At 40.1% G+C, this 144,179-nt stretch overlaps 6 protein-coding genes across 9 annotated transcripts; 2 read left to right on the top strand and 4 right to left on the bottom strand.

Annotated features, from left to right (window-relative positions):
* Positions 1–7,861: 7,861 nt before the first annotated feature.
* Positions 7,862–18,004, top strand: marchf7 (membrane-associated ring finger (C3HC4) 7). 4 transcript variants are annotated; one of them, XM_073464070.1, is made up of 11 exons: positions 7,862–8,103; positions 9,897–10,089; positions 11,424–11,570; positions 11,722–11,893; positions 13,391–13,579; positions 13,688–14,867; positions 16,108–16,277; positions 16,366–16,469; positions 16,723–16,827; positions 17,093–17,141; positions 17,302–18,004. In XM_073464070.1, the coding sequence occupies exons 2-11, from the start codon at positions 9,904–9,906 to the stop codon at positions 17,391–17,393; spliced, it is 2,394 nt and encodes a 797-aa protein (XP_073320171.1). In that variant the 5' UTR covers positions 7,862–8,103; positions 9,897–9,903; the 3' UTR covers positions 17,394–18,004. The 4 variants fall into 4 exon arrangements, with proteins under 4 accessions (XP_073320171.1, XP_073320168.1, XP_073320172.1 ...); XM_073464071.1 differs by lacking the exon at positions 7,862–8,103 and adding an exon at positions 8,471–8,763; XM_073464067.1 differs by lacking the exon at positions 17,093–17,141 and having other exon boundaries at positions 8,014–8,103; positions 17,302–17,825.
* Positions 18,005–18,920: 916 nt separating this feature from the next.
* On the bottom strand, positions 18,921–44,030 carry ly75 (lymphocyte antigen 75). The gene is made up of 35 exons (XM_073464001.1): positions 43,800–44,030; positions 42,149–42,517; positions 40,258–40,431; positions 39,821–39,982; positions 38,123–38,242; positions 37,215–37,355; positions 36,166–36,369; positions 35,766–35,926; positions 35,490–35,597; positions 34,950–35,038; positions 34,587–34,756; positions 33,937–34,136; positions 33,601–33,743; positions 33,050–33,128; positions 32,730–32,801; positions 31,990–32,113; positions 31,711–31,746; positions 31,385–31,554; positions 30,209–30,276; positions 29,999–30,075; positions 28,613–28,749; positions 28,231–28,339; positions 27,942–28,102; positions 27,408–27,537; positions 26,798–27,018; positions 26,537–26,699; positions 25,507–25,674; positions 25,221–25,358; positions 23,894–24,079; positions 23,582–23,805; positions 23,216–23,423; positions 22,878–23,039; positions 22,669–22,785; positions 21,496–21,678; positions 18,921–21,038 (listed from the first exon to the last, which is right to left on the bottom strand). The coding sequence occupies exons 1-35, from the start codon at positions 43,894–43,896 to the stop codon at positions 20,863–20,865; spliced, it is 5,247 nt and encodes a 1,748-aa protein (XP_073320102.1). The 5' UTR covers positions 43,897–44,030; the 3' UTR covers positions 18,921–20,862.
* A 1,535-nt stretch (positions 44,031–45,565) lies between these two features.
* pla2r1 (phospholipase A2 receptor 1) lies at positions 45,566–73,272 on the bottom strand. The gene is made up of 30 exons (XM_073464002.1): positions 73,128–73,272; positions 70,929–71,309; positions 70,642–70,815; positions 70,237–70,401; positions 69,889–70,002; positions 68,856–69,005; positions 68,365–68,559; positions 68,106–68,269; positions 67,066–67,176; positions 65,347–65,459; positions 65,078–65,247; positions 64,779–64,987; positions 63,411–63,556; positions 62,523–62,607; positions 62,294–62,429; positions 62,180–62,215; positions 60,899–61,059; positions 59,377–59,441; positions 57,267–57,370; positions 57,047–57,183; positions 54,246–54,363; positions 53,942–54,081; positions 53,155–53,296; positions 51,381–51,616; positions 49,487–49,667; positions 49,250–49,384; positions 48,120–48,242; positions 47,857–48,033; positions 46,724–46,759; positions 45,566–46,576 (listed from the first exon to the last, which is right to left on the bottom strand). The coding sequence occupies exons 1-30, from the start codon at positions 73,270–73,272 to the stop codon at positions 46,359–46,361; spliced, it is 4,467 nt and encodes a 1,488-aa protein (XP_073320103.1). The 3' UTR covers positions 45,566–46,358.
* A 2,311-nt stretch (positions 73,273–75,583) lies between these two features.
* Positions 75,584–85,863, bottom strand: itgb6 (integrin, beta 6). Its single transcript, XM_073464539.1, has 13 exons — positions 85,791–85,863; positions 85,451–85,697; positions 85,160–85,325; positions 84,882–85,043; positions 84,632–84,727; positions 84,334–84,423; positions 82,938–83,072; positions 81,144–81,561; positions 80,844–81,066; positions 80,270–80,364; positions 77,498–77,614; positions 77,246–77,412; positions 75,584–76,125 (listed from the first exon to the last, which is right to left on the bottom strand). The coding sequence occupies exons 1-13, from the start codon at positions 85,810–85,812 to the stop codon at positions 76,024–76,026; spliced, it is 2,040 nt and encodes a 679-aa protein (XP_073320640.1). The 5' UTR covers positions 85,813–85,863; the 3' UTR covers positions 75,584–76,023.
* An 8,637-nt stretch (positions 85,864–94,500) lies between these two features.
* Positions 94,501–115,484, bottom strand: rbms1a (RNA binding motif, single stranded interacting protein 1a). Its single transcript, XM_073463734.1, has 14 exons — positions 115,051–115,484; positions 111,352–111,494; positions 109,354–109,412; positions 107,679–107,770; positions 106,349–106,506; positions 105,763–105,842; positions 105,545–105,645; positions 103,730–103,779; positions 103,547–103,637; positions 100,816–100,866; positions 99,809–99,910; positions 98,265–98,333; positions 97,974–98,048; positions 94,501–96,663 (listed from the first exon to the last, which is right to left on the bottom strand). The coding sequence occupies exons 1-13, from the start codon at positions 115,099–115,101 to the stop codon at positions 97,980–97,982; spliced, it is 1,116 nt and encodes a 371-aa protein (XP_073319835.1). The 5' UTR covers positions 115,102–115,484; the 3' UTR covers positions 94,501–96,663; positions 97,974–97,979.
* Positions 115,485–119,971: 4,487 nt separating this feature from the next.
* psmd14 (proteasome 26S subunit, non-ATPase 14) lies at positions 119,972–124,454 on the top strand. Its single transcript, XM_073464321.1, has 11 exons — positions 119,972–120,068; positions 120,958–121,013; positions 121,361–121,432; positions 121,544–121,663; positions 121,849–121,919; positions 122,137–122,287; positions 122,431–122,538; positions 122,923–122,997; positions 123,081–123,206; positions 123,909–123,971; positions 124,280–124,454. The coding sequence occupies exons 2-11, from the start codon at positions 120,966–120,968 to the stop codon at positions 124,376–124,378; spliced, it is 933 nt and encodes a 310-aa protein (XP_073320422.1). The 5' UTR covers positions 119,972–120,068; positions 120,958–120,965; the 3' UTR covers positions 124,379–124,454.
* Positions 124,455–144,179: the final 19,725 nt, after the last annotated feature.

The raw sequence follows: 144,179 nt of genomic DNA, 5'->3' as shown, positions 1-144,179 counted from the left end.
ATGCAACAACTCCAGGCAACTAAGTGAATCATCTAATATGAAAAAGAACAGTTAGCCAGAGTCATGTTGAAACTGCTCACTTTTTTTAAAATTGTGAAACGTATCAGTTCCTTTTCCATTGAAGCAATCAACGAGTATTTATGAAGAAAGGAACCTCTCTTATTTTGAGAACATTTTATTTTGAAATTTAATTACATAAAATTAAAAAAAAAATCAAGAGTAAAGTGTTTGTGTGTAGGAATGACTTTTTTTGACGACATTAAAAGGATAGTTAAATTAAATTGTGCATCTGAAAGGCTGAGTGAGAACTACATGAGATTGTTTCATTCGATTTGAATGACAGTCAAGATAATGTTCCGCTCTTATATAAGAAAAAATATCATTGTTGCCACATACATAAATAATGGTAAGAGCTGCCTGAAATACGAGTGGTTTCAACGGCCACACGTGACCACATGTGAAGCATAGCTTACTTAACATAAAGTACCTGTGTGCATCTCGATGTGGACGCCATAAATAAAAAACCTTTGAGAGCATATGTGTATTTCAATTAGGCTCTGGTTTGTCCGCCATGTTGATTCTCATAGATATTTGTTTCCCAGCAACATAAAAACAAATCCAAGGTAAATTTGATGCTAAGATATCAAAATGCTACTTATGGACTAATTATAGACCTTAAAGTCTCATTTGAATGTGGAGAAAAAATGTCCACGTTTACCACATGAGCTATTTTCAGAGAGAGTGCGTCAAGGCCATCAGAAATCCATCTATTGAACAAGCTTTCATATTCATTCTAGAGGTGTGTTTGAACTGTGCATAAACCCCTAAGAGCTATTATAAAATGTATGAAAAAAGACCCCCGCTGCAGATATAACGTTGCATAATGCTGGCCAGCATCGCTACTCTTTTTAATCAGCAAATGCATGAAATGAGAGAAAATGTTTTGGACAGTAAGGTTGTTACTGGTGTTGGATTAAGAAATCCAAGTTCCTGTTCCTGTTTTGCACCAAAATGGATTGCTTGATAAGAAATCCTGACAAAAACTGTTCCACATGGTAATGTTAGACAGTCAGAAAAAGCAAATTGAGAAATATTAATGACTTATTTCCAGATCAAACAGATAATTTTGAGTTCATTTTGAATACATTTTTCTCTGTAAGACAATCCTTAATCCCTCAGAGTGATAACAGCTTGGTTTATCTGCATTGTGAGCTGACATTTACCTCCGAGCCTGATCGCTGAACGTTTTCCACTGCTTCAATCCGAAAAACAACTTTGTGTTTAAAGATATACACCTCCTTATGGCGCCCAACAGCACATTCAAATCCCCGGCTTTCCTTCAGCTCACTGTTGATGTTTTGAAACTCAGAACATCAACAGCGAGCTGGGAGGAATTCTGAGAATTTACGGGTGTTGTTGGTCACAATAACAAAATCAGGGAGTGCATTTTTACCGACCTTTTAACTGCTTAAGTCCTTCTGGGAGTGGATTCTTTCTGTAAGACAGGTGCACAGGGAACTTCAACTATATGAAAACTTAGAGACAAATATAGAAGATGTTGTCTTCGTGCTGCGAGTGACAAAGATGTCAGATACTGAAGATAACATCTGTCAGTCAGACTGCCACACCTGCATGTTTTAAAGTTTCATTATGAATAATGGCTGTTAAATGAACCCTTAAAGTACAGTGGTGTCAAAGAGAACATCACCTCCTGGAAATGAAAATGAAACGCAGGTTTGGTGTGTAATAATGATCTAATTTACAATGATATTACTCTCTATATACAAATTCACCCTTTGGCCTTTTAATTAGCAGGTTTTAAACTAAATACACGTATATTCCCTGAAGCAAACTATTATTAATTTAAAAAACATATAAACATGTCTATTTATATAAGTGTGACTGTGTGTATTTGTTTTAATGAAATAATTAACAGTCTCTATTAATTACTTGATGGGCAAATAAATTATTCAGCAGACATGTTCACACTGAACTGGAGTGTTAAAACAGCTACTGAGTAACAATAAATAACGTGTGGCTGAATGTATGTAGAGTAGATTTAGGTCCGTGTTTAACTAAGATGTACTAAAAAAGACCGAACACATCAGTTATTACAGTGCTTAATCAATGAAACTAAAACAAAAGAGTCCGGACCACGAGGCTGAAACCACATTGTCAGATTGCTCAAATGATCTATTTGTTGAGGAGCATCTGAGCACAGACTTAGGTGGGCCTGCGGGGGTGGTCTTAAGACGATTTTAGGACTGATGAAAACAGGCCCCGTGTTAATTAATACTGGCAGGCCACTGTTCCTCCTGGCAGTGTGCAGGCAGACATGCTGGCCTGCCCTCAGTGACGCCTGGTCAAAAATAGGGCACCACACAGCACAGTAATGATCACAATGGTGACATCATCTCTGCCTTCAATGTGCTCTCCCCTCAGTGCTCTTCTGAACAAAGAGCAGCAGGCATGCAGGGAGCGAGGCAGATGTCACTTTGTGTCTGGGGAACATTAAGACCAACAAATGTCCTCTGAATCCTCGGAAAAGCCTTTTAGTGGTCGTGTGGGGTAAAACACTGCTCTGCTAAATGACACTAATTGAAAAATGGGCGCCTTCTCTGTCAAGAATCAGTCGTGTGATTTCTTTTATTTCATCTGTGAATTCAAATCAAACGTGTTTGTACTCGCTGATTGCAACAGAGCGAACCTATGGCGAGAGAAGAATGTCCGCAAATAACTCACAAGCATTTTTAGATGGTGCCCCTCAAACATGTGACCTAAAGTGTTAACACATGTGGCCTTGCTTTTTAGCCATTGTTACGGTTCATGTGTCTCTAAAAGTGTGTTTGAAGCAGGCCCATACACACTTCAAATACACCCTAATATCTTCATCAAGTGGACAAAGACTTCCCCATCATAAAAATATTTAAGCATTGTCTGTCACCTACAGAAATATTGCACTGTAAGCAAACAAGTGAACTCCGTAAAGCGTAAATCTTTGGCCACATTTAGCCCACGGTTTGTTGTTCTGCCCAATTTATGAATGTTAAAGTAAATTCATCTGCTGGTGAGAAGGTTTCTGAGAGCAACACAACACAGGAAAGTCCCACGGGACGACAATATGTGCTTAGTAAGTTCACTCAACTCAGCTGTGTTGCCTGTTTGTTTCCATGAATCTTCTGTTTGACTTTCGCCGGAAATAACTCCCAACTGAGCCTGGATGCTCCTTCCTAGAGGTTTCTCAGAAGACTCTTGCTCTCTGTGCCCTTGAAGACACTGAGCTTGTATTGTCGTTCTCCTATAAACCAGCCTTTTGTGGTATTCATGCGTCTCCACAAACAGAGCGCGCGCGAGAGAGAGAGAGAGGGAGGAAGGGAAAGACAGAGGGAGGGAGAGACAGAGAGAGGAAACAGATTCTCAAGACCTGGACGAGCCGTGGGAAAAGAGGGGTCTTGTAGAGGAAAAGCAGAAATGTCTCAGGACATTCCTTTGTGATTACACAGTGCTGGACAAATCCAGACATTCTTGTAGTTATTCTGTGTCTTAGGGCTTGAGTTAAAGTGAATTTCATGAGCAAAGTGTAAACATCAACATCTCCACATCCTTACAGCTATATTTTCTGATTTTTAAGCCATTCGATTGGGATAAAAAGTCCAAAACTTGCACTAATTATTCATATTTATTTTACAAACTATTCTAGAAACTTTGCACCGTGCCATCCTGAACAGCTGAAAAACAAAAAACAACAGCTCAGAGAGACAGGCAGGTATGTGTCTCATATCCTCAACACATAAATAAGAGGATTCAAGTAAGAGGAGGGCATTGTGCGCAAATCTCAGGTTACATGCCCGTGATCTTAGCTGCAAGAGTAAGCTGCCCCCAGTGAGGAAAAAAAACATGCTCTTCCCTTGTCACAGCTAGCATGAATGAGAAACAGCTCCAAGGAATGCTCCATTATCGTCCTATCAGCAGCACTGGGGGAGGAGAGCTTGTAGTCTTTCTTTACGTCGCAGCAGTGTGCAAAATCATGTGTCTGAAGGAGGACGGAGGACGGGGGGTTTGTGAGTGGCATTGGCCTACAGACCCGCAATTGGGCTGAGCATCCTCCTCCCCAACTCACCAGACCTTGCACTTCCTCATTTGTCTAGGTCAGGCGTCCTTTTTGTCAGCAATTAATCTGCAGCCCCGCCCTCCTATATTTATCCCCTTTCACTCTCTGTTTCTCCTTCACCTCTTGTTCTGTTAGCCTTGAGGAGATTTACACTTGGTTTGATCACTGTTCACCGTTGTATACATGCGACTTATAATGGATCACCGGGCCTTTTAAGTGCTACATTTTTTCCCCAAGCATGATGAGTGTCTTGTTGACCTTCCCATTATTATGCATCTGCTGTGCAACAGTGCTCCCTCTCCGCTCCGAACTGACCTTTCACGGACCCCCCACACACTTAACATGATATCAGTGTGTTACAGATTTAGATGGTAAATGATTTTTTTTTTCTCAGTGATAACAGAAAGAAAAAAAAACATCTATAATATATGCAACGTTGAAAAGAAAATGAATAGAAAGTATGTGTTTAGACTTATCTTTGATCAGTGCTTCCTAGGGTCTACTAAATTAGATGTGAGTTAAAGTATGCAAATCAAATGAATGCTGCTAATCCTGGATTTACTGTGATGACGGGATCTACAATGCCTTTTCAAAGCAATTATTCAAATCAATTTAATTAAACCTGTTGAAATTGGCTTTAATTGCCTCCCTGACTAAACAAACACTAAGTTCTGGCATGCAAATAATGGTGCAGCTCAATAGCTTCCTCCGAGGATGTGGAGGGGGAAAAAGTGTGAACTACAGCGCCCCCGAGTGGCTAATAGCTTCCTCTGGCTTTCATAAATAATGACGTCAGCCCTGGACATTACTGTGTACACACTGTCTGTGTGTGTGTGTGTGTGTGTGTGTGTGTGTGTGTGTGTGTGTGTGTGTGTGCGAGTGTGTAGATTACCTTTGTTGCACATGACCCAGTTTCTGATTATTTTTCGAGCAAAGAGCGATCATCATCATCAACAACACCTACTCCAAACCACAATTAAAGGTCAGTGGTTCTTCAGAGATCTGCCTACAATTTGTGAGTTTAATCAGTGGCCGTTAGATGTAATGTTTTGTGTATATTTTAGATAAAGACACTAAATGTCCCCTTTCTTTTTTTGGATCATCATTTTTATCTGGGATACCATTATCTTTCACTATAGTTTGAGGCAACCGACAAGGTCTGTCTGTAAGTGCAAGCTTTAAATGAGAGAAGACACTGACGACAACCTTACTGACCTCCTTCTCTGCCCCTCAGGATACGTGACACCACTTAAAGATCCAATATGTAGGATTTAGGGGCAGAAAGGAATATAATGTTCAAATTATATTTTTATTTGTCAACTTTCTCCCTTTCTACAGTGTGTCTATCACCACTTCACCAACACATATCACTATTTAAAGGGGCTCTGTGGAACGTCTGTGTTGTGCTGGACGCCGGTCATTAGTTCATGTTAGCAGATCACATTTCTAAACTACCGTTAGCTTCTGTTGCTCTCTGTAAGTGGAGCAGAGACGAGGCACTGAGACGAGGTACTGGACAATGCGCATTAAGTCACATCCTTTGGACTGTCGCAGAAAATCTGACCCGAGTCCTTCACAAAGAAATCCACAGTCCAGCAGCATTCAACAACTTAAATAAATCATCCACAGGCTTGTGTTGGCAGCTGAGAGACAGGAAGGTCTAATTGTTCACCTCACGTTACAATCCGCTCACATATAGCCAATAAAACATGAGTAATACATACGTTAAGTGACGTGTCTGCATCTTGCATGGTTGTGACATTATCATGTCAACAAAAATCTGCCTGCAGACAGACAAATAAACATCTGGCAAAGTGCTCAACACTGGACCACAGATGTGGGGCAGGGGCGTAAAGTGAGGCGCGCCAACCCCTAATTCCACCCCACTGCTCGGTCCACACCCATCTTTGTATTTAGCCGTCATTTTTAATCTCAACTACACACCTGTATAGTTATGTAACTGCCTCTTTAACGGCTGGGTGATATCATGCTGACAGACAGACAGATAGACAGACAGACAGACTTTACAGGTTTATCATTTGGCAAAGTACCAAGAACCGCTACTCTGTAGTTTTCAAGGTGTGTCCAGGGCCACATTTTGCCAAGATGACACACACACACACACACACACACACACACACACACACAGACTCACAAGGTGAAAACATTACCAGCAGACACTGTCTTGGACAGGAAAAATACAATTAATTAAATACTACAAAAACAAAAATCACACTGGCTAACTTAGACTGTCATCTAATATACATAATCAATTATTAATGTATTGATTTAATAAAGACTGATGCGCAGACTTATTTACAATAATCATGACTGTTCAGCTGTAATATGTGGGAATGCTGCTGTTAGGATAAGGATAAGTTTTTCTCTTATGTCCATGGTCGTACATAAGATTGCTCACAGTTTAGTTTTAATTTACGAAGGATCTGAGACGTCCATCTCTGAGATTTCTGCCTCCACCCTAGAAATGGATGAAAGTTATTTTGTGCGGCTCAAAACCTTTTTTCAGAAACAAATTTACTCTGGATAATCCACAGACTTTAAGGCAAACAATTTTCATTAAAAACAATCTATGGAAGAAAAAGTCCCAACAGTTCATCTCTCTGCCTCACATCCGCTGTCGCTAAATTATCAGAGGTGTTTTCTATTTTCATGACTCTCACAGAAAAACATTTGTTCAGTATTTGGCATTTGCCGAGCGCTGCTGAAAAGCGTGTAAGTAGCCGTAAGCGAGGTTTTTGCTTATTAATTTTGACTTGTATTTACAGTGTCTCCCTTAGGGCAGTCATTTTGAAAATGTCAGAATGCCACGATGCACACAAGATGCACCACATGCCCCAGTTTTGTCAAAATCCAATGAGCGGTGTGTATGAGATATTGTACTTGAAAGACAGATACTCATAACGCTGTCGTGTCTTTTTTACTTCATCCTACAGATTCTGTGAATCTTCATAAACTCTATAGTTGCTGTTTTCATTCATACTTGTTTCGCCTCGCATATTTTTAAAAAGTCAGTAAAATGTGTTTGCTCGTGTTTTTGCAGGGACTAAAAATAATTTAGTGGTGAGACTATTTCGCAGCTGTACACGGCGCTCTTCATTTAGTAGATACCCGTTTTTAAATACTGAAACTTAACATGGAAACAGAAGTAACAAAGGAAGTCTGAAGCACCATATATATCGCTCATGTTTTGAGAAAGTACATTTCTGCACATACGTCACACAGTTTGATGTGTAAAATAGGGGGAGTTAACCTTGAAATGCTTTTTTTCGAAGTTCAGCACAGACTTTAATAAAACACCATGAGGGGTTACTAATGACTCAGCTACCCACCAGTCTATAGAGTGACTAACATTAGCCCCAGTTGCACTATGTAGTTCTGGGGAAGACATTTTAATCAGAAGAGAAAGATCTTCATTGACTGATTAAAGGACAACACATACCGTTTTACTCTGTTTATATGTGGCGGACCCTGCCACCCAACAGTGTTCTGGGGACCTTAGTTTCCTCTGGGAACAGCTTGTTTATTCAGTTATGGAAAAATATATATTTCTGAGTTTTGTGTTATTACCTCATTAATATTGTAAATAAACTACACAGTGCCCCTTTAATGCATCACTAATTATAAATCTTACAGTGGTATTTTTAAGCAACAAATCTGACCTTCTTATCTGAACCACACGGGGGCGCTGTTCGACTCTCCTTATATATTCATCAGTCGTTGTGAGGTTTCAGGTTTAATTACCTCGGTACCGTTAAAGTGTCGGTTCTTCTCGAGGTGCACTGATGTCACATCTGAACATCTACTCACAGAAACGTGGACGGACCGTGTGCACGAGGAGAACGAACCACCTGAGAGCAATCTTGTAAACCACTCCCTCCGGGTCACTGTGAATCAGCTGACCTTGTGTGTCAACAGCAGTCAATACGGACGCCATCGTTCCTGTTGTGCTACTGAAGCAAGGCAGCTCAAAGGTGAGGGTGTGTGCTGACGGTGCGCCGCGTTGTGATTCATCGAGTGAACTGCCACTTGTCGCTGAAGCTTGTTGTCTCAAACGAGCCTCGGCTAATGTTTAAGCTAGCTCCGCTGGGTAGTTAACGCAACATTCCAGGACTTCTTAACGTCATGCTAACCAGCTAGCTTGTAGCTAACGAGGTTGTCAACCGCAGTAGCTAAAGGTCCCGTCAGAACACATCATGTGAACTGCAGCATGTCCAAACAACCACCGAGGAGACCGTTTATGTTTACGGACAGATACTTTCCAGATGCTAAACACGCTAAACGTTGTGTGCGTGCTAGTAGCCAACAGCTAAGTTAGCGTTGTTTTGTTGCTAACGCGATCAGATGCCTTGAGCAAAACAACAGTAAGGGGAAGTTTCGACAAGGAAACTTTAACGGAAATAACACTCGGGTGGTTTTAATGCTAACGCTGGCTAAATGTTGTCCAACGCTCGTCAGTTAGCTAACGCCAGCTACGTAGCTAGCTAGCTAACGTTTATAACCTTAATTGCGATTTAGCAGTGGAAAGGAGACGGCTCGTAAATTATCAATCAGCAAAAGGGATCAGATCGAGGACAAGGCAAGCAGGCAGGCAAGACAGTGTTGTTTCACCTTGAAAACACAAGTTTTTTGGTGTAAGTATTCAACCAAACTGTCTCTGCTTAGCTAAACGTGTTAATTAATGGTGATTGCTGCAGGGCTTGTGGTCAGCTGGTATTTCTTAAGGTAGTCAATGTAATAATCAAACAGCTCTCCAATAAATCATTATGTTCATTTTAATTGGAGGCCTTTTCATAGGTCATTAAGAAGACTGTGGTTTGTAGTGCTGTTGAATTGCATTGCCCTCATTATTAACCTAACTGGTGTGGACTAAACATTACAAACACCACAAACCACAACACATGAAGACATGACAAACTTTATGAAGGAAGGATGTTTGTTTGTTAGACTGCATTTCTTTCAGATTTCCCAAATATCTGTAGTAACTACATTTTGACACAGAGACTGCATTTTTACTGCAAATGGGTAAATATTGGTCTCCTCGATTTCTAATAATCTGTATCACTCCTGAAAAAGCCTCATCGGTCAGCCCTAGTTCTGTTGCAGGTGGTTTAACTGTTAAAAGTGCTGTGATGTGGATTAAAATGTCCCTCTGACAGGCTGCTGCTTCCTGAGTTATCTTTTACCACAGGTGCTGTAGCTAAAGTCCATGGATCCATATCACTGTCAGGGAGTAACTCATACTCTACTACCCTGTCTGAAACTCTCAAGTCCTCCTTTTAGGTTGGCTTTCAGCTCATACATCAATAGCACGTAAGAGAAGATAACAATTTACTTGATCTGTAGCGTGTGTTGGATTTAGTAATGCATCTTAATAATAAATGAACTCATGGTCTCATAACTGTCGGAGAGCAACTTGTTTGCTTGAACACGCAACTCGGAGTGCTGCTGCTCGTTTGAAGTGTCATATTCATGTGACAGAGTTCAAAGTCCCCAAGATAGGCATCGTGACTCTGATACCGAGTCCGAAGAGCAGCATGGTGGCAAGTTTTGATGTTTACAGACACACTGTCACGTGTGCTGTGTCAACATCTCAGATACGCCGGCCCTGCGAGCCTCATTACTTGCTGTGCTCAGCGGTTGCGACACTTTCAGAAGTCTGTGCTGCATTGATGCGTTCGTGAGCAACATCTTCCTGCTTCCTGTCGGCACATCTCAACCGTCGTGCTTTAATATTTTTGGATTTGTCATCCTCCTATCACCACAGGCAATCCATGATGGACTCCAGGTCTCGCAGACTTCCTTTTTGTCTGCCCAGCTCGAGGTCATCCTACACGTCCAGTCCAGCGGTCTCCTCCTCGTCTCTGGGCTCCAGCAGGTTGTACAGTAGGGAGACATCGCTGAATAATGACCGCTTCCCGAGGGCGTCGTCAGCTTACAAGGCAGACTTGGAACAACAGGTACGCTGACGGCACAGCCCTCTAAGGCCCACTAAAGGCCCGCTAAAGGCTAGGAACCATGCATTGTCATTTAATACACGGTGCACAATCCCCTCTGTACATTTGTCCACAGCGTATCTTATTCAACTGGACTACAACACTCCCTTGTTTTGTTGTATCAGTGTTGTTGTCCTGTTTATGTTGCTTCACCTAACATGCTTGATTTTTAAGCTGTCATGGATGAACACTAATTTAATCTAATGCAGCCTGGTATACAAAAGTCATGCTGTCAGGTGGAATAATGTTGCTTTAAGTCGGATAAAACAGAGCAACATAAGCAACAGCTGGTCTTGCTTGGTGAACATCATCCGACTGTATCCGTGTCGCTATTACTTATCTGCCTTTCTAGTGAATCCCAGAGAGGGAGCATGCAAGTGAGCTCTTTTCTTACAGCTTCCCTCAGGAGCACGGTACAGTAGCTAACTACATTTATCAGTAGTGCAACAGCAGACACTTTGGAGGTCTTTTTATAGGGCAGCCTAGATTCCTTGGCACACGTTGTGTGTATTTTAGTCCCGCTGCTCGTCAAAGCCCGTCTCGAAAGATAGTGTTACTGTTGGCCTGGCTGATCGTTTCTTTCCAGAAGAGTCGTGAGCTAGGTGCAACAACATGCCACTCAAATATGACGATTTCATTTGTTATGGGTATGAGGAGCAGTTTAAGCTGTCCTCTTGAAATAGTAGGAGTTTAAAGACAAATCTATGCTGGTTTATTTATTTAATTTATTTTAAACGTCACCAGTTGATGCACCGTACCAGATGATATCAGATCATCTGTGGTTCCTTGGCAGGTCTGAACACAGATGCAGCACAGTAACAAACAGCATGGTTTGATTTCAGCATTAGTCACATGAACACAAACTATGTGTTGTTTACAAGGTAAAGGAAATCTGTGTGCATAAATGTTTTTGTTAGTTAGTTTCCTACAGTTACAGTCCATTAAAGGAATCCTGGGTGGTTTTCTTGCAAACAAAGTTATGTTTACATTCACTTTTTCTCACCAGAACACATTAACTCGTTGAACGCATGTCCATCCTCATAAAACGCTTCCAGAGCCAGTCTTTTGAACCTGTTGCGTACGTTCCATGTTAATATTAGCTGGCAGTTTTCTTCTTCTCTGCTCTTTTCTGTGTGTTTCTAAGTTTCTTACAGCCATCGAAATAAGCGTGCGACCGTTGCTCCACAGTACCACTAGTGACGGGAACAGACAGGAAGAGTAACTTATCTTTGTATGCCATATTTGGCCAGACATGAGTACTAACTAACTCTATGTTTTACCTTCTTCCCCTCCTGCAGAATTCTCGTCTCCTGAGGTCATCCAGAGATTACACCAGCTCTGACAGTCACTCCACCAGCTGGAAGTTGCCTTCTTCTCTGACATCCTCCAGCAGATCTTATGACCGCCCGTGGGCTGAATCCTCTCTCAGCAGCAGGAGCAAACTGGTACTAGAGTTGTACTGTCATGTGTTTATAACAGGCAAAATACAGCCTGGTAAAATGTGTTTTGTAAAACATTTCAGGGTAGAGGTTAGAGGAATATTTCTGAATGATATCACTGAAATGTATTTTTGTATGTCTGCCTTCATTTCCCCAGACTGATTCTGAGGGGAGGTTGGGGATGCGCTCAGTTCTGTTGAACGCCACTGATGATGGCGATACTAAAAGGGCCAAACTGTCATACAGCAACAGAGGACTGTACTCAAGAACGCCCAGCACCTCAGTTACAGGATCCACCTATTCCAGTAATGGGCTTAGCAGTGGCAGAGGTACAAAATATCATATGACTTGCGGAGGTCATAAGAAGGAACACGTCCCCAGTTTTGCAACCTGTGTCTTGTCTTGTGCTGTTGTGGATGTAAAGATCTGACATGTTAATTCACACTGATACAGTTTGTCCAGAGCGCACCCCAACCGCCTGGCTTGAGCTGCACATTGCATTTCCTCATTTCAGTCAATGTGCCTGCAGTGGAGGGCGTCTCTGAAATCAGGCGGCTGCTCCTTTTTAACGTTTTATTGGCTCATTAGCAGTAGAAGATCAAATTACACTGAGTGGTTATAATCATTCATAGTAAATACACAGAAAATACTGAGCATTTTGAAGCGTGTCACTGAGTCTGATTTGACTTCATTACAGGGGGTAACAGTATCTTAATATGGGTTGGATTTTGTTGGGCCGGTTGTTGAATAGTTAAAAACTTTTATGTTATCTAGTTCCTCATTCAAGTAACTTGGTGTTTACTCCTCCTACTCTGTTAACTCTTAGTGTAGCCTACTCTGATTGTGCATCAAGCATTGATCAAGTCAGTGGTTAAAACAGTTTTCCAATGGAAACACATGCAGCTCTTTTTTTATGTTATTAATGATCGAATCGAATCGAAATTCCGAAGTGCTGAATCAAATATGTGCAAACAGGAAGTCACAGCGGCATTACACAATGTGTGATAGATCTCCCAAAAATGAATAGTTGTGAGAGGCCAAACGATACTTTAAACTTCACTGATCCCATGTAAACGTAGATATGAATGTTTGTTTCAGTTGTAGGATTCAGGGAGTTTAGATCGAAAGGGAAATCTGTGATTATGCCGCTGTTATTTGTTCGAATAAAGCTTTGTCATCTGAGGTATGTCATGTTGACATTGAAAAATATAATTATAAAAACTTGAGTGTACAAAAATAACATCCTAATCAAATGTCAGGACCATCCCATTACCTCTCTTTCAAACAGGTTATAGCTAAGCTAACGAAAGCTTTGTCATTTGATTCAGTTGGCTACGTAACCGTCACACCTGGCACTTAGTGTGTGTGCAAATACTGAGTAATAGGTAATCTCTTCTGCTTTGTGTGGTGCAACCGGTTTTGATTCAGTGATGCATGAATCTTTACTTGGAAACACTTCTGTTACAGTTCGGCTAAGTTCAAACTTGCAACCGGCTCTAGATGTTTATCGTGCTGTAACTTAGGAGCAGGTTGTCAGGAGAAGGCCTCTGTCAGCTGTAGATTTAGTTGCAATTCATCACGATTTCAACCTGCAGTCACCAGACATAGATCCTTACTGCTAAAATGTCTGGGCATAAAATAAATTATTAATGAGTAAACTGAAAAAAAAAACATTTTCTTGGCTTAGATTTAAAAATGTAAAATAGCTCTTAATGTGCCTGATTGAGATGTCAAGTCAATTTCTGATAATTTCCTTCAATATGAAGCTGATTTGGAAAGAGATCCCAGCAAACCTCAAAACAGTTTGTCTTCTCTTGTCTGAACAGGTACAGGTGAAAAACAAAATGACACGTATGATTCATCGTGGAGCTCGCGCCGTTTACTCTCACGGTCGTCGTCGTCCTCCTCCACAAAGCCGCTGTCATCCAGGAGAGAGCTGGAGACGAAAACTGAGCCAAGTCTCTCAGGTTTGGGGGAAGGAAGGATGAGGACTCCTGGATTGGCTTCCTCGTTGTGTAGGCATACTTTATGAAATAAACATACACAGAGTACACAGTCTGTTTTAAAGGTATCGCATATATGTATAATCCAATATAACACAAACTGCTCTTCTCTCATTTCAGATCAAACAGACAGGGTGACCTCCACATATGCACAGGGAGCTCGGCCTAAAGAGACTGCCTACACTCCCTCCTTCTCCTCCTCCTCTTACGCCTCCACTGCCAGAGAAAGCTCCCTAAATCGCCACCTCTCATCTTCCACCTCCCACCGGTCTCCTCCTCTGGCGCGTGACTTCAGCAACAGAACGGCATCACGTTTCTTGAATGGCTCATCCAGCCTCCGCTCATCTCAGGAACAATCCAGAAACCCTGAATCATCCACAAATATCAACAGCTCTTACTCCTCCCGCACTTCCTGGTCTACCACTCCTCTGGCCGTGTCAGAGGCCACGCTCCCTACGAGGCTGATCCCTGAAGGTGGAGAGCCAGAAGGCCGTCGCTCCACTCGTCACTTCCTGTCCCGTCTCTTTTCACGGCGCTCTAGCCAGGACTCCTCTAGTGGATCTTCCAGCGTTCGCTCCCTTGACGACGACAGTCCGTCAACTGGCGGAGAGTCTGTGGACAGTGACGAGGGAACCAGGATGCCGAGCGCGGAGCCTGGCACTGGAGGGTCGGAGGCGACCTTGAGTGGCCTGAGGAATCGTAGAGCAGACCTCGCCCCTATCAGGGAAAACAACAGCGATGGCTACTGTAGTGGCCCGGCTCAGTCCAGACCATCATTGTGGAGAGAGCCTGGCGTTGGCAGCACTAATAACACAAGCAGTGCAGGAGGAAGCAGCTCCTCCTGGCTCTCCTCCTCCCTCCGTGGCCGCTGCCCTCCCCTCCTCTCTCGCCTTCGAAGACACGTGAGAGACGAGAGCGCACAGTCAGCCGCAGGCTTAGAAGAAGGCTACAGTCGCCCGCAGCATTTGCTGAGAAGGTGGGATAACCTAGAGCATAAAGCGTCACAGGATGATGACGATGACGAGGAGGACGAAGAGGATGAGGACGAGGAGGAGAAAGAGGATGGAGCAGTTGGTTTAGAGGCCTTTGGTGCAGGTCATACCTGCAGACTCGAGGATGAAGCATTACCTGAACTGGAAGATGCCTCGGTTGGGTTTTCGCCACGCCGCAGAGTCGGAGTGTATGAAAACATCTCGGTTTCTAGGGGTCCATTGAGCGGTGTGGAGAGCCAGCTGGACGAACAGAGGGAGAAGCCCGTTTCCAGTAGGGATCAAGAGAAGCTGCGCAAGATCAAGGAGAGGTAATGGATTTTCATCTCCCACATTATATGCATTCATTACTTCTTGTCCACTTAGAAAACTGGTGCTTAATAAACAATGTTTGATTGCCGTCTAAGTATGAGTTGGATAACATGAATATCAATTTATTTTGTATTTTTAGTACAGTGATCCTGTTCGTCTTAGATGTCTTTAACCTCATTTAGCATGTTGTTATCTCGGCTCAGTTGTGCCATCTTTCCACTGCATCGTATGACTCGTATACCCCTTCAAAGTAGGCAGGATTCTTAGGTGATCGTCATAGCGACGTCAGGTGAAACTGCTGCCACATCACCAACAATAGAAGATGGTGTTGCAGTTGGTGTGCAGCATGTCCTCGTCATGCAAGTGACTTTTTTTAAATTATTAATTTAAGAACCTCGACCGAGGTGAAACCAAAGAAAGGACCAGGTACTTCCCACAACTTTCGCCAATGGAAAACCGAGTTAGAACGGCTCCAAACGAGTCGAGTTCAGCTGAGCCGAGCCGTACCATGCAGTGGAAATGAGTCATTAGAGGTGTCATGTGTGACATTTATTAGAAAGCCTGACGTTCTGGGGCTGTTGCTGTTTAGTTCAGCTCACTTCATCACAAACTGTTCTGGATCTGTGGCAATGTATAGATGGTGTTTGTTTTTTTTGTGTTATCCATTGTTGAAATTGAACTTCTTGCTATTTTTATTACTTTTACTTATTATGAATCATTATTACTTATTATTACAAGCATCAGTTTTTACCAGGGTATACTGTTTTTACAACAAACATACTGTAATTTAATTTTATCTGACAATGAAATGCTTTATAACCTTTTCTTAACAACCTACTGCTCTAAGATTTCTCAACTATCATCTTACATTAAGTTGCAGGTTGGTCTTAAAATATACATGACTATTTTGTCTCTGACATACAGCCTCAGTTGACTTAGCTCATGTTAAACTTGACTGACAAACGTGCTGCATGTCCACTTTGCAGCTACTGAACATCAAATCTGTTCAGATGATCTTCAGATGATAAGTCTAAATTCTATAGTTAGTCAAAACAGAATGGCACATGAGTACTGAACCTACAAAGACTAACTGTATAGTCATTGTATCTCCTTCTCTCTAAGGCTGAAAACTTTTACATAGAATATAATTTAACCACTGAACTTTTTATGTATGAAATGATGTAAAAACTAAGTGTTGCATCTCCAGTGGAACTGAATTATCCTCCTGTCCTGCTTTAGACTGTTGCTGGAGGATTCTGACGAGGAAGAAGGCGACCTGTGCAGAATCTGCCAGATGGGGGAGGAATCTGCATCCAACCCCCTGATTCAGCCGTGCCGCTGTACAGGCAGTCTGCAATACGTCCACCAGGATTGCATCAAGAGGTGGCTTCGCTCCAAAATCGGCTCAGGTAAATATAAACCTCTTGCTTGGCTTCAGCTTTCACCAAAACTACATCTTTTTCAAACAACTCATGGGTTTTTTCCCTGTTCTTTTAGGCACAAATCTCGAGGGCATCACAACATGTGAACTCTGCAAAGAGAAGCTGCGTTTGAACATAGATAACTTTGACATTCAGGAGTTGTACAGGACACACGTGCAGGTGAGTCACCATTATATCAACATTCAGATCTCCAGGCAGTTGAACATCTACGGTTCATCAGCCAAACACTAAATGAGCAAATATCGAGTTCTAGAGACTTTAATAATCTGTCAAGCAGCATTGAAACTATTCTGGAGGCTCTTCTTGGTTTCCTGACGTGCTTTATGTCGGCTTGTCTTTCATTTTGTCAACCATAGTGCGTGTGCTCTGGATAAAAACCGTTGGGTTAAAGATCTTTATTTTTGCCTCACAGTCAGAATATGATGAGTTCATCAGCAGCGGTCTCTATCTGGTGGTGCTGCTGCATTTCTGTGAGCAGAGGTTCTCTGATGTTCTGGGAGCGGTCGATGCAGCTGGGGTGAGAACACAAACATGCACACATTCACAGACACACACTAGATTTACCCACAGTGCTAATTCTGTATGACGATTGATTATACATTGGTCTTTCTTAACACTGGCCGACTGATATTTTTATTTCTAGTCGGTGCGTAACTCATTTCTGCACACATTGAACGACAAAGGCTCCGAGTCGATACTGATTTACACAACTGAAAATGTTTAAATGTTGAATTGTAGAATAGAAATCTTGAAAAGAGAAACTTCTTTCCTTTCTCACCCAGTTATTCAACCTGGTGAGAATTCTTCATGAACACATGGACAATCTTGAAAGTACGTTGCTCACACCTTCCCTCCTGTGCTTGTGTATTTATTGAAAGGCCAGCCTCATGTTTCTGTACATCACATTCATCTGCAGGTCGCTCACTTGTGTATATTCTTGTCATATTAATAACGTGGCCACGGAATTTGACTTGATGTCTCTGGATTGCAGTACCCCACGGCGAAAGTGACGAGGAGATTCGAGACAACAGACCGTCGATTGAGTTTTCCGACCTGGACGACGATCTTGAAGAGGAGTACTGATCACGTGAAAGTGGGGGAACGAGGGTTAAAAGAAGAAGTGGGTCAGAGTTGCAGGGCTACTCCATGCCATATGGTAGCTCACCCAGTTTTAGCACATGCTTCGACATTATATTCATCTAAAATGCAACGGCAGTGAGAAACGCCGAGTGCACAGAACGCGTCTCGCCTTTGTCACAGGTGGCTTTTGAAGTTATGCAAACTTGAGATGAACTAGTGCGTAAAATATTTTGGTTGACACCACCGTATTTCTGTTTCTGAGAGTGCACTTTATTCAATTATAATAAAAATGAAAATGCAAGTCTTTTTAACTGTTATACCACAAGTGCTTTAAAATGAAACGGCAGAAATTGAAAAAGCATAGAAGGGCAACAGTGACAAGTGTTGATTTGTACTTAAGTTGTGAAGGTAAGGACGACACTTTTCGGAGAGGATGTAAAAAGTGGTGGTTATTCCTTTTGTTGTCGGTTTTCCTCTGAGAATGTTTAAAAAAAAATAAGATCTTACCCCATTGTTGATTTTCTTCCTCTTAGTTTCAGTGTTTGCTTTATGTATGTACAAATCTAGTTTCATGCTTTTCGTTTTGGGAATAAAGATTGAATATGCTAACTGTCTTTTCTGTTCAGTCTTTATTTACTATCATACTTACTACTTCATCATGCAATTGTTGATGCAAGGCACAATATAGCTGACAAGCATCCTTACACGTCATCTATACGTCATCCAGTTATAATTTAGATGAAAAACTGAAAATCTAAGAGACTGATAGCAGCTGTGGTGATTTCATTGATTTACAGCTCGAAGCCAAACATTGAAACAAGTTGTTTATCTTAAAAGTAATTTTCAGTGGACTAAGTCCAAAAAACGTCAAATGACATCATCGTCAGTTCAAATTTAATGCTGATTTCTAGTCAGTTGTCTGTAATTAATCAGTGATGGAATGTAATTAAGTACATCTACTCAACTACTTCAGTCCAATTTTGAGGTATTTGTACTTTTGAGTATTTTCTGCTACTTGCCACTACACTTTCGAGGCAAATATTGTACTTTTACTCCACTACACTTATTTGATAACTTTGTATTTATTTTTATCAGTCATATAAAACAAAAAGCACTAATTCCAGTTAATATGCTGAGTATCTGAATCACCTCTACTTTTGATACTTTAGTACATTTAATATCAGATACTTTAAGACCTTTACTCAAGTAGTATTTGACTGGGTGACTTTCACTTTTACTAAAGTAATATTTTAACAACGTATTCTTAGTTAAGTATGATATACTTTATAAAAGTATGACTTTTTTGGTACTTTCTGCAACACTAAATCATTGTAAATATTTACTCTTACATCTTTACATTCTGTTTTAGGGTGGATTTTTCCTTTAAAATACATCTCCATTTCTACATGTAATGGTAGTGAAGTGAGTCTAACCTCATTGCTAACTCAAGCCTACATAATGAGATGTAAAAAATACATAATAGTTTATAACAACAGTAATCACAGTGAATGACATTGAGACGGGCAAGTATTGAAGACAGGAATTTTTATTTGGAGGACGCTGTACCTGATTTGAGCTGACAGATCTCTTAAGGAGTGGTGGGAAAGTTAAAAAAAAACAAACTAAAAATCATTTGGTTAACTTGATATGAACGGGTTAACAAGCCGTACTGAGGAAAGCTCAGGCTTTTGACATTCAAACGAGTCAGAGCATCTTTGGTTCATTCTCAGTTATAAAACAAACATCACATATTTACAAAGCATTCACAGCAAAACGGCAGTGCAACATGAACGTCTTTAAAAACTCTTCAAACCTCGTTGTGCTTAAACATAGCAGGAACTAAAGCTCCACGACATTTTAAAGTGCGATCTTACTCAGTAGTTAAGTGCATAGGAAAGTTTGATCGACATAAACAGACACTTCATACACACGGGTGTCTAATTCATTTTAAGACAGTGTCCTACACTTTTAAATCAATCAGCAGGACTGAAAAGTATGATTTTTTTTCCCCATCATTTCTATATTGACAACTGTTAGGTGTTATTAAGTCAACTGAATCAGTAAATACACTGAACATTACTCAATGCAGTGGCTTAAAAACCTCAATTTCTTCTGAAGTTATGATGCTGAAAGGCACAGTCAGTGTTTGTACTTGTTTAAAGGCACAGTCCAACTAAAAACATGTAACAAAAATGTATTTTCTTTACCTCTTGAGTGCAATCTCTCAATCCAGATATCTGAAGCAATCACAGCCAAAAAACCCAAAACAACATAAAGAACTCAACAGCAACGTTTCTTGTAAAGTATAATTAAATTAAAGGGGCTCTACGTAACAGTATAGCCATTTACATGTATTAATGACTTATGTGAGGGGATTGTAATGTGACGCAAAAAATGAGTCTCTTTCGGTTTCCTATACGAGCCTGTGGACGATTTGTTGACGTTGTTTAATGCTGCTGGACTGTGGATTTCTTTGTGAAGGACTCATGTCAGATTTTCAACGATAGTGACTTTATGCACGTTCTCAGTGCCTCTCTCACTCTGCTAACAGAGAGCAACAGTAGCTAATGTTAGCTTAGAAATTAAGTCTGCTAACATAAACATTAAACAACCGGCTTTCAGCACAACACAGTAGTTCCACAGAGCCCCTTTAAATATTGATATACCTGTATGGCGAACAGTCTTGAGTTTCTTCCCTTTGTCTGTGGGCAGTTACGAGGCGTACTTTGGTAGAAACTAGTTGTAAAACTGTTCAGTCACATCTGGGGAGTATTTGAAGGAGAAACTATCCAAATACATCACACTCAAGGTCAAAGAAAAACAAGTCTTCCTGTATTTTCAGGTGAACTGGCCTTTTAAAAGTCTATTGGTGTATTGATTTATTGAAGCTATGTGAAAATGAAACCTTCTGTATTTGAAAATTAAAGCTTGAATAGTTTGAGTTATGGAAATACAGTAGTAAATCAATAAATGCACATTTTGTTTCGGATAGTTTGGAGTCACTCATACATCAGTGCAATTTAACCCCAGCCAGAGGGGAGTGTTTTATCAGGCTGCATGTTTCTGTAAATAAACTGAAAATCATTTTACAATCTATCTATATTATTTTTAAACACAAAAAAAACAAAAAAAAAACAAAACCAACAGAGCTCTAAAACCCACTTATCTCAAAAATCATCATTTACCAGAAAACATCAGCCCAGGTATTTACATTAGGTATAACACAGGGCTCTTTATAAACATCTAAAATAACCCAAATTAAGAGACTGAGTTTTTGGCCAATATTCACAATTCTCCAACAATATTTACAGTTTTACAAACTCTAGAAAGTTTGAATCTGTTTGAGCAGTTTGAGCATGATAAATAAATAATTTAAAAAAGGGGGAAGGCTGCTTCTTCTCTTGCTCAAATTAACTAAAATGCACACAAGGCAGGCACATTAATACTCCCTGAGGCTGATTCCTCAACGAGCTCAATCAGCTTCTGTTATAATACTGGTGGTGTCTACGTCATCCAATGTCCTCTCGTAGCGGACGGTGGAAGTGAAGTAGCCTCTTTTCTTCTTATAGACGATGAAGCCGATGGCTAAAATGAGAGCGATGAGGACCACGATGAAGAGACCCAGTGCCACAGGGGAGCCTGAAGACTCTGAGGACGAGAAGTTAAGTCAGTCAGTTTTTGTGTTCCCACTGAATAAGATGTCATCATGTTGAGTTCAAATGCTCTGTGTTGGACAAACTGAGTCATTTAAAAATAATGTGTTTGCAGAAACGCCACTGTTGTCAATTAAGTTATGTAACTTTTGAAAAGGTGAAACTTTGCGGCTGAGATGAATTTAAATATACACTTGCTTTCTTGCTGAGAGTTAAATTTGATGATCAAAACCACTCTCATGTTTGTACAGTCGAGACAAAGCTGCAGTTAGCTTAGCTTAGCAAAAAGCCTATTTTTTGTCAGGAAAGGAAACAAACACCGTCCTCTAAAGCTCACTAAGCTCTCTGCTGTTTGCCCGGTAAAATTTTACAGACAGAGCTAGCTGTTTCCAGTTTTTGTGTTCAGCTAACTGGCTGTATGTATTTTTCTTTACTGCAGTTGTGATACTCACTCATTTCAGTTTTGCAGACAACACGACTGTGGCTCGCATTGCAGTTGACAAGACTCCAGCTTGCATCTTCTCCCACCATCATGACGGCACACTGAGGCTCCGACTTCTTCCCAGTAGACGAGGCCTTAGACCTCCAATTTGAGTAATCCAGAGCCGAGCCGTCCTGCCAGGATACAGGCTTACCTGACAGGAAGGAACGAGGATGTTGATGATGTTGTGGGTTAACATTTGACTCAAATGAATCACATAAATAATTAACAAAATAATAATAAAAAAGTTAAAGAGATTTGTAAAAACAACATAATTTTTTGGCTCCTCAGGGCAGCAGAAAAAGCTCAAATCGTAAATTTTTTGGTGAGATGTTGCTTGCAAACAGTTGCATATTTAAAATTCAGCAGACAAGCAGCAACACTAGCTTTTGTTTGGAGTTTCTGTCCACTTAAGAAATCAAGAACAATATTCTCTCTCCTTCTAGCTGTTTTAGTGCAGATGAAATGCGACAAATTTGAGGTGAATCGTTCACTTTTTCACAGAGGCATAAAACTTTATGCAGTTGTACAGTTTGAGGCCCTGAACATTTTCAGATATGGAGCCATTACAAAAATGTCATGTAGCAGCCATGGAGGCCATTTTACTTTCCGCCATCACCGAATTACGTATTTTGCATCATATCTCCTGAACCAGACATGACAACACAGAAAAGGTGACGTCTACCCCTACGTTTTAATGGTCAAGAATTATAATGATACCATATACTACATTATAAACTTTTCAGGTGAACAGTTGATGCTGAATTTAGTGACATTATGAAAAGCAAATGACAGTTCCTGAGAGCCTGGGTTAGACTTGATATCATGTCAGGTGCATGCATGTTGTGAAGATTTTTAAAGCTTGATCCTGTTATTAACCATGCTGACACAGTGACTGTAAAGAGTGGAACAATATTCAATATATGTATTTCTTAACCTTAATTAATCCAGGAAAATCAAATCAAATCAAATCAATTTCATTTATTTAGCCCAAAATCACAATCACATCGTTTTCTATTGCTGTAAAATGTATTTGCAATTACGCTCATTTGAGAAACAGAGCATGCGTTTCCTTTTTGTACTTTCTATCAAAATCCTCATCAATGTTTTACTGTCTTGCTTCTATTTAAATTATGGGGTTTACCTTTATCATCGAGGACCACGTCGAGCCATACGCGACTGGTGATGAGAGGGTTATCATTCATGTACTTTGTCACAAAGTCGTTCTCCTCTCTGGTTTTTACAGTCAGCAGTTCAGCCTCTGGCAGCAGAAAATAAATAAAAAAATGGTGAACTACAGCTGCTTTAGATGAATACTAATTATAACCCTTTGTACACCAAACAACAGCTCACCCAAGCCCTGACAGATGTTCTTGGCCTGCTCCATGCTGTACACGTTGTAGTTGTAGAAGCTCATGTTGAAGGCGTAACAGTGATCCTGGTGCTGCACCCACTGGGACATACCATTGCTCTGAGGGCAGTGACTGGCCTCTTGGGCAGCCTGCAGTTTGGATTCTGATTCATAACACAGAAACAAGTTAGATGACGGTCACTGCAACAATGGTACAACTTTGTACCAAGAGATTCAGTGGTGCTAGTATTCTCCTCTGAATCAGTAATTTCCCTTTTCCTGCAAGATGAAAGAGGAACAATATGCTTCTAGATATAAAAAAAACATAAGAGTGTCTTACTCTGGGAAGTGGTGGTGATGCTGGTGGTGTAGCAGATGGCTCCCTCTACAAACGCATTGCAGCTGGTCCTCACCCAGGCTCCAGCAGGGGTTACAGAAACACAGATGGGCTCTAGTTTGTCTGAGCTGGATCTCTCCTTTGAGTCAGAGAATGTGACTGTGAAGTCAAATCTTGTCCCATCGGACCACTCGTAGTCTGAGCCGCTTAGCTGCATAGAGAGAGAGAGAGAGAAACTGTTGTGTTAGCTCGTCTTGTTTTTACAGCTGAAGTGAAATTATGAGCAAAAAATTCTGAGGTACCACCATGTGACAGAAATCTGACGCTTGATTGAAACTAAAATGCACAGATTTTAAGTGAAATTCTTACATCCTGGTTTGACAGGCCGATCCAGAGCGGGAAGCCATCTGTCTTGGCAATGAGCTTCACATGTGCATAGTGCTGGATGTCGTGGACACTTGCTAGGTGGCCTCCACGCTGATCACACTCTTCCAGAGCCTGGTACCAACTCAGCTTTCGGGTGATGACCTCATACGTTAAGTTGCCATATTGTTGAAGATCCTTGACTGACTGGGTGTACTCCTCTTTTGAATCTTGGAAGGGAAAGGATATAAACAAGTAACATTAATTTTAAAGTGGCCAGAGAAATATGAATTATGATGTAAAGTGTGATACACCAACCGTTATCCAGTTTGCAGGTCACAATGCTTCTTTGTTTGAACTCTGGGAACAACTTTGGGTTTGAGATGAGAATCCAGTCGTTGTCAATGGTGAGACCGGCCATGAATGGTCCATCTACGTCTGGTCTGCCTCGAGCCCACTTGGAATATTGGACATTTGTGCCATCATACCACTTCATCTGCTTATCTACAGCAGAAAAAAACAGACATATATACAGTATATAATCATGTACACGACCAGTATCAGTATTAATATACTGGACATCTTATTGCACAGGCCTATAAAGACTGCACAGGTAACATGAGGACTATACTACACTACAAAAACAAAGAAAACTTAAATTACAAAATTCCACACAGCAACACTAAAATCCTGCACTCTGTCTTAAAGTCTGAGAAAGGAAATCTTGTAGAAAAATTAGTGGCTCACAATCAAGAAAACAGCATCTAGACCATATATATATGCTAATACAGCCCTAGAAAAACAAACACCAACCACAGGACTCTAGTAGCACCTCCCAGCATCCATGTATTTTGAAGGGAAACTTTACCCCCAAATCAAAAATACCTAATTTTCCTTGTACCTGTCGTGCTATTCATTCATCTAGCAATGTCTTTTTCCAGAAATCATGACCTGGTAACTCAAGATAAACCACAGACCTTGTTGTGCACAGTTTCATGTAGGAAGTATTGTCTTTCCACCAAGCTACACCATATCACCGCACAGAAGGAAGCAAGCACCTACTCATAGACGAGAGGCTAGCTAACTAAGCTAGCTAAAGTTATAGATCAGCCAAAGAGGAAGCCAATATTTTTACATCCCACAGAGACATTGCTGTCAAGTTTCTCTGATGTTATTTTTTTTGCCACTTTAAGCACCACAAGCTATCCAGTTCCATTATACTCAAGAGAAGTCAGACATTTTTATGGCTGATATCTCCAAAACTCTGCAACTTGCACAACCTAGATGGATAAATAGCACTACAGATAAGAGGAAAAATATGTATTTTTGATTTTGGGGTGAACTTTCCCTTTAAGGTCAATGAGCTCTTTGATGCAAACAATGATGTCAGTCTGAGTTTGTGATCCGACACACCTGCGTATAAGACTTTCTGGCCAGTATCTGATCAATGTCGGCCAATGCAATGAGTTTAGGTATCAAGATCTGTATTAGAAGAAACATGTCTTGCGGCCTTATTACAAAAACACACCTACTGTGGCTTGTAAACAAATGATTTTACACAGATGTCAATAAAAGTAGCTACATGTAGGGACCACAGATACATCTTGTAAATAGACATCTGCAGTAAAAGTAATAAAATACAAACCGTTTTCATCCTTCTCATTTTCATCCTTGAACACCCCCAGCCAGACAAACTGGACCAGGTTTTTAAAAGGTACGAGCTGCTCCTTGATAAACTCGTTCTCCTCTTCATTTCTGATGGTCAGGATGTCTGCATTTGCGTCTGAAACATAAATGCATCGTCATTAGCATCATCAGTCCATTATAGAAAGTTTCATAATATCTGTATTTTTGTCAGCATAATATATATATAATATATACTACTGATTTTTCAACACATGGCTGGTGTTTTAACAAAGTAAAATTCGTACGTAGTTTTTTGCAGGTCTCCTGAATCCGTCCTTGGTCAAACTGCTCCCATCTGGTGGCTATCAACTGGAAGGAGTAGCAGTTGTTCTTGAAGGGGATCCAGTTTGGGCCGTTAATCTTATGAGGGCACTTCACTGCAACGTCCTCTGGTGTGGTGATGATACCCTCGTCTGTAATACATAAGTTTATATTTTTAATCAGATAGTTTCAAAATATAAGTATTTGTAAGCACACTGATGCATGCCAACAGAGAGAGATTTTTGAGGGGATGAAACCTGTAAAGTTTTCAGAACACAAGACGAACGTAAAGTTAATGTTGATTAATCGATTACTCAATCTATAGAAAATGTAATGCCTTCTACTTTTGATAATCACTTAAGCTAATCACAATTTTCCTGGCAAAGTTAACAAACATTTTCTGGTTCCAGCTTCGTAAATTTAATGATCTGCTTCTTATCTTTGTCATTTGACAGTATATAAAGAGTCTTTGTGTTTTGAACTCTTGGTTGAACTAAAGAAGCAATTTGAAGATGTCACTTCTGGCTCCAGTCCCAGGTTTCCAAAGGAAAAAGTATCATACATTTAACATGGATTCAATTAATAAGGGATAAGGGTGACAAAAAGTGATTTAAAAAAAAAAAAAAAAAGTGTCCCAAGACTTATAATTTCAATCGAAAATAAAAATGAATGATCTGTGTCATTTCTTTCTTCTTTGATTATGTTTTCAAACCAGAAAACCCAGGAATATGTATTTGGTTTAATTTTATAGATTCCCAGAACTATCTTGAGCTGTGTTTTGACAGAAAATGTCATTAAAACACACTACAGCATTTCAACTGTCTAGTCATTTTGAGCTAGAATTGACATAGTTAGAAGAGGAAGAAGATCCTTTCTATAATTTATGATTATTCCAAAGAGATTCCCCTATTCTCTTTATTTAGAACACATGTTTCATACACTGGTGAATCCACCAGGAGCAGCAATTAGCTGTATGAGCGTTTCAGTATATGTGTATTCAACATCTCCCCTCACCATGTGGTTTATGACAGATAGCGCCTCCCAGCTCTTCCTCACACTGTGTGGCTTTCCAGAAGCCGTCAGTGTCCAGGTAGACACACGAGCCACTGGTGTCATCGGAAGACCAGCGGCTGAACACAGTGTGACTGTGGTCAGTCCAGCGGTAGTGGGTCCCATCCTGAACACAAAACCAAAGACAACAGAAACATTTTTTTAAAAAGAATCTTGTAAATACAGTGGAATAAAATAAAGGCAGCCATTCTTTGGCACACTTACGTCTTCGCTAAAGAGACCGATCCACATGGGAATGTGCGCACGGCTCACATGCACAGTGAGGGAAGACTGAATGAAGGTGTCGGCCACACTTGCCAAGTCCATTTTTTTACTCATGCACTGCTCTAAGGCTTCAAACCAGGTGAGATTTTTGACCAGCAGCAGGAAGGTGTGGTTATTGACAGTAAAGGGCTCTGTGGGGATGTGGGGCTCCTCTAGTTTATCTGAAATGAGAAACACGTGTTAAAAGAACATCAAGTCATGTTATATAATGCATTCTGTTTGTTTTAGTATTGTGTATGTATATTTGTGTATTGTTATTTGTAATATTACTGTTTTTGTTACCTGCCAAGGGACTACAAATGTAAATTAGCATTCTTGCTTAATCCAGCATGTGTATTTTTATACAGAGAGATGACAGGAAATAAAGGCAGAGAGAGATGGAGGTCCATGCGTTATTTACTGCTCTTTCACAAGTATTTTCCAGGCATCAAACCCGATACTTAATAAAACCTTAATCAGAATAAATCTGAAGAGGAACCTTGGCATCCCAGATGAAGAAAAAAATCTATGTAATAAAGTAGTATTTGAAGTGCTGGAAGTGGTGATTTACCTGCATAGTGCTGGCAAACGGACAAATGTTGATAATTAGTGCAGGAAGAATAGTCCCAGGTACCCAGCATGGCGGAGTTGTTGTTATTAATCATAAACACACACAAATCCATACTCTCTGGATCCCACGTCTATCAGAAAAGAACAAGTACAAGTACAAACAAAAATTAAATAGTGAATTCAAATCAGGCTAAGCCTTTTTTATCTGTTTGAAATGTTCCATTATAATGAACTACACTATCAGTAAATAACTGTATCAATCTACGGTCTGCGGCTGTAATGCGGACTGGGTAAAGATAACGCATGGTGAGCACAGTCGTTTTTATCCCACATATTCTTGTCAAAACCTGCCGTGACATCACTTGAGGCAATTTATTGGGCAGCTTTGGCGAGTCTTCCTCTGGAGCTACACAATTCATTACACAACTTTTTATGCCACATGCTGCAGTGCTCTTCAAAACCTGTAAACAGACTTTGATGTGTAAGATCAGTGGAGACACTATTTAATAAAGAATTGAAGATAAGAGGAACTTACATTGACTTTGATAGCCCTGTGCATGCCCAGAAGCAGTGGGTTAAAATGGAGGTAGTTCACAGGAGACTCGTCCATCCACTCAGGGTCGCCTCGTTTGATTTTCAGTCCGATCCAGATGGTGTCCATGTTTCTCATGTTCGGCAAAAGGGTGGTGATGAAGTCTTAAACAAACATATGGTACAACAATTTTTTAACGTTGAATAGCGCATCGGATTTGACTTTGAGAAATTTTATTAGACGTAGAAAGAAAGGTATTTAACATCATTTGAGACATGACAGATGTCCTCACCTTGCTCCACCTGATCTGATATAGTAACCAGGGTTCCCCTCAATGACTGGCATACCTCGTTAGCATACTTGAATGACACAGGCTTCATGCTCGTCATCAGCGTGTAGCACTGAAAACAGACATCAGTACAACAATCATTTGAGCAAAAACTGCTTATTCAGCCTCTCATACTCTGCACTGTCAGATAAAGTATCTCAACAGACTTCCAAGTTAAATTAAGGTTAAATTAAATTAAAAAAACTTCAGTGGGCAGATACAAAGCAAACCAATTCTGAATTTGTTAAGCACTAATCTTTCTTTTAACAGCAATTCTGTTGAATGTGATTGAAAAGTTCAGTGTCTAAAATGCAGCTGCAGTATTAAATGTGTTTAAAAATCAGACCTTATTTCTGAAGGACAGAGAGTTGTTTCCACAGGGCAGTCCTCCAGGCTGAGGATCCAGAGGGTTTATTTCCACCGACGTGACGTTGTGTTTCTCACACACAAAGGGCAGTCGCTGCTGGCAGCTGAGCTCATGATCTGGGAGGAAGCATACGACAGTAAATGTGTGTATTTGTAAAAAAAAAAGAGGAAAAGACCATAAGCATGGCTATTCTGTATCAAATCGAAACAAAAATGAAAGTAAGTTCATCAGAGCTTTTTTGCTCTCTGACAGGATTAAAGTCAGATTAGTTCCTGATAATTTTACCTTACTGTTTTAGACTGATCTGGTAAATTGTCCACTTAAATATTTGCTCATTTCTCTTGTTGTAGTTATTTTCCAACTAAGAACTTAAAATATTACAAAAGAGGTTTAAAAAGTTGTGTAAAATCCAGCTTCAAAGTAGATCCGGACCAATATTGGCCTGTCACAGATGTACTGTATCGGTATCGGCATATATGTTGTCTAATATGCACCAATATAAAACCTTTTTTCTTTCTTTTTTAAAAGATTATAATGCAGAAAACGTGCTTGGGGTAATTTATAATTATTAATTTTCTAGTAAAGTTAATTATGGAACTGTAAAATATCTTACCCCTGTTTCTCTCTGTATCTTTGTCAGAAGGTTTCGACACATTTGAGGGACCATTTTTAAAAAATGTGTGTGTGTGTGTGTATAGATCGATATCTGAATTTTTCGGTTAGGCTCTACTTTAAATCCACTGAAAACTGTCAGGCTGTACTTTAAAGCCCCTAAAAACTTAGTCTTTAGTACTTCTCTACAGTATTAAATATTGATCACTAAAATGGAGCAGTGAAGTTAAAGTTTGGAAAAAACATTAGATTTCTCTGTTAGGACTACAACACAGCACATGAATAAAAAAAAACAGTCTGCCATCAGGTTTCAATAAAAATGTTGATGTTTCTAAACTCTGATGAGAGCATGAAAATATATGACATCATCTTTTTCCAGCCGAGTCTCAACCACTTCAAACCAGTGAGAGGAGGGAGCACAAAAACACAAATCTCTCCTTTAAAAACAACCAAAGCTGTTCCAACTCTGGCAAAACATCTTGTTTTCACGTAGGACCCTGTCTCTCATAGTAAAACTCTCACTGAGAAATATCTGTTTTCAGGGCCTTTATTCTCATTTTATCTTTTGGATTAGACCTATGGAAAAAAGATATCTGACTCTTCTTATAATAAAGAACAACCTGGATTCCCAAAGCTGTGAAATGCTGATACTTAAAATGACTTATTTCAAACTCTAAAAAATGCCTAACTTTCTTTGACTTTGACCTGGCAGCCAAATGCATTGTGGGTGATGACACAATGATGTTTACGCACCTGGAAAGTAGTTATCAGGACTCATGGAGGTGCATCTGCCCAGGAAAACTGAATGATAAAAGTACATCTGGGTGTACCTAGAACATGCATTATTTCAGTCAGTCAATCTCCACATCACATTTTACCACATATATACAGGTATAAGCATCATGAGTATCTGCTTGATGTACAACATATTCAGTATATGTGTTGATGATTAAACTGGCTTACGACATGGGAAATATCCGTCCGGGCTGACTCAAATCGATCCACCAGTTTTGCTTGGAAGAAGTTGATATCTGTTCAAAACATGAAAGCTTTATTACCACACAATAAATGAGTTATGTAATCAACTTTAATACCGAACAGAGTTCATAAAGTAATGTGCAAAAGAGAACTTGCAAGGCAGTAATCATTAGGACAACACACAATGAAAGGATTATATTTTTAGACGATTTTTGTGGTGAGCTTGGGGGCAGAATTTTGTTCCACTTTATTTTGACTGCTTCCAGCTGTGTTCTCATGAAAAACTGTCAGCTTTCCATGACCAGAAGTTTGTGGAAAGAATTCACTGGGTCATTGTCCCCTGTCTCTACAATTCAACTATGAAAAAATGTCAACAAATGAGAGAAAAGGACAGGGTATTCCCCTTTATTCATGTTTTACTCCTTTTGTTACTGACTGTACAGCAATTTCTATGAACTTGGAGTCATCCAGTTAATTTCACCTTGAAGCACACACAGTGAAATTAATTGACAGACTGCTAAAGCCATGCCCTACCAGCAATTGTCCAAATTTTAGCTTAGCAACCATAACCAGGGCTGGCAGACCTGCTATCTAACGAGTTTGCAGGGTAGAGGGTGGTGTGTTTCTTAGACTTTAGAAAACCAAAACATTTTTTTTTAAAATGCTGTAACATAAGCTGCAAACATTAGCATGTCTGGCTAACCAGTTTAGCCTCTGCCCTTTGGCACAATATCACATGCATAGCCCCCAAGTGCCCATATAAAACACTTTTACATGGTTTGTTTTTGTAAACGTGTTAGCTGGAATCATTGAAAAAAGTTGTGTGGAGACAGTTTTCAGCCACCTCAAGTAGCTTTAGCAGTGGCATTAGCTTATAGTAGGTACATACAGTACAGCTGATAAAATCTGACAGTCGTCACTTTAGCCAACAAAAATAAACAGTCTTTGCCCACAAATGACAAAACTGCTTACGTCTGTGTTTTGAATCATGACCCATTTTTTCTAAATATTCATGTCCATTTTTGCGTGGTGTATCTGCTACCATTATCACTGTTACCTGCATGTGTGCCCTTCTAGGACCGAGAGCTAAACAGGCGAAGCAACAGTAACTAACAGACAGACTACAAAAACACACACAACTTATAGTGTCCTCTCACTTACATTTTTTATTTCCTGGTGGATCTGTGAGACGGCAGTTGAGCTCAGTGGTGCAGCCAGTTTGCTGTCATTCGCACTGCAGTAGAGCTTTGCCTCCTCAAAAGTTAGTTTAGGCTCATCAACAAACCAAAACTCTGCTCCATCTATGAAGATCGATGTATCATGGTGCCCACCTTAAACATTCAACAAACAGCTTTAAAATCATGACACAGTTTAAACAGTAACAACAGACATATCAAAGAAAAAAAAGTTGAGTCTAAGAAATCCAGGCCACTGACAGATCTAAATTACAGACTCTAAGCATAATTAGTGAAAGATGTGTTCATTACCTGGATTGTACCAATCTGGGTTCTTTGGTGTCTTTCCTGTTGAAGCATCAGCAAAGAAAAGGAGTTAGAACCAGAATATAACCAGAATCACACAGATAAGATCATGTTCCAGTAGATTTATGTATTAGCCCAGATGGTGCATTATTAAAAAGAACTGTACAAATAAGTCAACTACTGTGTGGCCACTAAAGTCTTACGACATTACAAATCCCTTTACTGAAGCAGTCTTGATTTGGGCTCACATACGCTTCACAGAAATTCTTATATGCGTATTCTTACCGCGGGGTATTTGGCAGACCCACTCTAGTTTGGCGTCACAGTGAAATGGTGTGGCGAAGAAAGGAGTGGGGGGTAAGTCGTGGAGAAGAAACACAAACAGGTGTTTCAAGGAGCTCTTCATTGTCTAATGAGAACACAGATTGTTTGCAAAATGGGTTAGGGTTAGTTCAGTGACAATTTAAGAAGACAATTTCTCTTTATCTAACAACACAATCACTAACTAAGACAAACTAAATGAGAGCAGAGGTCAGAGTCTCATAAAAAAAAAAAAAACTTCTTAAATTTAGGGCAACTGCAAGAGTGAATCAGTTGGCACTCCTTTCTGTGTGGGACACAGAAGTCAAATAAACAAAAGGAAGTAACAGTGTCCTTTTGATGGGGAAACCCCTGTTCTGACTGGCTGTCTTTGTGGGATTTATTTTCAAGACAGCATGTAGGACATGGGATCACTAAATCTGTGGGGGCAGATTTCAGCTGAAGTGCTTCTCATGACTCCCACGAACAGCTGAACAAATGGCCTTGATTCACAGGTCAAGCTGCACAGTATGGACAACAAGATTCCACGACACTAAACACATAAAAATATTGAAAAAACATGCAGAAACATAAGATAAGAGAAATATAGAGTCTATAAATTAAAATATACATAACTGGGTATGAAATGGAGAATAAAGGCAAAATAACAATGTTTATCTCTCACTTTGAGAACCCATTTATTAGTACAGATCTACCCAGCCCACCTTGAATGCAGTGCAGTCCCGACTGTATATATCATCCTCATGGAAGTCCTGGTGTAAAACATCCATAGATACCTGTTGTAGAGACAATGAATAAACAGACTTCACACTCAGAAATAAATACGATGCACTAAGAGAGACAAATTAAGGTGCAGTTTCAGCTGCAGGTTTATACAGATATACAGACTCAATTCCTATTGAAAGAGTATAACTATAAAACGCTGGATGATCTGATATCAACACTGACATCTTAAGATGCAAACTATACTGTATGTCTTCTCATAATGTGTTATGGAGGGGTTTAGGGTCAGGGTCATACTCACAGGCTGGCCATTGCTCCACTGCCAGGAGCGATCGGCTGGGTTTCTCCTGTTCAGGCCAACCCAGAAGTACCGATTATCACTGCAACAAGAACACCAGAAGAAACCACTATTATTCATGACACTTAATTAAATCTTCCTTCAAATAAAAAAATAAATAGATAAAATCATCTTCAGTACTTTTAATAGGGATGCTGGCATCTTATTCTTACATACAACAGATTAGACTCAACTCAACTGCTCCAAAATGTAAGTCAGGAGATCTAATGTGTTTATTTTAACACGAGAGTAAAGTGCTGAATGTTTATGTGGACACTGAGAGGAGGTTGAATTCTGAGGTAATGTCTGTAAAGAGAAGCTGGCATGTTTAGCATTCATCTCTCTGCTCAGTGACCGGTAGTAGCAGTCTGATGGGAAGTGATTATCAGCCATTATAACCCACAATATTTTTCATTAAGAGTGTATAAAAATTGGTTAATGTCAAAATGATCAAAACCCTGATTAGGCAATGCTAGTAAGGCTTCTTCACAGTACTTGTGTGCATGTGTGTTTACCTGATGATATTTCTCATGATGCTGTGCATAGCCCTCATCTCAACATTACTTGTGAAGCTGGGCAGGTTGGCACCCAGAGCCTGACAGAACCTCTCAGCCTCCTCCCAGGAGCGCTTCCTGCTCAGCCTTTCCTCATGAAACACCTGACAGGGTGAAAGAACAATTTACAACCACTATTAAAACATATCCAGTAAAGGAACACACTGAACTGTAAAGGAGAGCCAATTCAACTGTTATCAGATCAGGTCAGGCAATTTCCCTTTAACTCCCACTACAACCATTATCACCCTTGCCAAATGACTGCATGACTGCAGGTGTTCAAAGTCACACACACACCTTGTAGCAGTATTTGATGTTTGGTCTGGATACCCATCCATCAGGACAGGTTGCGTTGGGGTTCGGCTCTGGTTTTGGGGGTGGAGGTTGACTGAGATCTGTTTTACAGATGGTGCCGGCCTTAAAATTGGTGCAGTTCTGCACCACCCACTTGCCCAGGGGTTTTGTGGTGGAAATCGCTGCACAACCTCCATCTCGCTCTGAAATACACATGTAGATGACACACAAAGAAGTCAAATTTACTGTGTGGAACTGCTCAATGAGTTTTATTTTTTTACATAATCCAGGAGTTTGACTTCTAGATGAAAAAAATCTGCAGTTTTTGTATTTTTATCACATTAAATATAAAAAAAGGCCTGTTGTCCTGGTATACAGACATAACTTACGGAGCGCAGGGAGATAACATTAAAACGAGAGTCTAGTCTTTTGACATATGCTGTGTATGACATATAAATACTAACTAGCAGTATACATAATGCTAGTGTGCTGTACATAAAACAGTGAATGGTAAAAGCTTTTCTATGCATTTTTAAATTATATCACTATACATTAATCATGAGTCTGTTGTGACATTGCTAGTCCTCCAGCCTTGAGCCATTCTGTCATTATGTACTGAGTGGAGCAGCAGAAGCAGTGTGACTTCTACTTACGTGGTTCAACCAAACCCCAGTTGGTGTATGTAACCACACCCGGGGACCCATCCTGACTCAGCCACTGGTACTCCCCCGTGTTCTTAATGTCCTGCAGCCCTATCCAAAAATACTGAGGGTTCTTGCTGATCTGCTCTCCAAGCAGGCGGTTGATAAAGGCCTGCTCAAACCTGTAAAAGACAGTCAAATATGAGTGACAGTTTCCTGCTCAAACATTGAAAATACAGTTAAAATACTGTAGTGCTTAAGCAAGCATATGTGATGAATGAGTTATAATCTGCCTCAGAGTTAGAAAGAGAAGTCTTCTATTGAAATGTTGTGAAATGTGTGGGCAGCAGCAGTTGAGTCACCAGCTGAACAGACCTGTTTCTTATTGTGATGTTACAGCGATCTTTGAAGGATACTTGTGTGATGTTCACTTGATAACAGGAGTTGCCGTGTCTCCTCCAACTCTGGGGGATTAACAGCAGTAAGACTTAAGATGCATTCAAATTATAAGAAATTGCATTCACATATCAGCTGCTAATATAGCTACAAATCTGACTTTATCCTCTTTATCAGTGAAGAGCTTACCAAATATCATCTGACCTTGATAGCATGTGATATAAATAAAAATACACACTTGCATGGCCACTCCATTCTAATGATTTTATGATTTGTTGACGGATGCATGCAGGTTGAGCACAAGATGTCCAAATGTGGAAGGACAGACTTCACTTACAAACATAGATAAATAAATATACAACAAAAAAAGTTTACATGTGATTAAAAACTCTGTTGGTCTGACCCTAATTTACATGACATAATAATTCTATACTGTCAGTTTCCAAGTAACACAATTTAACGGTACTACAAAACACAGCAGGCTTCCCTGGAAAGTCACGCCATTTAGACAATACTCACACCCTGAGAGGGACATCCAGCCTGTGACGCTGATTCCTTGACCTCTCCTTTCTTCTGGCACATGAAAGGTAGCCTCAGTGAGCAGTTCCCAATCCGCCAACCATGAGACTGTGGAGAATGGACATAGGTTTGGTTTTCATGGTCTCATATAAACAAACGTGTGCAGCAGATCAGAATCAGAATAAAAGAGAACCTTGGCAGTCTACAACACATGTCTGACACTAAAAGATTGGACACAAGGGGAAGGGTTACGCAAAAATGCAGACACAAACATACCTCTCCAGCGTAGAAGACACAGCTAGGATGCTGAGTGGGTTGGACTGGTTGGTATGTGTCCCAGTAGGTGAAGGTGACGGGCGCCTCATCGATCCATTTGAAGACAGTGGGGCTCACCTGGTTACCAATCAGACCGATCCACACATCCAAGAACTGGCCATCTGATGAATCATAACACACATTAGGACATTACTTCATGGAAATGTTTAAAGTCAGTCAGAGCAGGGGTCTCATGAGAGAGAACATTTTGAATTGAGTCCTCATTTCCACCTTGTTTAGTAGTCCAAGTAAATCATGAAATTAGCACTAGCATTAGCAGATATTTAATTTGTTCAAAGACAGATGTCTACTTCAGGACTAAAGTAAAATAATATAAAAAACCTGAAACACAGAGATTTACCGGCGTGGAAATTAGTGCTGATCATTTCTTTGCTGTCGATGGAGTTGAGGCTGGCCAGAGAGCCTCCCCCTCCTCCCTCCGTATTGTTACAGTGCAGTATGGCATCTGTAAAGTTTCTTGGATTGTCCTTCACTAACTTGTAACACCAACCGTCCCATGGGACCCAACCCTCGGCACACACTGTTTCTTTATATACAGAAGACTCTGTATAGGAGGAAAAAGACGGATAAAGCCTGTGAGGAGAAGTCAGGTTAATATTATAAATGTATATTTAGAACAGAAACAGAACAGAGGGATCTCACTTCAAGAACAAACAGCAGTACTTAATATGCTGGTTGACAACCACCATTAAAAACCAAAATAAAAAAGAAGAAGAAGCGAAACCATAGCATCGCTGAGTGTGTTTATATCAATTTCATCCACATTACTGGGAGTGTGGGGCTTCAGCAGTCCTCTCACTACATTCATTTGGCTCAAACACTTTGGTCATGTTGGATCTGATGTACGTATGTAGCGAGTAGTCTAGTCTGAGGGTCTGTCAGTTCACCACTTTGGACCATACAGAAATATCTCCACGCCTATTGCAGTGATTTGCATGATATTCAAGTTCCCCGGATACATTCCTATGATTTTGGGTTATGACCAAATACCTGAAAACTGAATTACATTTCCTTCAGCTTCAACTGCAATTTGTGTTTATTACTAAGTAGCATGCCAAACTAAGATGGTGAACATGGTTAACTATACACCTGCCTAATTAGAGCCCCACAGAGCTGCTAGAATGGCCATAAACTCTTAGGTTTACTTAAAGACGCTAAAAGGAACTTTTATTTTTTTGTTGTTGCCCACTGTGGACAAAACTGGTACGAGCACCACCACTTACTGTCTTAACGATCGTGATCTTGCTGGCGCGTGCATTTGTTTTGAATGCGAGCGAAAGAAAGGATGTATGTATGGAAATAATATTAACATCTCTATTTGATTATATTTATTTTAATAACTGTAATGCGACTTAGGTTACACATAATCCTAAGGTAGCAGTAACCTACCTGTTGTTCCTGTGTGAGAGGCATTGACACTCTTCTTGCAGATGTATGGCAGCTGTTTGTTGCACGACTCAGACTCATAGTTCTGTTTGGAGTTCAGTACTCCACAGTCTGACTCAATAATCAGGGAGGTGGATGGCATTCCTGTCAAACACATTCCCACACACAGTTAATAAATAAAAAAATCACATCCTGACTGTGACAGCAGAGCAGAGGAGTGGTGTTTACCTCTGGATATCTTTCTAGGTTTCAGCTTATCAACTGTGTTTCACACAGAGAGGTGTAATGAAAGAGACGTTTTATGTTGCAGCAACGTTTCACCACAGTGCTGCTAACAGCAACACTGACATGCGGTAAATTACAGCAACCACAAAGAGGCTCATATCAGTAGAAGGCCAGATGGCTGCAATATCCTTAACGCTAACACTGGAGTGTAAGAACGACACCAGAAGAAGAAAAATACAGCAAGCATATTACAATAGCTGGATGGTTTTATAAAGCCTTCCATTCAGTGCTATTAATGGGTTATTCAGCAACACTAACAATCCCAATGCCACACTGTGTCCAAAAACCAGGCACAATGAGCTTCTTTTTTAACACTGGACTCATTGTTTCTCTGACTGACACCAAGTTTGGTGTGCAAAGAGGAGCAGGTGCTGAAACCGGTTGCCTGTGGTTATGCAGGCGCATGCCTACAAATTAAGCTACAATATCTATATATAGTATATCTTTTTGAACAGAAATGTTGAGCTTAGGCACCTCTTTTTTTTAACCAGCAAGAAATGTAACACTTCTAGATTCATGCGTGTTTACGTGTCATTTACATACATACTCTTAAAAAAGGGGGCAAAGCTTAGAAAGTAGCACAGGGGAAAGACATAAGGAAAAAAAAATTACAAAACCACCATCACCTGTTTCCCAGCGCAGGACGGAGAGAGGGGAGCCATCTGACCACTGCCAGCCCTGAGAAGTGTCTAACTGGTGAAGGCCGATCCACATCCTCTCAGGCATTGTGTTGAAGCCGTCCAACACTGCCCAATGCAAAGTCACAGCACACAAGCCAAATATTGCACACATTAAAAAAAAGGCAATTAGTCATTTGCACGTGTGAAAACAACATGACAAAACACAATCATAGGATAAAAAATAAATCGACTTAAAAGGAGACAGTCAAGCCCTTACTGCCACGTGAAACCAGTCACACTTGTGATGAGGGTTTTTTGACTTCCCAAAACAAGTTAGTGGCTACAGCGACACAGACATAATAGGATGCAGTTGCAACAGCTGCACTCATAAACTCAACTTAACAACATGAGATTGTGTGGGTACTACCTATGTGACATCCTGCAAACTCCATATATTGCACACAAATGACTGTGGGCTGTTGCTGTGGTTTCAATACTTCTAAAGACGTGCATCCTTGAACCAACAAGACTGTTTAGTTAACTATTTAAATATTTGTAGCGCACTGTAATTGCAATCAAACTGTATTTCTAGTTTATTTTATTATTTCATTTGATCAAATTAATAAAAAATCTATCTAATCTATCCTATTTTATTCTGGTTTTTATTGCCTATCGTTTTGAAAATCTCATCCTAATGCTTTTCTTTGCCTTTGTGAAACACTTTGTCTGTTTTGCCTCTGTGTTCAAAATGTATCTTACATAAATAAAGCTGCCTTGCCTTGAACTTGTCTCAGTTGTTTTCAGTTTTTCTCTTTTTTGACGTGACAGTGAAAAGCCAACAGCATACTGAACACAATTTTTTAAAAAGAAATAACAGAAGAAGAACAAAAAGAGGAAGCAGTAGACCAAAGTGGCCTGTCTCAACATCCATGACTGATTATTTGCAGAACAACGTATGAGGCTCTAAGAGTGGGGTGTTAATGTGGTAATGCCTCCATTGACACAACTAGATGGTTCTTAGTCGCTCTAGCTAGTAAGTTTGACAGTAAAAAACACACATATGGGGGGCTGAAGAAGTAAAACAACAAAACAAAGTCATTACATGGAACCACTTTAGAAGCTGCACTGGACATAAACTGAATAAGTCAAAACATTTTTAAGTGACCGGTTTGTGAAAGAAAGTTTATATGATGTGATATTTACCAGTGACAATAATCGATATAATAGAGATAATTTGTGATATTACTCATTTCACTAAAATCTTAAAATCACTTTAGTTCCTCGTGGTATTTGGGAATGAATACAATAGCTGTTTCTCTTTCTATTCTGTTGTTTTTCTTGTACATAAAACAGTCAGACAGTCAGATCTCCTCAAAATGAACATATTTCCTTCAAAGTTCTCAAACAGTATACATATCATGTCTAAGCTTGAAAAGACACAGTCCAGTTATCTTTAGAATAGGATTTGTTTTTAGTCGTTATTTCTCTTAAAAGATCACCAAAAGTGTTTTTGTTCTGTAGTCCTGCCAACTTCATTATGAGGGCAGTTTTTTATGGTTTACATGTTATTAATGTGTGTGTTATGAAGCATTTATCTCACATCAGAGCATTCTACTTTGTGTTTCTGCTTTTAACAGCTCATAGGTAGAGAAGAAACAAGAACAGATGAAGAAGAAGAAGTAATAAAGAGTAAATCAGTCTCACCGGTTTGGGAGTGGAGATCCTCGGGGCCAGACACACTCAGCAGGTCAGCTCCCTGACTGCGACATGAATCCAAAGCTTGCTGCCAGGTCACCGCGGCACTGGAAACAAACTCATAGCAGGATTCCCCTTCCGGCCCGGCAAACAGAGTCTGGCAACCCTCCTCTGCAAAGTCAAAGAGACAGTGTGAATGTGTGTCATTCAGTTTTATGGCAGACGTAGTTTAACATGATTAATTACAGACAAATATAGATTAAAAAGAGAAAGTAACTTTGCAGACGTCAGTCTCGAATCTCATGACTGAATCCTGGAAAACATCGAGCTTCTTACAGTAATGACACATTTTTAAACTGGGCTGCTGAATGTCTCCATAGTCAGTTTCTTGATGAGTAAAAGTGCCAAATATCATGAAATATATTATATATGAGAGCTCAACATACCAGGTGTTAGACAGTGTCCGATCTTTCTGTCTTGATCATTGTCTGATGAGGTGGCACACCAGGACAGTCCAGGTCGATCTGCATCTGGGAGGCATCCATGATGCCAGCTGCCATTGTATTTGAAGGGGAACTCACAGGGAGCCCCAGCAGAGTTCCCATTGGTGGTGTGGACAACTTCACAGAAAGGAGAGGAGAGCAAAGAGCAATGTCAAAGAACTCAGGTATTTGTGTCAACCAAAAACATGTGTAGATTTAATTTGCAGAAAATGTCACTCAAATGATAATTAACTAAGGCCAAATGGGGATCTTTCTTCTGAAATGTTGATAGACTGAAGTTTGTTTATATCTGGACAACAAAATCACAAAGACAAAAGACCTTTAGACATAATTAGTTTAGTGTTGCATTTTTTGCAGAGGAAAATGATGGAACAGTACATCTAACACTCAAAATAGGTTTCTACAATCCTCACCCAAAACTTGCATCACATCCCGTAAGTTGGTAAATTAAAGGAATGACTATAACTAACAAGGAGAATTAACATAATACAATATACTGTATATAATATATATAATACAACACAATATCTTAAAGAGGTCATATTATGCTTTTTGAGTTTTTGCTTTTCCTTTATTTTGTTATATAGCATTTTTGTGCATCTAAAAGGTCTGCAAAGTGAAAAAAAACCCATGCCAAAGGGAGTTACTGTATCCCACAGAAAACACTGCCTGAAACGCCTGGTTTCGAGTTGAGCCTTTACTTCCATAACTTATTTGCATCACTGTGTAACAGACATTACATAAATATATATTTTTAAATATTTATTATAAAATATATACACTCCAGTCAGTCAGCAGACATACAGCGGTAGCGGCGTTATTTTAGATCACACTATCTTTGCTAGGCATGCCCCAGCCTCTGATTGGCTACATCCTGCACAAAGATTGAACAGAGGCAAGATGTCTCACTCTGTAGCTAAAACGGGGCATTCAAGACACAGTGTGAAAGGGATGCTGCTGGATACCACATGAGAAAAATAATGTTTTATATTTTTTTAAATTGTCTTGGTGCAGAAAATCTAATTATTGAAGACTTGACACTTTGAGTTTGTTGTTTCAGAGACAGAAAGCAAAAATGGGCTGTCAAGGACCTAAAAATATTCAACCCTGACTACACCTATTGATAATTTTGAATGTAAAATACATTAAACTTGGATTTATTGTAATTCCTCACATTTCTGCGTGTTTTTAAAGGTTAGCTGATATAATTTGATTAAATGTGTATCAGTAGACTCTTGTTGTTTCATTGCCTATGAAAGAAAAGTGAAAGCCAGTAGTCATGCTGCAGACCTGCTGCATATGAGTGTACTGACACAGTTACAAAGAACACTGAAAGGAATTCCCCAATAATTCAGAAGAGGCATTTTTTGATTGGAAATGTTCTTCTAGTGTATGTTCTTTCAGGTTTCAGAGGGAGTCCTGCCTTAACCTGGGATTTGACAAAGTTGTTACCTAGCATAAAGGAGTAATAATTGATCAGAATGAAGATAACCCACAAGTCAAGCTCTGTTGAAAAATGTACAAGAACCTGTTTGGTCAACTTACACAAGAGCCAAAGGAGGCATGACCTGTATATACAAGGGTGTAACGCATCATAAGGCTGAAATAAATTCACACTGAATTCAGGAAGTGGATTCTCTGGCACAATTTACTGTGTTGCACTCAACACAAACTGAATATATCACTACTTTCCTTTCCTCACTCATAATTTCCTCAAGCATTATTCGGTCCTCAGAGCTTTTAAATGGACAACTTGAAACACTTTATGCAGTGCTCAGGTCTGCAGCTTGTAAGTTTTTTCCCACTCAGATAAGATAAGTGAAACCACACTCACTGCGGTATGGCTTCTGGCAGATGTCCTCCTGAGATCCTCCTCTTAGCCAAGTCTCATTAGTGTCCCGTTTGGCGGCAACTTTGCCCTCACTGGCCGCCAGGCCCATCTCGTAAACGGTGAAAACAGCTCCATCCAAGCAACGCCACCACAGCAGGGTGGAGCCACAGTCAACCAGGGACAATGTCTTAGAGGGGACGTGCAATGCCAAGCAGCGGGACGTGGCCACATGGAAGAGCCGGTGACCCGAACCCCACTTCCACAGCTGGGACCTGCTGTCTGTGTCACAGGTGGTGAGGCTGAAGTCTGTTGGAGTCCTTATCTCCAGGCACTTCTCTGTGCTCGAGTGCTGGATGGTGAAAGCATCCTCATCTGTGGAAATGGGCAGAAAAAAAAACACACTTTTAGTTTATATGATCTTTTTTTATGGCATATAGGCAAAATGACAAGCAAAAATCATTTATAAAACTAAGTGGCTTAGTTTTAGTATGTTAAGATCATATCTTCTGTACTAAGGGGGGAGGCGGGGTGTACATTCTCTCCATGAAATAAAAAAAAACACTTGGGAACAAAACCAATGCTGGAACAAAAAGAAATGGTTGATTGATTTCATATTTCATGGGCTTGTTTTTAGATTCCTTCATTTTGGCAAGAGGTAGCGAAGGCAAGGAGACAATTTGAACAGAATTTGATTACTTATTTGTCCTATTTTTCCAGGGAAAATCCCGGATAAATCAACGGCACAGGATGAATATCTTTAAAACACTTGTGACAAGAGCAAGAAAGCCATCATAAAAGGAAAGGCTGCATTTGTCAAAGAAACGGACTGTATGGAGAAACCTACCTTTTTTGAACAATATGTAAAACAGTGGGGGGGGGGGAAATGACAACATATAGAGTAGTATATTTTCAAACCCTTACTCTGGATGGTTATTTTACAGGGCTGTTTCCAGTATTTGTTTAGAGTGTAAACTTGACTACTTTGAGGCCAAGGAATAAAAATACCACTCAAGTTTTGAGAAAGGCGTCGAAACAACATTTGCATCTTCATATTTGGAATTAAATTGCACATGTAAGTCTCCAAATAAAGACAAATGGTCAGTACATATAAAATACTCTGGGTAAATAGTTATGGGGGATTACAGCAAAATATGAAGCAGACAGATAAAATCTGCTGGCACACATATTGTAACTACGCACACAGGCTTTCTAATGTAGAAACTAATATCATGTAACAGCTTCACTGTATAGTACTCCAGTCTTTCAGGCTTTGATTATATACTACTACTGAGTATAGCCTACATAATATGAGAGCTGTGTACAGATGTAAACATTGAGAGAGCTACTAGAGGAGGGAGGGCGGGATGAGTATGAAGTTGGCTTGAGCTGTCAGATATGGTGTGGCATCACACTCACTGTGGATTGCAACAATATCAAACTGCTAACTAACGAACTTCAACTAAAAGCTGGTTTGTTCGCATCTGTCTCCACTTGTTCTAGTCGAGCAGGTTTGTAGCTTTTGTCCTCGGTCCCCACGCCGTTGACAAAGTTATCAAGGCCAATGGGTCGAGTGTGAGTGGCAGAAACAGCTCAGACATCACTGAAAATGCAATTTACGACGCAGAAAGGAAAGTGGCGTAGTTAGATAACTTACCGAAACCTGTAACGCTAGCCGGTGAGCAAGTCCCCAGGAACAACACCAACACAGTCAACAAACAAAGGCAAAGTGTCGCTTCGGATATTTTCAGCATGGTCACGGCAGAGACTTTTTGTTGGATTCATAAATAATCTGCCCTCCCGGAGTGTTGAGCTGTGAATGTAGGCCGGAAGATAAGTTAACTTCAACCCGAAAGTAATCAGATACAGTAACTAACCCAACTCTAACCCAGTTCTCTCAACTGTCAGATGTGTCGTCCACCGTCCCGCTCCGAACACACTTGTTAAGCTAGCACTAGCCACAATAAAAGAGCAGACTTCCGGTTTAACGTACAAAAATACACCTGACAAACTGCTCATGAGAAATCAGACAGACACCATGAAGACGATCACGTATGTTCTGGTTTTCTATTTAAACACCTCATTCTATTAAACATCATCATTTATTGTTGTTTATGTGACGTCTCTTCCTTCAAAGTTAGCTAACCGCTAACTGCGCCATTAGCTAACTTCAGCTAATGTTCCAGATTCTGTGCCCGAGTATATTTTATGACCCTATGAGCATTATGGAGTCTGCTTTCTACAATTCAATAAGATATATTAGGTGGCGATATAATGGCATATAAACAGCATAACAGATGATATAGAAGCACTACAAAGCACAGCGAATGTCACGCGATGCTTTTATTTTGAAGGCGAAATCACTCGTCTTCCTGTTTGCCATGTTTAATTTTCCGGCTCTTTGCGTCGGTGCCATCCCTTTTACACTCCCTGTCCCGGAAACGTTCTCCATATTAAACCACCTCAGTGACGTCACGCCCACTCGGTAGTTTCCGTAAACTAACAAACACACGCATATTGTGTTTTTCATCCCCCGTTTGCAGTGTCAAAAGTCCCTATTATGAATAACAGAAGGGCACTTGTGATGTATTGTATACGTGCAGTGGAAGTTGTGTTTTTATCTGTAAAGGCACCAGCTGTTTTATTTACTGAATTATTAATTGCTTGTCAGATGCTGTCAGCAAAACTGTCAATATCTGCACTTTGCTGTCTCATTTATCCATTGTATAGTGCTGCCTTTGTTTAGGCAATAATGGCTTGGAGTGTGTTTTATTTAGATCAGTCAAATCTATACTGATTATTATATTTTTACACAAAACCCTTCAAACTCACACTCTGACGCCACAGAGATTATACTTGTGGCGCTGAAGAGATTTTTCCAATTCGATAAGACAAGAGTGACAAGGACAATACTCAAGGAACAAAGATAAATTCTCTCATTTTAAAATAACAACAATGACCTACTTGTCTCAATCTATATCAGTAACAGTCCACAAGGACAACCTACTAATTTAACGGAGCAGCTTATATCTCAACATGCAAGACCAGAGAGCTATTTTGTTTTAGGTCTATCTAGTAGTTTGTTTTTCTGACCTTTGTTATGACATTTAGTAGTGATGGTGAAACACTACAAGCAGCAAGCCTGTAGACTAGTATTTTAACATCACTCTCCATTAAGGATACAACACAAGGACCAAAACTGCAAACAACTGGCCCCTCAAAGATGTGGTTGGATTGTATTACTACATGACTTCTTTGATCTAAGTAGTCATGAGGATGCTCAAAGAGGAAATAGCACATTATGGTCTTGGTCTGTGGAGAAATTCTACACAAAGTGAAGTGATTCATGGAATTGAAAGTGGGAACTACCTTTTTTTTTGTATTCCTCTGTTATACACACAGCAAGACTCAGTGATAAAAAACTGGAATTGTTAGGCCTAACTTCAATTTATTAAAACACAAAGAAAATTGTGCAAAAATACATCTAATAACTTGCTATGCATCAGCAGACAAAAGTGAACAAGAGGACAAATCCAGTCATCAGTTATAGGCCATTTTCTATTAGTTTCAAACATACAAAAAACCTCTGGTATCAATATACAGCATGTACGCTTAAAAAAATAAAAATACAAAAGTAATACTGACAAAATTGCTGTACCACATGTGCAGCTCCAACAGCTCCTGAATTCTTGAAATATACAAAATTATATAAAAAATATCACTGTAATTTCTATTTTGTCTTCGATCTGCATCTTTTTATTTAATGATAGTGAAACTTACTTTTGACACTGACAAGCAGACCAAGATTTTTCCTCAAAATATTGTTTCCTCCACTAAATATTGTTTGACAGTGACACATCAAGTGTCCAGTACCTCTTTTAACAAGTTTCCTTCTCAACATTCTCATGTATGTACACTTGGTTAGTCTAGAGATTCAAATGTGGGCTCTTCAGTGTCAACACAAGAAACATCTTTACAAACATTTGTCTCCTTGACATGATTGGAATAAATGATAACCGCAGAGAGCAACAGGGATCCTTCAAGCACATTCTCAAATGAACGAACGACAAGCTTGCTTTCATCATCTCACCACTGTCCTGAGGAGTCAGCGTCACAGCTTTACAGTGTCATGTGGCATTTATACCTGATGGTGAAATGGTGAGAGACAGACAGAGAACATGAGACATTAAAAAAAGGGAAAAGCAGGCATTGAGTGCTATTCTCCTGAGTGAGCCTCCAGGTCTGTGATCAGCACATTTCCATCCGACTCCGTAGCCTGTGAGCTGGTTTGTCTGTAATAAGCGCTGGCAAGAGTGGGAAGCCCCTGAAAACGTGAGGCGTTCCTCTTATACACAAACCACATCGCTCCTACCAGCAGGGCAAAGATGAGTACAGCCACCAGCACTGCAGCTGGGATGACACCATGATGTAAACCTGGAAGACACAACATGATAACCTTTATGTTTAATCATACACTGTATCCTCACTGAGCTTCTAGATAAACACAGCTTCACATGTGAAACCATGTGCATGAGCTCATGGCACAGGACACATATAATAATCTGAAGTGTAAATCGTTACCATTTAGCGGTTCCACCTCCACCTCACTCACAACATCTGCAAAAGAACACATACGGTAAAGTTCAACTTAACCTTCAGCGTGTATTATCTTCGTTAGTAGACCAAGGTCATCACTATGAAATGTGTTTTTATTCCAAATTCCAATCTGTATGAAAGCCTTATGTTTACCTTATTATCTTAATTAGCCTTTCCATCAATTTTGTCTATCTTGTATCTGTGTGTAACTCGGCATAACTTCGGCATACATAGCCTACAGTGGATCTTAGTTTTACTAAACATTATAACAGTAATGAACAATAACTTTTCAGAAAACACATCTATCCTGAATAAATAACCACACATTTTTCTGCATACAGTAGAGGTGTTATTTAAGTATCTTGCCGGCCTGTTTTGGAGAATTTAGGATTGTCAGAATCATGATTTTCAAACATGCGACTTCCTTTTTTATGTGCTCATTGTGTCGGCAGATACACGCTGTAAACACTGATTTAGCATAAACTTTTAAGGTTTTATGACCAGCCTGCAAACGGTTAATTCACACATCCATCGTATACAGAGCAACTTTATTTTGCAGGTGTATTTCTGAACACTTACGGACTGTAAGTCTAGTCTTTATCTGCTTAATGCTCCACTATGTTCACCAGCCAGTTGCTAATTGTATCTTGTTTGGGGCGGTGTAGGAAGCGTACTCCGACAGTACTCTGACAAACAATGAGCTGGAAAATGCTGAAATGCTCCTGAAAAGTACTCTGCCAGCCTACGCTAATTGTACCATCCTGCTCTCGTCCAGTGAAATTATGTCTGGTTTGTCATCTACCGTCTACCTGAGTCCATGTAGATTCAGCATTAGTATGTAAGGAAAAACCTGTGCAAACTGAAGTAAATAGAGCCTTTGTTTCTGTGGCTCTTACTCCACAGATTTTTATCCACACCAATCTTAATTCTTCAATTTGTTAATTAATTTTCTCTTTTTTATTTAATTTCATCCCTGTGGTGTTATTACTTGAGTAGAAAGGTAGAGATTTTGGGGACTCACAGCGAGAGAAGGCCAACACATTTTCCAATAGGTTGTATGAGTTCAATGCAGGGTATCCACTCTGCTTTGAGAAGCTTCAGCCCCAAATTCAACTTACTTGAGATGGTTTTGCAGACGAAGCCGAGCCGCTCGGTGCACTGTGACACGTGCCACACGCCGTCAACCACCCTGGTAGTAACACAGGCGTCTGCAGTCAGCAGCTTGGAGTCTGGAGCTTTGCTGGGCCAGTTGGTGTAATCCATAGGTGAACCATCCACCCAGGACAGAGAATCAGCTAAAAACAGAGACTTCTATTTAATGAAAAGGTTTTTAAAGGGATCGCGATCATCTGAGGGGTACGGGAGAGTGATAGATTCTTACTGTCGATGTTGAAGTACATCCCCAGCCACACGGTATGGTGAAGGAAGCCCGACGACCACAGCTGCTCCAGAACAAAACGGTTCTCTTTCTCACTCTCAATGGTCAGGACATCTGAGGTGTTTACTAGAAAGTGACAAGAACAAAAGAAATTCACCATCACCAAGGAATAGTTTGACATTTGGGGCAAAACGTTGCATTAACTTTCTTGAGTTTTGATTCCATCCACATTTTCACAGTGAATATGAAGCTACAGCCAAGAGATGTGAGCTTAGTTTAGCAGAGGGACTGGAAACTGTCTTTTCAAACTACAACAATACTTTACATTCCATTTTTTGTACAGATTAAAACTAAAAATAAATATTGTGTTAATTAGTGAGCTTTAGAGGTTGTGGTGGATGGATTTTGTTACATCTAGGGATGCCCAAACTTTTTCCTTGGAGGGCCAAAACGGTAAATTAATGGTGGGCCATGGGCCAAAAACAAACATCTATTATGTTGTATTTTATTTAATTGTATTGTATTGTATTGTTAAGATGCAAAGTGGTTCTAGGATCCCAAGACTTCCTGCGCAAAGTATCACTCTGCCCACCGCTCTCAGATTATGAAAAATAATGGAATCCCATACATTTAAAGAACACATTTACCCACAAAAACAGGATTTGCATTATGAGATTTTTTTATTTATTTTTTATTTTTTGCTACTTGGAGAAAAGCCAGGACAGCTGTTTCCCCGCTGGCTGTGGCTTCATATTTGCTGTACAGACATGAGAGTAGTACTCATCCCTTCATCTAACTCATGGCAAGAACATGTAAAAGCATATTTCCCAAAATGTAAAATGTTTCCTTTGAAAACAAATGTAGATTTTTTTCAGATCAAGCAGGATTTTACTGTTTTTATCTTTGTCCTGAGTAACATTTTTAATCAGGAACTTAATCACAGTTTTCAATTTTTCAGAGCAGCTCCACCATTTGACCTGTAGGGGGAGCATGTCACCCATCCTGCACATAAAGAGGCCAATCCTTTCCTTTATATTTCTAATTTTCAATCATGATAATCTACATGTAGACAAATGCAACACAGAAATTAGTCAGATAATTAATAGCAAAAATCACATCTGATGAATCCCTACCTTTCTGCCTGCAGTGCTCTCTTGCCTCTTCAAATGTAAGTTTCTGCACTACAGGCTCAAAGTTGTAACAGCCTTGTCCAAATTTGACCCACGTGGAGGGACACGCCACCTCGTATGAGATAAATGGTTTACTGCCTGTGAGAGAGAGCAGAAAATGGTGTGTAATGTCAAGCATTATCAGTAACAGAAACAGCTGAAGAGAGGCTGTGTCGAGTATTTCACTGAAGTAGCACTGACTTGCTGGGGGAACATGACAGAGGGCTCCTGGTAGCGGAGTTTCACAGTCGGCTCTCCGCCAGCCTCCGTTCACATCCATGTACACGCATTCTCCTGACACGATGTCTTCATCGTCATCGGCTGGGTCCCAGTGTGTGTACACCGTGTCACTGCCATCTGACCACTGATAATTGATGCCACTCTGTCAAGAAATACCAACATGTCAGTCAAGAAGTTGTGGTCACCTATAACACCCGACACTTATTGAGAAAGCAGGAGTGGAGGTCAATCTGTGTAGACAGCAGTTTGATTAACAAGAACTTGGGGTAATACTTGAAAGACGGATATCTGTGTTGCCGTTTACATTGACCTCTGACATTATTTTCTTTATTGCATATTTTGTACGTACACTAACATTATCGTATACAGTAATATCAAATTCTTGTACTTAATATATAATGTACACTAGGGGGCGAGTCATTATTGACCTGGCTGGTTATTAGAGCCGATATTCAACATTTTTCTGTTTATCAGTTGTTGTTTTTTATCTGATTGCTGATGAACTAAATTAACTTAAAATGTGCTACTTTGGCCCTGATGCAGCTGGTAATCTGCAAAGTAACTAGTAACTACAGTTATCATATAAATGTATTGAGTAAAAGCATAACATTTGCCTCCAAAATGTAGCGGAGTGGAAGTATAACGTAGCAGAAAATGGTAATACTCAAGTAGAGTACAAGTATCTCAAAGTTGTACTTAAGTACAGTGCTTAAGTAAATGTACTCAGTTACATTCCACCACTGTTGTCAGCAATGTGTGGACAATCTATTTGATTGTTTTTACTGTAGTGTATACAGCCAACTCACTCAAAATATTGGTTCATGATCACTTTTACTGAAATATCCTAGATTTGGTTGCAAGTTAGAAGCATTACAAAATCTAAAGCTCAAATTAAAATACTATTTTTAGCCTTTTAACAACAAAACAATGTGCCCCATGCTTTAGTTGCGGGAGATTCCAGTTACTGATTCAACGGAGGTGACGCACACTCAGTGTTCCACGATATTATAATGATCAAGCAGCATGAATGAAGCAGACATAATAGTAACCAAACTATGTCAAAAACACTAAAGGTATTTGTTAGTATTGAATGACGGTTACTTTGGGTGGTTCACGAGACAGAAATCGAACAAGATCAGGCAAGAGTGGCAGAGCGAGAATCAGTTCATTCACTCCCTGTGTTCATTTCCCTCCATGACTAAGACATTCCACAGGGACTCAGTGATCGTTGGATCCGAATGTTAAGTCGCTGACTGTCTGCTGGGAAAGCACACGCCTGTGGATAGAGTACCTCCACATGGGCAAAAGGCCAGGAGAAAAACCCATGAGGCATGTGAGACAACTGTAACTAGCCATCAGTGCAGGGCATCTATGTGAAACAAACAAAACACATGAGGTGTCCAGTGAATATTTTAGGACCTTTTTTTTTTTTTTTTTTATAATAGTTTCCTTGTTAATTCACATATGTTACTGTTATAGCTCGAACTTAAAGCTAAACATTTTTAATCTTCAAAATGTTCCCTCAGTCTTGTCAGGTGGTGCATCATGGTGCAGCAAACTACCACACTGCAAGGATTTAGGCTGCTGATGACATGCTGACATGCTTTTAGTGAGAAAAAAAGACAAAAAAAAAAAAAAATAGAGAGAAACATTTTGGACAAAGCCAGGCTAGCTGTAATCTTCTCAACTCACTCTTGGTAAAAAAGTTAATAAGCGCGTCTCCCAAAATGCTATTTCTTCAAACATAAACTGTAGGAAAGCAAACAAACAAACACAATGCCACCTCTACAACACAAACATATAGCAGTAGACACAGCAGATGTATATAGTACATATTGCATGAGAGGATACATACGTCTTGACTATACAGTCCAATCCAGTGGGGGACTGCCAATCTATTGACAAGGACAGTAAGGAAAGCCTGGTGGTAGGCATCTGTAACGCTCACTAGGTCAGAATCATTCTCTATGCACATATGCATCGCGTCGTACCAGCTCATGTTGCCAGACACAACCTTGTAGCTGCGGCTCCTGTATTCAATGTTGTCAGGGAGGGGGTGGTGATTGGAGTGGGTGGGGGGTTTGGATGTATCTGAAACAAGAAATAAGGGAACAGAGAAGAGTGTGTGAAGTAGGTATGACACTGGTAGACTTGGTCAGAATGATTACTTCAAGGTGTTCATATTAATGGATGTTTGATCAATTGCATCAATTAAAGGAATAGTTCCACATTTTGGGCTTGTTTTCTTTCTTGTCGACTCTGAATGTTAGAAAATTGTTACTGCTTTCCTATCTGAGTTGTGACTTCCTTGAGTCTTGTTGTTATTGATTCTGGGACTCCCAAAAATTAGTTATGCACATAATATCTGAGCTAACTGTATTCTGGCTGTAGCTTCAAATAATAGAGGGGTGTCAATCTTCTCATCTAAATCTTGACAAGGAAGATGAGGAATAAACTAATTTCACAAAATGACAAACTGTTCATTTAAAAGTAACAATCAAAGGTATCAATTACTATACTATTTTTAATCAAATAATGGCACATGAAAGGAGGTGCCTGGTTTATTTCATTAAAGGAAAAAATATTTCAACTTTGTAGTCTCCAACAGATTTTTATATGAATGATTTTAAACGCTTGTCTCGCATCTGACTGAAATTGAACACAGAAATTAGCCACCTGGAATAGCCATTATGGCAAGAGCCTAACCGGTACGTAATTTTTTGGGCCGATGCCAAAAATTCCAATATCTATACATAGGCAAATATACCGTTAGATACATTTTTTGCAGTGATCCTTCAAATGATGTAATCAAAGCCTCGGGCTCTAATCACGGTTACCTGCATGTGTATCTACAGCAGAGCTATTTAACTGGAGGCCGGGGGGCCAAATGTGGCCCTCTTACAACCTCATTCTAGTCCTTCAATCATTTTGTTAGTAGGCTAATTAGCCTATTAACTATTCATTAGTTATGTCTGTTGCTAAGCAAAAAATACTCTTTTTTTATAAAAACGATTGAACCCAGGCTGTTTAACAGAGGAAATATATACAAAAATCAAGCTGACATCATTACGTCTGAGATTAAAAAGGTGCATTGTTTTTTTTTTCTGTACTTTTTCTTTGTCAATTTTGAAAACTAAGAAAGTGCATTGCTTTAACATATTTAACTAGAAGCTTTAAAGGGCAGATATAGGGACTGTAAAAGTCTGTCCCCTTAGCACTTCACCTTTTTTCAGATCGGGCCGTTCTACAAAAGAAGTTGAATAGGCCTGATCTACAGTATACACTGGGTCAATAAAATCTGGAGTCACAATGTTGTATGCAACTCAACCGAAGTTTGCTTTGTTTGCCTGTTACTACACTGTGGTCCCACCACACTACAGTATGTGACTTGAAACACCTGCCAGAACTCAAGATTCCACTTCATGACAAAGGCTTTTTTGACTTGCAGAGAGAATAGGTTATAAGACAAGTGTATGAGAGACCATTCAGCATGAGAGAGTTAGAGCGGTCTGACAGAAAAATTGAAAGACAGACATGCTGAAAAACACTCAGTGGGGCAATGAAAGGTTGGCAGTGAAGGGATGAAACCAAAGAAAGTAGTAAAGATAAAGAAAATGAGGGGATCTTACCTTGAGGTTTTTGACAGACAAAGCCATACCCACTCTCGCTGCACTTCTCATCGTACCACTTCCCTGTCAGGTGGAAGTTGTGGTTGTTGGACAGAACAGTACACAATGGCTCATCAGCAAATCCACTGAGCCACTCGTCCTCCTGGGGATTCATACGATTGACGTTACACTTCAACTAATGTTTGCACAGGTGAAGTGATGGTTACAATTTACAAATGGTTGTTTGCCTTATATCATTACCAGCAACTGGTCAACAATTTTAATGTGATTTATGTTTTGTTTTTACTACCAGTTCATTTTTTAGCATTATTGTTTTTGTTGGGCATCCAGGGTATCAGAAGTAAATGCTCCATTTGCTTTCTGTATCGAAAATGTCAGGTCACTTAGAGCACTTAGAGCGAAGTCACAGCAGAGAGTTTCAAAAAAATGTGGAATGGTGTGTTAGTATGGACAGAGATTATTTCTGAAACGATAGTGAAATAACTGTATTGATGGGGATTGTTTTTGTTTTAAAACCGTTTTCATAAATATCCATGATCGTGTTACGCTATTGAAAAGTGATCGGGAGCAATGGTGAGTATACTTGTCTTGAAAAGTATACATATATCACATGTCCATACACACATTGGTAAGGTAATTTTCTACTTTTGGATGAGATTAGACAACTCACCTGTGGATCTGTGAGGGACACATATTCACACAGACACAAATATAATAAAAATAGACAACAAATTGTTATGTTTCTAACAGCAGTGTAGGCAAAACCGAAGAATTCACAGTAGCTTACAGTGAGATAGCTCTTTGGTTCAATTGGAGACCAGTTGGTGTAGCTGACTTGTTTCCCATTGATCCATTTCATGGTGTCCTCATCATGCAGACCAATCCACACACCTACAGAGCTTCCCTGGAGCAACATGGTGATGTATGCTGCAGATGGACGGTACGTCAACAAGAAAGTAAAAGAACAAAAATGTAAACAATGAGCAGTATTCTTCTCTGACATGCTTACAAACAGAGCTGGAGAGGAGCTTGTCTGATGATGTTTGAATATAAAATTTATTTTAGTATTGTATAGTTCACTTTTCCTCTACCTTGTTCAATCTCATCTTCTATAGCGACCAGTGTGCCTTTAAAGGACGAGCAGATGGACTGGGCATCTTTCCAACTCTTTCCCTCCTTTGGACTGCCAGGAAGGTGGAGCAGGAGACACTGCCAACACACACACACAAGTCCCGCACAAAACATGAACATCACACTGTGAAATACTAATTATTATTCCCCCATCACCACCTGGATTCTTGTTTGGCGAGTTCAGGTTTCAAATCCCAAGCATGTAGTCATCTAACATCTGCCATAATTACAAGTTCCTGTTGAAACTAGAAAACAGCTAAAGTTTGGCAGCTGATTTTATGCATCGCCTGAGCTCTCCTTCTTAGGTAACGTTACACGTTATACACATTACACTGTTATATCCCAAGAAATTAAGATGCACAAGGTTAGAAAGGTTACAGCTCCAGCACTTTCAGAGAACAAATCTTAGCTTTTACTGTGGGCAATAAACGTGTTTCAGCAGGAAGCGCATGTTTTTTGCAAACAATAAAAGATAAGAATTGTTCTCTGAGAGTGCCAGAGTTTTGTTCATTGTTGATTCCTGCCACTGTCATATAAGTTATTTTCTTAGCTGTGGAGAAGTGAGGGCTGCTATTTTTTCATCAACCTTGAGCTGCAAAGTCCACAGTTTGATTCTGCCAGGGGGAATATAGTTTCATGTTGATGTAATCTCTCTCACTGCCCTCACTGTGCCCCCCCAAAAGAAAAAAAATGGATAATTACTCTTTGTTCCATATTTTATGTTCATGGAGAGAAAGGGCAGACATTGCTACAAGGCTTTCCACTGTGTTTAATATGCAGAACAATGATTGTGCTAACAATAGCCATTTTCCATCTTTATGTTAATTATCATAATCGTTGTGGAATTTCAGATCACTAGACCAATCAGGAGAGATGAGGAAGACTCAAAGACACCGATGACTTAAGTTGAAGTCGTTTATACAAACTTGATCAAGGAGGAACAACATAACAACACATCTGTGTGCACAGTGTAATGCCAAATCATTCCTCCCGAACCTTCTCCAGTTTCAGGTTATATCTACAGCTCAGAAAGCCTCCCTCCCATACATGGTCATCTGTTTAACAACAAGGAAGGGAGAAGTTACTGCATGACCTTCTCCCTTTGTTCTCTGAAAGTGCTGGAATAGAAAGAAAATCTACCATAGATAGATCGAAGGTCATCTTACAAGTTTACACAAACAATCAGCTTTGGTTTGTTTTGGTTTGTCGGGCATCTGTTCTGTATACATATCTACAGCTTTGCAAAGACCATGAGAGATAGAAACTCATAGAGCAGATGTCATTATGCCCTCATCCAGACCTTAACGTTTATTAAGGGTACGTATGACATCGACATCCTATCGTATGAAGACAGAATGTCCTGGGAGAGTCACAATAATGTTAGGTGTTTTTCTTACATGCGAATGAGATATGAGGGAGTTGGATCGGCAAAAGTTAGCGATGACATCGCACTGCTCTCTCAGTACGCAGTTCATGATCTGAAGAACGAGCCGCTGCAGGAGCAACGGATTTGTTCTGCTGCTAACACAGTAATGTTAGCACGAAGCACACAGCCACTGACGCACCGGGTGGCCTTTTCTGACTAAGGAACGATTGGGACAGCTATTGTGCAGTCAGTGTCGATGTAGTCAGGCAGTCCGTGTTCATGTATTTTGGAAGAGTGGCTTTAATGGAGGCCTGAAAGGAGGATGTGGAATTTTTTTTTGGATTGGATACTTTAATCATTTTGCTTGCTCTTGCTTATTTATCCAATCTTACCAACCCCAGGTTTAACATTGTATTCAGAAATGTTGTTTTGTTGGAACCTTTCTCCTTCACTTGAGATGATTTTACATGTTCCCGACGGAGACTAACTTTTTTCAAAATATGTCTTTATTGAGGTTGACTCAGCTTGAGTGTCATCAGCAGGGGGTTATTCTGAAGTTATCAACAGAACTCAGTCAAGAACAGTGAATGTAAACACAAACATCCTGCATGAACCCCAGAGGCAGCTGGGTATTCAGAGAAGGGATCGTTTTACAGATTACAGATACCAGATTTTTTGGGGGAGAACGAGTTGAACTGAGACAACTTGTGTGCAAGTGAATAATCGTTTAAAACACAACCTTTTTACTTTAACGCATCTATTTAGCATTTATTAGGACTATAGAAGCATTGAACACATTTTTAACACAATATAATGTAGTAATAAGCATATATAAATAAATTCTAAGTGTATGTCAACGATTATTACTTCTCCAGTAAAGACATATTATACATAATTACAACTGTGCTTTACTAGTATATCACCACTTACTGTCTGTTTTCTGTAGACACCAGCCTCCATTTAAGGATATAGGGTGGTTAAGGAATGGTTGTAGATTAATACACTAATAAATGCTTATGTCTGCTTACAACTACATTATTATGTGTTATAAACCATTTATTAAATGTTAACATACTGCATCTCAATGCTTAATTGTGGAATTTAATTAGTATTACCTTCGCATCAATAAAGCATTGTCATTTTTCTAAGTCCATCATGATGTTTCAGCTCACAGATCTCAAAAGATGATTATTATTTATTCCCAATTTGAAGCAACTGCTCACAGCTAAAGTTAGTGCAGAAGTGCCTCAGGTGTGGCTTCCTCCGCATACACCTTTTGTTATCTAGGCGAAGACAGAAACCTCCAACTTCTCTCTTGAAATAAAGCGATTAGAACATAAATAATATATAAGTGTGTGTGTGTGTGTGTGTGTTTGTACAAGCGTATGTCTCAACCTTGTGTCCAAAGTACAGCCATTTTTCTGGACATCCTCCGATGTAGTGCGGCTCCCTGGGAGTCTCCACCACAGACACCGTCTTTCTCTTGCAAACATAACCGTGGAGATCGCTGCACTTACTCGTCGACCACTTCCCTGCAACAAATCAAGAAAACCTCAACAAGTTCTAGCATGTGCAAATATATATGCATCAGTGCGTGTTTTCTGAATGTGTTTACCTGTTGAAGAGGACATGGTGACGCACAGACCGTTTTTCCTAAGGTCATCTCCGGCACGCCGCTCTGCCCAGTTCTGAAACTCTACCTCTGTCCTGTCGCTCCACCTGCAAACAAACACACAAATACATTTAATGAACAGCCCTAGCTGATGTCCTGGTCTTAATGAGCCTGTCAGTGGGTTTACATGCATGCAACTGATGCTGTGATGATCCCCTTCAGCTATTAAGATACCACCAATCCCAGACTTGGTCTTCATCTCAACACCTGTCCTCTGACTGTGATTAAACCTTAATACTAGTCCAATTTCCAACCAAATTTAGCTCAAAAGAATTTCCAGAATAACGGCAAAATAATGTTTTTTATCAACAACAGTTCTGTAAATATCAGGATCGGGCTGCATTGATATGAAAAGCTCCAGTTCAGTCAGGGGCCGTTTAATAACAGGAAGAAGAAGAAGGTGCAACATGATGATTTAATTAAAAGAGCGCCAGTCAAACATTAAAACATGATGGAAGTATGGTTACAGTCTCATCTGTCAACACAGATTTGATGTTTTCACCACAACACTCTAATTAAGTCTGCTGTCATTGCTCTTTGTTGCGTTTTTCTTTTACATATACATCAAGTTTGCCACCTCATCCAAGCATAAAAACCTTTTTGAGACCTTTCATATTTAGTCATTTACCCTCTATTTTTATGCACTAATTGTAAAACGTCCTCGCTGCAGCGGCCCCGGGTTCGATTACACCCTGTGGCCCCCCGCTGCATGTCATCTGCTCTCCCTCTCTCCCCCCACCCCCTGTCCAATACCTCAGCTGTCCTATCAAATAAAGGCACAAAAGCCTCAAAACAATATTTTAAACAAAAAAAAGTGAAGGTGGAAGGAAACACACTAATCATTGTCTTGCTCAGCTCTAAGGTTCATAATTTTGTTTCTCTTTGGTACCTTTTAAATTAGTATGATTACGTCTACATTTTTCTCCCCTCAGATTCTTTAAGAGCTGTTTTCCACCAAATCTAGCTGTATAACAATTTGCAATAAATAGTCAATTTCTTGTCATAAGTGTCCCTCTGTATGGATGTTATTTGTGTTATGATTTGGGTTTTTGGTTTACTTGTTTCCTGTTTTATTTTAGTAAATGTATTTAATGTGTCATGCTTTACTTTCCATTTCCTTTCTGCATGGTTTCTCCTGTGTTCGTTGTGTGTCCTCAGTGTTCCAGGTTGTTGTTCCCCTTTCTAGTCTCCCCTTCACTTTATGATTCATTGTCTTTTTTTCTTGTTTTTTTTCTTGGATTCTCTTTTATTGCCTTCATTTTGTTTTTTGTTTTTTTTTAGATACCAGCTTTGTAAATAAAGCTTGCTTTTTGTTTCCAACCTGCCTGCCTCACTGTCTCTGCATTTGGCTCCTCACATTTTGGAGACTTGCACCTGCGTCTCCTTTTGCCTTTTGTTTGACTTGTAATTTGTAATCTGTGGATCTGAGACACCTGCCGTTAGCTTCTCTGAGACTGGGCTAGGATTAGTAAAACTCTTTTTACATAAAAGCTATTTGTACTGACACATCTGCGTTCTGTCTTGCCACACTGGCCTCTATTATGTTTTGTTTGGGGAGGAAAGCAGAAGAGCATCTCAGTCAGCTGAGGCTTTATTTCTATTTTTTTGTTTGCTTAGACAGGTTGGTAGCTTATAAAAACCTTGAGTTAGGCGTTTTTTCATCCGGCAACCCCTGTAAGCTCTTTTCTTTTGAAGCTAGGCTCTGTTTCTTAATATGCCAATTCAGTTCAAGTTTGTTTAAATGATCTGCAGTGAAAAAAATCTACTTTATTGCCAAACTACAGCTAGAGACCTGGGTCACATTTCACTGAATTTGCAACATGAGATCCTTGACATTCTTCATTGATCAAAACACTGCGAACCATGCAGCGTTCGTAAACCTTGTAGGTCTCACTCAAACTTATCTGTAATTTGAAAGTGGCTGATGCCATTTGCGATCTGTACCCAAGCAGTGCTGGAAGTTTGCTTTTATTAAACTGCCCCCTCATTGTATCTTCATCAACTACATCTGCTTTAAGATACAGAATCCGTGGCAGCACCAATAAACACACACCTGGCCTCCTCTCCAGGCTGCCCAATGGACAGGCCGATCCACCAGTCGGTCGGGCCCAGGGAGAGCTGAGGAGACAGAGTGAAAGGAGCAAAGATTTAAAAAAAGAACTTCACTTTTACCCTCCTCCTTTGCAATCCAGCCCTCACTTGGCTGGAGGATCGCCTTTTCAGAGCCCCTCTTACATGAGCTGCCATTCAGGCGCTCTCCTTGGCCCGTGCTTCGGCTCTTTCATCGCCATGTTTTGTTCCCTTTATCCCCTCCCAATCCCCGACACCACAAGAGACTCCTTTAGTGTCGTCAAAAAGGCCGCCGCCAAAAAAACAGCCTTTTTCTTGCTTCCTGTGTGTAGGAGCACTCAAGCATGAAAGTGTCACATATGAGGTACATTTTAACTTGTCGAAGTGTGTCTGTAAACACTTGAGATTGTATGAGGAACGAGTGTGTCATTTGTGTTCACACTTGTTCATGCACGTGTTTGCTTTTCAGTGTGTGTGTGTGTGTGTGTGTGTGTGTGTGTGTGTGTGAACTGTTAGAAGAATGGGATAAGTGGACCATTGAATGGAGAAGAGCCTCTGTGATTAGGTACATCACTTTGGCTGTGTGCTCCTGTGTGAAATTGTGCTCCTGCCCACTCAAAACAACAAAAGAAGTGTTTATGTCCAAAGATTCTGGCATCTTTTTGGTCACTGCGATTAAATGGTGAGAGTATTTTCATGCATTTTCTTTTAAAATCATGGCATGAGAAGTAAAGAGGTGGTCAAGAAATAATTCACAAAAAAACTGTTAAAGTTGTACATCGACAGAGATAATATTGTTTTCATGTGAAGCAAACTGTGTTTCAAAATTAGCAAAAAATGTTAGATTTCCTTTTAAATAAGCTCTATTATTTTGTTAAACACAATTATTAAAAGGATTCAAATAATAATTAATCATTTTCATAGAGCATGTTTAAGAATGAATCATGTACAATTTTAAATACTTCTATGTAAAACAAAAACATGATTCCTGTGTGTTTTTGCATTTTTTAAAATAATTTTTGGTTTTAAATGGGAATGAACACAAAAAATTTACTGTTATTAGTGGTAAATAAAATAGCAAAAAGTAATATTCTGGATAAAATGAATGCTATTACAGTAGCGCTATATCCTATATTCTAAAAAGGATTATAATTTAGATGCCTTCTATTACAAATCTTTATATACAGCTAAAAAAATATATATATTCCAGTGCACACCAGGATACAATTGACACTATTTTATTAAAAGATACACCTGATTGATTTTATATGAAGCAAGATGTAAAATGCTTAGTTTGCTTCTTGTTGTTTGTTATGTAATTATTAATAAAATAGCGTCAACTGTATCCTGGTGTTCACTGGAATATTGATTGGGTTTTTTTGGTTAACTGTTGTGTACTCTGTACCAGCTGTGAATGGGGTATCTTCAGCATTTTCTCTATAAATGGCTGGAAATATTAAATTTCCTAGAATATGTATAGTACATAAGCAGTGGCAGTGACAGACCCGCCGCAAGCGCTCCTTGATGAAGTGCAGCTCCTCTCTGGAGTGAATGGACAGCAGGTAGCCTCCCATCATCTGACAGGCCAGAGAGACAGCGTCCCAGTCAAAGGGCTGCTTGGCCAGCAGGTACTCAGCTCCACGGTAAAACACCCAGGGCTCGCTCTCTGTGAGGGGGGACAATTATAATACAATACACATTTTTAAATAACACTATTCTAAATATATCCATGACATTACTTTTGTGACTTCCGGTTTTATTTTGTTGTTATATCCTCTTGTGTTTTGTTGTCACTTTCTACTTCCTGCTCATAACACTGTGTTCCCAGTGTTATGTGTCCCTTCTGTGTTCCTCCCCAGTCTCATTCCCCCCTCCCCCACACCTGTCTCACATCAGCCTCATTAGCAGTTCCTGTTTGTTAAGTTTGTATTTAAGCCTGTGTTCTCCCCTCACTCTTTGTTCATCTGTTCTTGTCCTTACCTCAGTCCTGTTGTCACCCTGTTCCCCAGTCCTTCTGTTTTCCCTGTGTTCCTGATTTGCTCCTCGTGGTTTTCTAGTTTGTCCTCAATTTTTGTATGGCTTCTGTATTTTCCTTTGACTGCTTTTTTATTGTTCACAACCCAATTTAAGTCTGCTCCCTTTCCAAATCAAGTCTGAAGGAATTTTCTGAAAAACTATATTGCAAATCATCTAAACATTGAGTCTGGTCCAGCGGCAAAGACTTGAGTCTACATCTCTGGCCCAGAAGGTCTGATTTCTTATTAGGTTCATACCAGCAGTCCTTTAGCAGATTTTTTATTCTCCTCTGGTTACAAAACAGCAAGATTAAAGCTATGTATACAGATCACATTACTGCAGTCCTCACAAACTTTATCAAGTGTTTACAATCTGTACAACATACAAGGTCATGTACAACAAGGTGCTGTTAAACCAGATTAGACAAATCTAAGATGAGAGAACTGCAATGTGGTGAAAAATATAAATACAATATACAATATGATATTAAGTTACTGCTATCGGGTCGTATGCAGATTCAACAGTCAGTCAGAATTTTCTGCCAAATGATAAAGTTTTTCAGTTAGCAGGTGATAAGAAAAGTTACAGAAACATGTTAAAGGAGTAATTATAATAGTCGCAAAATAAGTGCAGTACTGACATGGTCTTGTTTTGCCCGGCCAGGCCATATTTTGCCTGGCTTGCTTAACATCATATAGTAGTACAGATATAAACGATATCTACAGTATCAGTGCCTGTAAAGCCATGGAGTAAATAAAACTTCTACTTACGCTCTGTGTACCAGTAGGGTTTTTTCAGTTTATCACCTGCAACATGAATCAGAGTTCAGTAAGTAATGCAGTACAGATGTATGTGCTGTATGTTTGTGGTGTGACGTTGTTTACCTCGGGACATCTTGCAGATCCACTCATGTTTGGTGTCACAGGGCTGCGGCATGAGAGTGTTGGTCAGGTCACTGTACACGCCACAGTCCCTCCTGTCGTCCTCCTCATTCTTATCCTCTATGAAGGACGTCACCACCTGAGACAAAACCATAATTAATACACTCTCTGGTTATTACGTTGTGCTACAAAAAGGCATGTGAATACTTTCTGAACATCTCTGCGTACTCACAGGGGAACCATCAGACCACTCCCAGGCTCCAAGATGTTCGGGGTCTCTCTTATTTAAACCAACCCAGAACCAGCGACCCTCTGTTCTAAAAAAAGAGGAGCAGAACAAAAAAAACACTGCAACACAATCCAGCTGAGCAAGTCTTATAACCTTTTCACATTTGAACTCACCAATACATAGTGGAAGACATCTTTTTAGTTTTATCTGAGTAAAATTAACTGTTTATAAAATACAGAATTTTAGTATTTATTTAGACCAAAAAAACAAAAACAAAAAAAAACAGTCATATGCCTTGTATGTGTACACATACTTGGCCGATAACACTGATTCAGATTCTCACATGTCTCCCTGTGAAGCACAATGACCTTTCTGATCTGTCCTGTCTGGTTAGATGTCAAGCAGAGGTGAAAGACCGTATGACTTTCTTCTATTAAAACCTGAAAACTAAAAGGTGACTGTTGTCATTGGCCTAGATACCATGTATTGGTGCCTTTGCTAACAACATCAAACCTTTTGAATAGACTAGAGGGGGTCATGCTTTTTCTGGCATTTACCTGATTAATTACTTAGTCACTGTGGTGCATTCCCCATTTTTCACAATGTAATTTCAGAAACTTGATATTTTAAAAATGTTATATTTGGTTAGATGACTTATTAAGGCGTTGTTTTTTTTCACTGGAGAAGTTGTTTCTCCCTGTAGAAAAGTAATCATCTCTAGACAAATTATAAAACAATCCCAAACCACATTCTATCTTCAGAAGCCAATAAATTAAATGGTGTACTCGCAGCTCTGTGCACATAAAACCTCAAAACATAACTCCCCGACTGATGCATTTGTCAGTTCACATCACATTCCTGCACTGACGAGGCCCAGAGGGCTGTACCAACCCTTCAAACATGGTACTGAGGAGCTGCTTAACAAACACCTGCTCCTCATAGTGGTGGAAACTGGCCAGCTGAGCCCCGAGGGCCTGGCAGAAGAAGTCAGCCTCAACCCAGGAACGCTTCATCAGGACTTTCTCATCGTGAAACACCTAAAAGAGCAAAACTTGGTGTCAGCTGAGAGTTGGAGTTTGAATTGACAAGACAGAGGGGCATCATATATACATTTTTTTCTGTATAGAAATAGTTTGTTCATTTTTCAAAAGTATCAGTATTCGTAAGCCAAGATTTTGCATTATTCACTCTATTCATTCTATTACATAAATTTAATGTTAAGTGTCACATTTGATGCAATGTTCTTCAGTCATGTTGAGTCATTGTGTATGAATTAAATAAGCAGATGTGTAATATACTACGAGAGAAATAATACATTTGAAATGCATTACTTATATGTTTAATATTTGAATAAAGACACTATGTTTATGGAGACGTTCTCCTTTACTTAACATGTAATAATTTAATAAACACATCTGGTGATCCATTTTCTAAGTCTTATCTAGATGGTTTTCTCTCCTGAGTTTATGACTTGAGAACTGGTGGAAAAGACAATGGGTCAACAGAAAAAAATATTTCCTCACTTGCTCCTCAGGTCATCCGTACATTTATGTTTACATCTGCATTAATGTAATTTAATCAGACAAAGTAATTTAATTTATCCACATTGACTCAACATGATAGAAAAACTTTAAAATTAAAATACTCGAAGTCACTGTTTTAGGCGGGGGTTTTTGTGTTATAAATCATTCCTGCAGTAAATGCATTTTTGGTGAACCTATTAATGTTAATTTTTCTTTTAACTATTTTCTCAATCAAAATGATTATCTATGATCCTGTTCTTTGTAGGGATCACAGTAGTAGTGTCACTTCACATGCTTGTCCTGAGACGAGTCTATAGAGCTGAAATAATACGTTGTTTAACTGATTAGTCGATCAACAGAAAATTAATCAAAAAAAAAAAAAATGGTTCTAACTGCTTAAATGTAAATATTTTTTCTTCATTTTCTTCATCTTCTATGGTAGTAAATTGAATATCTTTGCGGTTTGAACTGCTGATTGGACAAAACAAATAGTGCCTTTTTTAGATCTATAATTAATCAATTCATTGATAAAATAACTGAAGTTTAACTGATATTAAATTGAAAAATAATTAATCAAAATGTAAATAAGTTTGTCTGACTATGTGTGATAGACTGTCATTAGTGTGTTTCTGTCTCATGTGTGACTTGTGAAATTTTCCACTTGTACAAACAGATATGTTTGGATTAAAAATCAGAAACAAGAGTCAGGACGGAGAAAAGATGAGGATGAACCAACCTTAAAACAGTAGAGCAGCCCTGAGTGTGATTCCCACCCTGGAGGACAGGGGGCGTAGGCATCAATGTGGTGCTCTGGCAGCTGGACATCGTGGTAACTGCTAATGCTCTGCTTGCATAATGACAAGGCCTTGTGGGACTTGCAGTCTTTCACCTCCCAGTGACCCAAAGCAGGGCCACCTGACATGGCAACACAGCCACCGGCACTGACTAAGGACAGGAAAAGAAAAGGAGACGATTAAGCAGTTGAAACACAATCACAGTATTCATAACTAGTAAAAAAAAATTACGACTATCTACCCGGCTGGTGTTTGTTCCAGTTTGTGAAGGTAAGAGGCAGAGAGGAGCCATTGTGAGGGAGCCATCTGTACTCTCCAATATTCTCCATGTCCGTAAGGCCGATCCAGTAGGACGTGCTACTGTTGGCCCCACTCTCACTCAGCAAACTGTTGACGAATGCCTGCTCAAACCTGAGAGGAGAGGAGAGGAGAGGAACTCAAATGCTGTATGAACTACAAAAAGAAATTAAGAGAATGTCAACACAATAAGTCATTTGCTCAATAAAACACCTGTTTTCCACAGTGAGAAGAGGAGCCTGGCAGTAATATCCCATTAGTGCGTCTCCATAGTTCTGTTCATGGCTGGTGACCATGTAGCAGGAGTGGCCATGTCGCTTCCAGCCCTGCAACATCAACAACAACAAACCACCAATCAAACTCCATCTATGTTGTATTGGAAGTCTTTTTTCTACATTGTGCGAGGCAGAAACATAATCAAATATGGTTAATATTTTTTTGCAAATTTCATGGCAACCTATCAAATAGTCAAAAACAAAGAGGTCAGCCACATGTGAGAAAAGTAAGGACATAAATGAAGTTAGTGGGCTTCATCCTCAGTGCAGAATTTCATAGTAATCATCCAATAGACAAAAGGATCGACAGACCAACTACCAATAGAGGCACACCATAGCTAAAAAATACATGATGTTTATATTACTCAGGCTAAAGTTTCTTTTTGGCATCAGAACAGAATCTAAACTATCATATTGGCACCACTATTTAAAAGTTTCATATCCACCCAGTGTAAATTTGGAGTGTGGTTATTCTTTGTGTTCGTGTGTATGTGTACAATTTATGTAGGTCTTGGCGTTACTTTGTGTGCTGGGGGTGTTTTGACAAGTGGTGTCAATTTGCCCCCCTATTCTAGTCCCTTTTGCTTGCTAAAAGCCCCGGTAGGGATCATCAGAGACCGCTGATTTTGTGCCTGCAGGGCAAGTTTCGGCCTCATGTTCCAGCGTAGAAAGTAGCCTGATGACTCAGGGGTCTGATATTCTTGCAACATGAAGGCCAGACAATATGTCAGCAGTGGAGTGAATCAGCTCATTGTGCTTCTGAAGGGGAAACTTGCTCAGAAGTTGAGGCAGCCATGTGGGTCTGCCTGTGCACGTCCTCATCTGTATGGAACTATTGTTAAAGTGCACAGCCCATAATCGGCTTGACAGAGCTAAAAATAAGTCACTTCCATATTAGTCAGATATATAAAAAAAAAAATCTTAGTGCGGGCAAAGCATTAAAAGGTTATTTTAACTCAACAAGTCAGATTTTCTTGTAAATCATTTGCTTATGTGAGAGGCCATTTTTCACTGTGCTTCAAGTGGCTACAAGGAACTTTTATTTTTTGGTTGATTGTGGCAGCCCCAGTGGACAAAGACAGTATGAGCATCATCACCTCCTGCCGCAAAGATCTTGATCCCGCAACAAAAATAGCCAATCATCGCACTGATGGTTTATGAAGGTCATACAGAGGTATCAGTTAAAAACTCTTGTATTATGTTTAAATAATGCTTTTTGCTATTTCTGCTTGACCGCAGTAAAGCAGGGCTGGCGCTATGATCACAAAAGCCTGTCCCTGACCAAGTGATTAAGTTGCCCCATTGGTCGGTTAAGTGTTGGAGTTTCCCCATTGGCTGTTGCTCTTTCAAAATGAATAGGTCGAGCAGTGCTGAATTATGTCATCGAGAGGCTTTTGAGGCGTGGACAGCCCTCAATTATGTCCTCACGAGCACATTGACCATACACGCTTCAGCTAAATGCTAGGTTTCCACCTAGTCTTGTTTAAACCAGATTTTTGCCACATTATGGGCCGTCTGTAAGTGCAAAGCGACTGTTCAAAACTGTCCCACTGCACGACAACATTTCCTTGTCTTGCTCCAAGAGACTTGGGCCATTCAGTACATGTTGACCTGGATGTGTGTGTGTGTGTGTAATTGTGCATTCATGCTCTCCTACCTCAGGACAACCCTCATCCCAGGTTCCACTGTGACGAACAGGATTCTGGCTCTCTCGTCTACACACTGCAGGCAGTCGTTCATCACATGATGCTAAAAGCCAGTTAGCTTCCTGTGGAAGAGGTTAACATTTTAGTCTCACAAAGAAAGCACGAAATGAAGGAGACCTATTGTTTTACTCTTTTCCTTTCCTTTAGTGTTTTATAGTGAATTTAGTGCATGTAAAACATCTTGAAAGTTAAAAAAGTTCAAAGTCTGCATCAACAGAAGCTCCTCTCTCCCACAGAAAACACTGTTAGTTAATTTATAAGTTGATCGATAGCAAATGAATCAGCAAGTACAGATTAATTTAAATTATTGAATAACTATCACATAATTAGTCATTTAATGATTCCAGCAACTCAAAGTAGTGATATGGTGCATTTCTTTTAAATTATAGTGAACTGAATATTTTGGGGTTTTAAACTGTTGGTCTGATGAGACATTTGAAGAAATCCTGACAGGCATATAGACTACTGTCTACAGAAAAATGACACCATCTGCGTTTAGATTGGTTCCCCTATAGCTCACTTTCATCATGCCATTTTGTCTGCAAGCAGGAAGGAAATCTCCCAGGAAACAGAAGGCTAACTGGCGATCCAGTCAGGCTGGCACCATTTCTGTCTGCTTTCATGTCTCCATTACAGAGTAAATTACTAAATAAACTCACGTTTTGTCCTGTGTTGTTGCTATTGCTATATTACTCTGGGGAAAACAGGAAGTGATGCATTTTGGACTTTCATTTGTATAGTTCTTTTCCAGTCTACTGACCACTTAAAGGGCTTTACAACACTTGTCACATCCACCCCTTCACACATAAATTCACACACTGATGGCAACAGCTGCCATGCAAGGTGCCTATCTGCTCATCAGGAGCAATTTGGAGTTTAGTTTCTTGTTCACGGATACTTTGCTGTGCAACAGTCGCCCCTAACTCACTTGTTATAATTGAGCTTCGAGAGAGTTCTTACATAAAACAAGCACCAACACAGGGTTCCCCACCTTTCTGTCAGCTTTGGCACAGAGTGTTGCATCCGTCAAGTTGTTCGGGGGGTGATACTGGTGCCAGAGAGTGAGAGTTACTGGTGATGCGTCAGACCACTCTACAGTCGGCGACGATGCCTGTTTCCAAAGACCAATCCACACCTCCATACTCTCCCCAGAAACTGCAAACACCATTGCATTTACAGAAACAAATCAGTATTTAGAGTATCTATTACAAAGAGAACTTTGTGTTTCTGTATTGCACGATGCTCCTCACAGTTAGCCAGGAGGTTGAGCAGCATTTCCACCTCAGACAGGGAGTGGACGCTGATGAGGTTTGCCCCCTGAGAGCCACAGGCCTGAGAAGACTCCTCCCAGCTTCCTGCTTCTGTTTCTGACAGCAGCCTGTAGCAGAAACCATTATGAGGCCACCAGCCTTCAGCACACTCTGTATGGATATACTGCCAGCTCTCTGCAAAAAAAGGAGGAGAAATCAGAACATGACAGATGAGAATAACACAGATTCACAGCAGACATTGTTTTGGTCCAGCCGCCAACAGCGCAACAGACAGGGAGGTCAAGGTTCACTCCCCAGGTGCAGTGCAGCTGTGGAGGCTGAGAGCTACAAAAAAGGCTTAAAAAAAAGCTTCTCATACATTTTGCACTGACTCATTATTTGTCCCTGCCACAGGCTAGGATTCCTCTAAAGATGCATGGAGGGAGACTGCATGTCAGGTGTTCTTGCAACGTGTGTGCACATGCTCTCACCCAGTGGCTCGGCTCTGCGGGTGTCGTTAGGCGTCTTCTTACAGATGTAAGGCAGAGCAGACTCACAGGACATACTCTGCCAGTGACCCTCGTAGGCCGAGTTGTACACTCCACACTGTCTGTCATCCTTCAGCGGGTGGGCCGGCAGAGCTGATGAGAACACAATGACGGAGAAGGTCAGTCATAACTCTTGTGTTTTGTTGACATTCTCTATTCTTCTCCCCAAACATCAACTACTGACTAATGATGATTTTGCAAATCAACAGATAGGATGTCGGTAAATGATGTCAGAGTGTGATTTGGGAAGCATTTCTCTGTTCGTATCCACCAGAGTCGAAGAGAGTAGTAACCAAGCCCGACCCGAACTCATGGGATTCTGTTTTGTACGTCCAAACCCAACTTGAACCTTAATGTGAGCTGAATGAAAGTTTTTTCCTCCTGGAAAGTTACAAATAGCCTCTGTGTTGTGTTTAAAGCTCTGTCAGGTAAATAACAATCACCAGGACTTAAAAGATGACTATGTAGTTTTGGAGCTCAGAATTGTATTATTTACAACATTAATGAGGTAATAATACGAACTTAGAAATATTTATTTGTTCCATAACTGAATAAACAAGCTGTTGTCAGAGGGGAACATGGTCCCCAGATACACTGTTTGAAGCTAGAAAAGTGACAGGGTCTGCCAAATATAAACAAAGTAAGACAGTATGCAATTGCGTTGTCCTTTAAGCTCAGGTCAAAACAAAGAGATTTAGTTTCATTCATTCTGCTGAGCCATCATTAAAATGCAGTTGGCAACAATTTTAATGGACTTAGTTAATTATTTAGCAGATTTATTGAACACTCAACGCCTTCCAACACCACGTAGTGTAGTTTCTCTCGCTTGTACATTGATCTATGTCATGCACACATTTTACAATCTGTCAAAGAGCAACACATTGAAGGAATTTGCTTCTATTCATGTTAAAGTCTCATGAAACAGACCTCGCCCTCTCATTTGGCCCTGGAGTATACCGGACAAAATAATCAGCACCTGTGGTGAAATTGACCAGTGACAGAGGTGCTCCATCAGACCACTGCCACCCCCGCCCATCCTTCAGGTGGTTCAGCCCGATCCACACCATCGCTCCGACACTTGCAAGTCGATCTACCACAAAATACAAACACAGAAAGGTTTTAGGAGTTGGCAAAAAGTTTTATCAGTTAGACATTTGGTAAACAATTAATCAGTCACACTGTGATTTAAAAATTATCAGAACAGCAGGTGGTAATTCAAATAAATACCGAGCGCTAGAACAAAAACTGAAAAGAGAAGGGGGAAGGCCTAACCCTAACCCAGCAACTTTCTGATCCTTGTATGTGTTTCCTACCAGATGCCTACCTCTGATGTACCTGTGCTCTGCCAGGCTGGTGATGCTGAGCAGACTTCCACCTTGAGCCAGGCAGCTTGACTGTGCCTGGCTCCAGGTGAGGATGGTGTACAGGTTGAACTGGTAACATGCCCGCAGCTCCTGGTTTGACTCCCAGAAACGCTCGCAACTAAAATCTATGAATAAAACAAACAAAAAATTACTGCAAAAAGAACACAAGTTTGCATTACAATGGGTTTGAATTCTTTATTTTTTTATTCTTCACATGCAAAACTGGGAAGAGATTCAGTTATGGATCTTGCACTGTGCATGGTGGCATTACAATGTTTAAACAGGAGGTGTCCACATACTTTAGGCCATGATGTGTATTTACTCAAGTTCCTCTTTTACTCTGGTGTGTGTGTGTCCATTTTTACCGAGCACCGGACAGAAGCCCCATCTTTCAGCTTCATCATAGCGAGCGCTGGTTGCACACCATGGAAGATGGTCCTCACGCCCCTCTGTCGTGCACTCGGAGTACCATTTGTTGTTGTATCGAAAGGGCAAAGCGCAGGGCATGCCATGTGCATTACCCAACAAAGTGTGGATATCTGCAAATAACACACACCCAAAATGATCATTAAGAGAGTAACTAAGAAGACTGTTTGTTTTATGTGTCAAATCTCACCAAAGAAGTGTCACGCAGGCTATTACAGGCATTTACCTTCATATGGATATGCACAGGGCCCCTCTCTGGGGGTGTTGTACCTTATCCACTCATGATGAGAGTTCTTCTTTACCACCACCAGCCGTCCGGCCACAGCCACCTTCCACTGGGACGGCCCGTACAGCATGTTTCCGCTGCAGCGCCACCACAGCACGGGGAGGGCCATGTCGCACTCGAACGTGCCGAGAGGCTGCGTCGTGTCCGACATGTTGAGGCCCAGGCAAGTGCTGGTGCCCAGATTGAAGAGGCGATGTCGGGAGACCCATTTCCACAGCATGCGGCGCGTGGGCCGCTCGCAGTCCTCCAGCACCAGGTTAGAGCGATCCACTGTGATGCAGCGTTTCAGAGGCTTGCTCTCCAAGATAAACAGACCTTTTTCTGGAAAGACATGAATGAGATAACAAAGAAGAAGATGAGATGAATGATAAGTGTACAAAAGGAGAGGAAGGGGGGATATGAAGAGAAAAGGGGTGAGGGAGATGAGGGAGGAATTGATGTGAATGTGTAACGAGGGGAGGATGATAGCCTGAGGCAACCTTTTGTGTAACAAAGCTCTTATGTAACTGGATACTCAAACAAAACAGAGGATGTATACTGAATGTATACAACTGGCAGAGATGAAAACAGCTGGAGGAATTATCTCTTCCTTCATGTCAGTGTTGCATACTGGAGAGGAAAAACAATGTGTGTTACTAGATCTAAACTGAATGTTCACATTGGCTTTGTTGAAATTACAGAGTTGGAACGATTGTTTTAGAAAGGAATTGGTGTTGCACATTCAGCCTGAGGTGAACTTGAGGTACTACAACACCAACACTCTTCTTTTATGTTGGGTTATATTCAGTGTCCAGATTTCCTTCCTCTGTATTTATAGTGGCATTCTTACCATCACATTAATACACACATACAAGATTAAAGTTTGCACAGGAGGGGGGGAAAGTTGATACGTATGAATTCAACAATGAGTTATTTTTATCCTGGATTCATCTTTTGATTATTTGTTCGATTAATCAAGTTATTGTTTTAGTGTTTAAGATATCAGAAAGCACTTTTTCCTCACAAGGTGACATTCTTGTGCTTGTTTTGTCCGACCAGCAGTCCAAAACCTGAAGGTTTTCAATTTAAAATCACTGAAAAAAAAACCCCAGCTGAAACCAGAGGTTATGAACATTGTTTTTGTTTAACTGAACAACTGTAGCGATAAAATCTAATTTTCTGTCGGTCATCTCATCAATTCATAAACTGCCAACTGTTACTTCACATGAAATGAGACACCAGCGATTACACAAAAGGGTTCAATCTTTGAGGACGATGTCGATACTGATATTAGGGACTAAACCAATTCTGATATCGATTTATCAGCCAATATTCTTCTAAAATAGACAGTAATGTATATACACAGTATTAGAGCCTGACCAATATGCAGTTCTGGGTGCCCTTTCTGTCCGCCACTACCAATACCGACATTCGGGAGTAAAAAATATACGCACATTTTTTGCAATAATCCCTCAAATGTGCTTATTAAGCACTTATATGTTGCGGGGGCACAATATTATACAGTTTTGGGGGGAATTTGGGAATTTGGGAATTTGGGGTGGTTCTGACATTATTGAATAAATGAATTGATTTGCAAAACTGTCATTGATTATCACTCATTGATGGATCATTTCAGCCCTATTGCAAACATCATCCCATGCTAACCAGATTTCTCTCTTCAGTTTGAGCTGCACCATAAATAGCATCTGCATTTCCCCGTGCTCAGACTGCAATTTATTATGTTTATCTCTATTAATGAGCTAATCTGAGGGACATAACAACATGGGCAGCACAGATTGGAAGAGCTTTCATTCAGCCTCTGACATGTCCTTTACAGCAGATAATAAAAAAAAAATCACTGCTGGTACTGTGAGCCAAGCTGCAGCAGAGTGGCTCAAACTGTGGTCCAGATGCCAATGAGGAACTTGAAGATAGGTTTAGCTCAGGGCTCTCCAGGAAACTGAGGAAGAGTTTCACTTCAGTCATCACAATGACAACATGTAGAAATGATAACTCAGCTCTCTCAGCACAGTTACATAATTATCTAGGCTACCATGTTGAAGACAAAAAAACAACCACAGTATGTATAGTGTGGATTTACTTTGCAGGAGGTTATTATTATTATCATCATAATCATAAAAGGACGATGATTCAACTTACTGTAAAACTCCACGAGCTGTTTTTTCTCCAGGACCTCACCGTCCTCCTCCGTGACACACATGCAGCTTTTCGCCAACAACACTGTCGCGCAAATAGTCGCCACGACAGCCACGGAGTCGAGGAACCGAGACAACTGCGCGAACATTTCGACGGCGGGATGCGGTGCTGAAGCGCCAATGTCCGCACATACCGAGGCTCCTGGACAGAGGGAGTATTTTTCTGGGGCTCGTTGTTTTTCCTCCTCACAGAAAAACTTTGGCCGAGTCAAAGTTTTTCAGCGGGGGACCAGCGACGTCACGTCTGACGGAGGAGCTGTTGCTGCTCTCCGGGCTGGAAGCTGCATTCCTGCCGCTCCGGACTGTTTTCACTGGGTCACAGGAGCCAGAATAACACGGTTTAGACATAAATAAACTCACATACTGCAGGCCTGTACATGTAAATAAATACTCTACCTCCGTTCTAGTGAGGCTGCTTACTTTTTACTTGACTGTGCCTGTTATTTTACAAATGAGCTGTGGTGTGAGGAGCAGAGAAGTAAGCAAAAGTCAGTAATAGTAAAGAGACTGCGTTCAAATATTGCTTTTGTAAAGTGAAAGTCACCCGTGTGAGTAGTGTCTTAGAGATAAAATGTACTCAAGTGTTAAAAAAATACAAGTTAACTTAAATTATACAAATACTGGACACCATGAGTCGACTGATTATCGCCTAGCGTCGAAGATGCTTAAAACACTCAAGTACAATTACCTTGAAAATGTATTTAAGTACAGTACAAGAGTAAATGTACTTAGTTACATTCCATGATCACTGTTAAGAAGTAGGCTACTCAAATATTTTACTTAAGTGGCCTAAAAGTAGCAATACCACAGAGTACAGATGCTTTATTACAAGTAAAGGTCGTGTATTTAAAATGTTTACTTAAGTAAGATACTAAAAATACTCAGGTAAAGTACAATTACCTCAAAATGTATACATACTGTACACCATGAGTCGACTGATTATCGCCTGGCTGATTTTTGGAACTGATATCCAGCATTTTTTTTCTGATTATTGGAATCGTGTATTTTTAAAAAATCCGATTGCCAATACAATAATTAAATTGAAAAAATAGGCAACCTCTGATGCCAAAGTAACTAGTCTACACCTAAAATACTTGATATACCTACCTCAAAATTGTACTCACTGGCAACGAAGTGCTTTTACTTAAGTAGCCTAAAAGTAGTAATACCATAGTGTAGAAATACTTCATTACAAGTAAAAGTCATGCATTACTTAAAGTACCAATGTCAAAAGTACTCATTTTGCAGAATGGCCCATTACAGCACAAGAGTAAATGTACTTAGTTACATTCCATCATCACTGTTAATAAGTAGGCTACTCAGATCTTTACTTGAGTGGCCTAAAAGTAGCAACACACTGAGTAGAAATACTGTATTACAAATACTGTCATGTGTTTAAAATGTTTACTTAAGTTAGATACTTAAAATACTCAGGTAAAGTACAATTACCTCGAAATTGTACTTCAGTACAGTAGTAGAGTAAATGCACTTACTTACATCCCATCACTGGTAAGAGGTAACTTTACTTAAGTAGCCAAAAGTAGCAATACCAGAGAGTACAGATGTTTTATTACAAGTAATGTCATGTATTTACCTATGTTGGAGTATTAGCATCCAAGATACTTAAAATACTCAAGTACAATTACCTTGAAATTATATTTAAGAACACCACGAGAGTAAATGTACTTAGTTACATTCCATCATCACTGTTAAGAAGTAGGCTACTCAGATCTTTTACTTGAGTGGCCTGAAAGTAGCAACACACTGAGTAGAAATACTTTGTTACAAGTAAAGGTCATGTATTTAAAATGTTTACTGAAGAGTATTAGCACCCGATATATTTAAAACACTCAAGTACAATTACCTCGAAATTGTATTTAAGTACAGCACGAGAATAAATGTACTTAGTTACATTCCATCATCACTGTTAAGAAGTAGGCTACTCAGATCTTTTACTTGAGTGGCCTAAAAGTAGCAACACACAGAGTAGAAATACTTTATTAAAAGTAAAGGTCATGTATTTAAAATGTTTATTTAAGTTAGATGCTCAAAATACTCAAGAACAATTACCTTGAAGTTGTACTTCAGTACAGTAGTAGAGTAAATGTACTTAGTTACCTTCCATCACTGATAAGAAGTACCTTTACTAAAGTAGCAGTAGGAGAATGGAAACACTCCACAAGTAAAATATGAGAACCTCAAAGTAGAAAATGCACTTTAATTTTCCATCACTGGCCTGGAAAGAGGGAATGAGATGACTCTCACCGTAAACAAAACTTTAAATCCTCCAAATCCAATCAATCCTATCAATATCTGACACCCTTAAATGCCATTTTACAATAAGTCAAAATTCAACTTTATTTATGTGCCATGCCACTAAAAATCTTAATTATCAACATCGAAGGCTCAGCCTTGCTTTACGATAAAACAACACAATATTTAAAAAAAACATAATAATCATCCACCTGCATATTTACATTCATTAGAATAAAACATTTTGTTTCAGTAGTAGACCACTCGTACGCCTCCTTTCCAAGCTGCATGTTACAGTAGACACAAACGTGTGAAGAGTTCGTAGGATCACGCAACAGGAAAGTGCAGTGTTTAACAGTACATTAACGGCAGTGCACTTTAACAGCAGGAAATTCATCATAATCTGTTCACAGTGTTGTCTACTGTGTGACAACATCTCTGAAACAACACAGAGATTCATTCAAAAACACTCCTGGTACAAAATCTTTCCCTCTTACTCTTCGCCTCACACAAACTCGCACACACACACACACACACACACACTTCTAAGTGCACTCAGATGTTGGCTTTCCATTGTTTCCAGTTTATCATCGGTGGTGATCCAGTGTAATAATCTTTTCTCTCTCATTGTTCTTATAAGTTACATTTTTAAATGTGGACGTTGAGCTTCTGAACAGAGGGTTGGTCCCCTGAAGACAGACAAAGAAGAAAGACATGAAGCCGTTAATATTGATAATCACGTTGAATTAACACGAGGGAACAATGGATAAAAATGTTGTCACAAGAATATTAAGATCAGTTTTGGTCAACAATAACTTCATATACCAATATACCATCCTGTCTGTGGCTTGAGGTCCCAAGCTCATTTGTTCTGACTGAAGACATAAATCTTTAAATACAGGTCTGTAATGTTTTAGCAAACATTACTCAAAATGCTTTTTTGTGGGACTATTTTATGCCAATTTTCAAGTTGCTATTTTTTTCTGTGTGTACTTGAAATGTTTAACATGCTTAAAGGTGCCTTATGTAAAAATTTTCCACCTGTTGAATTCATACTCAAAACAAGCATATTGATAGTGTAACCAATAACTGCTGCTAAATGCTGCTGCTTTTAGCTAGTTAGCTCAGTTAGCTGTGCAGCTAGTGGTCCTGAACGGGAGCTCAGAGCACAGGGGGAGTGTAGGTGTTTAGACCACTAACACTTTGTGATATTTCACAGTATCATATAAATGTGAAAGAATGTCAGTAACTAAAGATATACATGGAATTTGGGTGGGTTTTAGGGCAGAGGCTTTCAAACTGTGAAGCACACACTGTACACTCCTTCTCCGAGTCATAACTCAGTCAAATATGAACACACAGACATTATACACATATTTTTAGATTCTCTGTTATTTACACCTTCTAATCATATAATTATCTTTGATGTCATCATGCAAAAACATTCTTAAATCTTGTGATTTAAATGAAAGAAATAAAGATGCTACTTATAACAGAACTTGCCTTAGAATCACCAAATTTTTAAGTTTTCTTCAGGATCAAAGTAATCCAGTCATAGTTGTCTGTTCATACCTGGATACAGTGCGAACAAGAACTGCTAATAGACAATTCGGCATACTTTTAATGTCAATTTGCCAAAATGTAAACAATCAGGCTTGTAGGCTACAGCTATGTAGCTGACTCCATGTAACATTATACTTCCTGTTCACATCTTCCTCTATGTGAATTGTGGATCCTAAATTTTCAGCATGATTTTACTCTAAACAGCATAAGACAAAGAATAACAATAAGGCTACTTCAATGACTTACCGTCTGCCATTTTGCGTTTGACCTCTCAGCCTCGAACTTGGCCACCTCTTTCTTGTCATGGACCGACACCAGCACCTTCCACACAGCCAGCAGAATCAGGCCAATACACACGACGGAGAGGGAGACGCCCAGAATAATCATGGGGATGTTGGGAGGCTCCGGGCAACCTGGGACAGGACAGAGGATGAGATGAGACTCTCACCAGAACTCCTTCTTTGCTTTATCTGTTTTGTATTTCATTGTAAAACTTACCGTACATCTCAAGATTGTAGGCAATGATCCCTGTATCACCTCCTACCACATTAAACGAGATCCGGCACTCGTTCTCTGTCATCAGCGTGCATTTCATAGAAGGGCCCTTGTCATAATCTGAGAGGAAATGAGAACATGCATATCCATAAGGAAGCCATGAATCCACCGTATATCATCTTCCCTCTCCACATTGTGCTGAGAGTGTAAAAGGATATACTCGCCTCTGTTGTGCTGTCAGTGTGATTTCCATATCAAAGTCTAAAATCTGGTGTGTGTTCATGTGTGTGCCATTGTATTTCACATCTGAAGCCTGAAAATCCTGGGCGATAACCAGATATACCTCTCAGCTCGCACAAGGTTTAAAATAATCAGGTCTATAAAGGAAGACGAGGTCCTGTGGCCATTCACATGCACTACAATAGCTCTGCCTGTACGACAAGGTAAATAATATGTTCCCCATTGTCCAGTGCTGCCTGAATGGACATGGATGGTGTTGTGTTGGAGGCGGGGGGGATGCAGGCTACAGACAGACACCTGAGTTGGTGTGGGTCAGCATTCCTCCAAATCTCTGACCCATGGGGGAACTTAGCATGGCTCTATGTTGATAGCACTATCAAAAACACTGAGCCGAGAGGACAAACTCCAAACAACATGCATTTACAGCACAGGTAGGAGGTCATGCTAAGAGGCAGGTGTATATGTAGTGTTAATGTCAGTGCACATACTGTAAAAATAGACTTCTTTTATTTTCCTATCCTAATTTACTGTATCACTAATTTGTATGTCTTACCTGGCTAAAAAACCTTTGCTGCTGGCCAATTTTTCAAATCATATCAAGTTATTTCCTTCAAGCTATCCACTGATTTCATTTGATGCCAGTTTGCTATGAATCCTGCCTGAAATGTTCTTTCGGAGAGAGGATTTAGGTTTTCTTTTGTTTTGTTTTTTTGCTGTCGATGTTATGTTATATCATGCCAAGGACAGTTTTGAATATTCTCCCTTCTTAATCTCTTCCAAGACACCCTGACATCAACGTTTGGCTGCCAGAAAAATCCATGCTGTCCTCAGCTACTGTATGTTATCAAAAAACAAAAAAGAAACAAACCTGGATAACAAGTAATAAGCAAACATGGACACTGTTTCTTAAGTTTCAGATTTTGAAGGTTCCCACGTGAATTTTGTAAACAATACCCTCCCAAAACTGCATCAGATGTTACATGATGGGAACATAATATTCCCTGTGATACACTGACGATCTGAAGCAGGTTTTAAGTATCAGCCAGTTGATTGTCACACTATAGTGACATCTAAAGACATACAGCATGCTTTGGGAAATAGATAAGTAATATTAGGTGCATGCCATTTGCAGTTAACAGTTTAAAACAAGCTAAACTCATGGTATTGTCCTCTTAAATGCCTGCAGCCTCCACTGGTTGAACAAATTATTTACCTTTTCAGTTATTTAACCTTTTCAAATCAACTAAATCACATCTGAAGTTGAACATTTGACATATACTTGACAAGAACTGGACAATAATTTAATGTTATTGTTAAAAAATTTCAGCAAAATCATATCATGATGATTTGTAGGGGTGGCAAAAGTACACACACTCTGCAGTGGTAATACAGATACTTGTGGAAAAGAAGACTCTGGTAGAAATAGAAGTACTGATTCCACCTCTATACTCAAGTAAAAATAAGAAAGAACAGGCTCTGAAATGTACTTAAAGTATAAAAGTAAAAGTATCCCTCTGAAAGATATTTGTACTGGCCGTTTTTTGTGCAAACCTGACTGAACCTCACTTCATATTAATATAATTCAAAGACCATTAAACTTAAATGTAGAATCAGTAGGGTTTGTCCAAGCTGCTCGTAAACGCACCAGAAAGATAATTGATTGTTGAGTTTTATTCCAAGGATGTAAAAAAATGAGAAAATAAGAAAATACAGGCTAATGGCTGTAAAAGAGGGCTGCAGGGTCTCTGCAGATATGAGATACTAAAACGTCTTTGACTCACATTTGAGTCCCCGTCTCTGTCTGTTTCCGTCTTGCTATGCCTGCGTGATATGCCCTGATAGGTTGAAATCAGTCTTGTTGATGTTGAGAAGGCGGCGTGCAATGAAGCAAAAGTAAAAGTAATCTATTATTCCCCTCAAATGCATTAAAACTAAAGTAACAAACCTGTTTTGGAAATGTGAGGAGTAGAAAGTACAGATACTGTATGTGTGTGTGTTAAAATGTAGGGAGTATGTAAAAAATAGTATTAGTAAAAATAAATACTCAAGTGAAGTACAGATACCTGAAAAATCTACTTAAGTATAGTAACAAAGCAAAAAAAGGTGATTAAAGTTGATTAGTGGGACAGGTACAAAGCCTTTTGTTCTCATGTAATGCTTAACAGTCAAATGTGCAGTGACATATTGTGATATATCGCCACGTCAGGAAATAAGCTGTAGGATAAGTGCAGAAAAGAAGCAGAAACTAGAGTATATTCAATCATTTTTCAAGGAAATGCATTCAATTGTTTACAACCCTGATTCCCACAACTTTCCCAGTATTTTGTCGCTCCTGTCCCAACTTGTTTGAAAAGGGTTGCTGGCATCACATTCAGAATAAACATATATTTACAAAGATTAGGTAAAACATTAACTACATTTCCTTTGTATGGTTTTCATACGTCGGAGTATCACATTCTGTTTTACACAGCGTCCAAAGTCTTTTTAGAATCAGGGTTGTTAAGCAGCTAGAGCCTTTTAGCTAGAGTCATTTACCTGCTGTTGTGTTGATGAAAATTTTAGGGACGCTGCATGTTTGATCACACGTCTCCACATCGTCCTTATCTTCCAGATGGCACTCTACACAGGCCCTGGTTACAAAACAAGAGGCAAAACAAAAGGTCAGGTTTTCCTTCGGGGCGATACAGTGCCTCTCGGGAAGCTGAGGTTTAATGAGGCTTCAATCACTGACACAGTGAGTACAAGAAATCACAGTGTTGTACACTTATCACAGTTTTCCCAAGGCTTCGCTCACTCTCTATCACCAGCCTTGCCCTATAACAGTGGTATCAGATGGCACTGGCCCTGACAGCTGCTTTAAAATGTAGAAAGGAAATCTCTTAGTGCTGTGTTGGCCATTAGTTGTCTTTTGATGTCACATGGAAGGTGTAGACACATGTGAACAAGAGGACCAGAACCTGATAGGCCTGTACTCAAAGGAACAGACGGATCATGTGGCGTAAGGAGACAACATCTTATATCTTTTAGGTAAAGATACAACAATTACAGCCGACAAAAGCCTCTACATTACATCCTTATTCAAGAGCTGGTGGCATGAATGTGCTCTCACCTTGCAGAGCTACAGGCGTCTCCACATGTAGCGCACTTTTCACACTTGTCCCCAGATGCTCCAGGTACGGAGCAGATGCACCGGCCACACTCACATCTCCCCCGGTCGCTGCAGAGAGCGCCATCCTCTGACATGCATGCCTCCGTGCTGGTGCTGCAGTTACAATACTCCCCCGTCCAGCCGCTCTCACAGTGACACTCTCCGCAGTCACACACTCCGTGGCCTACGAACACAAAGTCGCTCAAGCAACAGGCTCAAAAACATATGAATAATGTATGACATTCACACATAATCACTCACCTCCGCAGAGCTCCCCACGGAAGCGAACACAAGAGTAATTGTCACACTCGCAGTACGGCCCGTAGATGCGTCCAAAGCTGGATGCGTCACACACACACTGGCCACAGTAGCACTGCCCCTGACCGTTGCATATCTCAGACCCATTGTTTGCCAGGCAGTTACTCAACAAAGCGCTTTCTTCATTGCATTCACACTCTGCTCCCAGGAACCCTGGCTGACACACACACACACCGCACTGGAAAGCCCCCTGGCCCTCGGTGCACTGGCTGCCGTTTGCTTCAGGTGGCTGCCGGCAGTCGCACGAGCAAAGAGACTCCAGTTCCACCTCTAGACTGTCCTGTAGACCCACCGGTTTGAGGGAGAAGTGCCGGACTCCTGAAAGGCATCCTGGGAGCGCCACAGACACGTTGAAGACCACCTGAGGAGCAAAGAAGCTACAGCTTTTTTTCCCCCAAAATCTATTAAAAACATATTAACAAGCAGTGCCCAGTTGCTATTTTAAAAAATGAAACTTTGCATGTGTGATTTTTTATTTTAAAAAAAAGAGACATAGACAGACTGGGAGAGTCAGAAACTATTGAAAGATCATTGGTTTTAGTCCTTTCATGAGTTTTTTGCAAACTAATTGATTATTTTCATAATCGATTATTCTGTTGATTATTTTCTCCATTACTCCATTAATCATTTTGTCTTTAATATATCAGAAAATTAAAAAATGCTTATCATAATTTCTCACAGCCCGGTGATGTCATCAAATTGCATCTTTTATTCCCAGTAATATTTACTTAACTATCAGTAAATCATCATATTTGATAAGTTGTATCTACTGAATGTTTGAACATTTTAAGCGATTAATCGATTATACTATCAATGACAGCTGCTCGAGCTCAGAGGGAGAACACGGCCTCAGAATTATATTCACTACGACGCGATGCTCGGCCAACAGGGAGCTTGAGACACTCAAAGGTTTTCCTCATGTAGTGAATGTTTTATTGTTTGTGAAATGGAGGAGTACAAGCAGACCACACATTACACCCATCTTTTTATATCAAATACGTAAGCTTTTGTGTTAAATAAAAAAATATTTTATTAATAAATGAGCACATGCTCTTGCACTAGTCTTCTCTTTGATGTGTGCACCATGTAGTCCTCTGACATGAAACTTTAAGTTCAACCTGATTGTAGAGCAGAAACCTTTCATGCAGCAGCATTTTGCTGAGGAGCCAGAAGTGTTGATATCATAAACATAACCTTTAAACCAACCTCCTTAACCTCAGGCTGCTTCATGATTATAATGTTTTTATTGTTTTTGCTGTTTGGCAAAGAAGATTAATTTATTTTCTCATTTTTATTTATAGTATTTCACTTTTAGCATTTTTATTCACATTTGAGCACAATCAGTAACAGTAGAATATGCCAGCCACTTTTTTCTGGGGTTTTTTCTGTTTGTGGCCATAAAAGAAAAAGTTCTCCAAAATCCAAAATATTTCAACACTGCTGATTTATTCCTGAGAGGGGAGTAAGTATCCTCATGGTCTTGTTCTTTTCTTCTTCTCTGCCCTGGCACTGTTTGAATGTTTACAAAGGAGGGGACACAGACATGCCGGGGGAATTTAAAAATCGATGTTTTCACTTTGCATCACTGATCACTGAATCGATATGTCAATCTGGATCCTTACACCCGTACTTAACACTCTCATTAGTTTGCTTGTTACCTGTAAAGCACTTGTCTGTATGAAAGCCAGGTGTTATACAGAGACAGAGGTAGAGCACTTGGTGAGTAAAATAACTGACCATCTCTCCAGGTTTGATGTTGGAGCAGCGTTTTACATCGGGCAGGACTGTCCCATCTGGACAAATGGCTGTAAAAGACATCTGCAGGTCTTCTGTGTCTCCGAGGGCCTCCAGTTCAATCTCTGAACGCAGTTCCTGGAAAACAGCGCACACACATATATTATATATACATCAGCATCTTGTATGGAAATGCCATTGGCAGCACAGACCTGCTACTGAACAAACTATCAAGTCAATAAACTGACGTCTATTATTTTTGCATTGCTGCTGTTGCTCCGGTGTCTGATGAGATTACCTGTCTGAATGAAGATAAATAAAATAAACTAATCATGTGGAATTTCCAGGGCTTTAAGTGAAATCACACTTTGACCCTGTGCTGACCTGTAGCGTGCTCAAACTTCCTATATAGCTCTCTCCTTTTGGGTGAGTCATCATCCCAGGTGTGCTGGGCTGCACAAAAGCACCTGAGGGAAGAGTGACAGCTAACCTCAGCCGGAGGAAACACAGTGTTTGACTGACTAATGAACTCTGTGACGGACTGTCTGGGGTGCTAACACAGGGTTAATTGTGTGTTTCCTGCAGGCCTGTAATTGTACTATGTCTTCGGCGTTGCTAAGGAGGAGAAAACAGGGGGATGTTTAGTGGATACACCCAATTTAAAGACGGATTAAGGCGTAGTGGGTAAAACAGAGACTTTAACTCTTATTCAGTAATACGTTGCAGGGTATTTAAATGTCTATCCACTGAGCAACAAACATTAATCCAAAGATGCAGGTGAGTATAATTAAAAGTCATACTTCTTCTGTAAATAAATAGGCCTCTGTTTAAGAACCGCAGGTATCTACAATCAGGACTCCTCTCTTCAGTGTGGTTAACATGGCACAGACTAAAAGTAGGTGTCAGCGACGTAACTGATGAAGTAATTAGAGGACTCGCCACCGTTCACCGCCGCCAGGGGGGATTTAAAAAGAAGGACACCGAGTGCAAAGAGGTAGACAGACAGAGAAAGATAAAGATAAAGAGAGAGAGAGAGAGAGTGGGGAAGAAAGAGCAAGTCAGAGTCGAGGGACGAGGAGATCAAACAGCTGAGACAAGCAGAGACTTGCTGTCAAACATGCTGATGCAAAGCACCGGGTGGTAGAGGGAAAAACGTGTTTGAGGAAAGAATGAAAGAGGAAGAGCAGAGGAGGCAGAGAGTTAATTCATTAATGCTTCATGTTTATATGTGTTTTGGTTCAAACTCAATAACTTGATTAAATCCAATTTAGATTTTAGCAGGTGTTCTCTATCTTAATGCCTGCACACACACACACAAACACACACACACACGCACACACACACACACACACCACACACAGTCGACCCGCACAGTCCAGATCACCGGCTGTTTATTTACCTTGTATGCCGTCACAATCAGCTCCAAGACATTCCGTGAATCTGTCGCCAGGACTCCGACTGTGGCGCCAGGAATGAGATTTGCATAGTTCTGTGACAGAAAAAACAAAAACAGCTAAACAGCAAAGCCACTGTTACAAATGTGGACAGACTTGGCTCGGCGTCCCGAAAGCAAAGAAAAGTACGCAAAGGAGCGGGGAAGAGCAGAGGGCCAGTTCGAACAGGTTCAGTGAGAACGCAGCTCCATGAATAAATATGCAAACCTCAGTAAACATTGTGCTCACTGACAAACACCTTACCTTATAGTTGTGTGTCTGTTCTTTTGTCACTGCAAATATCAATAAGACATTGTTCTCCACCACTTTATCAATCAGCTGACCGAGAGTTGGATACTCCTGGAATAGAAATGGTGAAATGTCACCAGTGAGTGTGCTGTGAGGCTCATGATGAGATGACTCATCGTAGATGACCCTGAAGTGACACATGAAACTGAGGTCGTGTTTAAATGAGCAAAATAACCCCAAAAAGTCTTTCTAAACGAGGACGTACCTGCACTGTGGACATGGCGTATTCGTTGTTGTCATCCAGGTGACACTGCCCATCATTAGGAATCACGATGCCGGCCATCTTACTGTCCATCCCAAAGTGTGAGTCAGCATCACTGACAAACACCAGCAAACGCATCGAGTCATTCCTCCAGCCGATCTTGTCCTGTAATGAGACATGTATTGTGTTGCTCCTGACTCAGCTGACTAATCGAATAATGAGGCTGTCATGACAGAACATAATACATCTTTTGGTCATTTTTTTAGAAACAAAAAACTGACCCCACAAACAGCCGCCTGCATGATGGCGTCAAAACCACACTCTGGCACATCCGTGTTTGCAGATACTTGCTGTCTTGCAATTATCTCGTTGAACTTGTCCGTGCTGCTCGTCAGAGACAAGACGTGTTTATAGCCAAAAGTTGGCAAGCACGTTAAGCCAACCCCGCTGCAACAAGGCAAAAGTCAAAACAGAGATTTGTGAAATAAGATGCTCTAAAAAGTGAAAACATACATCAGAAATCAGAGGATTTTGTTGAAGTGCCTGGACATGTTTTCATGTTTACTGCATACCTGCAGGGGTTGGCCAGCTCTTCTTCTGTGATCTTGATGAAGGGCAGCACAGGTTTCTCCACAAAAGAGCCAAAGCCCATTCGAAATTTACTGGTGAGGTTGGCCATCTCTTTGGACAGAGAGGAGCCCAGGTCTTTGATCTTCTTCAGATCGTCGAACATGGACGCTGACAGGTCCATCAGGTAGTAGAGGTCCACAGGATAGTCCTCTGTGTGTTGAATCTTGACCTGGAAAGTCACCTGACTGCCTGTGCAAAAACAAAACAAACAGCTTATCTCCAGCTGAAAATGAGGAAACCACTTCAGGAGGAAAATCGTCAAATCAAACTAGGTTTACGTACCAGGTCGCAGCTTGAGTGCCATTTTCTGTGGCGAGATCTGAGTGCTGTTAACGTTGCTGGTCTTCTTCCCGAGTGGGAGATCCTGCAGGATTTGACCTTTAGAAACAGGGAACTGTAGCTGGCTCCGGGCACATCCCTTTTCTAATAAGATATCCAGTGTGTCACATCGTTCGCTGACTGAAAACCAGTCTGTGAAATTCTAGAAATGAAGGAAAAAGTCACATGTGCTGTTAGATGGAGGATGGTTTGATAATGTGGCATAAAATATTATTATCACCATCATCATGTGCAAACATATGAACAAAAATAATAAAATACTGATAATAAATACTTTTAATAATGCACAGCAAATGACAGAAACAGACATGTTTCAGCTCTGGGCCTCCTCCAGTGTTACTGATCATGAAACATCTCAACAAGTCATTTTATTTTGCTCATCTGTACCCAAAAATCCTACATTTCTGAACACGTTATGGTCTCCTGCCAACATGTTGTGGTTTCATACATGCAGACGCTGTTTGTTTACCTCCTGTGTGCACCAGGCACATTGAGAACTGAGGTGCAGACATTCATCACAAGTCACGGCGCTGCCGGATGAACATGATCCTGCAGTAAATATGAACACAGTATACATTTCAACATCGGCCAGAACTTCCTGCAACAATTAAAGGTCCCTCTAGGGAAGAGATCTTGAATTTTTAAGAAGTCTGTGACCTGTTTACATTTAAAAAATGAAGATGTAACACATTTATTGACATGTATAACTATCTTTTTAACTATCAGAGTAAGTGTGTAAAACATGTTAAGAGAGTCATAAATACCAACAGAGAATTTATGGTTTGCTCTTGAGTCACTGTTACTCTTTGTTTGCACATTATTAACGTGTTGCCCTTGATTGTTAAAGCCGACAACAGTCCTCCCACTGCTGCTTACCCTCCACGGTGTTGATCCAGTACCGAAGAATCAGGCTCAGCAGTATAAGCCCCATTAGTCCGTGAGGTTACTGGTTATGAGGAAACAGAAGAAGAATATTTCAAGTTGTCTCATATTTACAGGAGTGAATCATGTCCAGTGGCTTGCCTCCTGTCCTCGACCGAGAGCAGACTAGAGAGCGGAGCGCTGGCGTGCCGCACTACCTGTACGGAGCAGGAGGAGGAGGAGGAGGAGGTGAGAGGCTGTCTCCACCTGAGCTGCCTTTTATGTTCACTTCCGTCCAGGTGAGAAGGCGGGGCGGGCGCGAGGAGAAATCAAAGCCACATGCTGACATGCTGAACTCATCTGTTTCCCGCCCTTTAACGGTCTGATCATTAATCAGGTCATTTCACAATGCCTGTAGTTACATACTGAACTGATGCCAACAAAATGGAGGGACACTAAAACAAATAGTAGAGTAAAAAAAATCTGATCAAATCAATATTAAGAGTGTAGTAGTGTAGTAATCAGGTCTACAAGTACATTTACTCAAGTACTGCCACTTACATTTTATTTTGACCTATTCTTCTTTCTGCTTCATTTCCTTTATCTGACAGCTAAAGTTACAGTAATTCCCAGGTTAACATTTCAAGTAAAACATGTAGTTAACCTTATATACAGTACAGTGCATTGTTAAAGATAAAACCTGTGGTTCCCTTTTTGGAGTATGTCCCCGTACGAAAACAGCACTGTGTCTGTCAAAGAGAAGTTTCAGCGAAACCCTTCAGGTGGTTTTATTTAAATAACTGCTTGAGGCCCAAAGAGTTCAAATTATCCAATAATTCAATGCAAATTATTATTCAATTATTCAATATTTCAATGCAAATATATTCAGCAGAACTTTTTTTTTGTTTTTTTTTTATTTCTATCCCAGTCAATCATCTTACAACCCCTCATTGACAGACCTGGCTCATATAGGTTGAGAACCACTGGACTAAAATTGATATAAAGTACTTAAATTAGCTCCACCTCAACCAGCTTCAACCTTAAAATGCTGCTTACACATGAATGGTTTAGTATTAACGATATATATCTGACATGCTTGACACACTTGTGCACTCGCTGATGGAGGAGGCAAAGCAAGGTGAGGAGGGAGAGTGATAGAAACCAATGACCAGCATTTACTTGATGGAGAGCACCGGTCTTGTGTCAAAGTCTGTTCCCCTGCTGATATGTGTTCCCCCTTTCCACTAGGACTTGAGATGGTTCAAAATTGGCATTCTTTCTACTAGATCAATGAAAAAAAAACCTGCCTACTTATTAATACAACCAGGTGTTTAACTCTGAATTTCATAGCACTGAGATCAGGGTTTCTATAGATAGATAGATAGATAGATAAATAGATAGATAGTGTTATTGTATCATCAAAGGCCATATTAATCACAAATTAAACTTCTAAAGGACACTCAAAAAGCAGGGACATACTAACCCTAAATATAGTGAATTAGCAATGCAGGTCTTAAAGAAAAGTAATATAATAGCAACAATATTTCTAAAATACAAATACCCTGTATAGGCTGGCCTTTTTTATAACTTATTACTCCAATCCCCTGAAGCTCTAGTTGTATGAAACAGTGTTGTATTTTATGTGACTCATGCACTTATGAAGCACCTTGTGATTGTGGATGTAAGAGGTGCTGTAGATATAAAGTTGACTTGCATATGACTGAGGGGTTGTTTACACCGTCGCTACTTAACTGCTTCGAATTAATTCCCAGGTGAGCTTCACTCTCTCAGTCATTGAACTATGGCCAGAGAGGAATAATAAAGTAAAGACAGGCCACGCCATGAGCAAATACAGCCTGTAAACCTCCGTTACCCAGACACCGTATGTTAATCTTTAACCATACAAGAGCGTGAATCACCGTCTTTAGTCGAAGAGGAATTTTTTATTGATTGACTCAAGACTACACCAGTTATGCAGCCCTAAAAACAAGATATGAATCGTGAGTGTGTGTATGTGTGTGTGACACAAGGGGGTGAGGAGGGGGGAGGCGTGGGGGTGCGTAGGTGTTGAACCATTGACAGCTGCAGTGCAAATATCCCTACTCACAGGAATCTCACAATTCATCACCACACCCCTCTGGATCTGGGTGAGTCCCATCTGTCACCCCCAAACCAAACCCCACCTCCACTGCTCTTACACTAATCCCCTCTCACCCTTCTCTTCTTCTCCTCCTTTCTTCTTTCACCTCCTCTCTCCTCCCCTCTCTGCATTTTGATCCACCTTGCCTAGTGGCCCTCTTGAAGTGTCGGCCTGTGAAATTTCATTTATAACTCCTTTAGGCTTAATTCCTCTCATTTTCTACCTGTGGTTCGCTCCTCTCCCCTCCTTTCCTCCCTCGCAGCCTCCATCTTTTCCTGCCTGTCATTTTATTCTGAATTTCTTGAGAAGCATCTCAGCATGACGCAATGAAACACAATTTTTTGAAACCTCTCTCTTCTTTAGGTGATTTCATGTCCTGTGTAAGAGTGTGGTCGAGTGGGTCGGATGTTTAAAGTGTAATACGGTGTCACAGTTGCACCATACTGTTATTGACTTTCCTCTAAATTTTAAAGCTGTTGCCTTTCAGTTTGTTTTCCAGGAAATTCTTCTCAATGAATCTGACAGTGTTTGAAGCATACCATGACATGTTTTTTAAGGAGTCTCATCAAAATTCAGCCACCCATAAATTATTCTCTCACATATCTCTCTCTCTCTTTCTCTCTCTCTAAGCACTACATGTGTAGATTAACCCTGCAATGAGCCAACTCACCTTCAGGGGCGTCCTCTGATAACATGCTGTCCCGTCTCAGTCTGTCTTCCTTGTCATCAAGTGAAAAATGTAGAGGAACAGGGAAGCATCAGACCAGCACATTCAGTCTTATTGTGTCCCGTCAGTCGTCAGAGTAACAGTAAACCTATTGTAACGGCGCCCTTTATGAAGCATGGCGCTAGGGTGACCCTGCTGCCCATGCTCCTTGGCTCATGTCTGCTTTTGTGTGTGTGTTTGAAAGTGAGTGAGCGTGTGTGAATGCATGTGTTTGTACAGGCTCCAGCTTGCCCATGTGTGTGTATGTGTGTGTGTATGTGCGCGCACAGGGGGAGGCTGTGATGATGAGTGACAGTAACAACTGCTGACCACAGGAACCGGCTTCTTTATTAAGAAACAACCTGACTGATGTGCTAGTGTTGCGCTCTAGAGGCTAAAGCTGGTGTCAACTGCAGCACAGCACTCCAGACTCAAAGCAATGGTGTTTGTGATTAGTTTAGAGACAGAGTGTGTGTGTGTGTGTGTGTGTGTGTGTGTGTGTGTGTGTGTGTGTGTGTGTGTGTGTTTGTTTGCTCAAGTTCAATTTCTTCCTGCAGTGAGGAGGAGGAGGAGGAGGAGGAGGAGGAGAGAAGGAGTGCCTGTGCTGTAATACAGCAGTGGTATGGCTGGAATGCAGGTGTACACACGGATGTGTGAGTGAAACAAAGTAATAGAGCACAGGCCTGTTTACAGGAATTAAAGATTACATTGTCCCCAAAACCACATTTTTTTGTCTCAGAGGACTTCGTACAACAGGCAACACTTTCTATGTACTTAGACTGTTAATGGTTTGGATAAAACCAAGACTACTACAGCCAGTCTGGTGGCTCTTCACCTTCCTTTATATAAAAGAGAACATGGCCTGTACTCCTTCAGATATCATGGTGAACTGTTGTTAAGACCTCGTCATCTCTACAAAATAAAAATTAAAAAAACTTTTTTTTGTGTATCTTCATTGTGTTTTTGGACGTTTGGCACTTGTTGTATTTTTATAATCATCTGGTTTTATATATAATTTTATTATGATATGTTATGTGTGCAAATAGTTTTAAAGTTTAAAAAGTTAAAGTTAAAAAAAAAGTTTATGAGGCTGTATGTGAGCTAAATGCTAACATACTAACATGCTATACAAAAACCATTACCTCAAAATTACCAACTAAAGTAGACTAATAATTTTAAGTTGTTAAAACTTTGTAGCTTGTACAACTTCAATTTAATAGTCTACTTCACTGACTTTTTCAAAGAAAAGTCAGCTTTTAAAATTTACACTGCATTGGTGGAAAGAGTATTAAAAATCTGTATTCCAGTAGTAGTACAGTTACTTTACTGAAATGTTACTCAATTACAAGTAAAACCACTGGTTTTACTGAGTCTCTTTGTGTGTGTGTGTCATCATGGTCGAATGTGGTCCTGAAGACACCTTTCATAGCGAGAACTAACACTGACACAGTTTTGAATACTTTTCCAGGTGTTCATATGTCTGTCTATGTGTCTGTGTTGACGTGATGGCATCACAACTGCGCAAAATCTGACGAGTGTCATGGCTGTTGTAATTCCCTCACAATAATCTGTTTAACTGTGTGTTCATTAGTGTATAAGCATCTGAACCTAAGACTCGTTGTGTTTTCGTTACCTTAGAATGAGCCCTTATTTCTACAAAGGGAGCAAGTCCGCTTCTACAGAGTCTGCCTTTTTTCTACAGTAGCCCAGAACAGACAAACAAAACAGTGGCTCTAGAGAGGGCCTTTTGTTTTATTTTGGGGTTTTTTTGTGTGTGAAAGTGCTACATGAAAAGTTATTATGATTCAGTGTCTGGTGACCATGAATGCTTGTATGGAATTTCACAAAAAATCACCCAATTGTTGTCCAGATATTTCAAAGTCAACCTCATGGTGATGCTACAGGAAGAGTCAGAAAATGACCCAAGTCTTTAGAGGGTAACCTCTAAGCACCTTGAATTTCATGGCAATCTATCAAAGTGGTTGAGCTATTTCACTAAAAGCCAAAAATGTCAACTTCATGACACTACAGAGGAAAAGTCAGGGGTCCAAAAAAGTCTGCAGGATCCATCCTGTGGGAAACATGAATATCTGAACAAAATGTTAAAGCATTCCATCTGATAGTTGTTAAGATATTTCAGTCTGGACCAAAGTGGTGGGCTGACGGACATTTCCATCCCTAAAGAAGTCTAAAAAAAAAACCCTCTAATTAACAAAAACAGAAAGCTCAGGAAGAGCAACAGAGGAGGTTAACCTTTCCCTGGAATAGACAAACATGCAACACTGTCATATGCACAGAGATACCATCGCTGTTCCAGGAAAAGCATGTGTTGAATTTTTCTTGAGCTGCGAAAGAATAACAGCTTTGTTTTCATCTCTGTGACATTATCAGATAATCCAGAGTTTTTGAATTGTCAATTGTATATGAAGAAGTATTTTCTCACTAATAAAAAACATTTAATCCTTCCAATTATCTAAAAAAAGACTAAATACCAAATGACTCTTGTTGCAAGTACGTAATTTACAGGAAGAAGATAAATACAGGTAAACAACAAGCTGTTTGTACCTGTAGTCACTGCTGTATGTGCAGTGTGTTAAAGTGATCTAGATGAGGAACAATGTATAAAATACTGTTAGGTTAAAAGGAACAACAGAAACAGAGTGTGGCTTTTAATTTCCTTGTTTAATATAAGTGGTTCTACCTTTACATTATATCTGATGACCACTACTGGTATTCAGTCAGACAATGACACAACAAAACACGGCCCAGGCTTGCTAGCAGATGAGGTTAACAGATAAGTTCACCCAGAAATGTTATCTACTCACCCTTGTGCCGATGGAAAGTTTTGTGGTCCACAAAACATTTCTGGAGCTTCACAGCAAAACAGAGTTGCAGCATTCTCCTAAACAACTGAAGTTGACGGGGACGTGTTTAAAAATATTAAAATAACAAAACTAGAAAAAACATAAAATGGCTTCATACGAGCTGTATGAAGTCTCCAAGTCTCCCCAAAGCCCCACATTGATTTGAAAAGATGTTTACACTCTTTTAAGCCGAAATCTTCACTGTAGCTTCTGGAGTTTTTAAAAAACTTTTTTAAAACAAGTCCCCATCGACTTCAGTTTGCTGAGAAGCTCCAGAAATGTTTTGTGGACTACCAAACTTCACCTGACTTTCCATCTTCTCCGTGAATAGCTAATGACTGTTTTTTTCTTTTACGGGTGAATTTATCCTTTAATCAATCCAAGTCAACCGAAATTTAAATAGTTTTAACTGTTTTGTTGATCTTTCAAACTTTTTACGTTATTTTTGGACTGTTGGTCGTAGAAAACATGACATGTATCTTATAAACCAGATAGTGAATTGAGAAAATAATCTGCAGGATTATTGATAATGATATAATTAATTATTCACAGTGCAGCACACTGTCTATTTGACCACCCCTCTTGGGGTTATGTCCTTTTTAACATTCCTTAAAACACTTGAATTAATTTGGAAATTATAGCATTGAGAGCAACACACAGTAACAGTCTGCATCATCAGGAAGCATCCCATGTGTTGAACTGCTGACGAGTGTCACACTAAATGAATGATACTGGATACTGAAGCAGGCCTCCCCTCTTAACGTCTGTGCCCCGAGTCTGACCTTGGGCTTCCTCGAGGGATCAGTGCCATGTGTCCCCTCAGCTGTGGAGAATTAAAGGAGAGACGGAGAGCGGATGAGAGGAAAGAGAGGGAGACTCTACTTGTATCTTATGTTCAAAGGGTTGATGCCCTCACAAAAGGCACTTGATTGACATGTGTGTGTGCATGGGTTACATGGGACATGTATGTATATTCCTGGATGGATGGTGTGTCTGGAGGGGGGGGGGACAGTGGGTGTGATGGCTAATCTTGCATCCCGGCGGTTTTGATCTCGTTGACTGGTAGGAGATGAGAGCATGGTGCCTTTATGTCTCTGGGATCAGCTGTGCTAAGTCTGAGTTTAAGAAGGGAGATCCGGTATAAGAGTGAAAATACAAAAGCTGTGAGCCTGAAATAGTGCTGGGGAGGGCTGAGACATGAGCACACACACACACACACGTCGCTCATCTGATCTGTATCACACACAGTCATACAAAAAGCTTGAAAATGAGTTCTTGTTTAAATTGCGATGTACAGTTTTGGCTCACAGCACCCTCTGCTGCCAGACGATCAGCACAGCCCAATTATCACAGTTTAAAGGGTTCTTCTTGATATTTGTTGTACGCTCAGAGCACTTGAGTGTGTTAGGTTCACGTATCTCTTCATGTGGATTTATTCATTCAGTTCTGTTATTAATTGTTGATTGATATCTTTTTGTTAGGACTTGGAGAAATCTTATTGGAAAGCCCGGATTACAAACTGGAGATGCAGTTTAAAAGGAGACAGATTCTGCTCACTATCAGGCTCATAACTTTATTGTGGTTTACTTCTAGAATAGGCTTACATGCTTTAAGGCTCAATAAACACATCAGTTTTATCATACTGTCGATTGCTGCAGCAGTGAAATGCTGTTTAAGCTCCTGTCTCTTTAACTGTTGCTCTATGTATCCTTCCCACTCCTGTTTGTTGTTCATTAATTTATTATTTAACTATATTCTTTTCTTTCACAGTCAATGTACTGCTTTTATTTTTGCTAGGTACTTTTATTGAAGTATTTGCATTTATTTAGGCTTGATAAATTCTCTTTTCCCTTGTTGTTACTAAATCTGTATCTTTCTAGCCCATATGAATGTGAATTCAGAGCATTGCTATAAAAGAGCTTAATGTTAAGTACATTTCCCTGAATAAACAAATGACCTGGAATACAGAAAAAAATATAGAAAAACACCAGAATTAAACGTCAAAATACACAACATTTACAACTTAACAGGAAAAAAACAGAAGCAAAGAGACGAGACAATCAAAGAGACGGGAGTCGTATCTGAGAAAGAGCCTTTTATTCAGCATTGTTTTTATTTCAATGTTTTCAAAGGAGAGAGCAGGGATTAGAAGATTGATTGAGAATCAGTTGAAGGTGACAGGGGAAGCAATGAGGATAACATGTACAAGATTTTTTTTTTTTTTTTTTCATTTTTACATTTTTTCCAGCAGCAAATGTTCAGAATGGGAAAGCAGGCTCAGTAAAACCTTTGTATTACTGCTTGTATTTTCCGATAGAGAGCATTTGCTGCAACATTACTATTGATCGGGGGAGAAGCACCGCGATCGTACAGCTTTGACCATTTTTCTTGTTGTAGTTTAGAGTTCTTAAATCAGAAATCATCAGATTAAAGAAAAAAGCAAAGCAAACAATAAAACTCACTTATTTTTCACATTTGGCCCTGAATGTGTATAATTTACAAATCTTATTCTGAACAAACCAACCTTTGAAAAAACAGTCATGTGATTTCAACTTCCATCCAACTCTGATGAAATACTGCGTTTTTTGAAAGTATTTCATACATGATTGTTGCATTTATTTGCATGAGGCAACATTTGAACCTTTTCCACTCATCCAAACTGTTTGGCATGTACACTATTACGCTGCTTTAACCAAATGACCAAAATTTGGTTGAATCCAAGCGTTATTTTTGGAGAGCTTCACAGTAGCAGTGTAACCCAAGATAGTGACTTTTAGTCTTTCTTAAAGGAAAAGAGAAAAGGAAAGGGAAAGAGGTGAGTCATCTAAGATCTGTCTAGAATGGCAAAGGCAGAAAAATGCACCAAGTAAATCCACATAGCCTGCATTCATTTCTTTCAAACACACCTTAAACCAACAATTTTAAGGAGAAGCTAGTAGTTTGTCTCATTTTGAATCTCTAAAATGGAGCCTCACAACTCAACGACACTCATCATGTAGAGAAATAGAAACACCAGAACAGAAGCAATGACAAATAAAGATGAAGCAAAGCACAATGTTTCTTTGCAGATCAGGAAGAGAAACGCTGCATGTGGGAGACAAACGGCAGAAGTCTTATTTTAGCCAGCTCCTGAGCGTGGCTTTTGTTCTGCTTCATCGACTCTGGTGAAAAAGGGGGCTTTACCTGCAAACCCCACAAAACCAGCAGATTTCTAGCAGAACCATGAGGTAGATCACTGGTCAAACTGACCACAAGAGAAAAAAACAACAACAACAACCCTCCTAAAAGATGTCCATTGGGTGTAAAACTTTCATAAAAGCACATCTCTTTTTTTCATGTCTTGAAGTTTTAAAAAAAGAAGGAAAGAGGGAAAATAAGGAATTACCTTGCTGAGTTTGTCACCGTTCTTTTTTTCTCAGTATTGCCGTGGGACTCTCATTGTCTTTATTGCTACCAGAAGACTAGATAGCGAAACACTCAATGGAAATCTCTGTCAATGGATTTCACACACACATTTGATCAATCAGATAGAAATATGACACCTGATCAAGTTCGATGGAAAAGATGTTGGAGAATGTTTGATGTGACGTAAGGAAGGCACCTTTTTTTTTTTTTTCCAATAATAAATTCATTAATTTCCTAATGAGGTGGTCACCTGTCAAGTATCAGCTGTCAAGTTCAGTTGAACAATAACTGATTTTGTGAGCTATTCTGTGGCAACTTTGAAAACCAAAATGAAGCTAGTCTGAAACTTCAGTGCAAACAAGGTTTTTCATGTATTACAAATAAAGGAACTATAAAATCATAGAAACCTTGAAGGGGGGAAAATATCTCAATCTCATGCACTTTAACATCACATCATACTCGGGGGAGCTGGGGATGGTGAGGGGGGTATGTGTGTGTGTGTGTGTGTGTGTGTGTGTGTGTGTGTGTGTGTGTGTGTGTGTGTATGGGTGGGGTGGGGGGTCCTCTGGCATTTGTTTGAGAATCCTTGATAAACGAGAAAAAGAAGAGCATGTGGTTTCTTATCAAAATAAATCTTGTTTTTTTTTGTTGTTTTTTTTTGTCTGTGTGTGTAGCCAACAACTGCTTGAGTCCATTTACACTGTCCTTATTTTCCACCACAAACATCGAGGCTGTGCAAAACAGTTCATGTATCTGGTCCAATCAGAGAAGGTGGTGACTGTTGTGTCACTGTGATGTCATCAGCAGCCTGCCCTCTGGCTCACAGAGCGGGAATTTAACCTACAAATGAAGACATTAATACAAAACATGAGGATGTTATTATCTTTGACCTACACAGTGTGGCGCTATTTTTAATAAATAAGGGTGGAACAGCATATGATAGAATTGGAAATTATTTGGAAAGATATTACGATTGAAATGTGATTCAGAATTAGTGGGAATTATCTTTTTTTTTTTTTTAATCCGATTTCCATTTTCACTGAAAAACCTATTAAAATCATAATGATTGTAATAAATTACAAAGAAACATTTTTTTTCTAAGAATATTCCCTTAAACTTAAGACAAGATCTTGGTAAAGATAAAAGATAATCACAAGACTAACGATAAGATAGATGTTAATTGTTCAGTCATAAATGAAGGTTAAAGGGACTCAATAACTACGCTCAAAAATGTGTTTTGTTTAGTGCTACTTCAGTTGGATTTCTGTTTTTACATCCGTCTACTGAATGAAGAAAATATCTGTTTTTCTCGCCTTCAATCTGAGCTTCACAATCTCATAATCGCACACATGAAGTGGGAGGAGGTATTTAGACAACAGTGGAAAACAACAATACTTCTATCGAGGAGAGAATGTAGCTGTAAGAATGTTAGTTGTTAATTCTGCATCCCTGCTGAAGACTAACTGCTGCACATCTGAAGGTGAGAAAGATGCACGTCACTTTAATATAATTTAAAGATAACCATTCATTTGTGGCTCATCTTGTCTACATCTTTTGGTCTTCAAAGCTTTTTTTTAAATCTTTTATGTATCTAATTAAACTGGAGGAACTTGAGAGGAAGAAGGATAAATAATTGTTGAGAATATTATTGGTAGCTTGTAAGAAAACCTTGAATAAAAGGCTAAAAAAGGGCATACCAAGTGTTGACGAATGGATCGACTTGGTGAACAATATCCTGTACATAATTACTTTCAATGTGAGAACAGAGAAGAAGACATTTCTTGAAAACAGGGCAGAATAGATTATTTACATCTAAATTTTGTAGTATTTGTTAACTGTCCCCTTTAGAGGACAAGAAAATTACAAAAAAGTTCACGTTTTTTTAGACATGTCTAAAGGATGTTTTTAAGAAACCCATCTTTTCCGAGTAAGGGACCCCACTTTAGAAATGATAACTTTTTACCCTGAATTTCTTAATTTTAATGGTTTATAACTGATCTTTAAAGCATTAAAAAAAAACAATTAGGTACAACACATAAATTAAAAAACTGGCACCATAACTTTTATCATCTGGCAGCAAAGTTGCTGAATTAAACAACCTGCTGTCTTTCACATCAGACGGTTTACATTCAGACACACATTCAGCATACCTGTGATTACTTGCTGAGCTGACTGTAAGGAGACGAGTTGTTGGAAGAATCAACTTGCTGCGGCGTGCCACTTTCCTGGAAAGCAAAACAGCATCTCTCATTTAGAAGGGAGTAATTACTATCTTCCCCGTGTTGGCACTGTGAGATAATTGATAGTTTTAGATGAAGAACACTTTGAAAACAACTCAAGACTGTATGAATGGGAACAGGACTGTTGAAATTATTCCAAAACAATTATTGTTTTAAGATTTAAAATACAGTGAAACAGACACAAAGATATAATAAACTTACAGGTGCTGCCTGCAGGGGAGGATACTGAGGCATGTACGCTCCCTGGACACCAGGGTTGGCTGAAATATACTGTAATTTAGGAGAAAAATGACATTAAACCCAAATTATTCAATAGTATATTATATTTAATCGGACCTGCCTGGCTATACATGCATTTTGTACTACTGAACTTTATTGATATAGCACTTTCAACAGAACACAGTTCATCCAAAGTGCTCTACTCCACAAAGAGAAAGAAAAACACCATGAAGGAGAAAACATGAGAAAACTACAATAACATACCAAGAATCACATGTTTACACCATGCATGTAGAGATAACAAATTCCTAGAGAGTCCTCAGGAGGATAGGAGCAGATTAGGTAATTCGACAATCACACAACAATGTACAAAAGTGTGTTAGAAGTTGACCCTGTCGCCCTAACGATAAGTTGTAAATCTAGAGCAGGGCTGCCTAAAGCGGGGCCCGTGGGCCCAATTCTATGCAACATAAGGTTCAATATGGCCCGCCAAAATGTTTCTAGTTAAGAAAAATTCAAATACATTTAAATATACAGTATATATAATACAAATCAGTTTAAGCTGTTTTATTTTTTTTGTGAGGTGGAAATGCTCTTTAGGATGCCTAATTATTTATTATTTTCCATAATCTGAGCATGGCGGGCAGGGTGACACTTTGCAGAGTAAGTAAGTCAGTTAAAGGAACTTCTGAATCATCGTACTGTTTTTTCCATCATAACAATAAAATACTAAACAATACAAAAGGTGTTTTTTGTGGTTGGCTGGTTGCCAACCAAGTTTTAGTTTGTGCCCGCCAAGGCTATAAGGGCAGGCACCCCTATTATAGAAGATCTCAGGTTTCTAGAAGTGTGGTATGGAGACCTTAGAAAGAGGGTTGTATTTATATAACAAGCAATGCACTGCACATGTAAGTGCCCAGTCCACACGGACGTGAAAGAAATACTGTTTCAACTGGGAACCGTTATCTGACATGAGTGTGCCTCCTCTCACATGACATTATGTTTCAAACAAGAAACTTTGTGTTCTGTCCCAGATTCCTAATGGGTAATAAAACATGAAATGGACTTTGTCTTCAGTCTCACCAAAATTACATAAAAAACAAAAATACACAAGTATTTTCTCTTGAGGGAGACCAATAAACCTTCCTTTCTTCACAGCTGATGCTAATGTACCAGAACATCACTGTGAGTAAAGAAATCTTTGATTTCGGCTAAATTCGGCTTCCCATAAGGATGTTTGTTTTTTGTTTTTAAAATATGTTTGTACTAAATACCAACCATCTTTACTTCTACATTAGAAAGAATTGCAATATGATTTTTTTAACAATATCGTGCAGCCCTAATTTGTGCTGAGGAAAATAAAAATGTAACCTCACTAATCCAGGGACAAACTTGCAAAATATTCAAATTAAACATCTTTACAGTAATATTTTGCCATAATATATATCCTATTTAATCATCCTAATACAGATTCAATTTGATCAGTGCTCTGTATGTGACACAAGATATCCCAGAATTCCACTCACCGCTCCAGTGTTTCCCAGTGACAGCTGACCCATCTGCTGAGTAATCATGGCTGAAGGGTGCAGTGACATGGAGGGATCCACAGAGGGAGACATCACAGCAGCCTGTAACACAAGGCAGCTGTGTTATTACCACATATCACATGATTCCACAGACTAAATCAACTAATTCTGATAATAACCCACTTCATAAAATGCTGTAACAACAGTGGCAGGCAGTGTTGGGTATATTTAAAGCATGAGTGACTGTTTGAAACCCTTTGAATATAAATAGGACAGGAAAGATTTTTGTGGCTTTGAGGTTTGACAAAATGTGAAAATGAAACATTTGCAGCAATATCTGTGATCATATGTCACTCTGAGGTAAACATTAAGAAGCCCACGCTCCTGAGGGAAGTTAAGGGATGGAAATAAGTAAAAGGTATGGCGTCGCCTGCTCTAGCCAGATGGGGTGTATTCCTTAAAACATGACGCCTTTAGGGAATAGACCATTTCCTAGTAAAAAGTGGGGGAGGGGGCAGATCAGGAGAGACACTTGTTCCACTGGAAACCATCTGTTGGAAGAGTCAAAGAGTCACAAGACTGTCTCTGCTTCAGGCATTTCCTGCTGGATCCAGAGAGAGAGGGAGGAGGAGGAGGAGGAGGAGGAGGAGGAGGAGGAGGAGGAGGAGGAGGAGGAGGAGGAGGAGTAGTGGGGGCAGTGGCTGAATGTCTTTTTAGTTGTTCCATTTCTCTTTTCATACACACTCCAGCACTCACTCACAACACGTAAATACACCGTGGCTATTTCCCAGAACTTGTCTCAGTTCTGTGCTTCTTCTTCTACATTTAGGGAAGTTTTGGACGCTGGTTTGATTGTGTCAGCAGAACGGGACGATTAAAGTAACAGAGTTACTGTGAGCTCAGAGCTTAAGCTGTGGCGGTGCCACACACCCATTTCCTGTACACAGAATTGGAGTGGGTGTATGACTGTATGAATGAAAAAAAAGCAAGTGCTGTTGTTCTCTTACCGGGTGTTGCATGATATATGGCTGATGTGCCACCCAAGAATGACTCTGTACCTAATGGATTGTCAGACAGGAAGGGAGAGGCAGAATAAGAGACAGATGGAGAGAAAAGAGTTATTGACTTGTCCTGAATTAAACTTTGATGTTACAAACTAACTTTATAATTGCAATAAGCTTTGTTTTGTTTTTAAACAGAAACCCAAGAATGTCATCAGTCTGAAGAATACATCTGGACTGCAACAGCCTGTTCATGCTCAGTGTCATTGGTCAACAATGACAGCCAGAAATATCCAAACCCTTCAGCTTTTTAGGGCCAATCTGGTTCCCCCTCTGCTGGCATGGGACAAAGGAGCTGTAAAACTACCCGTTCTGCTTCCTGTTCTCGGGGCATGATTATCTGATTAGGTCAGCATTATGCCACCTTGCTGACAGAGTTCAGCTAGATCCTGCCTCTCCCTCCTGAGGTTCTACGTGGTTCTTGAGAACATCTTTGAGGCGGACAGAAGGTTGTCCTGGCTCCTGGAAAATTACTGTGATCATGTTTTCGGCACCATGAGGGCTTTTCGCTATTCACACATGCAGCTACATTCAGGAGCATTTCCGTCTTGCGCCTTTTCACACATGCCATGGACATGGCAGAATAGAAATGGATGCCAACTGCCATAAATCTCAACAAAGGAAGAAGATGGGGCAAGGCTGGATGTGCATGTAGGGGGCAGATGACTTCTGTTATTATTTTCAAGGAACATGGGTGAGGAGCTGTCTTTGTCCAGCGCTCTTGTGATGTATTTAATATTCAAAACGTTTGTGTGACAAATTATGTTTTTTCATGACAGTAAACAAGTCGTGGATTGAAATACTTCATCAGCGAAACCTAATGATTGGTTCACGAGCTCCACGTAACCTGTGGACGTAACCTTTTATGTGCTTGTCCCTGCAATGTTACTGCTTTCATTAACACACTTTCAACACAGCTTTACCAGCATTTGCCATGAAATGTTACTCGGTCTTGAAGTGGGAATATGGCGGTACAGATTATCCCTGAATATCAATCTCTGATCCCATTCACACATGCAGGAAATGTTCGAAAGATTTTGGAGAAAGGCTTCATGTGTGAAAGGGGCTTGTAATAGGTGCAATCGGGGCACCTCTGTGGCTCAGTTGGTAAAGCATGCGCCCGATGTACAGAGGCTTCCCAGGGTTCAAATCCAACCTGTGGCCCTTTAGCGCATGTCATCTCCCCTCTCTCTTCCCATTTCCTGTCATTCTTCAGCTGTAATATCAAATAAAGCCATGAAAAGGCCAAAAAAACTTACACTCCTCAAAGCAAAGGGTAGGAATCTGGTGTAAAGCCCAATGGGAAAAGGGCAGGACACTGAAATTAGAGGGGTAGGAGCTGAAGTTTAAGTGGAAATTTGCCACGTCTTATGTGGATGTCCAATCAGAATTGATGGTAAATGTGTCCTTAGGAGCAGCGGCTCAATTCTGACATCCTTTCAGGTCCTTTGCTGCGTGTCATCTCCTCGCTCTCTCTCTAGCCTTGTCTTGGCATAATCTCCAGCTGTCACTATCATATTAAAGGCACAAAAAGTTCAAAAACATCATTTAAAAAAGAAAGCTGTACCAGGATGCATCGTGCACGTTAATTTGTATCTTCATCCATAAGATCCTCTGCGATAATAGTTTGAATTGCCATTTCCACTGTTGGAAATGTTGCTAGTTTACAAGCAGGAGAAAAGGTTATGTTCATGAGCGGCAGGATGCCCTCTGAGCTGAAATAGCAGGTAGGTCTTCCTTGACACGAATTATATCACTGGTGTCAGAAGAACACATTTTGCAGCAGCTGTCTCGTTCAACGTAGCACGCACTTAAGAATTTATTGGTTGGATTGGCTACATTTACCATCAACACTGATTGGACAGCCACATAAAAAGTGGCTTGAACTCTCCCAGTGGATGAGAGGGATGCTTGGATGTGAGAGTTAGGTCCTTGAGAAAGCTCTAACTGCTCCATATTCTTACTTGAAACTTCAGTGTTCATACTAGCAATAAATAAGAAACCTGGAGAGGAGCGCCTGAGATGAACTGCCTCTCCATCTGATTGATGAGGTGAGCCTTTGTTTGATACTTTTTCAAACACAAGAAAGCTCAAGTGTCCCAGAGCCCTTAAGGTGCAGCCAGTGATCGACTTTGCAGTTGTTTCATCAAATGTCAGCTGTCATCGTGACAGGAATCTGTACCAGACAGGCCTGGAAGACCCAAATATGTTGTGGGTTCATCTGAAGAACATCTGGTAGAGGGCTTCATTCAAAACCTCTATGTTTATGTTGCAATCCTGCGACACAGGCGCCTCAGATTCATCCCTCATGTGTAAATTACTTTCAAGTGACAGATCTTGTCAGTGGTGGGAAGTGTTTCTGCTGCACCAAAAGTAATGAATCAAAACTTAGGAGTGAAATATTATGAAACAGTGAGCAAGAATCCGATTCAGAGAAGATGGCTGTAGCTGCTTCACTCCTATGAACCCCTAGGCTCATAGTCATATTACATGATTTCTGGTTGAGCAAGCTCTTGCACCTTTTCCTACATCTTTAGCACCTGTACAACCCACACACTCGCAAAAATACACCCTTACCCACATATACATAACCTCAAATGCAACATAGAAGGAAAGAGAGAGACAGAGATGGAGGATTTATATTCAGCTCTGGCTGGATCTGGATCTGTTGCCGTACCTGGTAAGCAGAGACTGGAGACATGTAGGGCGACATCGCAGGCTGCACAGTCATTATCCTGTTGGTAACTGGATACGGAGAAGGATAGTACCTAGGAAGCAGAGAGTATTTCAAAATAAAGCTCATGTATTATGACTCCAGTTAGACGTTTAGTGTTGCCATGACCTGCCAGGTGTAACTTACCCATTCTGTATAGCAGCTGAGGAGGGGTCATAGGTAAGAGTCATTGCGCCCTAAGGTGAGGAAATAGAGAATGATGTGGAATTACATATTTGTGTTCTACTATTTTATATTAACAAACCCAATATGAAATAACAATTAGTAAGCATGAAATCCTTCACTTTATCACTTTTAATGGGTTGATATGCAGTTAAATTGAGCATTATAATTATTACTTCATTTCAAAAGAGAGACAAAATCATGTCGTATTCTGGTGCACAGATGATCATCACACACAAAATTCTGTAGAAAAAAGGAGATGACTGGTTGCTCCATGCGATACAATGCAGATGAAAATTGTGTTGGGTGCTTTTGGAAAATGGGAAAAGGTGTACTTCACAGACCAGAGGCAACCCAGGCACTCCAGATAACAAAAAGCATCAGAAACGAGGAAGGAAATATTAAAAAGCTGTTATTATAGTGGAAAAAATAATTAAACACAAACATGTTGGCTTTTTAATGATTTAGCCACTTTAATAATGGGTTTTTAATATTTCCTTCCTAGTTTTTGATATTTTTTTTCTTATCTCAAGTGCCTGGATTGCCTCTGGTTTTGGAAGAAATTACGTGTTTTTTAAAGCCTGAAAAGAAGGTAAGATAGACGGTTTAATTAGGATTTACACAATTTTCTCAGGTATTAATTATAACATGTCTCTGCTAGTAATCTATGAGTTCTGGGTAAAATACGAAAGGTCTGATATTATTGCAATATTTTTAGTCTGCATGGCAATATGCAATTCAGTGAGGAACACCTTCATCACAGGATTAAGCATTTATGGCAACACATGGAAATGCTCTGCGCTGATGGCTCCACACTTAAGATGCTCTCTAAGCCAAAACAGGGAGTGCAATGCAGAAAACCCTGCAGGGTATACAAGAGTGAGCCCTAAGCAAGACAATGAATGCCATTTTTTAACCTTCGTGCCCCTATAAGATTCAAAACTAGCAAGGTGGAGGTCGGGGTGGTGGCAGCGGAAAGCGGGATAGTGTAGGAGGGATATGATTGAGGAGGGAGCCATATTGAAATGGATCGTCTTGTGGTGAGAATGGCTGTGATTGGTGTGTGACTGATTGGTAACAATGATCCAAGTGTCAGGCTGTCAGCTGATTACAGCTGGGCTGATTTTAAATATATATTGATATTTTGAAATCTCCTCAAAAACACTTGAGACAATGACACAATGAGAATTTGATAAATAATCATCAGTAATGTGGATATAATGACTAAAGAAGGAAAAGGCAAATGATAGAACAAGTAGACCAGTCTGGTAGATTCAGAAATGTTTCTGTAATACAGCCTTTAAAACCAGGAAAAGACAACACTGTTGCCACATCACATTATAAAGATATCCAAATCTAGGACGATATACAGTCTCATATCACGCTAATGATATAATATCGATATAATGCTCAGCCCTGTGTACAAATAATCATTAAAGGGAGGGACAAAACCTTCACATATTCTGTTTTACAAATGATGAGAAATTTAAATGATGTGTTTTAAGGGCCAATATGTAAGAATTTTAGTGGAAAACATTCAAAAAAAGATCCAAAAGTATCAACAGAATGTGAAGAAATAGAAGTTTTGAAATTATGATGTCTATGTATTTATGTGTCTACATAAATATATATGTAGCGCTCAGCTTATGGTGTCTTATAAAGGCATAGTTATATGTCGGACACAATAACAAAAACTTAGTTAATTGATTCATTGTCACCAAATTAACAAGCAGTACAGAGGGGGCAAAAGGTTTCAAAAGAGTACAGGCGGTTACATACTAGTCTGAGATCCCCTGACTGTCCATTGGGAACAAATCCGCCCTGAGCATGTTTCTTCCTCTGACTGTCTGCAAACTTACACAGCAACGGCTGAGACGGAGCTGGGGGCAAAGCACAACAAAAACGACATATTAACAGTCACTCAACAATCAGTCATCACCGCCTCCACAGTTTTTATTAGAAGGAAAGTGTAGAGAAAGGTAGAAATTCTTTCCTACCCAGAGCTCCAGAGGCTATCTTGATAAACTTCCCATTAAAGTGGGAGATGACGGCATTACACTGCTCTGTTGTGTCCATCCTGACGGGGGGGAGGATAAAACAACAATGACTCATCATTAAAATCACAAAGAGACGATCTACTGGTAAGGTTTCTTTCACAGAAGTCGGTGTTGTGCGGTGTGACGGAAATGGGGAGAATTCTTTGCCCCTTCATTCTACAGTTAAATCGCTGTCGATCATGGGTCTGTCGCAAAGTCAAAGAAAAAAGTCAACACAAACACTGCTTTCATGTTTTTTGCACATAGAAATCAGATTTACGCTGGTTGCTTTTACAAACGTACTGACAGCAGTGTGATACACCAGGACATGACTTAATCCAATTAATAAGTTTGACTGTTGAGCTGTGGACGAGGTCTTTCTCTAAATTGCAATAAAACTCATGCACCAGTGATTTATTGTGCTATATAATGTCAGAGATGTAGAGTTTTCTCATTATCCATCATCATAGGTTTGTGATCAAAGCTGTACTTTTATTCTACAAAAAGACTCCTGAGTGCTCCTTTATGTCAATCTTCTGTGACCGACCTGGCGAAGCCCACGCCCCGGCTGTTGCCGCTGTAGTCTCGGAGGATCCGCGTGGAGACGACCTGTCCGAAGGGCTGCAGCATGTTCTCCAGCTCTTTCTCATCCACAGCGAGAGGCAAGTTGGAAATGTACAGATTTGTGGGGTCCTGCTCCTGTTGCTGCTCACATTAAAGACGATAGAAAAGAAGAGAAAGTATATTGAATGTGTTTTACATTATATTTTGCATGTGGCATCTGACCCAAGAGAGAGCCACATGCTAAATTGCATGAATCAGGCAAATTTGTATTGAGCCACAGATAAATGCAGCGCTGACACGACTGACAAATGTATATTTCTCTGCTATGAAACGTGTCCGTGTGGGTAAGGATTTGAGAATAATTTAAAATATATATAAGGGTCAGAGGAAGACATTTGGTTAGATAAACATTAATAAGCTCCCCTCAACACACACACACACACACACAGAAACACACACACATACAGAAACACACTTCATCTGTACTGTGCAGCAGCTCAGCGCCTCCACGGTCTTCCCTAGAAACAGCAGGAGAGCAGCGTAGCCTAGCTACCACAACACACAAACTGTGTTCAGCCTTGTTTGTTCCAAACAGAGCAGCTACATGCAGTTCTCCGGAGAGCACCCGCTTCATCAATGAACTCTCACCCACAGCAACACAGGCTGGGCCTGGAGAGGGAAGGGCCTGAAAGAAATGTAATGATCGAGGCAATTTCTGCTGCCCACTACGAGCCAAATCGCAGATGTGATGCACAAATACGCTGCTCGTCTAAAAATATTTTTTGTCAAATGAAAAACTGGTGTTGTTAACTTTGTATTAGTCACAGCGAACGGAGGCTGGCTCACAGCAGTAGTACTGTTGCTATAGTGCTTCAGTGCAGATCAGTATGCATGAACGATAATCGGTGACATACTAATAATACTGGTAAAAATCTGTACAATCCACAGAGCATTGCCTACAAGGGTGGTGTGTTAGTGTGGGCTGGTGGTCCTGTGTGTAACGTGTCACACTGACTGACAGGTTATTTGGCAGAGATACATGACATCTGGTTTCTACAGTGAAAGTAAATGGGGTCACGGGAAGAACAGCTTGTCAGCTGGTCACGTGACCAGTCTAATGTCATTCTCCATCACACACACACACACACACACACACACACACACACACACACACACACACACACATATGCACGCATTACTGAAGCACAAACCCAGAGAGATGTTCACAAGCAATATGCACGCACACACACACACACACACACACACACACACACACACACACACACACACACACACGTCTGCACCAAACTCACCTTGGCCATCTGGGCCTGTATGCCGCTGGTTTTCAGAGCATGTACTGCCTTTAAAGCAGCCGCCGGGCTGTCAAAGTCCACAAAGCCGTAACCTGTCGTCGATGGAACAGTATTTACAGTCATTAATAATTAGAACAACCACCATTTTGTACCCTTTAATATTACTGAGGGATGAGTCATATGTTAATTCTAATTATCTCTTATTTCATCAATTATGAAACACCATTTTGTCGTCTACATGAACACTAGAAACAATTCACAAAATCAAACTTCTCTCATTTGATTTCTTAAATATTGTAAATAGAGCCGAACTGAAGTGCAGTAATTGTGGCCGATGCCCTTACTGATATACTGGTCGACAGACACACATTTTTTGCATGTGTGGTCGTCAAATACTTATGACAAAAATATATAATGGAGGCAGGATATTTTACAGTTTAACAATAAACCTTATTGTCATCAAAATCATGACATATTATGATTTATGATTACTGATTAAGTGACATCATTGAACTGAAACAACAAATTTAATTTGAAATTAATAATTATAAATCAGTCCAAGAATTGTTTTTTTGCACTGTGTTTTGGAAACCAAAAGGTTTTCACATTGACAAAATATACACAGCCATTGACATACCTGTGATAGGCAAATATCAACAAATATATATAAGTCTGGCTCTAACTTTAAAGGAATAGTTCAACACCCTAACCCTAATCCACTTCCTTTCCAAGAGTTAGACGAGAAGATTGACACCACTCTCTTGTCTGTAGCTGGAGCTAGCATCCTGTTCGCTTAGCTTAGCATAAAGACTAGACACCAGAGGAACAGCTAGCCTGGCTCTGTCCGAAGGTACATTTAAAAAAAAAAAAAAAAAAAAAAATTACCTACCCTCCCTTCGAAAGCTCAACATGTTATATCTTGTTTGTTTAACCCATACAAAACTGAAATGTATTCCTGGAGTGCTGAACTGAACATGTTGAACTTCTCCCCTTCAGGACCAAACCAGTCGAACCAGATTCATAACAAAAAGCACAGACTTTGCATTCCTTTTCCCAGTTTTCTGAAGCATAACCTGGTGTTTCTCATTTTTGAATGTTTTCCCGTCACCCAAATCACTCAACAGTTTCCCCCATCTGTTTGCAGAGTGTCTAAACCTGCTCGAGTTACGTAATCCATCATAATCTGCTTTAGTTTTAGTCAAATTTATATTATCATTGCATTGTAATGCAGTGCAGACTGAGCAAATCAATTTGCACGTCTGGCTGCCGTGTCATGCAACAACATAAAAAGTTTGACAGAAATAAAAGTAGACACATTCACGGTTCATGTTCACGGTGATGGATTACCCAACCTGAGCAGGTCTCAAGTCAGCGCAAATTGATTTTCATACACTTTGGAAGTGAATAAAAAACCAGAAGCTGCCTGGAAGGTATGGACGTTCATTCAGAAATTTAAAACAGCGCCGTATGTTTTCAAATCTTAGAAGGATGCAGTCATAAAAGTATGAATAAAATGTAGTATGACATTCAAAAACACTGCGAAAATATATAAGTCACTTTTATCAGATCAAGTTTCCAAACTTAAACATGCTGTGGAGAAATGTTCGAGTACTGGAGGAGGATTTAACTTATACTGGTTATAAGGGGTGCATGGTGAGTTAATAACCTTACTGACCTTTACATTTGTTGGTTGTCTTGTCCAGGATCGCCTTCGCTGACTGAATCTTGCCATACCTGAGATCAGATCAACATGTAGATTACTGTCAAATAACTCGCTCTGACAAAATAAAATCAGCGAGTGAGACTGGTGATATGTGTATTATCAAATAGTTTTTTGCCTTGGACTTCCTCATTCTGTTTTGTTAATGTCTGTGAATGAATTTGTAAAGAGGGAACCTTCACCTTCATTCACAAAATACAACACAAGCAGACAAAAAACAAGAAAACAATAAACTGGTCACATTAATGGGGCCGCTAGTGATTTCAGAGGCACATAATAAACATCACTACACTCCTGCATGTTTCCAAACACTATATAAATCCGATGACAATGTTTTAAGCTTTGCTTTATCTCTGACTTTATACTCAAGTTGAACTGTGGTACAAGCTGTGAGCTGCTATCTGAGCACACACACACCATACAGACTGAATGCCTAGCTTACATCACCATTCAGACCTTGTTGCTATGAAAAGCGCTTTCATTTCTGCTTTGTGCTGGCAAACACCACTGGGAACATGAACAAAAACACAAGCAAACAGGACACAAACAGCTGCTGCTGCTGCTGGTTACATGGGTGAATGCCTCTCTCCATATGTTTGTGATTCAGAGGGAAAAAGGAGACAAAACTCTGCTAATTATGGCCTCCACCACACTAACCACTCAGACTGAAGCCTATAGTATAAGGTATCGAACATGTTCACTTGGCTGCTTTACACGACTCTGCTTTATCCTTTTTAGTATACAATCATTTCTACAGTCTGCTTCCCATATCACAGTTGAGCTATGACTATGCGTGTTTGTAGAGGTATGATGGTTGGAGCATTTTAACGGTCCATGTTGGCTGGTGGTTAAACCAGTTTATTTTTGTGTCTGCCCTACAGTATTTTTTTTTGGGTCAAATTTCTGTTTAATTTCTTTATCTACAGCCATTAAAATGCAAAATAGTTCATTTAAAATTCAGTAAATCTTCCCATTAGTCTCTTCTTATAAAGGAGAAAACCAAGCTAATGATATTTTTAGCATTAGAAGCTTGTTAAATAATAATCTGACATTTTTACGAAATACAAGATTGATACAACTCCTACATTCATAAGGTAAATATGAAGCTACTGCCTGCAGATGGTTAGCTTAGCTTAGCACAAAGGCATGAAGCAGCTAACATTAGGGGCAAACAGCTAGCAAGGGTCTCTCCAAAGGTAACAACATTCGCCCATACCAGCCCTTTAAAACTCTTTTTTGTTCTTTTTTGGCCAAATTTCAGTTCATTTCCTTTATCTATAGTCATTTAAATGCAAAATATTCATATTCAAATATTCATTAGCTAGTAACAAAAATATCATTTTTGAAAATATGGTTTATTGTTTTAAGAGTTACATGAGAAGATTGATACAACTCTCATATGTGTACGGTAGCCTAAATATGAAGTTAGGTTACTGCCCACAGGGGGTTAGCTTAGCTTAGCACAAAGACTATAAACAGGGAGGAAACAGCTAGCATATGGCTCTGTCCAAAGGCAAAACTCACTAATTAACATTACAAAAACTTGAGCTAGCTGTATGTAATGCTAGGTGTATTTTTTTTTACCCTTGGATAGAGCCATGCTAGGTGTTTCCTCCTGTTTCCAGTCTTTGTGCTAAACTAAACTAAGCTAAGCTAAGCATCTCCCTGCTGAGATGTTGAAATATTCTTTTAAATTTAGAAATGATTTCGAAAAAATATTACTGAACAGTCAGCGTGCAACTGAAATGTTCACAGCCAGTTTTACAGTCTGTATTTTTGCACAGTATGTTCCTGTGGTTGGGTGTGGGCTTCATCAAATCAGACTGGAACGACATTGGTATGTGAGATCTGGGCCTTTTTTTTCAGCAAACAAGCATATCAGTGCCAAAACACTGGCGTGCGCACACATATGCATACCCATTATGTTCATACTGTATATGTGTGTGTACTCACTGGTGACAGAGTTTGACGAGGTCCAGGTCTGTGGTGGCAGGAGGCAGCCCGCGAATATACAGGTTGGTTTTGCTGAGCTGCTCCAGGCCTGTGCTGCTGCTGTTGCTGCTGCTGCTGGGACTGGACGGAGTCATGGGGTAGGACTGCACACAGAAAACACACTGTTAGGAAGTGTACGGGAGCTGGATAATCTAATTTAAACCCAGGTCAACAGAGATCACAAGAGCATCTCATCTGTGCGTAACGAAAATGCAGAAAGCTCACAGAGAGGGCACATTCGGATTTTATTATTTCATGAGCATTATACATTCAAAGTAAGTCTTGTGTGTCTTAAAATGATAATCATCAGTAATCCACACAGCAGTATATACAGCTTTAAGTGTTTCCACACTGTCACACGCCTGAGATAACATCAGGGTCCTATGCATTTACAGATTTACTGTACTTTAGAGGGAAATATTACACGTTTCTCTCAACAACAATTAGATGAAACTCATGGTTACTTTACAGACGGAGATTTTAAATGAAATACATATGATGATACTTGATGTATATTTTAAATTCAGGTATTTTTGGACTGTAACATTTCTGCTTTGACTTAATGGATTTCTGCCACTAGGGGTCTCTCATTTAAAACAAATAACACAAAAGATGTAATTTAATAATGCCATGATGTAGCGTGGGCTCATGGGAGTTGTTTTCTTCATTGTTAAACAGCCACAATTGCCGCTGAAAATCAATCTTACGTGACTCAGGCAGAAATGTTCAAGTTTTATGGTGTATAGCGAACATTGTTTGGGTTTGAACATTGTTGGAAACAGGGCAGGAATTTCACAGCAGCCATTTGCCCCCTCAGTTTGGCCTTTTGCCCCCTCAAAAAACGACGTGCCCTGCAGTCACAGCGGCCTTAATGCTCGGGCCCGCACTGCCCCAGTGTTATTTCGCCATTTTCTCCACTGCCTCAGTCAGTCAGTCAGTACTATATTTAGAAAACTGTGTCTTTTGTTGACATTCTGATTTCTTTTATTCTGCGACACCGAGTGAAACGTTGTGCACATTACGAGTGGTGGGTTCGATTTCTAGCCTGGTATGAACCGCTGGAAAACCGGGCTATGTTTGATGATAATGTTGACGATGATGACGTTTGACACAAATCTAGCGCCGGCCAACGTGGAGGCTGATAAATTACCAGTATTATAGCCTTAAGTTAATGTTCGTAACATTTCGTTAATGTTCACAAAGGTAACGTTAGCTAACGCTTGCTTGCTAGCTGATGTGTGTACGTTAGGTAGGGTAACACGGGTACCTGGCCTCATTACATTCATGTTACATTCATTCTTTTTATTCCCCAGCAACCATCACACCGAACAAGCAGCGTAGGAGAAGATTTATACTATATTTCAAAAATAAATTCATCCTCCTAACTCTTAAAGGTGCAATCTGTAAGAATTGGCGTCCTTTCAAATTCAGACAAATTGGCGCCAGCATATCCAAAATAACCACTAACTGCTGCTAGCTGTAGCTACCGTTAACTAGTTAGTTCAGCTGACCAAACTGTAGCTGTTTAACAATGAAGAAAACAACTCCCATGAGCCCACGCTACATCGTGGCATTATTAAAATACATCTTTTGTGTTATTTGGTTAGCATGCTGACTTCAGTAGTTATCTCTGCAGCAACATACACAGACGTCCTAATGTCAAAACGCTTAATAATTAATATTCTGTCGATGATTTTAGTTAATTTTTTTTATGTTTTAGACAAAAATTGGAACATATTGCACCTTTAAGCTGAATCCATTATTACTGTGGACTTATAATCACTGTTTTCTCATCAGCATTTGGCCTTCATGCCGTCAAAAAACTGCATCAAAATGAAATTCCAGGCCTGGCTGGAAACATTTGGGATAATCTAAGTACACAACATAATATATAAGAAACGCAAACACAAGAGAGACATTTTTTGACATTTTAATGTAGAAATGTTACGTATAATATCTTGAACACTGCCAATTCTAGAGAAAGATAGCTGATTGTTGAGTCTTATTCCCAAGTGGTCAAATTCTGACGCTTTAGGCTGGTATGTCGGCAGGAAATTAACCCAAGGCGACCTGGGAATGAGACTCACCAATCAACTATTTCACAAATGAAAGAAATGATTTAAATTCTTCCTCCACCGCCTCCAGGGTCTCAGTGACAGGTGGGTTTGACCTCTGAGCTCCTGGTTGTTGTAAAAAGGTGATTTTGTCCACCACTGTACCGCAGAGTACATCAAAATATATCTATTCTTGTATGTGGGCCTTTATGACTCACAAACCGATTAAATCTGTGTTCGGATCTTACATTGTACTGGAGTGTTTATCAGAAAGCCACAGTTTTTTTCATACTTGCGAGCCAAACCACGCAGCTCTGCCCTGCAAAGCATTTCCTTCCCCTTACTCATTCATTAAAATAGCTCCGGGCCACCCCAAACCCTCTCCGGATCAGATCAAAGACAAAGCATGGCAGAATCACACCATCTGTCCATAACCAAAGGACAATCCACTCCAAGAGCCATGGATGCAGCGTGCCAACCAGAATCACTGATGTATTCTTCCGCCGTCATGTGATGGTTAAATGTTCATAGCAGCTATTTTTTCTCTCACAGATGAGGAATTGATCGCTGTGGCAGCAACATCTGTTAGGCCTGTTATGTCTTCAAGTGGAGGCCTTGCATTTTTGTTGGTGTGCAATTACCGCACTAACTTTGTTAGAGACCATCAAGGGTTCACATCAGGCCTCCGAGACTCTACGCCTACTCCATTAGAGGGCAGCTACGGTGGTACATTTCACAGAGGCAATCATTACACCTTATAGCCGACCAAAACCTGCGTTACACCCACACTGAAAACTCATTCACTGCTTCCCTGCGGGGATTCATATGTGGCTGCTTTCAGATCCCTCTCCTCCAAGTAATACACAGCACCTCTTCTGATGAATAAATATTACAGTTTAAATCTGAAAGGTGGATATTTGGGGTCTTCCAGGCTGCAGGCTCCAAAAAAACTGAATCATCTGCTCACATTCCCCATCATCAGAGGTTATGATAACAGCTGCTGCTCACCTCTGTGCCGGCTTTCTATTCCCATCTTCCATCTAAATCAAAGGGTGTGATGGGAGAGCAAAGGGGCACGGCCTTCAATTACATTTTTGTTCACCTGAGAGGTCAAAATGAAGGATGGAGGCAGCACAGTTCACCCCAGCACACTGACACACATTACATTACTCTCTCTCTCTCTCTCTCTCAGCCAGGATGCATTAATCTATAAAATGGACTACAATAACCGCCATGCATATTGACCAGAGTGGGCGAGTGACTGGGCAAACAAGGTTATATGGACATAATAATTAAAGTCTCGGTAGTAGAGCTATAGATCGGGTCAGCAGCTGGTTTTATCTCTGCATGCAGCCTATCAGAGGATCAGCTTCCCGTTTGATAAGTCGACTGAGAGCAGGGGGGGTGTTTTATTTGTTTCTTATTTTAAATCCAATTCGTTTATATTACAAGGATGATATTTAAAAAAAAAATGCACATGAAGGCAAACAGGGGGCTTCCCAATGTCATTATCCAGCCCTGGAGTGTGAGCAGAAGAGAAAAGTAGGCAGAAATAACACAAAAAGATAGTCATTACAAAAAGCAAATGGTGTGTTTTTTGGCCTACCTGCTTACGGTTGGCTGTCTTCAGCGGGTTGCCCGTGTTCGCAAAGATCATCCTGGAGGTTACTGATAGATTTTTAATTCCCACAGCAACACACACACACGCATACACACACACACAAAAAAAAAATTAAAAAAATCGCAACGATGAGCCACTGGAGACGGGATCCAAGCGGGAGGAAGGAGCCTATAAAATATCGAGTCGGGCTAAAACATCCGCATACTGAACGGGCTGGTTAACAGTAATAAAGCCTCGGTCCTGCATAGGTATACTGACACATCTATACAGTCAGATGCACACCAGGCGATGGACCAACCCTCCGGTCCGGTTCATTGATCTACGACGTCCTGCTGCAGACCGCTCGAGCAGTCCCACCTACTACAGACCAAACCATCTCCGCCTCTGCAGGGTGTTTCACATCAAATAAACTGCGCGGCCGCCGTATTTCACGTCGCACCGGCGGTTTGTTTCTCGCGACAAAGGCGCGTCGAGACGTCTGGTGTCTGTGTCGCACTTTATAATCGGACACAAAGAGCTCTGGGGTTTGATTTGTAGGCGCACAATCGGTCGGGCTCAACGCTCGTCGCCTCTCATGTTGTTGTCGTCCGCACATACCAAGCATTCTTCACCCCCACCTCCACCAACCACACACACACACACACACACACACACACACACACCCTCTTCCTCTTCCTACCCTTCCCCCCATCCAACACACTACATGTCAGAGAATGAGGATGCAATGAAATATAAGCAGGGAGCTGGCCTGGGCTGGAGGTCACAGGCTCACTATAAACCTGTGGAGGAACAGCGACTGGATATTTGGCTTTAACACACATTAAAACACCTTCACGTGCTCTGTCTCCAGTGTGTTGTTTTAATGCAATGCAGCCCGATGTCCTATAGACTTCATGTGATGTATGTAGATCATGTGACAGAGGCAAAATATTGACTCACAAGCCAAGGGAACCATTAATATTTTCACTTTTGAGTGCATTCGCAGGATTGATTTGCTCACATGCAGCCTGTAAAAAATGTAAACTAAGCGTTTTCCACATGGCACGTAAATTACTCAAGCTGCTGAATGATGACAAAAGAGGAACTATAGCTTTCCAGCTTTAAGCACTTTGTGGGATTGACTCTTTTTGGTTTGCTGTTGATGTTTCACGTAAAAACAGCCTCTTCCTAGATTTCTGATCTCCGTTTGACCTCTAAGGCCCTTTAGGTTCATTAGGCGCGGGCTTAAATAAAGCTTTCAGTTGTTGCACCCAGATTGAGGAACAGCCTCCCTCATTACACCGGGGTCACATACCGTCAATCAAAAGGCATTTAGCTCTGTACTTTATCCGCCTGCGTGCAAGTTTGTGTTTTTAGGTCTTTTTCTCGGTAATTGGGATCATATGATGAGCCGTCAACATGTCTTCTGACATTTTTTGCGGAGGGAGTTTCTATAATTAAAACATTTTCCTGCTATGATTCCAGTAAGTTCAAAATGATTTAAGTTTAATAGTTATACATTATCTCAAGCAGCTTTTTCTGAATTATGTTCTGTGAAAAAAGGTTTTATTTCAGACAACATGATACCGACACATCCCTGTCCACTTTATCCAATCAGGACAGAGAACACCATAAAGAGGCGGGCCTGTTTAAGACAGGATCCTCCTGTTTAAAGGGAAAGCTACCAATTCCAGTGCTCCCGGTGACGACTTATATGACAAAACAGGCACAGCGAAGAAAAACGTTTGAAGATAAGAAAGAGGCAAAGAGCTGCCTCCAAAAAAGAAAGGAATCGTGCGAGTGTGCTGACGTAGAGAGGAGGGAGGAAGTTAGCTAAAACGATGATAACGCTTACAGCAGCTTTAATTGAGGTTCAGTACCCGATGCTACATAGGACCTTTGTGTCTTTCCGTCTTGTATCTATTCCTGTGTACCTTACTGGGATTTGAAACGGCATTTATTATACAGCAACATGACAATTTCATACAATACGACAATACATGACCATACAATGCATTAAGATTCAAACCTGCCACAACCTCCGCAGCCAAACTTATTTCAGACACATCGATTTGAATCCGCATTTTTGAATATTTCACTGAGTGTACACTTTATAAAGCTTCAATGTAGAGCTGGAACAAGCTGATGTTAGCTACTGTTCGGCCTTGTGTGCCTTTTTTGCCTCTGGTGCTTAAATTATTTGAGCAACATCTTTTTGCAAACATGTAAAAGCCACAGGGAAACAGACACTACACTTGTGTGGTGTGATACAGTCCTCTTGTTTTCATTTCTCAAAAGGAAACTGGACAATGCCACTATGATTTTTGAAGTAACTTTTGGACATTTTTATTTAAGAGACGACAGTAAAGAGATGACAGTAATGAAAGGAGAGAGGGGTAATGATGTGCAACAGCCTAGTCAGAATCAGACCACAGACTTTGCATTGCGGTTCACAGACGTTATGTTTATCCAGACAGCTAAAGTAGACAGATTGGTAGAGATGCAGAAGAGAAACTTAAATCTTAAACTACACAAGCACATATGTGGCCCCAGAGGTGTAGGACTTAACTCTCTAGATACACATTTACCTTTCGCTTTTATATAATTAAACTCATTTTATATTCAAGTATTAACACTTAAGGGCACAAAAGCTACGCTTGCCACTAGCAGCCATCCTGCTGCAGGTCCTGCTGGAGATTTATAAAGCGAAGCTAAATCCAAATCCCATCAGGGTGCAGGGAAGCTCTTAAAGCATCAAATTTCTTTCCCTTATTTCCTCTGCTGGTAGGATTAAGGTTTCATGCTGGTGTCGTGTTACAAGCTACTTGTGATGTTCTGAAGTCCAATCATTCCTATCTGAATAATCAGCTTCCTAGTCTTTATATAGATTACTTCCTGTGCTATATATTACAGTTTGGTATGATTTATTTCTAATCTGATTACATATAAACTGCCCTTTTCGTGACAGGTGAGATATTATACAGGATTTAAATGTAAATAAACTATTTCACAATTTAAAGATGTGAATTGAGCATCCGTTTGCATTGTATTTCTTAACCTGCTCTGCTTCAAATGTAACTATCTAATAGGTCAAATGATCTGTAGCCTTTGTCTAACCTATCTATCCATTGTTTGTCCAGGTCATTTATCAAAAAAGATTTAGAAATGACTTGAAATGAAATGAATGGTTTCAAATTGAACCACTGGGAAGTCGTCAACCGATCAGAAGCAGAACTGAATTCAATGAGATGACCCGGTCAGCAATAATCATTCACCGAACAATAAACTCAGTCCACTTCCAAGGAAAATAATGACCGTTTGCTTCCTGTATTGTTTTGACTCTGATCGCTTACATCAGATCCTTTATGGCGGATGTATACCTGCTAAAGTGTCGTTACAGGAGACTGCATTAAACTATGTCAGCAATAATCTGACAGAAATGAGATAAACACTGAAGGCACTGGGTCTAAAGGCAACATTAATAATATATACCTTATGTAGGTTAACTCTCAGTAGAAACTAGTTTAGCCCGTCATAAGGATGCACATCCAGAATAAGACTGCTGAACGTATTGAATCATGTCGAGGTATCTGTGGGTGTGGAGAGGGAGGGACTGAGGAATGTGGATGATTATCAGCCCCTTCCTCATCAACTGAGGAATTAAGGAATTTGAAGTTCCCAATGAACACCTCAGCACGTTATCTGACCAGTCTGGCTGGTCACTGATGCCGGTAATGTTGCAGGGTGAGATTGTACAAGTTGTTCTGCTGGATTGTCAACTGTATCAGTAAAGAATACATGAAAGCCAACAGAAGAGCTTTTTCACAAGGCCAGCGATGGTGTGGTTTGGCTCAGAGTTTGTGGCTCCTCAGGGAATAATGAAATGCTTGCATGTTGAAATATGAGAAACCACACAAACATCACAGCTGCTTTCACTCTTTTTTAGTATTAAAAGGGAACGCTGTGTATTATTTTCATATCAAGATAACACCAGTACTGAAAGTGCTTGAAGGCAAGGTCAGAGTGCAACTATACATTGAATTCATTCTAAAATTGAATAGTTAATTAGTAAAACATGGACTTAGATATACCAGTAATACGCATTGTTAGTTGTAGTATGTAAGTAAGTAAAGTTTATTTGTGTAGCACCTTTCACAGATACAAAATCTCAAAGTCCTTCACATTAATTTACATTTACGTAAGCTTGAATACACAATTAATATTTAAAAATGAAAAATAGTGAGAGACAGCACAGGGCTGACAAGTTAAAATCACAGCAACATCAAAACAAATGAGGGTAGAGACACAAAAACAAAGGAGGAAGTAAAACTGATGAAAGGTCATAAATAATATGGAGGAGGTTCACCACCAGTCTCCTCAAAATAGGCCCCGTTCATTCAGTTCTACTTAGAAAGCATAATGCAGTTCATGTAAAAACTTCCTATCGCCTAAAACATCATAACTTCAAAAATATTCCTCTTGTCAAAAGATCAGATGTCCTTTTTAGAGAGAACACAGAACCAGTGATATAATAATACATTAAGTGGTTAATCATAAAGCTCACATGGAAATTGTAAATTGTGAAGCATTAGGTGCCTGATAAAACATAACCTACTAGATTTTTAAAACGTTATAAATATAAACTGTATGCCGTAATCAGTATAATGAATGTGACGTCTACATCTGCACTGATATAACTGCATCTTATAAGACAATAAGTACATATATATAAATATTATTTTCACTGTTAACAGTAGTTGTAGCCGCTTGTTGTTGTATGCTAGCAGAAGCAGCAGTATGAGTATCAAGTACAATGGCTTTGGCGCCCCCTTGTGGCGGATCTAGACTTTGCAGTCGGCAGGCGGGCTGCAACAAAACACGTCATCTGTGCGACGGAAGTAGTTTTTCTAAAAAATAAAAGAAGAAGAAGAAGAAGAATTCTGGCTGATTCATTGTAGGCAGTCGCTTTTATTCGACAGAACATAAAACAGACTTTTCTGAACATCCAAAAGATTTGACAACAGGTAAGCAGACCTACAGCTTTAGCACAGTCAGTAGCTTTCATAAAATACGGTAAGATGGACTCAGTGTCGATAATTTGTTGCTACTTTTTTGTGCGAGCTGACAGGCTAAGCATGAGTAGGCTAACAGGACGCTAACGCTTTGGGTAACGTCACCTGCCAGTCAATTAATCCAGCGATTTGATGTCACTTAATGCTACATTTGCCAATTGTTTTAACGCTAAAGCTGAAACACACTAAATGATGATTTGAATCAAAGATAAATGTATCGGTATCTGGCTCTTGTTGCTGTGTTGACGTGACTATGGGTAATTAAGCTAACTTGGCTAACTGAAGCTAACTAGCTATTTGGTTGCTAACTTCAGTTTTCTTTAAGATTTCTACGGGTCCTTTAATAACTTTACAGCCATAACGTCCCAAACTGAATACATGCGTCTATGGCCTGTCTCATACACCAACATTTACTAGTTTAGGTCATAATTTCAACACATATTTTGAAACTCCTCGGAAAGTGACAAAAACCGATATACCGTTAGTTATTAAACCGAATGCTGAGCTAGATAATGTTTATCAGTAAACGCTTACGACACCTGTCAGGTCTCTTCGTAGAGAGAAGTCCAAGCACATCATAAGCATGACCCATACACAGATTTCCCACTGTAGTTCAATTTTAAAGTGAAGACCTTCAAGTCCAGTCCGCTATGTGCATATTTTGACATCTTTGCACAGGATCTGTCTTAAAATGCTTCTTGGTTTAGTTATAACTTATCTTGTGAAGGACTTATGGAAAATAAAAAACGTATCTCTGATATATGACAGTCGTACAGGTTGCTGGTCAGTTGTATAATCTGAAGGTAAGCTAATGTCTTTATTGTGTCTGTTTGTTTGACAGATCCTGATATGGACCGGCTGCTTAGGCTCGGAGGTGGAATGCCAGGGCTTGGCCAGGTAACACAATGTTTGAATTGTCCATAGATAAAGAACATAAACAAAAATGATGTTTAGGCCCAAACTATCCAAGCTTAATCTCGAGGTATTATTAGATGAGATTCACAAAACATTTGGTGGGCTAAACCCACGCTTCTGCCAATAGCACATTTGGGATCCATGCTTGCACAAATCTGTCAAACCTAATAATGTAGCATACCACATTATTAAAAGATACAAAGTGATAACCCATTATACATTACATGCATTATAATTCTGAACAATTGGTGTATTGTAATGATAAATCTGAGCACCTACTGTATTTGAAAGACCTGAACTGATAAATAAAGTTGGTTTCGATTCCTCAGGGCCCCCCGACAGATGCACCTGCTGTGGACACAGCTGAGCAGGTGTACATCTCCTCTCTGGCTCTGCTCAAGGTAATCACACTTCATCTGCATTAAACATGCTCTTTCAAAGTATTTATACATGTTTTTGTAATTATATTAACATTTCTGTACCTTTGATCTCATGTGTTTGCTCCACACCAGATGTTGAAGCACGGGCGTGCTGGTGTACCGATGGAGGTCATGGGACTGATGCTGGGAGAATTTGTTGATGACTACACAGTGCGAGTGATTGATGTGTTTGCCATGCCCCAGTCAGGAACAGTATGTATCCTAATATATAGATCTTTGTGGATCCAGTATAGGAAATACCTAATCTAATCCCCATAACATAATCAGTAAAGAGGACTTATTCTTGTTTGATGTATGTAGTGGGATAGTAAAGTTGTTGAATGCTGATTTTGACAATTTTACAATAAATTTCATGGTGCAAATTTTCTACTTCACAGGGTGTGAGTGTTGAAGCTGTGGACCCGGTCTTCCAGGCCAAGATGTTGGACATGCTGAAGCAGACTGGCAGGTAAAACTATCAACACATGTTTACAGTTGCAACATTTAGAAAATAATCAGTGTTTATTTGCCTGCATAGCCCTAAAAATAATGGAATCAACTTGTAAAAATAATAATCTACCAGTTTTCATGTAAATTCAAGGTTGAGTTGTTTAATGAAACCTCACATAGTCGATGAAGCATCAAAATTCTTGGCTAATTTTTATTTATTTTTTGCTGTTCATCAGACCAGAGATGGTGGTGGGATGGTACCACAGTCATCCTGGTTTTGGCTGTTGGTTGTCTGGCGTGGACATCAACACACAGCAGAGCTTCGAGGCCCTGTCAGAGCGCGCCGTCGCAGTGGTGGTTGATCCCATTCAGAGCGTCAAAGGAAAGGTAAAGATGTGTGGCTGCTGCAGAAGTACCTTGTAACTCTTTAGCTCTTATTTTAGTTACATTCAAGATCTATTAAGTAATGATTTGCTATTAATTGTGAATCCAAATTGACCAATTCAATAAACTGCCCCTGTCTTCTACAGGTTGTTATTGATGCCTTCAGACTGATCAATGCCAACATGATGGTGCTGGGTCATGAACCAAGACAAACCACATCAAACCTGGGTCATCTGAACAAGCCTTCAATCCAGGTAACACACTGTAAATTACATCATCACCATAGTTTCAGGTGAATTTCTTCTGAAAGGCCTTGAATGGTTTGGTTGGTCTTTCCCCACCTCTGAGCCGCACAAGCACAATACTTGTGTCCCGATGAAGAGGAGCAAAGTTTCATCCTAATGGTTGTTTGAGTCAAATTAGGTTTAATTTCTGCTGATTGTCAGTTTTCTTTGCTATAAGTGGACGGATAAACATCACATCAGAGATCACCTTGTTACTTCTCACGTCTCAATATGAAACTACTTTAATGTGACTCAATCCTATGTTGCTGTCAAAGATCTAATTCGGCATATTAACATTAATATTTAGGATTTTCTGTCAGCACAGGTACTAAATATTTGATTTCATGTTTTCAGGCTCTGATTCATGGACTAAACAGACATTACTACTCCATCACCATCAATTACAGGAAAAACGAGCTGGAGCAAAAGGTTTGAGAATGCACTCATCACACAAGGATTTATTTGAGTGTTTTTAACAGAGCGTAAGACACATAACTTTTATTATTCCTCAGATGCTGTTGAACCTGCACAAGAAGAGCTGGATGGAGGGTCTGACCCTGCAGGACTACAGTGAGCACTGCAAGCTCAATGAGACCATTGTCAAGGAGATGCTGGAGCTGGCTAAGAACTATAATAAGGTACAGCTTTTAGACCTTATCCAGTCATTTTTATATATTTATTCATCAATTTAGCACAATCAAAACAACTCACGGCAATTAAAATGGCATAAAAGGAACAAAGATATGCATTACTTCATGAGTAATATTTAATGAATAATTCTTATAATTGATTTAAAAAGTGCACTATAGTGTTTTGGGAAAGAAATTTTAATCATAAGACAAAAATTGTTATTGACTTTCTTGACTCAATAAACTGATGCACACCTTCATTGAAGGGCAACACAATTTTGTACTGTTTCACTTGGTTTATATTTGAAGTAGCCACCTTTCTAGCTTCAAACACTGGTCTGGAGAGCTAATACCCCTCTGCCGACAGCTTGTTTAATCAGTTATGGAAATATATCCATCAAATAAATATTTCTGAGCTTGGAGTATTACCTTATTAATATTGTAATTATTACTTTTTGGAGTTTGAATTTCTCTTCCAAAACTACGAGTGCACCTTTTTAAAAAAAAAAATCTTGCTGCGTAATCTCGTTGTGCAGGGAATAAAGAGCAGTGGTGTTGGCGAATCACTGCTCCATCACTTCATTCAATTGTTCAGCACAAAACCTGTAAAAAGCATTGCATGCGTTTTAAATAAGCGCACGGTGCCTGCTCCCGTTGTGCTCCCGTTGTGCTCCTCTGCAATCTCAAGACACTGTTGTGTTTCCACCTCAGGCTGTTGAAGAAGAGGACAAAATGACCCCAGAACAGCTGGCAATCAAGAATGTTGGAAAACAGGTAACAATCTTTTATTTTATTTTTTTATTATATGACAAAAATGTATACATAAAAGTCAGTGTTCGTCACTGGTGTTGTTTAGAGGTAAATGAGAGAGAGAGAGAGAGAGCGCATTGGATTAGAGTCAGACTGTGCAGACATGTCGGTACGAGCAGAGATCGTGTCACTTTGTCATTAAAGTTTCCTGAAGGTAGTTGAAACCAGACTTGTCAGAACTTATGTGAAACATAGTCATTACAAAATCACCTCTCACCGTTGTCGTTTTTTGTCTGTTTTTCTTCTCTAATTTTATTCTGTGTTTCTTGCAGGACCCCAAGAGGCACTTGGAGGAGCATGTAGATGTTTTAATGACATCCAACATTGTTCAGTGCCTAGCTGCCATGTTGGATACGGTCGTTTTCCAGTGATGGCCCTGTGTGAATAACTGTTAATATTGCAACCCTTGTTTTCTTTTATATAAAATAAATGTATGTATGAAATGAAGACTTGTGTCTGGTTTGAATTTTATCCACATTTTTATGTTTATCTGGATGAATTCTTTACAAGAGGAATGGTACCTCATTTTGTTGGTTTTACTCTGTAGTTTTGATAGGATCAAAATACACTTGGCAGTGTGTTTAAAGGTAGGACACAAAGCTGCATCGGTGCCTTTTGTACTGATGTAATACCCATCCTAACCACTGGATGGTGCAAGAGCTGCAATTTACATGGACAAAAACAAGAAGATGTGATCAAGATGGAGAATATCAAATCATAACAGTTTAACTCTCAAACAGGCTTTAGTTGTTTCAGTTGAAGGTGATGTCACTTTAAGATTTTATACAACATTTCAGCCCAGTTATTGTTCGAGAGTTAAATGGACTTCCGAGAATTATTTGACAGTTTTGTGGAGTTTGATTTAACAGTTGGCAGAGAAAGACCACGGATTGTGTTGCCAAAGATGACAAACTTAATACCCTCTTAACTGTGTCCACTGTAAAGTCTTATTGCTCCACTGGTTGTTGACACACTGTATGGCTCTCCCACTTGCTGTGTCTGCATATCACAGTTGGGATTCCTTCCTCTTTCTCTGTTGCAGACATTAGCACATAGTTTTAAGAAAAATGATGAGCAATGCTTACTTCTTGTCCTATTTGGGGTAAAAGGGGCGAATCAGCAAGATTGAACTGTCCTTTTGTCAGTTTATTTATGTGTGAAAAATGTACAGTGGACAGATTTTGAAGTGAGTAATCATCAGTGACGACATGAAAAACCTTTATTCTGAAATATTTCCACTGAACTGCATAGATTGCATCTTTAGTCGAAAAGCAAAGACACATGAAATATATAATTCTTACATTCTGCAAGACAAATGGTATTGTTTACGAATCACTTGGATGAGCATACCTTCATTGAGAAGGAGTCAATCAACAAGAGCTTATCCAACCGAGTGTTTTCTTGTGAGAGTCATGTTCTCATAGTGGAGCAGCAGCCGACATCCCTCTCAGTTTATTACAGTTTGAAGGGAAAAAAACTTTCCGTAATGGGTTCACAGGATCTCAGCCAGAGATACAGCTCTTATTGCAGTGACAGTTGAGAACATGGAGCATATGGTCTTTCTCCACCCTGTCCAGTGTATACTAACTTGACAGAGAGTTATGGCAGATGTGGCCCCCTGCCATTAAATCAGTCTTAAGGGTCCTCAGGTTACATCATTTTTGTCCCTGACTGAATTCTTCACAACCCACTCAGGACAAAATTGGCTTTCTCTTTGAGAAAAATGTGAAAGTTTAAGGCTGTGAAATGAAACACCTCTCTATGGGAATGAAAGAGTGGGCCCGCCACTGTCCACAAGGTAAATTCATAACCTAAAAGTCGAGAGTTATAAAAAAAACCAGATTGTATAGGTCTATCAACACTGATTTTAACATAAATCAAAATGGCTTTTACAGAGGGAATATTAAGATGCTTTCAAAAGCATGTTTTTGAGAAAAATGAAAATAAATACTTGTAACAAGGCTCATATTAATGATCGATAATAACTCTTAAGTTTCTATTTCAATCAGAAATTAACGAATATTCATTGTGCAGAATGCAATTAGTGACATTATTGGATCGGTGCTACTGATGCATAACAAAGTTTTAATACTGTAGCTGGTTGAATTTGAGCTCATTTGAACCAACTCTGTTGTGTAATTTAAGGTATAATATTTCATATTTTGTGAACCGATTTTTGATGCAAAATCTTACTCTGCAAATTGGCTCGTGACTATAACTGTGAAGTAAATCTAGCTGAATAAAAAACACTATTTCCATCTAAAATGTAATGGAGTACAAGTATAAATGTAAAACACAAAGCACGAGTATGTAGTGTTTTTAAGATCCCTGTCAGATATGTTTTAAGAAATGTAAAAATACTCAAAAGTATTATGCAACTATTCTATAAAAATATAAGTAAGGATATGCATTTAGTAACCACACTTGTTTCTTTCCATCTTTGTGTGAACCCAGTAGAAGTAACTACCTTTTTTGTGCGGCTGATAGAAAAGTTCATATGATGCTAAAATGTATGTGAAGCTAAAGGAAGTTGTTGGGCTAACAGTTACATCGCTGATGTCCTTGGCATTGAGGGAAGATGAAAAACCTTAAAAATGTTTTGCTGTAAGCTCTAAAAGTTATACAAAGCTTTTCTGCATGTCCACATTGGTTTGTGTACTCCTGTGTCAGCTCCATTGTGTGTTTAAAGTGCTGAATCATCACACAGTGTTTTCATTCTAGCCAGCTGAAATCATGGAGACATTTTCAGACAAGGTCTATCCTGTTTAAAATGTCAGGCGATGTCTCACTGAGATTACAGTCTCAAATGAAGCCAGCATGCGTTCTGCATAGAAACCATATGAGACAGCAACAACAACACAATGTTATCTTTCTGGAGCCGGGATAAGAGACTTCCCCTCAAAAAAACACCACTGTAGCACACAAGTCTGATCTATTTTTTTTTTGTGCTTGAAAGCAGGATAAGATACGCCTGAGCTCTCTTCTCCTTAGATGAGTCTAGAAAACACTACATAGTTGTGAGCGTTATATAACCAGCTGATCCTTTGGGGTTTGACTTGGTCAGACATCTTTCTTCCACCTGTGCAAATGTACCAGTTTTTTCTCTTGCTCATTGCATTGAGGCACAAAGGGGAACCAACCTATCTCATGCTCCTTTGCAACACTTGTTTTGTGTTTTTCTGCCTGCTTTCCTCTCGTGGCAAACCACTTCCAAGCAGATGAGTTAAAGGGGGAGGCTGTCAACCAGACAGGGGCTTTAATAAATGCTGGTGCTGTTTGGTGTGGTTTTAAGAGGACAGATTACTCCCATGAGGCCACGACCAAGTACACAACACTCTGGCCCCGCCTCAGTGGACAGGAGCCAGAGGATGACAGAGTTGAGGCTTTTTAAGTGTTTGCTCCCACAGATGAACATTTAAAAGACTCATAAAACGTGAACAACATGGCTAGAAACGTGCAAATAAGCCAATTTTTGTTTTATCTGAAGAGCTGAAAAATTCCTTGTTGCTGAGTCAGAGTGTAATGAAGCGAGGAGGCACAGCAAATCCAAAATGATTTGTTTGAGAACCTTAACTCTTTGAGTTTTAGAGCTCATTCTTGACCTCAGAATTAAGCTGTTGACAAAACACGGCCCATTTATAAGCTGTTCTGGAGCCTTTGATCATATCACGTAATCTTCACCGCCAGGGCTCGGCTCTTGGGATACTAATGACTGTTTCTCCAGTGCCACCATAAAGGAACATTTCAATGTGTTAAACTTTGCTTTATGAGCGAGTACCTGCAAAACTAATACATTCCCATCAGCCTCAACTATACTTTGTGTTTTGTGCTGATTAGCAAATGTCAGTATGCTAACATGCTAAACTAAAATGGTGAACATGGTTAACATTATTATAACTACTTAGGGTGGCTGTGGGGAGCGTGTGGTCCACTCATCAGAGGGTCATTGGTTCGATCCCCTGCTCCTCCACTCTACATATCAAAGTGTGCTAAACTGACTGTGCCATGTCAATCAGAGACCAATACCCAAAAAATGACCTGCCTTTTCAGTCTCTAAGATGAGGAACAATAAACCCCTCTCCCTTTCCCTTTCCCTTTCCCATCCCCAAACCCAATGTCCCCTCTTACCCTACTACTTAGTTTCAAATTGATTATTATTATTATTATTATTATTATTATTATTAGTTTAACTTTATAAGAAGTATAAAAATGTGCAATGGAGTCTGACATAAATAACTGTATGGAAGATGATCAAGAAAACATCACAATAAAGCCTTTATAGCACACAGCATTGTCATTGTCAGCATATTGGCATGCCGACATTAGCATTTAGTACAGCCTCAAAGCCTTATAATAATATAATAAAATTGCAATGTTTTTTAGGCTATATCAAGATATACATGAAACAAGATATACATCTTGATATTTTGAAATCTCCTCAAATCACTTCATAATTGCTAGGACTGCATGCCACAATCAACTATCACAATATTTTTTACCAAATACTTCAATATCAGTATTAGTAATATTGTTTGGTTGACTGTTGGTACTTTAATATATAAACACAATGAGATTATTGATAAATAATGGTCAGTAATGTGGATGTAATGACTAAGTGGGTAAAGGCAAGTAATAGAACAAGTTGAACAGTCTGGTAATTTCAGAAAATTACATAATTTTACTGTAATGCAGCCGTTAAAAACAGGAGAAGACAACACTAATGCTATGTCATGATTTAACAATATCTAAATCTAAGAAGATTCATAGTCTCATACCATGATAACAATAAAATATTGGTATATTGCCCAGCCCTAATAGGTAATTCAAATGTTGAGAAGAAAAACATTGTTAATAGAACATCTCCATTTACACAACAAATGGCAAACTATATCTATAAAGAATCAAAAGCTCTAGAAAAGCTAATAAACTTGTTGAAATTGTTGTGCGTCTCTTTCCTCTGCACAGTAATTTGGTGTAAGGACCGTGCATACTGGACTGCATATGTGAGAAAGTATGAATATTTCTGCTTGTCCATTGTTGCACAATGCACATGTATGTGAATTTTTGCATGTGTCCTCTGCACATCTGGAGCTGCATCTCTTTGGGGTGATAAACACTCACCCGTCTATTCCAGATTTGCTTTCACACAGTCTCTATGGAGCACTTACAGCACCCCAACTGTATCCCACCTTTCCTCACTTTCGTGGACCGTTTGGGTATTTTAGAGTAATGCAATCTGCCAGCCAGCTGTGTTATATCAGCTTAGAGTCTGACTCCCTTCTTGTATACCCTGCCCCATCAGTCAGAGTGCCCTTAACCTGCAAAGATCCTCACTCTCTAAACACATCTGTCTGGCCAAGAAATAAACAGCTCTGCACTCTCTGCTTAGTTCAGCTCAGGGTTAGAGGGCAGTTCATACCTGCTGTGTTTTCTGGCAAATAGTAATGTATACAACACATGAAAAATGGTGCCTACTACTGTAAAAGGGGGCATGACATGTGTGGAATGTGGACTGTATTTGTATTCAGCTCTGAATCAAACTCAGAACCAGACAGGAGACTTAGATCATAGTTTGAACAATCAGTAATTGTCTGCACAGCTAGCCTCACGCGACAAAACCAGAAGTATGAAAGCGTGAATGACGCTGCCTTGAGCATGCCTCTTCAACCGTATTTCACGTCAGGAATACTTGTGGTGTGACAGTGTTTTGCTCCTTAAAAGGGGTGAATGAAAGCAAGTGGAGCTTTGTTACCAAGCAGAATATTTTAAAGGGTGACAAAAAAGAAGGATCTAAGGCAGGTTAAAAAGCTGAGTAACACACACTTAGTGACACTCTTCAGGATGTCAATCTATAGGATGAGTTAGACAACAAGTGAGGAACAAAATGAGAAGGAAATAGAGGGTGTGGTTGGCGGCTAGGAAAGGGTCAAAAACACATCACTAATAGGACAAAACATAATTTGAAAAGTGCATCTGGGTGCTGAACACTCCCCGAAGCTGAAAAGTTCTCTGTCTTTCCCCAAACGAGTTAAAGGAGCCTCTGATCTGTATTTAGTAAAGCAGTGAAACAATGGACCATTTCCGTGAACAGAGGGTTTAAAAGTCACAGTGCTTGTTGTAGCCTTTTAAGACAGAGTGTGACCTCCTCTGACCCAAACCCACAGAAATGATTCATCACTCTTCACTGGAAATAGTTTAAAGATCCAATCCATACTTTTTTCAGCCATATACATTTGAGGTATAAAAATATGAATGAAATGAAATAGAAACAGCATCAGAAACCATTAGTCAACTTTGACAACTTAGTTTGTTTTCCACTTTCAACCTTGAGTTGAGTTTGTTTTAGGTGTTTCCAGGGTCAAGAATGAACTTTCAAGCTCGAAATTAGTAGCATACGATTGTTGTCTATTGTGAGTCCATGTATTGAAAGATGTATCAATCAAATCTAGGACTGATAGCAGGCACCTGTCATGTGTTTTAACCTGTTTTTGGTGGTGCCATCCTTTAATTACCTCCACCAAGGAGGTTATTTATTTCTTTACCTGTGTCCATTGGTTGGTTGGTTGGTTTGTCAGCAGGATTACACAAAAACTAACGAGCAGATTTCCACGACACTTGGATGGAGAATGGATCTCGGCCCAGAATAGATCTCATTAACTTTTGGTGTGGATCCAGGAACTTCTCACTTTTTAACATTGTGAGTGGACATTTGCATTATTTAACGGGCAGGTTGTAGAGCAAGGTAGTGTGATCTAAAATAACTTTTTCCTGGTTTTTCCATAATAGATATATACAAAATATCTATTTATATAATGCCTGTTACATAGTGATGCGCATAAGTTATGGAAGTAAAGGCTTGACTCCAAACCAGGCGTTTCAGGCAGTGCAGATAGATTGCAAAAGCTGTTTGAACACTGAATGTGCATTTTGCACCTTCTATGAACTGAATTATTTATTATTCTTAAAACGTATTAAATCCCTTGTTTTCTCCTAGTCTGTGTTTGTATTCTGTGGTTTGCAGACTATGACCTTGAAGGATTAATTAATTTAATTTAAAGTGATAAGAACTGAATCGTATCTTACAGATTGTGATTTAATGCAGCAGCGTGGACGGGGAACTCTTTGTCCTCTGTGCTGTGTCAAACTGTGGTAAACTGCTGATTCCTGGGAAAAGGAAACACTGACTAAGCCTCCATTTGTTTTCAGGCATGTGTAAAGAAGCTTGTGTTCTGCAGCGAAGGCCAGTGGCCACAATTCAAAGCTGTAGCCACACAGGGAGCCTACCGACCTCCCATTTCATATAATTATGTGAAGTCGTTTCTGCCCATGTTTGCCCTCTTCGCCTATGTTATGCAATGAAGCCATATGTTTCCAATCCACAGGAGAGAGTCGAGAGCAAATATGCACAAGAATTTACCAGAACCTCTTATCTTCCAAGGCACAGATAAACATATCAAAAAATAGCTCACCCCCCTGGGAGTGTTTGTTTAAAGGTGGCTCTTGAGATATTGGATAGACAAATGATGGAAGGGAAGGATGTGATAGCAAACGAGTACACAAAGGCCATCCGGTGCTGTCCAGAACATGTCATTTAAGCATTGGTGATTCATTCCTTAATGTTTTTATCATTAAGCCAGATTTTCTGGAAAGAAGACTTGAGAGAATAAATGAGCTCACTTTGTCTCCCGGAGAGATGTTTTTGCTCATTTGTGCTATGTGTGTGTGTGATGTTCCTCGATTGTTGCCTTTGCTTCCGTGGTTGTGGTGCAGTAATGACAGTATCACCGTGCCGTGGTGATGCGATGTTACTCGTTGCCCGGGACTACATTTCCACTCTTCTCTGTAATGTTACTCAGTGGTCTCGGAATGATGATGTCACTGTCCACAGAGTTTCCACCGCAGCAGAGAGCCTGCGGAGATGAAGCGAGTGGGTGTGCGAGTTCTTGATGTGCAGTTCGACCGGCTGCGTTTGCACAGGGAAGAGGGTCGTGTTGAGCACAACCACAAAAGAGAGGTGCTGTTTTCATTGGTCTAGTCTTCAGGGACTCACCGTCTGGGTCGGTGTTATTTAAGTCAATAGTGAACTCTAACATACTCTTACACACAGCTCTCCATCTCACAGTATATTTGCTCTTCCTCCTTTAATTTACGGTTACATAAGATTTTTCCTCTCAGAATGGCAGTAATAAGATATGAACGGTGGATACATTGGAAGTGGTTATAAAATTATGTATTACATGCTCGGATTACTGTTTAATTTCCGTAACTCAGCTGGAATTATTTCAATTTAAGTTAACTTTGCGGAAGCCTAACATTTTGGAAAAATATTGGTGGGAAAACGAGTCAAAAAGCCATTCTGGTTTGTCTCCACCTCTTTCCTGTAATGCAGACAGTTGGGAAAAAAGTGAATCAAAAATCAGCTGGCTGCAGGAGCCTCTGTTAGCTTAACACTTCTGTCAAATAATGATGTTGTGGAGTCTGAGTCACAGGCCAATAATTTTTATTATGACCAAAGTAAGATCTGTATGCAATTTGATTAATAGGGGAAAATTCTGATGTGCTTTAAGAGAGTTATAAAAAATAGTAGATTAAAAAAAAGCTAAACAACAAAAAAAAAAACATTAATTAGACACATTCCTGTGGATGAAACACCAAACAGATGTCCTGAAAGAGACTCATATGTGATGTCAGAATTTGTTCTTTGAGAAACAAGTTATTCACAAGCTTAATACTGACCTATGCCCTCCATCTTTAATGAGCTGAATTCACTAGAATTACACACACGGATGTCCCTTTAGGATAAGAAATCCATATCCTCATATCTACCCTTAGTTGACTACGTGTGTTGTGCATTTGTGCACATGACTGTGAATTCAAGTTTCTTAGCAAGTAAACACATTTTCACAGGTTTTACTTCCTATTTTCAGAGAATTTCCTCAATTATTAGCCAGTGCGACCTCTCCTCAGTGACCTCACCTCAGACCTCCAACCTCCAGACTTCCTCTTTGGTTCTGAAACACTCACCACAAACCCAGACATCTCCACAACAAACACAAACTTTCACAATTCTTCTCCATGTCGCTGTCACATTTCCAATAGCTGCAAGTTATATTTAGATTGTACTGTATATGATTCAAATACTTCTGTGTCTGGAGGCATTTTAATCCATTTATGCAATGTTTAGTTCAACGATAGTTCAAACTGATATACAGTATCTACATAAATATCAGGAGAGACTTTTGTTTTCCATATAGGTATGTATTGAAATCACTGATATGTCACTTCCTCTACCTTTATGTGCACCTCACACCTCCTTTTGCATCGCAGTCTCCAGTGAGTCAGAGGTCACAGCAGCCTCTATAATGTGTGAACACGTGAAGATGTTCCAGCTTTTCCCTTTTGAATAAGTCACTTGCTTGTGGTCTGTCTGATGTCATCTGCTGGATGCCTTCAGGGGAGTATGAGCTGTATAATTATAGGAGGTTAGAAATGGAGAGAGACATCGAACACATAAACAGCGAGGCACAAACACACATGTATGCACATGTGATGATATCATACTTGTTTTTATGAGGCTTCTATCATCATCTGTTTAACGGCCTTTGGAGCTGCAGGATGAGACAGATTACCCTGGGTTGTCCGACAAATAATTACAGACAGCCAAAGTGGATGTGATGCAGGGGTCAACGTTTTTAAGAAGGTCTGATTGAGGTTCTTCTTGATTGTTGCATCTTGTCCTCCTTGCTTGTTACCTTTTCTCGTAAGCATACACAAATCAGAAATTTCACTTCCTGGCACAACTGAGTAATGAAGTAATAAGTCATACATCAACCTATTCTGGCTTCATAACAAGATAATTTTGTTTCCAAGAGTGTGAAGTTGTTTTAATAGACTTGTAAATCTACTTGAAGTGGTGAACTATGATGGTGTGCCCGCGTCGCGATTTAACAGCAAAAGCTTTGGGAAAGTCCTTTCAATTCAGTCTTAATGTTTCCTCCATGCAGAAAACTATTCTGCTGGGAAATAATGTAATAAGGTCTGTCGGTGTGCCCATCCACAGACTGTGAGTCATTCTCTCACAGCTTGGTTATAATTTTTTTGTGCTGAACTGCCATACATGTGAGTCCCAGCCAAGCTGGAGTATTTCCACAGCCATAGCCAAATGAGCCTTGGAGTTTATTATTACTACCATAAGTTTGCTTTATTTGGCTGTCAGTCTGAGAGGTCCGTTAACCATTAACAGTCACATTTAAGTAGCAAGGACACTAGACTTGAAGTGGTTATAGTGTTTGGCTCTCTGTGGCACAGTAAGTTAAACATTCTGGCATTTTCTTCAGAAAACAGCACTGTGGCAAATGGTGTGAGGCGGGCTGCAGTCAGTCTCACATGGAGCCAAATGGAGAGAGGCATTCAGACTGAGACCAAAAAAGGTAGTGGAGAGGAAAGAGGAGTGCGGGGGATGGTTACATGAGGGAAAAAAAATGAACGGATAACATAAGACAATGTGGAATGATATCCTCACCCACGTGAACATACTCTTTGATGATGTTTCTGTGATGTAACTGACTTCACTTTCCCTTTTGTCTGACCACAATTTGGACCAGTATATCTTGATCGTGGTTTTATTTGTTTTAGCCATCATAATTATTTTACCTTACTGCTGACCTTTAGGATTACCTGTCTATCATCCAGGTAGCCAGTGAGTTCAGTTTCTTTCACTTGTGAAAAATATGAAAATAGTTAAGATTCTCAGTCAAGTGTCGGGGTAATGTGGCATCAATGTGTGAACAGCCCATAAAAGTGTATGGGAACTGCTCTTCTCGTCAGTACAGTGAAACCACATTTCTTGTAGTATCTCAAGCTATAATATGAAAAAGTCACTTGCAGAGACTTGTAACATGCCTGAGATCACAAGATTACAAATCAGCATAGCAAGTACATGGTACTGCAGTCATATGTTTAGTTGTATGTTTACAACTATTTTGTTGGTATATTTAAGAGTTTGCTTTGCAATATTTTAACCTTGTGAGGCAGCTTGATTCATAAGATCATGTGATCTTGCTAATCCGTCCTGCCAGACTTCAAGCTATGCACTTGTGGCTGTACCACAGTGCTTCAACCACGCAGCGTCCTATGAGGAACCACTGACAGGGACGGGTGTGGTTTAGATGTGGCTACCAGCACCGAAAGCGACTGTTGGTGTGAAAACAACAATGGCAGCTCGTCAAGAGGTTAGCTAAGATGCTTCTATAGCATCTGTTATATTGAATTGGTGAATATGTCTTCTTTGAAAGATGAGCAAAGACCAATAGGGGAGGCTTTTCTCGATGTTTACGCTCTTCTCCTGACCAGCTTCCGCAAGAGTTATCAATTACCAATGGGCTCTGCTGTCAGTAGCAGCACTCTCCTACTGCTGATGTCATTGGATGAAGTTAGCCTGTGATAGACTAGGATAGACAAATGGTTCATCCAATTTATTTTTTAATATTTTTTAAAAATCCCCGCCCTTTTCCAAACGGTAACCTTGGGCCTCAGGTTGGCATTATTTGATTTAATGGAAGCATGTAAATGTTAAATAAAAGTGGCCCAAGGACTGAGCCTTGAGGAGCCCGACTCGGATGCATAATCAGATAAGACAAATAGTTAATGGAGATTTGGCCTTGCTGACAAGATCGCTGACGAAGAGCCCTAGATTAGGGGCAGATCAGTGTGCGCTTCCGTGAACTGATCGAAGACGTGATCCAGGAGCTCAGGGAGAGCTTTCCCCACATGTTGCTGATAGCCCCTTGATATCTAGCCAGCTAAATATCTGGCTGAGTCGCCGACAGGTCAGAGCGTGCAAATTACAGCCAATGACAGCAGACACTCCTCTCCTTGCTTCATCTGTACTCTGCTGTCATCCGAAGTAGCTCTCTAAAAATTCAGCGCATATGCAGTAAGAAGTGGACTCTTTCTGTAGCCAGGCAGATAGTAAGGGGGTGGAGGTCAGGTTGGTGGATAAGTGTCTAAGCACTGGATTTGTATCCCGTCACGGATTTGCATCTAAAACTTGCCTTTTAATTAAATGTAATCACAGTTTTATTCCTTGGTTCAGTTGCCCTAACATAACTATACCTAAACCATAGTTTATTTAACACAACCACACTACAGATTGTTCATTTTTGGCAATGAATGTAACAGAAAGGTGTAGTTTTTCTGTGGTGAAAAGTTTTTTCAGTCATGTAAAATCTACGTTCTTGTCGTGGGATAGGTTTGTAATTTGGTACTTTGGTCTGTCTTTGCAGGCGAGGTCACACTTTACAGTCTCAACATCATCACCACCATACCAACGCTGAGAAATGCTATTATATCCCTCCTGCTAGCCACTGGTAGAATAAATGTCAGGGTGTGAACTGTGACCCAAGCTTCACTCAGCAAGACAGCTCATCCTCATCCTACTCTGCCCTTCCTCCACCGTCCCCCTCTGAATCAAGCCTCCGCAGCCCTGCTGTGCTCACGCTGGCACAGCTACCAAGTGGGCCCGTGTATCATTTCTAGCAGTGGTGTCAAAACAGGAGGCTAACACAGGTGTGTCTGCAAAACCGAGGACAGGGAGGAGAGTTTTGGCGGGTTTACACTGAAATACTTCTTCAATTCATGTTTCATTTATGAGATCCTTGCGTGACCGCATGCAACACACAAATGTGGTGAAAAACAAACAGCATACTTTGCAGACTATGTTTGCTGAGGTGTCTGTGTATTTCTGTGCATGCGTATGTTTGCGGAGGTGTCTGACTGACTATGTGTGTGTCAGTTGAAAGGACTGTGTTGGTCTGTACTTGAGTGCTTTCCTCAAACCTCCACACAGACTTCTGTCAGTGAAGCTTCGTTTTTTCAAACTCAGCAGACCAGTTCAGGAACGAGCCACGCTGTTGTCCCTGAAAAAGGGTTGTTTGCTTTCTGTTAATCATTAATTCCCCCCCGAGCCCTACCATTTAATGTTAATAGAATTAGCGGGGGTTGTCATGCAATATATTTCCCAAAACAGGCTGACCTCACCTGTGATGAGGCAGGTGGGCCTCCTCCTCCTCCTCCTCCTCCTCTTCCTCCTCCATACAGCCCCAGGTGAGCTGGCATGTCCATGTCGTCTAGACGGGAATGAGTGAGTAATGGTGATGCTTACAGCAAGGTACACAGTTAATGACATTTCCCCTCGCTGGCTTGGAAAGTGTGTCTGCATCATCAGTGCTCGGTTGCAGAAAATATTCAGGGGTGATCGTCTATGAAAGGCATTGCTGAATGTTTGTGTACGTGTGTTTGTGGCACACACAGTGGGTGAGTTTCGACAAAAGGATTTCTGCCTTGGCAGAGGAATAGTTTTGTCTTTAAGCCTTAAAAGTACACATTGGCAGAGAGAGAGGGGAAAGAGCCGACAATGAGAAAAACACAAGGCAGTGAGAGGGCGAGACTCCGAATTACATTTCCTTCACTTGCTCGGGTCTTGTAAACCTTCATTCTGCTTCCCTCAGGGGTCGGCACTGTGAAAGTCTTCTTTATGTCTGTGATGTCGTCACAAAGTTTTAGGAGGCAGGCAGGAGAGCTGGAATACACCTCACTCTGACCTGCTGTATGCTGTGTGCACGCCGGCCTATCATAATCTAGAGACAACAAGTGATTGTCTAATAAAACACATAGTGAAACTGAGCATAATGAACATAATGCTTACTCGTTAAGGCTGAATGTTATAATACGTGGGAAAAATACCAGAAGTAAAACAACGAGGACAAGGATCCAAATTGGCTCAACATTTCGGGCACAAACAACTTTTACTGCAGTAGGGAATTATTGTACAAATGCGTCTTTGTGTTTTCCTGTATGTGTTTTGTCTGACTCTTGGCTGGCTTATTTGTTTCTACACTTTCACCTCTCCTGAAGGCCAGTGAAAGTTCTGCCCACTCAAAGCCCCCCTTTGTCTCCTTCCTCCTGGAGCTTTTGGAGACAACCTCCTCAGTGAGAAGTGACGAGGAAGGCAGGTTGTTGCGAAGGGGGCCGAGCACAAACGCACGTCGCAGACACTCACCGGCAGTGTGAGTAACACGACTGACCAAGGTCAGCGCTGAATGATTCTCTACCCTGCTGACTGTTAGTCCTTTGGAAATGTGCCCTGCCTGTGTGAATATCATCACCTTATTTCCACTGGCGGCCTAATCAGGAATTCATGAATGTGATGAGTTGTGGCCTCTGTTTTATAAGATAATCAGTCTTAGTCGGCGTGACAACAGGAAAAGGGACAGACGTTTTCACATGGGTCCCAAATTCTGTGGACGTCTGCGAGGCTCATTTTGTAACACTGACAAAGCGGCTACTTTTTCATTTCAGTGGGTAAACAAGATGCAGACTTGTTTCCACTACTTTACCCATTAGTTTTATTGGAACCACAGGGACAGTCTGGGAAATTAATCCTACAGGGAAAGCACATGCAGCGTGTGAGGGCAGAGGTTAAAGAAGCACACTCGTAGCACAGTGTTCACTTCCACCGAGACCACATTCCCCTTTTCACTCCTCTTTCACACAAACACACGACACACGGCAGAAATGGAATCACATGTGTTAAGGTCATGCTTATTTACACCTTTTGCGTCATTGAAGGCTGCCGTCCTGGAAATGGCAGCACAGCTCATGTCAGGTTTGACTGGTGGAGGTATAAACTGTGAATAAACTGAGAACACGCGGATGTCTGCAGAGGTGGAGGGTGTAGGGAGTGCTGATCTTGGATCAGAATAAACCCTAAAGAAAAGAGGTGGAAGATTTCCTCACATTCCACCAGTGAACAAAGTGTCTTTTAATGCACATCCGAAGCACAACAAAAGTACTTGTGTCTGAAAGTTGTTGCTTGAAGTGACGAACCAACAGATAATTATCTTAGTAACCTTAAGCTCTGTGGATCATTTTATTTTTTTCCACAAAAATTCTCTAAAAACCATCTAACCGCCCCAATCCAATCGCCAGAATAAATGCTAGCCAAGCACGTCTCTGCGAAACCACAGATAACAAACTGTCAGTTTGTTAAGGTTGAATTTTCTAGATATCTCATCACAACGCTGTGCTAATGCTCTGTTGGCGTTTAGGCACAAAACCCACTTGGTTAGGGTTAGGAAAGCATCATGGTTTAGCTTAAAATATCTGTTTTGGTCGCTACGCTCATGGTTGGAGATGATCCGATTTCCTGTGAACAACACCCGGTTTTGTCACCATGCCTTGTGGCTTGTCATAACGCCAACACCTTCCCCTCCACCTCCTGCTACGACAGGTGGCTGATAAGTATATGATGTGAACGTGATAGAGAAATCTAGTTCTTTATTTTTGACGTAGTACAATCTCAAAACACAAAATAAACAGGGCTCTGCCCACCTTGAGATATTGGGCCTATGCATTAGCAGGACTTTGTCTCAACAATGTTAACGTAGCTTCAGAAGCATGAACGCTAAAAGATGTGTAATTTTCTTAGCATTTGACTTGGAGTTTTCTTTTGAAGAGTTGTGCCTTTGCTTGCGACTTGTTTTGACTTCACTTGGACCCCAGCGTCCAAGCAAGAGCTCTGCAAATCACTGTAGACTGTAAAAAAGGATCCAAGAATTGAATGATAAAATATTTTGTCTGCTCCCTGTGCTCCTCTTCCGGACTCCTGACACTGAGGTTACCTCATCTCAAGGGTGTGTGAGTGTCTTGTGTGACTCAACATATAATTCAGTCGATGAAGCACCGCCATCAGTACCCTTCGCTTGTCAAGTCAAACCCTCACTGTCACTCTTCAATGACCCCACCCGATCTGGTTTTCATGGTAACGCTGTATTGTAGCACAGTGTTGTGGAATCTTGGGAAATGCTTCATCAGAGTGTTCGTCTCCTCACGGGCCGCCTGCTCCCAGTGACCTCTGGCATTTGTCGTCAGCAGGCGAGCAGATGCTCTTCACATCCTGTGCAGAAAATCCAGACTGATTCAGACTAGAGTGATGACAAGGAGCAATGAAAATGCTGACAAGCTCATATTATGTTGCTCAACCGTTTTCTATTGACCCCATAGCTGTTTGGAGTATGAGTTTGTGCATAAGTGTGTGTTTTCTATGTCATGTTTTGAATTTGAGATGCATTCTTCCCTTCATATTTTAACAGAAAATCTGCAAATTCCCAAAACATACCACTTTTACAGCTCCAGGCAGGGAGCTGGAGGCAAACAACAGGAGAACAGTCAGACATGGGTGTGACCGACAGACAGTCATGGTCCCATTGCTGCTCATCTCACCCTCCACCCTTCTAGTAAACAAACCAACAACCTTAACCTCCAACCCCTTTTCTCCTCTCCATCTATTGAATCCTCCCCTCCTTCCCCCAATTATCCCATCCAGCTGTGGCCATCTGGCACTCACTCTCCAAACTGCCAGTCCACAGTTTGGTTAAGCCGGGGTGGAGAACTTCACATAACAAAAACAAGCGCTCCCAAGGGTCTACACGTGTTCGAGCCTGGCACACATTACAAAAGCTTTTTTTAAATTTGGAAATCGTTGGAGACTCCTCAGGAGACAGCTGTTTTTACCAGTTTTATCTCTTAGTCACCAAAGCACAAACACACGACTCATTGGCTAAATACTGGCAGAACATCAACGACACATCATGATGATGACAAAACTTACTGACTACAGCAGCATTGGTAATTGTTTAACCTGTTGACTTAAAGGAATAGTTTGACAGCTTATTTGTTTTCATACTGAGAGTGAGATGAAAAAAAAATGATTACACCCTCATGAGTTCAACCACTAGCTGGTCATCTTAGCAAGAAACAGTCTTGTGTAACCTGTAAAACCACAACATGTCCTCTTTACTTTTCAGGTATTGCACAAATCAAACAAATGAGGGGGGTACGGGAAACGTGTTATAAGGAAAGGAAACATTATGCATTAATGTCTGTTTACAGGTCTTGGGGAGTACTACTTTATGTGAAAAACTAGTATAAAGTTGTTTGTGGGTATAGAGGGAGCTGTGAGTCAGTGTCAGTTGGGGCTGAAAACAATCTGACGAGTTTCACCTGAGTGAATTTAGCAGAGATGTGTTGCTGCTCCTCATCGCTGCTAGCAGTGCGAGGCTTCATTAGCTGCATAACACACCTTAATCTTTGACCATACTGTCAGCAGTCAAGTTGCATTATGGCTAATGTAGGCATCAGGTTTTGACAAGGAACGAATAAAATAAATTATTCTTCTGCTACCGCTGAATTGATTTTTGTTGCTTTTTAAATTGGTTACGACAATGTTATAGGAATGAGATGCTAAATCAGTGGAGTATTCTTTTAATTAGTGAGCTTCAGAGGTGGTGGGAGGAAGATTTTGTTGCTGTTGAACTAGTCTGACTAACCAGATGTAGACTGTTGGTATTAAGCCTGCCACGTGAAACAACAATGGCAACCTCCAAGCTGCTAACCGTCATGTTGAAAATGTCAAGTTACTCTAAAACTAACCTGTTTGCTGACGGCATGAATGTCAACAAGCTAGTAGCTGTGACCTTGAGTGTAGTACCTGGGCTCGCCTCCCCACGTGCAAACCAAATTTCTTCTGACAGTATTTTACAGGGCACCATCACTGCATCCTGGGTTAAACCACGCCCAAGTCGATTGTGGCTGGTATATACAAACTGGCTGGAGCATTGTCCTGTCCCAGAATGAGAATTAGTGCAGCCAGATTTACTGCTGTGGAAATCTGGCTATGCAAACTGCTGAACAGAGCGAGGCTAGGTGTTTGCCCATTTCCAGTTTTTAATGCTTTACATTAAGCTGGCTGTAGCTTTGTATTTACAGCAAAGACATTATAGTGGTAAATAAGTTTAAAAGAAAAGAAATAAGTGCATTTCCTAAGAAACATTGTCTTTTAAAATGACAAATGCTTTACATCACAGCTCACTGTTTAATGCATACATTTTTGGGGATTTCCATGAATTACTTTACAGTGTGAAAATCAAGTTGCAGCAACTGTTCAGGTAACCTCGAACATAATTTTTGCTTTTATTTTTGTCAAAAATACATCATTGTTGCTTGGTAATGCACTGCAGACTTTCCTTGCAACTTTATTCCCATGCTGGTGTTATGCAAGAAATACTTACATCAGTAAATACAGACGTTGGGCTAATTGCAATCCATTGTCTAACTCATTTTCTTTGAAGTTGCTTGGAAATGAATAGGAAATCACGACCCTCTGAAAACTAGGAAAGCCAAATCTAAAAGACTATATCATAACACTCTGGAGAAACAGCTCCATTACATCAAGGATTATCAGATTAGGCTTTCACCGCTCCCAATTACAAATCACTCACACTGAGGATAAACAAAAAATCACTGTGAAAACATCCAGAGCATAGATAAATCTTAGTTGAAATATGGATGTTATGTATGGAAAACAGACAGAAAGAGCAGAAAAGATGGGGTTGTTCACTTTGATATAAGCCAGGCAGCCTTCCAGAGGCTTCGAGAGAGACAGCTCATAAATCTGATAGTGAGACATAACAGCTGAGGAAATTAAGTCATGCCCCAAGTACACCATTCTAGTGCGGACTGAATGTCTCTTTTGTTCACAAATATTTACACTTTCTTTTACACCAGTTACTCCCCTATAAAGCGTAAGTGCACATTTTAGGATTTCAGTAAAATGTGTTGTTTAACATCAGTGAATATGGAAGTTACACTTTCAAAGTAACACTTCAGATCCTGCGGCTTGAGACTGTCCAGTGTTGTGAGCCTCCACAGTTTGGCGCTGTTTCACAAGTGGAAAGTATGCGGAGGCTTTTTCCACCAGGGAGAGTTTTGTGACTCATTTTCACTCACTTCAAAAACAAGGACAGTGTTTTCTGCTGTTTTCTTTCTCTATTTCCCCAAAACCATCTGTTTCATTCTTCAGCCCGGGGTTACATCTTGTTCCAGAAGCCCTCTGACAGGAACTCTTGCACCGCAGTCTCTCACACACAGTAGCTGCTCTCCAGACCAGAAGTTCAGTGGTACCAGAAGCTCCTGCACCATGGCATGGCCAAGGCAGCCAGCCGTGGTCAGCTTCTATTTTTCCCCCCTCCTTTTACAGATTGTTTTGGAAAACATTTCGTTTCTTGGAAGAGAAATTAAATTTATCTATTATCCATTTATAAGATCCAAAGGTTTACAATAAGATGAGCTCGATGAATGGTCCACTTAATGCAAAGGCGCAGCCATATGAATAACAAGCTTCAAAAGGTCAAATTCAATGGTCATTTTACAACACCAGGTTTGAACAGCAAAGTTTTCAGTTCAAGTCCCTTTATGCTACATGAGAAAAAATATTTTTTAGAGTGGAGTGCGGAGGATGAATTGAGGAGTCTCACAGCCTGGAGAAAGAAGTTGCTCTTCAGTCTGGTGGTACGGCAGCGCATACTTCTGTATCTTTTGTCAGATTGCAGCAGGGTGAACAGACTGTGGCTGGGGTGGGTGTCGTCTTTTAGTTTCCTTTGGGCTCTGTGGAGACCTCTCACTTTACAGATATCACTGATGCTCTGTAAATGGGTACCAATAATGTTCTGGGTGGTTTTAATCACCCACTGTAGAGCCTTCCTGTCCTGGGCCGTGCACGAACCATGACAGTTTGTTAAGTTTCAGTTAGGATGCATCTTTGATGTTAATACTTAACTCATTGTATGTCTTATAAAGCTTCTACTGTGAAGCACAGGAACAAAGTTACTTTTATATCTGATGTGTGATCAGTGTTTAACATGCATTATCAAAATGAAGGTACTTTCATTGTTAAACAGTCAAATCAATATTAACTGAAGACTAATAACACATCGCTGAATATTCATTTGATGATCAAGAAATATTTATTACGTAAGGCAGAAATATTATCCTTGATGCTTTAGTGAGTCGTAATGTAACTTGTAGCGACCTTTGTTTTATGAGCGGAGGGTTTTTTTTCAGAACGCTTTAAATCATTGTTGCTTGGAGAGGTCACGCAGACTGAACGTGAATTATGGACGCAAAAGAAAGCACTTGGGCTTTTTTTCTCTGTAACACAGACACATTTGACAAAACCAGACAGATGACGAATAAAGTAAGCAAAAACACTGTGATGAATGTGGAGCAGGTGGAGGGAAAGGAGAGAGACTGTGTGTGTTTATGTATATGTGGTGG

This window comes from Pagrus major, chromosome 4, assembly GCF_040436345.1.
Source record: "Pagrus major chromosome 4, Pma_NU_1.0".
Lineage (NCBI taxonomy): Eukaryota > Metazoa > Chordata > Actinopteri > Spariformes > Sparidae > Pagrus > Pagrus major.
This window is presented reverse-complemented; position numbering and strand designations above follow the sequence as displayed.

Excerpts from the sequence above, each read along its gene's own strand:
- marchf7 (XM_073464067.1), top strand. The coding sequence starts at position 9,904 with ATGATGGACTCCAGGTCTCGCAGACTTCCTTTTTGTCTGCCCAGCTCG. Across the intron at positions 14,868-16,107 it reads CTGCGCAAGATCAAGGAGAG|ACTGTTGCTGGAGGATTCTG; the intron begins GTAATGGATTTT and ends GTCCTGCTTTAG. Across the intron at positions 16,278-16,365 it reads TCGCTCCAAAATCGGCTCAG|GCACAAATCTCGAGGGCATC; the intron begins GTAAATATAAAC and ends CTGTTCTTTTAG.
- ly75 (XM_073464001.1), bottom strand. The coding sequence starts at position 43,896 with ATGCTGAAAATATCCGAAGCGACACTTTGCCTTTGTTTGTTGACTGTG. Across the intron at positions 27,538-27,941 it reads ACAGGGCTATCAAAGTCAAT|ACGTGGGATCCAGAGAGTAT; the intron begins GTAAGTTCCTCT and ends CTTTTCTGATAG. Across the intron at positions 23,040-23,215 it reads CATCACCACCACTTCCCAGA|AATCCAAACTGCAGGCTGCC; the intron begins GTAAGACACTCT and ends GTTATGAATCAG.
- pla2r1 (XM_073464002.1), bottom strand. The coding sequence starts at position 73,272 with ATGTTCGCGCAGTTGTCTCGGTTCCTCGACTCCGTGGCTGTCGTGGCG. Across the intron at positions 57,184-57,266 it reads CACCATGTCCTCTTCAACAG|GGAAGTGGTCGACGAGTAAG; the intron begins GTAAACACATTC and ends GATTTGTTGCAG. Across the intron at positions 53,297-53,941 it reads AACCAAAGAGCTATCTCACT|GAGGACGAGTGGCTCAGTGG; the intron begins GTAAGCTACTGT and ends ATGAATCCCCAG.
- itgb6 (XM_073464539.1), bottom strand. The coding sequence starts at position 85,812 with ATGGCACTCAAGCTGCGACCTG. Across the intron at positions 85,698-85,790 it reads GGCACTCAAGCTGCGACCTG|GCAGTCAGGTGACTTTCCAG; the intron begins GTACGTAAACCT and ends GTTTTTGCACAG. Across the intron at positions 77,413-77,497 it reads CTACAATCTTGAGATGTACG|GTTGCCCGGAGCCTCCCAAC; the intron begins GTAAGTTTTACA and ends GTCCTGTCCCAG.
- rbms1a (XM_073463734.1), bottom strand. The coding sequence starts at position 115,101 with ATGATCTTTGCGAACACGGGCAACCCGCTGAAGACAGCCAACCGTAAG. Across the intron at positions 109,413-111,351 it reads CTCGTCAAACTCTGTCACCA|GTATGGCAAGATTCAGTCAG; the intron begins GTGAGTACACAC and ends ATCTGATCTCAG. Across the intron at positions 107,771-109,353 it reads GACAACCAACAAATGTAAAG|GTTACGGCTTTGTGGACTTT; the intron begins GTCAGTAAGGTT and ends CATCGACGACAG.
- psmd14 (XM_073464321.1), top strand. The coding sequence starts at position 120,966 with ATGGACCGGCTGCTTAGGCTCGGAGGTGGAATGCCAGGGCTTGGCCAG. Across the intron at positions 122,998-123,080 it reads AAAACGAGCTGGAGCAAAAG|ATGCTGTTGAACCTGCACAA; the intron begins GTTTGAGAATGC and ends ATTATTCCTCAG. Across the intron at positions 123,207-123,908 it reads TGGCTAAGAACTATAATAAG|GCTGTTGAAGAAGAGGACAA; the intron begins GTACAGCTTTTA and ends TTTCCACCTCAG.